The sequence below is a fragment of the Staurois parvus genome, unplaced genomic scaffold (assembly GCF_062004578.1).
Source record: "Staurois parvus isolate SC_StPar_1 unplaced genomic scaffold, SC_StPar_1.0 ptg000307l, whole genome shotgun sequence".
NCBI lineage: Eukaryota > Metazoa > Chordata > Amphibia > Anura > Ranidae > Staurois > Staurois parvus.
The window spans coordinates 876-139,393 of NW_028318103.1; the positions used below are offsets into that span (position 1 = coordinate 876).

At 43.9% G+C, this 138,518-nt stretch overlaps 3 protein-coding genes and 1 long non-coding RNA gene across 4 annotated transcripts; 1 reads left to right on the top strand and 3 right to left on the bottom strand.

The window, feature by feature from the left end:
* Window positions 1-444: 444 nt before the first annotated feature.
* On the bottom strand, window positions 445-9,321 carry LOC149457675 (thioredoxin-dependent peroxide reductase, mitochondrial-like). Its single transcript, XM_089683355.1, has 3 exons — window positions 9,170-9,321; window positions 4,038-4,140; window positions 445-609 (listed from the first exon to the last, which is right to left on the bottom strand). Exons 1-3 carry the CDS (start codon window positions 9,203-9,205, stop codon window positions 464-466), a joined length of 285 nt encoding a protein of 94 aa, XP_089539481.1. The 5' UTR covers window positions 9,206-9,321; the 3' UTR covers window positions 445-463.
* Window positions 9,322-11,972: 2,651 nt separating this feature from the next.
* Window positions 11,973-41,252, bottom strand: LOC149457676 (uncharacterized). The gene is made up of 2 exons (XR_016313592.1): window positions 40,962-41,252; window positions 11,973-12,242 (listed from the first exon to the last, which is right to left on the bottom strand). It is a non-coding gene; the product is annotated as an uncharacterized LOC149457676 (long non-coding RNA).
* GRK5 (G protein-coupled receptor kinase 5) lies at window positions 31,201-77,391 on the top strand. Its single transcript, XM_089683356.1, has 16 exons — window positions 31,201-31,358; window positions 60,676-60,771; window positions 63,902-64,014; window positions 65,129-65,206; window positions 65,989-66,089; window positions 67,472-67,564; window positions 67,643-67,706; window positions 69,250-69,390; window positions 70,106-70,296; window positions 70,385-70,422; window positions 70,744-70,833; window positions 71,773-71,981; window positions 72,501-72,638; window positions 73,756-73,893; window positions 74,302-74,433; window positions 76,831-77,391. The coding sequence occupies exons 1-16, from the start codon at window positions 31,307-31,309 to the stop codon at window positions 76,927-76,929; spliced, it is 1,773 nt and encodes a 590-aa protein (XP_089539482.1). The 5' UTR covers window positions 31,201-31,306; the 3' UTR covers window positions 76,930-77,391.
* A 7,044-nt stretch (window positions 77,392-84,435) lies between these two features.
* Window positions 84,436-117,683, bottom strand: RGS10 (regulator of G protein signaling 10). The gene is made up of 5 exons (XM_089683357.1): window positions 117,563-117,683; window positions 106,502-106,617; window positions 99,517-99,603; window positions 99,100-99,243; window positions 84,436-85,970 (listed from the first exon to the last, which is right to left on the bottom strand). The coding sequence occupies exons 1-5, from the start codon at window positions 117,609-117,611 to the stop codon at window positions 85,821-85,823; spliced, it is 546 nt and encodes a 181-aa protein (XP_089539483.1). The 5' UTR covers window positions 117,612-117,683; the 3' UTR covers window positions 84,436-85,820.
* Window positions 117,684-138,518: the final 20,835 nt, after the last annotated feature.

Here is a 138,518-nt window from a genome sequence, read left to right on the forward strand (position 1 = left end):
ATCTACAACCTCAACAACCAGAGCCATTTGCAATATCTACCATTCCATCACCAACCGAGATATGTGATATCTACCCCCTACCACCAGAGCCATATGTGATATCTACTAAACCCGCTCCAACTGTGCATATGTGATATTCACTACCCCGTCCAACTGTTTAGTATGTGATATCTACCATTCCCCCTTACAGTTGTGCCATATGTAACATCTACATCCTCCTAACCTTCAACTGTGTGGTTATGAGATATTTACCATTCCCCCCCACCACCACCAACAGAGCTCTATGTGATATCTACCACCACCATCACAGGACCCGTATGTGGTAACTTCCACCATTCCTGGAGCTGAATGTGATATCTACTACCCTACCTCCCCAGCTGTGCCGTATATGATATCTACCATCCCCACAACAAGGTTGCTTGTGATATTTATCCCCCCACCTAAGCCCCTCCCCAGGAAATACTCACAAGTCCAATGGGTAAAAGAACAGCACCAGATACTTCCCCTTGAAGTCATCCAGACCTAAATCCTTGAACTCTCCATTGACAACAGCTGTCCCTTTGAACTGTGGAGCAAGCTGTGTTACGGAGGGGAAGAGCCGTGAGGAACCTGTAGAACAGAATATACAGTCACCATATACTGAAGGGGGAGAAGCTGCATTCTGCATATCATTTATATGAAATGAAAAGTTTAGCTGCTTAAAAGAATAATTAAACCAAAAGCCAAAAATATAGAATATTGCAGCTTACCAGTTCTTAGATGCACTGGCTGCATTAGTTTTCTTTTTTTCATTGTTTTTTTCCCACTTAATTTTCACCTGGTGATCCTGCCACACTTTATCTAGGCCCCTGGTGCCCAACCTGCAGCCCAGGGGCTGCATGATGTCGTTTGGCGCCTTTTGTGGGGCCCTCAGGCCCCACAAGACAATAATAAAAATTTCCCTATTGCCCTGTAATAGCAGTGATCTCTAGCAGTCTCGTGTAAAGTGTCTGCAGTCTGTGATTCTCTTGCAGCATGTTCCCAGTTTGCAACAGCTTCTTCATCACGTTCACAGTCACTCAACAGTATCCCACAGCATACCCACAGTCTCTGGCCATCTCTTGTACGACGCCCGCAGTCTCTGGCCATCTCCTGTATGACGCCCGCAGTCTCTGGCCATCTCCTGTATGACGCCCGCAGTCTCTGGCCATCTCCTGTATGACGCCCGCAGTCTCTGGCCATCTCCTGTATGACGCCCGCAGTCTCTGGCCATCTCTTGTACGACGCCCGCAGTCTCTGGCCATCTCCTGTATGACGCCCGCAGTCTCTGGCCATCTCTTGTACGACGCCCGCAGTCTCTGGCCATCTCCTGTAAGACGCCCGCAGTCTCTGGCCATCTCTTGTACAATGCCCGCAGTCTCAGGCCATCTCCTGTATGACGCCCGCAGTCTCAGGCCATCTCCTGTATGACGCATGCAGTCTCAGGCCATCTCCTGTACGACGCCCGCAGTCTCTGGCTATCTCCTGTACGACGCCCGCAGTCTCTGGCCATCTCCTGTACGACGCCCGCAGTCTCTGGCCATCTCCTGTACGACGCCCGCAGTCTCTGGCCATCTCCTGTACGACGCCCGCAGTCTCTGGCCATCTCCTGTACGACGCCCGCATTCTCTGGACATCTCTTGTGCGACGCCCGCAGTCTCTGGACATCTCTTGTACGACGCCCGCAGTCTCTGGACATCTCTTGTATCATGTCAGAAATCTCTGGACATCTCTTGTATCATGTCTGCAATCTCTGGCCATCTCTTGTATCATGTTTGCAGTATCTGATGATCGCCTGTATTAGGCACGTAGTTTTTTACTATATCCTGTTGCATGTCTGCTGCCTCTAGAACTGAATATTCATTGGATTTTATGTGCAACCTTTAGGTAATGTTGGATCCCTACAGTAGACCCCACACATCAAGAACATTGACCACCATTGGTCTGGGGGTATACTCTAGGGATCCACTTTATCTGAGAATAAGCTCAGTGAACTTTTTACTGTTGACCACTTTTCACACTACACAGAGTACGTATTACGGGAAAGGATAAGAAGATGAAAATAAATGAAAAAAGAAAACTAATGTGACCACAACATGAAGCATAGGATACACATCTGATACAAAAAAGGGGATACACATCTGTCAGTGACTGGACCACTTCTCTGTTGGTTTTGCTGGATTGAATAGTGTACTAATGATCACTTTGAGATTTCCTCATTCCTGTATTGACTTCAGGCATTTGAGTCTGTGCTTTAGGATTGGATGTGCTGCCATCTAAAGGACTGCCAAAGTATTACATTTTTAATATGGGATACCCCCTCCTTAGGCCCTCAGAGGGTGCAGGTACATCAGATGTACCTATATGGCAAATAACAGCCAAAGGAGCCGTTCAGAAAATATATTGAAGGTCAGACACTCCAATGAATAAAACAAGGTCTGGCCATTTGAAGTCTCCAACCGTTTCATCAGCAGCCATCATGGTTGGTGCAACAAGGTGTTCTACCCCTCACAACTGCCTGTAATAATTCTTATACACTTACAATATCTCCTGAAGACGCGAACATCATACTCTCTGAAATATGTTGAAAGAGTAAAGTTCCACCTTCCTTTCACTTGGCCAGTTATTAGCTTTAGATTTAAAGTAATTGTAAAACTTTATTTTTTTTCTTAAAAAAGAGGATTATACTTACTGCTCTGTGCACTGGTATTGCACACAGCGGCTCCTTATCACCTCTTCTGGGGTCCCCCACCAGCGCTGTCTGCTCCTCTTTTTCTGTGTGTGCCCCTATAGCAAGCCGCTTGCTATAGGGGCACACATGGGCACGCTCCTGAGCTGAGCTGTGTGCATCCATAGACATAGCATGGCTTGGCCCTGCCTTCCGCTCCCTCCAGGCAGGATTTGACTGAAAGCAGCAGGAGCCAATGGCTCCTGCTGCTCTCAGAAAAAGAGGGGAGAGAAGAACTGAAGCCAGGCACAGTGCTGGATCAATACAGGACTCTGTTTAATGATAGGGGAGGGAAGAAACTGGTATGGGAAGGTTTTTCACCTTATTGCAGAGAATGCATTAGAGTAAAAACCTTTATAGTTTAGAACCACTTTAGGTAGAAGTGGCTGAGAAAATATTTGGTGGTCTGGGGAGGGAGGGAGGGAGGGTGGGTGATTGTGTGCCTGGGAGCGAGGGAGGGTGGGTGGGTTTGTGTCTGGGAGCTCTCAGATGTGAGCAAAGTGTTAAATATGAAGAAACGTCTGAAAACTAGACATTTTTTATATGATCTTGGTGTATATTATATATGGTAATTATTGGCAACAATGTTTTAAAGGATGTTGTATAAATAAAATTACTGCTTTTATAAATCTATGTAGTCATCATGGTAGCCCCCCATATATTCTTCATGTGTAATGGTCATCTTATGACACTTCACACATCTGTATGTTGTGGGGGGGGGGGGGTCTCTGTAATGTGGACTTTGTGACTACACAATCTGATACATAGCCTCCCCCAACACATCTCCATCATCTGTATTTCTAGTCGTCATAAACTGTATCTAAGCCAATCAACCAAGGTGAAAACTCCAAGGGGGCAGGGCACATGAGGGTCTCCTCCCAGCAGTTACAACCAAGCCAAACAACCCAGCTAATAATTCCTTGGGAGAGGGCACAGGAAGGTCTCCCCCCCTCCCCCCAGCAGCTACAACTGAGCCAATCAACCTAGCTAATAATCCCTTAGAACCAGGACTCAGGAAGGTCTCCTCCCAGCAGCTACAACTGAGCCAATTAGCCCAGGTATTCATCCCTTTGGGGCAGGACTCAGGAAGGTCTCTTCCCAGCAGCTAAAATGAGCCAATCAACCCAGGTAATAACTCCTTGGGGGTGGGATTAGAGGGTAGAGCACAGGGAGGTCTCCTCTTAGCGGCTACAACTGAGGCCCCAGCCCTCCATACAGAAGTGTAAAGGGGTAGCAGACATCAGAATACTCCGTGTATAGAGGTACACAGACCAATAAGAACAGGACTCACTGGTGCTGAAATGAAACTTTGGATTAGCACAGAGGACAGCGCGGCCTGTACTTGCTCCAGGGATGACAGAACGTGAAATGGAGGCGGCTGCAGCGCCGATTACCTGCAAACAGAGAAACAGAGGTGATCTTCTTTCAGATCTCTATATCCCCTCCCCCAAACCAAACTCCAGCAAATCTATGTGTTTCCCTGCCAGCCCAACAGATCTCTAAATTCCCCCTCCCCCAATACTCCAGCACATTTCTATGTCTTTCCTGATACCATAACAGATCTCTATGTCTTCCCGACACTCCAGCAAATCTCTGTATGCCCTCTGACAGCCAATCATAGTGCAGGGATTATATGGCAGAGATCTGTTATAGGATGACTGGACCACCACAGATATCCCAAAAGTTACACAGCGGGAGACTTGTGCAACAGGTGGGTGCAGTGGTATATTCCCAGGCAATTCCCCCCTGTATAGTGCGTGTAATGGTATATTCCCAGGCAATTCCCCTCTGTATAGTGCGTGTAATGGTATATTCCCAGGTAACTTGTCCCCTGTAGAGTATGTGCAGTGGTAGATTCCAAAGTAATTACCCCCTGTAGTGTACATTGGTATATTCCCAGGCAATTCCCCACTGTATAGTGCGTGTAATGGTATATTCCCAGGTAATCCACCCTCCCCCATATACTAAGCGTAATGGTATATTCCCAGGCAATTTCCCCCCGTATAGTGTGTGTGATTGTATATTCCCAGGTAATCCCCCCTTCCCCTATATAATAAGTGTAATGGTATATTCCAAGGCAATTCCCCTTCCCCCGTATAGTGTGTGCAGTGGTATATTCCCAGACAATCCCCCCCCCTCGTATAATTATATATTAAGACAATTCCCCACTGTATAGTGCGTGTAATGGTATATTCCCAGGTAACTCGTCCCCTGTAGTGTATGTGCAGTGGTAGATTCCAAAGTAATTACCCCCTGTAGTGTACATTGGTATATTCCCAGGCAATTTCCCCCCTCCCCATATAGTGTGTGTAATTATTATTATTATTATTATTATACAGGATTTATATAGCGCCAACAGTTTGCTCAGCGCTTTACAATATAACGGGAGACAATACAGCAACAATACAGTTCAATACAAGAGGGATTTGAGGGCCCTGCTCCTTGGAGCTTACAATCTAGGAGGGAGGGGCTAGTGGTACAAAAGGTAGTAATTGTGGGGGATTGACTGGTTGGAAGAGTAGAAGATTCCAGTATTAGGTATTAGCTGAGGGCAGGATAGGCTTTCCTGAAGAGATTTTCAGAGATCGCCTACAAGTGAGCAGAGAAGCCGATAGTCTGATAAATTGGGGTAGAGAGTTCCATAGGATGGGGGAAGCTCTGGAGAAGTCCTGGAGACGAGCATGGGAGGAGGAGACAAGGGAGCTAGAGAGCAGGAGGTCTTGCGAAGAGCACGGTTTGGGTGATATTTGGAGACAAGATCGGTGATGTAATTTGGGGCAGAGTTATAAATGGCTTTATACGTTATTGTTAATGTTTTGAATTTTATCCGTTGGGCAATGGGAAGCCAGTGGAGGGATTGGCAGAGAGGGGTGACTGATACAGAACAGTTAGTAAGGTGGATGAGTCTGGCAGCAGCATTCATGATAGACTGAAGAGGGGATAGCCTGCGATGAGGTCGGCCAATGAGGAGGGAGTTACAATAGTCAAGGCGAGAGATAACAAGGGAGTGAATACGTTGCTTAGTGGTTTCCGAGGTTAGGAACGGACGTATCTTGGAGATGTTGTGGAGGTGAAGTCTACATGATTTGGACAGCGATTGGATTTGGGACTGAAAGGACAGATGGGAGTCTAGGGTTACACCTAGTACCCTGGCATGAGGGGAGGGACTGATGATTGTGTTATTGATCTTGATGGAGAAGTCAGGGGAGGGGGCACGGGCTGGGGGGAATACTAAGAACTCAGTTTTGGAAAGATTGAGTTTGAGGAAGTGGAGTGACATCCATGCCAATATGTCACTTAGTAGGTTAGTCATGCGAGAGGAGACTGAAGGGGTGAGGTGAGGGGTAGAAAGATAGATTTGTGTTTCATCAGCTTAGAGATAATACTTAAAGCCATGGGAGTTTATCAAGTGACCAAGGGAGGAGGTGTAGATGGAGAAGAGAAGAGGTCCAAGGACAGAACCTTGAGGGACCCCTACAGAAAGAGGGAGTGAAGTGAATAGGTAACGCTGAAGGAGCGCTGCGATAGGTAGGAGGAGAACCAGGAGAGAGCAGAGTCACTGAGGCCAAGAGAGTGGAGTTTTTTGAGGAGGAGGGGATGGTCAACCGTATCAAAAGCCGCAGAGAGGTCAAGTAGTAAGAGTACGGAGTAGTGCCCATTGGTTTTAGCTGTTAGTAGATCATTAGTGAGTTTTAGTAGGGCAGCTTCAGTGGAGTGTAGTGAGCGAAAGCCAGACTGTAAAGGGTCAAGAAGGTTGTTGTCGGTGAGGTGGGAGCTCAAGCGATTGTAGACTAAGCGTTCTAGGAGTTTAGAGGTGAACAGGAGTAGGGAGATGGGTCTTATGTTGTTCAGGTTGGTGGGGTCCAGGGAGGGTTTTTTAAGTATGGGAGTGATGTGTGCATGCTTTAGAGGGGAGGGGAAGGCACCGTTAGAGAGGGAGAGATTGAAGATGTGCGTGAGGGAGCATAGGATGGAAGAAGAGAGTGACCATAGTAGTTGTGAGGGGACAGGATCCAGGGGGCAGGTAGTGAGATGGGCTTCTGAGAAAACCTTAGTGACCTCTTCGGTAGTAGCAAGGTCAAAAGAGGAAAGTGTTGAGGGAGGTTTAGTATAAGGTATGCTAAGAGGGATGGATGTCTGTGCAGTGGCGATGCCCCTACGAACTGCGTCAGTCTTGTTTTTTAAATGATTTGCAATCTCGTGAGCATTGAGTGAGGTACTGGGTGGAGGTGGAGAAAGTAGAGAGTTAAAAGTAGAGAAGAGACGATGAGGACTGGATGACAAGGTATTATTATACAGTATTTATACAGTGCTAAAAGGTTTGCTCAGCGCTTTACATTATAGTGGGGGACAGAACATGAGACAATACAGTAACAAAACACGAGGGGGTCAAGGGCCCTGCTCTTTCGAGCTTACAATCTAGGAGGGAGGGGATAATGGTACAGGAGGAAGTGGCTGTGGGGGATGGAGTGGTAGGAGGAGTGGAGGAGATCGGCTGTTAGGTGAGGGCGGGGTAGGCTTCCCTGAAGAGATGGGCTTTCAGGGTGTGCCTAAAGGTGAGGAGGGTAGGTGGATGGATCTTATGGATTGGGGTAGTAAGTTCCAGAGGGTGGGGGAAGTCATGGAGAAGTCCTGCAATCGGGCGTGGGAGGTGGAGACCAGGGAGCTAGAAAGTAGGAGGTCTTGGGAGGAGCGAAGATTACGGGTTGGGTGATATTTGGGTATCAGGTCGGTGAGGTAGTTTGGGGCAGCGTTATGAATGGCTTTGTATGTCTGTGTTAGTAGTTTGAATTTTATGCGTTGGGCAATCGGGAGCCAGAGGAGGGAATGACAGAGGGGGGTGGCAGAAGCAGAGCGGTTGGTAAGGTGGATGAGTCTGGCCGCTGAGTTCAGGATAGACTGAAGCGGGGATGTGATGAGGCAGGCTGGTGAGAAGGGAGATGCAGTAGTCCAGACCTGAGATAATAATGGAGTGAACGAGTTGTTTAGTAGTGTCAGGGGTTAGGAACGGTTGTATTTTGGAGATATTGCGGAGGTGGAGCCTGCATGAGTTTGCCAACGATTGGACATGGGGTTGGAAGGACAGGTTTAAGTCTAGAGTGACACCTAGGACTTTGGCTTGCGGGGTGGGACTGATGGTGGCATTGTTGGTCGTGATATAGAGGGGGGGCGCGGGCTGGGGGGAAAATCAGGAGCTCGGTTTTGGAAAGGTTCAATTTGAGGAAATGGAGAGACATCCAGTCCGATATGTCATTTAGGAGGTGGGCGATGCGGGCGAAGACTGAAGGGGTGAGGCAAGGGGTGGAGAGGTAAATTTGCATGTCATCGGCGTAGAGGTGATAGTTGAAGCCGTGGGAATGTGTCACTTTGCCGAGGGAGGAGGTGGAGATGGAGAAGAGAAGGGGCCCAAGGACAGAGCCTTGGGGGACCCCAACAGAGAGGGGGAGTGAGGGGGGAGGTGGTAGCGTTATAGGTAACGCTGAAGGAGCGTTGGGATTGATAGGAGGAGAGCCAGGAGAGAGCAGAGTCTCTGAGGTCAAGGGAGTGCAGTTTATTAAGGAGGAGGGGGTGGTCAACTGTGTCGAAGGCCGCGGAGAGGTCGAGGAGTAGGAGCACTGAGTAGTGGCCATTAGCTTTGGCGGTTAGCAGGTCATTAGTGATTTTGAGTAAGGCGGTTTCGGTGGAGTGTAGGGGACGGAAGCCAGACTGTAGTGGATCATGGAGGTTGTTATCAGTGAGGTGGGCGCTTAGGCGATTTTAGACTAAGCGCTCAAGGAGCTTGGAAGTAAATGGCAGCAGGGAGATGGGTCTAAGGTTGTTCAGGTCAGTGGGGTCCAGGGGGGGTTTTTTGAGTATGGGGGTGATGTGCGCGTGCTTTAGGGGGGAGGGGAATGTGCCAGTAGAGAGGTAGAGATTGAAGATGTGGGTGAAGGAGTGTAGGATGGAGGAGTAGGGAAACTGGAGGAGTTGTGTGGGGACACCCCCCCATAGTGAGTGTAATGGTATATTCCCAAGTAATCCCCTCTTCCTCATATAGTAAGTGTAATAGTACATTCCCATGTAATTACCCCTGTATAGTGTCTGCAGTGGTATAGTCCCAAGTAACCCCCCCCCCCCCATAAAGTGTGTGTAGTGGTATATTCTCAGGTAATCCCCCCTCCATACAGTATGTGTGTAATGGTACATTCTCAGGTAATCCCCCTGTATAGCATGTGTAATAGTACAATCTTAGGTCATTAAACCCCCCCCTCCCCCCCTTTATAGTGTAGAGGCAGCCTTCTCAGGTAATCCCCCATAGTGTGTGTAGTGGTATATCCCCGTAGTATACAGTGGTACGTTTCTGGTATCCTCCCTGTGCTGTACAGTGGTAGCTTCCTGCCCATACCATGATGCACATGCTGCTCGGACACTCCCCGCACTCACCCTTCTAGTCAGTAACCTTCCCCACGAGGCCGCCATGTTTCCTGGTCAGAATATGAATGCTACCTACTGAGAGCCAGAGGGGGCGGAGCCAAGGAAACCGGTATATCCTATTGGCTGCGCATTCCTCATCATTGGGTTACCAGTTTTGTGGGCGGGATAAGAGGGATATTACTGGATGGTTGGAAGTAGTGGGCGGGGACTGGGAGTAAGACAATTTTCCGAGTGCCCCGTGAGTGAGACAAACGGAGGGGCGGACTGTGATGTGGGGGGATGGACAGCGATGTCCGAGGGAGGGGCGGACTGTGATGTGGGGGGAGGGATGGGCCGCGATGTTCGAGGAAGGGGCGGACTGTGATGTAGGGGGGAGGGACGGACCGCGATGTAGGGGGGAGGGACGGACCGCGATGGCGGGGGGAGGGGCGGACTGTGATGTAGGGGGGAGGGACGGACCGCGATGGCGGGGGGAGGGGCGGACCGCGATGGCGGGGGGACTGTGATATCGGGGGGAGGGGCGGACTGTGACGTCCAGCTGTCAGTCTCCGTACATCCAGTGGAGGTGTTTGCTCCATGTCACTTGGCTTCCCAGGCATTGTTTTTGCACACATTAGGCTCCCACCTATGCGGTTTGCGTTTGATCCGTTTCTGCGTTGCATTTTTTATGCGTTTTGAGGGGTTTTGTGTTTTACAACTTGTTGCTGGGCAGAATAAATAGCAAAATGCATCAACACCGTGTCCAAGACGCACTACATGCTTCTCTGCAGCGTCTCCATTGAAGTCAGTTTTGTGTTAAAAAAAGTCCCTGACCCTTCCCAAAAAAACGCACCAGGTGAAAACGCGGAGATGTGAATGTGTCCCACAGGAGATCATGTTAAATGGACTGCTGTGCGTTTCTGCAAAATGCTTAGGTGTGAACCTAGACTTACAGAAACGCAGTCCAGATGCGTTCCGGATGTGTTTTTGCATGTGCATTTTTTTATACATACTTTTTTAGCATGTTGTGCATTTTTTATGCGTTTTTTATGCATTCCAGCTAGTTTTTCCCCTTTTTCTTCAGTTTAAATAGGGACATGTGCATTCCAGCGCGTTTCAATGCATTTTATATGTATTTTCCAGTACAGTTCAGTGCAGAATGCTTGTTCTACTTTTGTTTTTGCAACCAGAACACACTGGAACTACAAGCACTGATGTGAACTATGACATTGACAACCATATCACCTACTTTCTGTGCATTTTGGATGCAGAAAAAAAGCAACTGAAACGCATGTAATGTGAACTGGCCCTAAGGCTAGGTTCACACCTATGCAGTTTGCGTTTGATGCATTTTTTATGTCTTTGTTTTTTTTTCAACTTGTTGCTAGGCAGAATAAAAGGCAAAACGCATAAAAAACGCACTACATGCTTTTCTGCAGCGTCTCCAAGTCTATAGAACCAAAAATGCAACGTTTTTAATTTTAAAAAGCCCCTGACCCTTTCCAAAAAATGCACCGGGTGAAAATGCAGAGATGTGAACCTGTCCCATAGGAAATCGTGTTAAATGGACTGCTGTGCGTTTCTGCAAAACGCATAAGTTTGAACCTAGACTTTTTTCTGCATCCAAAATGCACAGAAAGTAGGTTATATGGTTGTTAATGTCATAGTTCACATCAATGCTTGCAGTTCCAGTTGCAGAAAAAGAAAGTAGAACAGGCTGCATTTTTCCTGCACAGAACTGCATTGGAACACAGTAAAATGCATCAAAAACGCACCGGAACGCACACGTCCCTATTTAAACTGAAGAAAAAGAGGGAAAAATGAATCAAAAGCATCAAAAATGCACCAGAACATGTCAAAATGAACACATCTGGATTGCATTTCTATAGTGTGAACCGGCCCTAAAAATATGAAATCTTTGCTAGAAAATGCTGCAAACCCCCCAAACTGTATATTTTCTGAAAGCAGAGCCCCCAGAGAATACAATGGCAGTATTTGCAATTTTTATGTCACCTCTGCTTCTCCCCTCCCATCTGCAGCTCACCTCTGCTCCTCCCCTCCGCAGCTCAGCTCTGCTTCTCCCCTCCCATCCGCAGCTCATCTCTGCTGCTCCCCTCCCATCCGCAGCTCACCTCTGCTCCTCCCCTCCCATCCGCAGCTCACCTCTGCTCCTCCCCTCCCATCGACAGCTCACCTCTGCTCCTCCCCTCCCATCCGCAGCTCACCTCTGCTCCTCCCCTCCCATCCGCAGCTCACCTCTGCTTCTCCCCTCCCATCCACAGCTCACCTCTGCTCCTCCCCTCCCATCCGCAGCTCACCTCTGCTCCTCCTCTCCCATCCGCAGCTCACCTCTGCTCCTCCCCTCCCATCCGCAACTCACCTCTGCTTCTCCCATCCACAGCTCACCTCTGCTTCTCCCATCCACAGCTCACCTCTGCTCCTCCCCTCCCATCCACAGCTCACCTCTACTTCTCCCATCCACAGCTCACCTCTGCTCCTCCCCTCCCATCCGCAGCTCACCTCTGCTCCTCCACTCCCATCAACAGCTCACCTCTGCTTCTCCCCTCCCATCCACAGCTCACCTCTGCTCCTCCCCTCCCATCCGCAGCTCACCTCTGCTCCTCCCCTCCCATCCACAGCTCACCTCTGCTTCTCCCATCCGCAGCTCACCTCTGCTCCTTCCCTCCCATCCACAGCTCACCTCTGCTTCTCCCATCTGCAGCTCACCTCTGCTTCTCCCATCCACACTCAAAAAAATGGCAGTTGACTAGTGCAAAACCGCCTGGGAAGTGGTTAATCAAATCCTATGCGGAATAATATATTACTACAAATGTAAATGCGATATTGTATTTATTCGATCACTTAGATCATGGAAAAGGTTGACGTTGACAGAGTGAACATGTTGCAATCACATTAAAATCAAAGAATTAAAATAAAGAACTGTTCGACGTCTTCAAAAACGGCTGTATAGGCAAAAATGACCAATATGAGGCAATGGAGTTTCCTTTCTGTATTCATCTGCAGTGAAGTTCCATATATAGTAGGAATCGTTTCCTTCTTTAAATTTTCCTTCATGAACACCACAGTAAAAATGAATGAACTCCTAGGAATTGAATAATGGATAATGATGAATACAAAGGAGATAGGATAATAATCTTGACATCAGCCTAATAGGATTCACATATTCAGATTAATTGAGTATACAGTATATCTCTCTTTACCTTCTCAATGACTGTTCCATGCTGTGTGCATAGTGGGTATAAACCTTCATGGATAGTCAACATCGGTGGAGATGAATCCACAATAAGGAGTGACACCACCCCCCATTGACTTCTCTATCACATCCAACAACACCACCATCAAACCCGCCCTGCAGGCCAGAGTACTTGGTGTCATTCTGGACTCCAACCTATCCTTCCAGCCCCAAGTCCAATCTTTAACAAACTCATGCAGACTCCACCTCCGCAACATCGCCAAAATCCGCACGTTCCTAACCCCAGAAACCACTAAACAGCTCATCCACTCCCTCATCATATCACAACTCGACTACTGCAACTCCCTCCTCACTGGCCTGCCTTGCCGCTGGCTATCCCCGCTTCAGTCGATCCTGAATACGGCTGCCAGACTCATTCACCTTTCCAACCGCTCCGTTTCCACCACCCCCTCTGCCAATCCCTCCACTGGCTTCCGATTGCGCAACGGATCAAATTCAAAATCCTAACACTGACGTACAAAGCTGTCCACCATACTGCCCCGAACTACATCACCGACCTAATATCCAAGTACCACCCAACACGCACACTCCGCTCCTCACAAGACCTCCTTCTCTCTAGTTCCCTGGTCTCCTCCTCCCATGCCCGCCTCCAGGACTTCTCCAGGGTGTCACCCATCCTCTGGAACTCCCTGCCCCAACCCATCAGATTATCACCTACTCTCCTCTCCTTTAGGCGCACCCTGAAAACCCATCTCTTCAGGGAAGCCTACCCCACCCCCTGCTAACTTGCCGACCTCCTCCACTCTTCTTACCACTCCATCCCCCACAGCTATCTCCTCCTGTGCCACCATCCCCTCCCTCCTAGATTGTAAGCTCGAAAGAGCAGGGCCCTCAATCCCCTCATGTTTTGCATTGTATTGGTATTGTTCTGTCACATGTTCTGTCCCCCTTTATAATGTACAGCGCTGAGTGAACTATTGGCGCTTTATAAATACTGTATAATAATAATAATAGTAATAATAAAGTAAATACCAATGGTGCTATAGTGCCATGAGATGAGTCAATGTGAATTACCATGAGGAAGTTCAGAAAACATTCCCTTCACTGTAGGTGTGAAAAAACATTGATGTATTGGTAAAGGAGTGTCAGTCCAGAGTGGTTAGTATGGATATTTCAATAGAAGGCATTCAAACATTAATGGTTCCTTTAATAAATGCCCCTCTAGGGGTTCCAAAAATTACTCTTTTTTTGCAGAGTTGGTGCGATTCCTATAAGAATGTGTGAGACAGATGTCCCATATCGCGAGTTGTGTAACACACAGTATATAGTACATACCTAGTAAGTCCAAACATTCCCCTCAGTCTGGGGCTTCAAGCAAACATATAGATATATAGGGTATAACTCCCGTTTGTAAAAATTGTAGCTTAGCCTAACACACTATTACTTGCCACCGGTGGAAGTGAGTAAAGCCACTTGAATCGCAAAAAATCTCCTTTTTTGGTGATTCAAGTTGCCTTGTTAGTTTCTACATAGCCTCATGCTTATCCAAGATGGAGCTGCAACGCTTGCTTCTTTTCCCTCGTGGATACCGCAGCCTATGAAGACGCAGAGCGTGATGATGTCATTACGTTGACGCGTTTCATCCACCAATCATCGCAGACTTCAACAGAACTGGGAGGGGACAACTCATCCATTGCCTTAATAAATGTAAAACACTAATTTTCCCAACTATTTATAAGCACACTTCACCTCTACCCTTAAAGGTGTACAAATATAAATACAAATATGCTCAGTGATAATTAATAAATCACTAAATTAATAAATTAATAAATTAATTATCACTGAGCATATTTGTATTTATACATCCATTGCCTTATTTACTGCCTTAATGGCGCCTTTTTTAACCATATACGTCGCCCTCTTGTGTTGAAATGTCATCACTACATTAAAATCCCATAGAAAAGCATATGATTGTGAAAGAACATTAGGGTGTGTAGCTGAATCATAATCAGGGGCGGACTGACCATTTGGAAACTCGGGCACTGCCCGAGGGCCCGGGATCAGTAGGGGGCCCCATGAGATGCCCCTGGTACCTTTTTTCATAGGCTTTTTTGAGTTTGGGCAAGGACACAGGGGCCCCATGATCCCCTATTGCCCGGGGGGCCCCATGAGTTGTCAGTCCGCCCCTGATCATAACCATAGAAATATAATATTAACATACACTGTTGATAGCAAAGTGATCTAATTTCTTGATCTCTCGATATCGATTCATGAGAATAGACTGACTACTAAGACATTTAGAAAGGAGAGAGCAGCTAATACACTTTTACATGCTGCTAGCTATCACCCTGAGAGTCTTAAACAAGGTACACCAATTGGTCAATTTCAGAGAATTAAAAGAAACTGTTCAGATGAGGACCAATATAAAATTGAATCGATCCAACTCTATCAAAGGTTTATAATCCACACTTTTATATAAGTGAGTCGGAGATACTATTAAGATACGATTATCGTACCAGTTTGGATGGCACTTTTTCTTTTCTGACGTCCTCCCATCCACAGCTCACCTCTGCTTCTCCCCTCCCATCCACAACTCCCCTCTGCTTCTCACCTCCCATCCGCAGCTCACCTCTGCTTCTCCCCTCCCATCCGCAGCTCACCTCTGTTTTTCCCCTCCCATCCGCAGCTCACCTCTGCTTCTCCCCTCCCATCCACAGCTCACCTCTGTTTTTCCCCTCCCATCCGCAGCTCACCTCTGCTTCTCCCCTTCAATCCGCAGCTCACCTCTGCTTCTCCCCTCCCACCCGCAGCTCACCTCTGCTTCTCTTCTCCCATCCGCAGCTCACCTCTGCTTCTCCCCTCCCATCCGCAGCTCACCTCTGCTTCTCCCATCCACAGCTCACCTCTGCTTCTCCCCTCCCATCCGCAGCTTACCTCTGCTTCTCCCATCCGCAGCTCACCTCTGCTTCTCTCATCCACAGCTCACCTCTGCTTCTCCCCTCCCATCAGCAGCTGACCTCTGCCTCTCCCCTCCCATCGACAGCTCACCTCTGCTCCTCCCCTCCAATCCGCAGCTCACCTCTGCTCCTCCCCTCCAATCCGCAGCTCACCTCTGCTCCTCCCCTCCCATCCGCAGCTCACCTCTGCTTCTCCCCTCCCATCCACAGCTGACCTCTGCTTCTCCCTTCCCATCGACAGCTGACCTCTGCTTTTCCCCTCCCATCGATAGCTCACCTCTGCTCCTCCCCTCCAATCCGCAGCTCACCTCTGCTCTTCCCCTCCCATGCACAGCTCACCTCCACCCCGCCATTCATGATCTCCTATGTAGAATGCTAGTTTCCTTTAAAGCTACTTTCACACTGATCTGTAGCAAAAGCGCTGCCATATGCATTTTTACTGCGTTTGCTGGGCATTTTTTGCAGGACTCAAAAACCGCACCAAAAATGCACCGCAGATGCAGGAGATTTTTTATCCTGATTATTTCTGTCATACTTTGTCTTTTTAAAGATGTTATTTTAAATAGTTTTATTTATAAGATGTGAAAATATTCTTTTACTTTTTAGGTTTGGTTCACACTGCAGCGACTTGTGAGATCCCCAAGCCGCATGACATGTGGAATCCCATGTTAGTCAGAGCTGTCTTAATCAGCACTACAGAAATCAACTTTAGAAAAGGTTCCTGTGTACAACTTCAAGGCGACCTCTATCTGACTTGTGCCCATAGACTTTAATAGAAGTCGCCTCCAAGTTGGATCCTCATCTATACTGATGTGATTGGATCTGACAGGCTCCGTTCACATCAGTGCAGTGTGGGTTTTATCCATTTTTGTACCCCTCCATGTTGAGGACATGTGGCCTGGGTTGGTTCAGGAGGGGGCGCTCGCTCATCCCCCCCCTTTTCTGACCTGCTGGGCTGCATGTTTGGATAAGGGTCTGGTATGGATTTTGTGGGGGACCCCCATGCAATTTTTTTTTATATTTTGGCATATGTTTCTCCTTAAAATCCATACCAGGCCCTTAGGGTGGATTGGGGGGGACAATTTTTTCTGCAAATTTTTAATTGCCGGCATTCTTTTTTTTTTTTTTTTTTTTTTATTTCACATTCAGCTGTCAGTGAGAAACCCGCTGACAACTGATGAGTCGTAGGTTGTTAAAGACGTGGCAGTCGGATTGCTGGCCTGCTCCTTAGCAACCAGCAATTCTTTACAAAGAATTTGGATCGGCTGAGCAATTTTCGACCGGTTCGAATTCCAATCATGCCAAAAAGTTGGAATTTGTTAGAAAATTAGGAAGATTACCTGTAGCTGATGACCTCATTGGTCACAGGCAGCGTCATATGGGATAAAAATAGCTTCAAAGCCGCATCAAGTCACATCAAAGTAGTACTCAAATCTAATCAAGTTGGCAGCAAATCGCCAGGAAGTCGCATGGCAAAGTCACGTGACTTTCCGGTCACAGCAGCGTGAACCGACATTTAGGAGGTTTGTAGTTAAAGGAAAACTCCACTTTATTACAGTACATGAACCATCTTGTCTTTTTTTTAATCAAACTAGAAATAGTTTCCATTATCTGTTACTACAATTTTCTAAATCAGGCAAAACCTCAAAATATGTCTCCTAACTGGGACAACTCGGGGGTCCCGGGCACACATCTTGTGCAGGGGCGGACTGACAACTCATGGGGCCCCCGGGCAATAGGGGATCATGGGGCCCCTGTGTCCTTGCCCAAACTCAAAAAAGCCTATGAAAAAGGTACCAGGGGCATCTTATGGGGCCCCCTACTTACCCCGGGCCCTCGGGCAGTGCCCGAGTTTCCAAATGGTCAGTCCGCCCCTGATCTTGTGAAATGTTGTGTTCTGCTTATGTGATCGTCCGTCTGCTTTTTCTAGCAGCTGTTCTCTGATTGCAGTCCTAGTGCTGATTATGTGACCGTAGCAGGAGGACCCTTTTGCTCAGGAAGGAGGAAGTGATTGGAATGTAGTGTCTGTATCCTCAGAACGGGTAAGAGCCTGCGGTGAAGTTTGCCATCATTCTTGCAATTTATATAAGAGATCTGTTAAGTAATATTTTTCTTCTTAGCAAAAACAGAAAATAACTAATATAAAAATTGGTGTAACGCTACTTATATAATAAGTGAATAAACATAAATAAATACAATATATAAATAATAATAAATATGTATACAGGTGATAGATCCTCCAAGGGTCTACGTATAAGTGTCACGGATGGTGATAATAAGTGCATATACCCTACATATAGTGAATAATATCCAATCCCAATTAGGAGATATTGCCCCCAAAAACAAAGTGGCATATACAGTGAATCCCAAATGCGGGATATATGTATAACAAAGTGCTTCAATCTTCCAAACAAGTGCTGTAATGCATGTGCAAATGGTAAATCGATATCCTTAAATGGCAGGAATGCCCCCTCACCTCTTAAATGCGACCCAAAGGGTCAACACGCCTTATAGATCTCCCTGGATCTTGCACAGGAAATCTCTCCACACCATACAGGCTCCACTGGTTCCACAGACCCTCACTGGTAGCTCGCATATAGCATTGATTCCCCTTCCACAGGCAGGTAAACGTAGTACAGCCAACTTATAAGTACCATATTAAGGCCATGAAAGGACAAAGAACAAATCTTAAATAGTGCAACACTGTTTTATTGCAGCGTAAATATGTAAAAACGCCAAGTAAAACACTCACATTTGGTAAGACAAAGTCAGGCTGTCACACCACAAGATACAGTGGGGCAAAAAAGTATTTAGTCAGCCACCAATTGTGCAAGTTCTCCCACTTAAAAAGATGAGAGAGGCCTGTAATTGGCATCATAGGTAGACCTCAACTATGAGAGACAAAATGAGAAAAAAAATCCAGACAATCACATTGGCTGATTTGGAAAGAATTTATTTGCAAATTATGGTTGAAAATAAGTATTTGGTCACCTACAAACAAGCAAGATTTCTGGCTCTCACAGACCTGTACCTTCTTCTTTAAGAGGCTCCTCTGTCCTGCACTCATTACCTGTATCAATGGCACCTGTTTGAACTTGTTATCAGTATAAAAGACACCTGTCCACAACCTCAAACAGTCACACTCCAAACTCCACTATGGTGAAGACCAAAGAGCTGTCAAAGGACACCAGAAACAAAACTGTAGACCTGCACCAGGCTGGGAAGACTGAATCTGCAATAGGCAAGCAGCTTGGTGTGAACAAATCAACTGTGGGAGCAATAATTAGAAAATGGAAGACATACAAGACCACTGATAATCTCCCTCGATCTAGGGCTCCACGCAAGATCTCACCCCGTGGGGTCAAAATGATCACAAGAACGGTGAGCAAAAATCCCAGGACCACACAGGGGGACCTAGTGAATGACCTGCAGAGAGCTGGGACCAACGTAACAAAGGCTACCATCAGTAACACACTACGCCGCCAGGGACTCAGATCCTGCAGTGCCAGACGTGTCCCCCTGTTTAAGCCAGTACATGTCCGGGCCTGTCTGAAGTTTGCTAGAGAGCATTTGGATGATCCAGAAGAGGATTGGGAGAATGTCATATGGTCAGATGAAACCAAAATAGAACTGTTTGGTAGAAACACAACTCATCGTGTTTGGAGGAGAGAGAATGCTGAGTTACATCCATAGAACACCATACCTACTGTGAAGCATAGGGGTGGCAACATCATGCTTTGGGGCTGTTTCTCCACAAAGGGAACAGGATGACTGATCCATGTACAGGACAGAATGAATGGGGCCATGTATTGTGAGATTTTGAGTGCAAACCTCCTTCCATCAGCAAGGGCATTGAAGATGAAACGTGGCTGGGTCTTGCAACATGACAATGATCCCAAACATACCACCCGGGCAACAAAGGAGTGGCTTCGTAAGAAGCATTTCAAGGTCCTGGAGTGGCCTAGCCAGTCTCCAGATCTCAACCCCATAGAAAACCTTTGGAGGGAGTTGAAAGTCCGTGTTGCCCAGCGACAGCCCCAAAACATCACTGCTCTAGAGGAAATCTGCATGGAGAAATGGGCAAAAATACTGTATGGGTGTACTATGTAAAAAACCTGGTGTACCAAGATGGTGTTCCACCAGAACCACGTCGCTTCTACGCGTTGCGTCACGCACACGTTCCTGCGTTACAAATGGCTATGTGTATAAGTGGGTGATGCAGTGACCGTCGGCTGGAACCGAACAGAATCAGCAAGGGAGAATGTCACCAGCACACTGAGGATCACCAATACAGGTCCAAACGTTTTAATGAACGATCACATAGTTACAGCAAGGCAATTAGATTAGCACATACAACACACACAAGGTCTAGACCTGAACAGCAAGACACAAACTCAACAAGTACCATCTAGCTAATGGGGGGTGAAAGTCATAAATATGTACACGTGAAAACAGACAATACAGGAAAAAGACAATTGTTGGAATGACATGATCACCTTCTGTTCGGAAAGCCCTGTCAATGACAAAACCTGTGAGGTAAAATACCAATAAAATTTAATAATAAAACATTCAAGCTTTCACCTAAAAAATAAACAAATGGTTAGGGACTTTTTAACACCAACACAACATACATTGACTATTTTATGTTTTAAGAGTGCACTTTTCTGAATACAAAAATTGTTGACTTCAACTAATTATTACCACGTGGATTTTGTTTATAGTATACCATTAATATCCAAAAAAATAGTTTTCCATGGTTAAAATAAAAATGAGCAGCTTAAAACAAACATTTTAGCATTACTATTAATTTACAAAATGTTGCACTTCACCAAAGAAATTCTTCAAAACTTGTCTTTCTAGAAAAACAAACACATTATAGTGAATACAGCTCAGGACATTTGCATATGAATAGAGTCATTTCCACTTACAGACCTGGCTATACAGGAGGGGGTTCAGTTGTTAGTGGGCTGTCAGCAGCTTAGAAGACAGATTTTTGAAGCCTAAACAACCATTACAGTTACCATCAGACAAGACAACATAAATTCCATAAACACACTCTTACAATTTATTATCTTAAACAAGTAGTACTGCCTGGACCTTGAAGAAGGGGACATACCCCAAAAGCTTGTCCTTAAAATTGTATGTTAGTGCAAATAAAATAAGTATCACGTCAGTAATCAATTGTTTTTATCTTAAACACAAACTTTGGACACCACAGATATCAGCAGGTCTTCTCCAATAACCTGGACTTTTTCTTGTTACTTCCATAAAATCTATTTTGGAAGTTTGAGATTCCTTTAATGATTCATCCCGTTTCAGTTGCTTATTGTCAGCCTGTATAGATGCATTTTCTACCTTAATATGCTGGAATGGGACCCATGATCTCGGCTGCTCATACTTTGTAGACCTCGGCCATGTTCCAAAGCGTGCTGAATACACTTCAACATCACGTCTCATTGTCCTATATGGATTTTGTTTCACTACCTTTCCAACAGAAGAGGATAGACAAAATCGAGCAATGTGGCCAAATAATCCACATGAATAACATTTGATCTTTTCTAAGGTTGTCCGGCATCTATTAACCTCCCTGGCGGTATTCCCGAGTGTAGCTTGGGGTAGAGTTTCAGTACCAAAAGCGGTAACCCCGAGCTACACTCAGGCTTACCATGCGGCATTGCACAGGGATTCCCTGCAGCGCTTACCTTGTCCTTCGCTCCCGCGATGCGTCCCCTGCAGCGTCCTCGGCCATCTCCTCCGGCCGATGCCGGCATCCGGGACGTACGGGCGCCGGAAACCGGCGACAAATTTGAAAATTTAAAAAAATATAATTTTTTTAAAAATTATTATTTCATAGCAAAACATTGCTGTTTCAAAGCATTTCACATACATTTTGTCCCTACTGCTTTGTCCTGTGCCCTGCCTGCATTTTTACTGTTCTTTCTGCCTGGAAACTTAGAAAAGTCCATGGCGTCCAAAAAGCATCCCTTTATGTCAAAATCAGTTTTAGACCGGCTAGAGAACAGCGATAGTAAATTAGAACCACTTGCAGAATTGAGTGATAATGATTCGTGGGGAAATTTGTCATCAGACACTGAAAACGGTTCTGCAACTTTGCTCAGTGATGTGCGAACTTGGCTCTATATTTCACATTTCAGTGATTTTGGTTTGATTATATTATTGAATTAAATTTATTATATTATACTATTATTTTTTATGAGTATTTATTAAATTATAATTTATGATTTCGTGTTTCAAGTTTTATCCTACCCGGGATGTTTACTAGACACTTGTTCGGACAGATTTCAGGGAGTTATTCCTAAATTACAGGCCTACAATAAAAAAAACGACATATTTCCATGCCAAAAAATGGTACCGCTTTCAGCACCAAAAATCTGAAATAATCATACCGCCGAGGAGGTTAACTAAAGGCTTTGTTTTAGACTGAGAATATTCAGTGACTGACACCTGAATAGCAACTTTTTCTGGCTGCGTAGAAGATGAAGGGGCAGCTATACAATCGCTCTTACCATCCAGAGATTTGCAGATATTGTCACATACACGAGGGGCGGATGATTTCCCACTGAATTCACAAATACTTAAATCAGTCTTTTTATCATCTACTCTAACAGGAAAATGAGCGAGCTGCTTCTGGCAGTTGACAGAGAATTGATTCAATTCACTTTCTGCACTCTTCAACCTCTGTACTAACTGATCCATTTCCTCCTGTAATCTTTTGTTATCTCTTGTTAGCTATTGGTGGCTAGCATCAGAATTAGTTACAGAAATTTTTAAACTACTCAGGTCACTTTTGGATATTTCAAGAGCTTCCTTTAGTGATTTGTTTTGCAACTTCAGATGTTCATATTGCTTAGCCATCCAACAGGCAGCAAAGATCAGTGGAGTCTTCCCCGCATGCCTACAACTTTTCCCGCTAGGTTTTGATTTCGTATCTTCTTCTAACTCTAGTCTGGCCTTTGCCTGCCTAACTTCTCTGCTTTCCTTGATCTGTTCCTGTTCCTCACAGTCTTTTGGCCACCAATTGTGCAAGTTCTCCCACTTAAAAAGATGAGAGAGGCCTGTAATTGGCATCATAGGTAGACCTCAACTATGAAAGACAAAATGAGAAAAAAAAATCCAGACAATCACATTGGCTGATTTGGAAAGAATTTATTTGCAAATTATGGTGGAAAATAAGTATTTGGTCAATATCAAAAGTTCATCTCAATACTTTGTTATATATCCTTTGTTGGCAATGACAGAGGTCAAACGTTTCCTGTAAGTCTTCACAAGGTTGGCACACACTGTTGCTGGTATGTTGGCCCATTCCTCCATGCAAATCTCCTCTAGAGCAGTGATGTTTTGGGGCTGTCGCTGGGCAACACGGACTTTCAACTCCCTCCAAAGGTTTTCTATGGGGTTGAGATGTGGAGACTGGCTAGGCCACTCCAGGACCTTGAAATGCTTCTTACAAAGCCACTCCTTCGTTGCCCGGGTAGTATGTTTGGGATCATTGTCATGTAGCAAGACCCAGCCATGTTTCTTCTTCAATGCCTTTGCTGTCCAAATGTCCAAATACACGTTTACAATCCACAGTTAGTAAATTACAAAGAGGTCAGATTCATACACAACAAGATCATTCCGTGTGATTTAGGCCCACAGATGCGTTTTATTCGCAAAGATTGGGAAGCATCTTGACCAAATCTCATTTGAGGGTCAACGGAAAACCTTCAGGCAGAATGGCACAGATCCTACATTTTATCTCACTGCCTCCAAGATTCCAATCAGAGCCCTTTCATTCACACTCACACCCTGCTGCAATAGGCACACCGAGCAGTTAGGATATTTTCTCATACACTCTCAGTACAATTTTATTTCAATTATACTGTTCATAATCAGTCTCATCAAGATATTAGTAAAGACAAAAAGTAAAAATGGCGTTTGACAAAGCTTACTAGTCTAGGTATTTCAGACAGACTTGGAAGATAGACATGAAAACGAAGAAAGATGTAAATAATGCTCTGTATTCCACACAAGAAGTAACATTTACCTAAACATTCAGGCTTCCTCACCAAGGGGCACCATTTGTTTTGGCTGTTTTCCTACCGCACTTATTTACTTGGTTCTAAGATTATAAATGTAACTAGAAAAGCTACAATTTCTGGGGAAATTGTGTGAAGTGTTCTTGCCTCCACCAGTAGTCTACAACTCACACTCTAGCTTTTGTCACTCTGCTGCCTGCTCACACACCTGGGTTCCTATGGCAACTCACTCTACAGCAAGGACAGAAAAGAGCGGTTAAAAACAAACTGCTCCAACTTGCTCACTTCACTGGCGGTTGCCATCTTCAAACGGTTGTAGTTTAAAAATTGTAAATCCTACACCAAAGAGCTTTATATTGTGAGAATCACAAGACCCAGACCTACATTTTGATGCATAGTATGTCTCTGAAATATTAAAAATAAAGACACAGTCGCAGTTTAGAAATTCCCCTTTCAAATTTGAGGTGGCTAGCGTGGAGTTTCAATGAATGTCAATGGGCGGCGTGAGTTGCAAACAAATGGTCATATTTTGAAAACTATTAGGACTATGGCTTAGCCGTGGATATTTTTAGTGGCAGCAGGGATAGCTGAACGTTTTGATAAGATTTGTGTAGGTGGGCTTGAAAATGAGGGAGTGATGGCAGTTTAGAAATCATGTCCTGATTTTTCAGCTCACACTCTAGCTTTTGTCAGCTCACACTCTAGTTTTGAAAATTCCGTCATTCATTCCTATGGGACCAATTTCACCACAAAAACGCCGATATTTCATGAACCATTCGGCAAAACGTTCCACAAAGTAATAGCACACCAATCGGGAACAATCCGCATGCTTCGGTATATTACTGTCTATGTAGTGTAAAAACTGTGGGCGGAGTTAGGGTGGTAAATTTGGCTATAATAATAAGAATATATTTGTGAGATAACAGTAAGTGGTCTTGCCATGCAAGAACACTTAATAAGTGATTATAACTTTTTGTCTATACATGAATTTTAGCCAATCCTCATGTGGCTATTACCAGCTGAGGGTGTTCTTTGCCTGCAACTGCATCTGCAGGACTTTACCGAAACGGACTATGGACTCTGGCGGAAACGCAATGTCACGCTTCTTCCTTTTGCCTCTCTGGCGGTCCCTCGGATGCTACAATTGGGACAGTTCCATCCCCTACAACTGGGACACTCCTTGGTATTACCTGGATACCTTTAAGTTTATCAAGTAGCTGGGGCTACAGGGAGTCAAGCCTGACTTGTGGAAACCAAAGACCATCTACAAGCTCATCAGAGCAAGTGACATTTTGTAGTCGGTTCCAGGCCTGCCTTCAGATACCTGCAAGGTGGTCTGGAGGAATGTTTCTTCAAAGATCCTCACCAACAGGCACAAGGACCTGGCATGGATGGCAATCCAAGGGGGGTTGCCTCTCAGGACATTTATGCATGCCAGGAACCTGAGCAGATACAGGCACTGCCCCTTCTGCATCATCCACGAGGAAACGGCTTAGCACGTTTTCTGGGAGTGCTCTTTTGCTCAGGACCCGTTGAGGGCCCTGGAACCCGAACTCCAGGACTTTGTGCCACAGACAGCCATCACACACTTTGGGGTGTTGAACAGACTTTTCTGTGGAACTTTTACCCTGGAAGACATTGACAGTGCCTGGCGGGTGCTATGTTGTTTTAAGGACGCTTTATGGTGCGCCAGGAAGCGCCTCATCCACCAGCGGGAGAGGATATCCATTGAGGACTGCCGCAGACTGATCCTTAGTCTGCTCAGAGACTATAACTTGATGGACTTTAAGGAGGAAGAGGATGTCTGAAGATCTCCCCTTCCCCCTACTCCCCCCTTGCGTGTCTTTGCCCCTTCAATAAAGCTTCGGGCCTGTGACCCCTTTTTTCCCTCTTCCCCCCCCCCCACACACCCGATGCTTATTGGAATTTGTACGTGTTTGGAAATTGCATGGTTTTGTATATTCTGGAAATGTTTTTATGCATACTATATTATTATGCGGTGGCACCCCTGGGGGTAACCTAGGGGGCCACAAACAGTCTCGGGGTAAGCGGCATTATGCATGACGTGATGGTCTGGGGATTCGTCCGCAACGCACATCACGTCAGGCATCATACCGCTGAGTGAATGTATTTATTGTTTGCCTGGAATTATATTGTAATGTGGTGTATTATGTGCTGCGTCGCAGTATAGGGTGAGATGTACCCCGATCACGAGTATCGTGTTTTTTTATATTTCTGTAAATAAAGTATATTTTTCAACAAAAAAAAACATGGTAAATAAGTTACAGGAATTTAGACCCCTATCAGAAGTTTACAATATTAAAAATTATTGTAGGCCCAAGAAGGTGAAACTTATTATAGGCCCAAAATAGCCATCACACATCTCACCCTCATCTCACCTCATCTCAACCTGATCTCATCTCACCCTGATCTGATCTCATCTCATTCTCACCCTCATCTCATTCTCACTCTCATCTCATCTCATGCTCACCCTCATCTCATTCTCACCCTCATCTCAATCTCATCTCATCTCACCCTCATCTCATTCTCACCCTCATCTCATTCTCACCCTCATCTCAATCTCATCTCATCTTACCCTGATCTCATCTCACCCTCATCTCATCTCACCCTCATCTCATCTCACCCTGATGTCATCTCATCTCATTATTACCCTCATCTCATCTCATTCTCACCCTCATCTCATTTTCATCCTGATCTCATCTCACCCTGATGGCATCTCATCTCATCTCACCCTGATGTCATCTCATCTCATCCCACCCTCTTCTCATCTCACCCTCATCTTACCTCATCTCATCCCACCCTCTTCTCATCTCATCTCACCCTCATCTCATCTCACCCTCATCTCACTCTGATGTCATCTCATCTCACCCTGATGTCATCTCATCTCATTCTTACCCTCATCTTATTCTCACCCTCATCTCATCTCATTCTCACCCTCATCTCATTCTCACCCTCATCTCATTCTCACCCTCATCTCATCTCATTCTCACCCTCATCTCATCTTATTCTCACCCTCATCTCATTCTCACCCTGATCTCATGTCACCCTGATGTCATCTCATCTCACCCTGATGTCATCTCATCTCACCCTCATCTCATCTCACCCTCATCTCACCCTCATCTCATCTTACCCTGATCTCATCTAATCTCACCCTGATGTCATCTCATCTCATTCTCACCCTCATCTCATTCTCACCCTCATCTCATCTCATTCTCACCCTCATCTCCTTCTCACCCTCATCTCATCTCATTCTCACCCTCATCTCATTCTCATCCTCACCCCATCTCATTCTCACCCTCATCTCATCTCACCCTCACCCTCATCTCATTCTCACCCTCATCTCATCTCATTCTCACCCTCATCTAATTCTCACCGTCATCTCATTCTCACCCTCATCTCATCTCATCTCACCCTCATCTCATCTCATCTCACCCTGATGTCATCTCATCTCACCCTGATGTCATCTCATCTCATCCTGAATTCACCTCACCCCATCTCATCTCATCTCACCCTCATCTCATCTAATCTCATCTCCTTTGGGCCCCACATCCACTCACTGGCTAAATCCTGCCGCCTCAGCCTTCGGAACATTTCCAAAATCCGCCCCTTCCTGACCAATGACACCACAAAACAACTTATCCATGCCTTGGTTATATCCCCCCTTGATTACTGTAACTCCCTCCTCACTGGCCTACCGTTACACAGGCTATCCCCCCTTCAGTCTATTATGAATGCTGCAGTCTCAACACCTTACCAATCGATCAGCGACTGCTGCCCCTCTCTGCCAATCCCTCCACTGGCTTCCACTAACCCAACATATAAAATTAAAAATACTAACCACAACATACAAAGCCATCCACAACACAACCCCTAGCTACATCACCCACCTCATCCACAGATACCGCCCAAATCGCCCACTCCGCTCCTCCCATGATATCGTCCTCTCTAGCTCCCTCATCACGTCCTCCCACGCTCGCCTCCAGGACTTCTCCAGAGCCTCTCCCATCCTCTGGAACTCCCTACCACAGCATGTCCGATCAGCCCCCACCTTGTCTGCCTTTAAGCAATCTTTGAAAACTCATTTCTCCAGGGAAGCCTACCCCACCTCCACCTAAGAACTATACTTGAATCACCTCCACCAGATCATCCACCACAGCTATCACCTTTTGTATCACCTCCCCCTTCCTTTAGATTGTAAGCTCCACGAGAAGGACCCTCCTATTCCTTCTGTACTGAAATGTATTGTAATTGTACTGTCTCCCGTTATATTGTAAAGCGCTGCGCAAACTGTTGGCGTTATATAAATCCTGTATAATAATAATAATCTCACCTTCATCTCATCTCACCTCATCTCATCTCATCTCATCTCATTCTCACCCTCATCTCATTCTCACCCTCATCTCATCTCATTCTCACCCTCACCCAAATCTCATTCTCACCCTCATCTCATTCTCACCCTCATCTCATTCTCACCCTCATTTTATCTCATCTAATCTCACCCTGATCTCTTCTACTCCCCATCAATTTCTGCCTATTCCTGTGTATAGTATATGGGGTGAAGGGGGTTCCCTGATCTCTCCTTCTCCCCGTATATCTCTATCTGCGACATGGTATATGGGATGTAGTGTGTACCCTGATCTCTTCTGCTCCCCATCAATTTCTGCTTATTCCTTTGCATAATATAAGAGGTGTATGGTGTATCCTGGTCTCTTCTGCTCCCCATCTCTCTCTATTTCTCTCCCTCTCTCTGCCCATCCATTGTGCATACTGTATAGAATGTAGGGTGTACCCTGGTCTGTTCTGCTCTCCATATCTCTCTTCATATCCCTGTGTATAGTATATGAGTTGTAGGGTGTATCCTGGTCTCTTCTGCTCCCCATATCTCTCTTCCTATGCCTGTGTATAGTATATGAAGTGTAGGGTGTATCCTGGTCTCTTCTACTCCCCATATCTCTCTGCCCATCCCTGTGTATAGTATATGAGGTGTGGGGTATATCCTGGTCTCTTCTGTTCCCTATCTCTCTCGCTCTCTGTCCACCCCTGTGCATGGTATATGGGATATAGGGTGTACCTTGGTCTCTTCTGCTCCCCATATCTCTATCTGCCCATCCCTGTGTATAGTATATGAGGTGTAGGGTGTACCCTGGTCTCTTCTGCTCCCCATATCTCTCTGCCCATCCCTGTGTATAGTATATGAGGTGTGGGGTATATCCTGGTCTCTTCTGTTCCCTATCTCTCTCGCTCTCTGCCCACCCCTGTGCATGGTATATGGGATATAGGGTGTACCCTAGTCTCTTCTGCTTCCCATATCTCTATCTGCCCATCCCTGTGTATAGTATATGAGGTGTAGTGTGTACCCTGGTCTCTTATGCTCCCCATATGTCTCTTCCTATCCCTGTGTATAGAATATGGAATGTAGTGTGTACCCTGGTCTCTTCTGCTCCCCATATCTCTCTTCCTATCCCTGTGTATAGTATATGAGGTGTAGGGTGTACCATGGTCTCTTCTGCTCCCCATATCTCTCTTCCTATCCCTGTGTATAGTATATGAGGTGTAGTGTGTACCCTGGTCTCTTCTGCTCCCCATATCTCTCTTCCTATCCCTGTGTATAGAATATGAGGTGCAGGGTGTACCTTGGTCTCTTCTGCTCCCCATATGTCTCTTCCTATCCCTGTGTATAGAATATGAGGTGAAAGGTGTACCCTGGTCTCTTCTGCTCCCCATATCTCTTCCTATCCCTGTGTATAGTATATGAGGTGTAGTGTGTACCCTGGTCTCTTCTGCTCCCCATATCTCTCTTCCTATCCCTGTGTATAGAATATGAGGTGTAGGGTGTACCTTGGTCTCTTCTGCTCCCCATATGTCTCTTCCTATCCCTGTGTATAGAATATGAGGTGAAAGGTGTACCCTGGTCTCTTCTGCTCCCCATATCTCTTCCTATCCCTGTGTATAGTATATGGGATGTAGGGTGTACCCTGGTCTCTTCTGCTCCCCATATCTCTCTTCCTATCCCTGTGTATAGTATATGAGGTGTAGTGTGTACCCTGGTCTCTTCTGCCCCCCATATCTCTCTTCCTATCCCTGTGTATAGAATATGAGGTGTATTGTGTACCCTGATCTCTTCGGCTCCCCATATATCTCTTCCTATCCCTATGTATAGTATAAGAGGTGTAGGGTGTATCCTGGTCTCTTCTACTCCCTTTCTCTCTCTCTCTGCTTACCCCTGTACATGGTATATAGGATATAGGGTGTACCCTGGTCTCTTCTGCTCCCCATATCTCTCTTCCTATCCCTGTGTATAGTATATGAGGTGTAGGGTGTACCCTGGTCTCTTCTGCTCCCCATATCTCTCTTCCTATCCGTATGTATAGTATAGGAGGTGTAGGGTGTACCCTGGTCTCTTTTGCTCCCCATATCTCTCTTCCTATTCCTGTGTATAGTATATGAGGTGTAGGGTGTACCATGGTCTCTTCTGCTCCCCATATCTCTCATCCTATCCCTGTGTATAGTACATGAGGTGTAGGGTGTATCCTGGTCTCTTCTGCTCCCCATATCTCTATCTGCCCATCCCTGTGTATAGTATATGGGATATAGTGTGTACCCTGATCTCTTCAGCTCCCCATATCTCTCTTCCTATCCCTGTGTATAGTATATGAGGTGTAGGGTGTATCCTGGTCTCTTCTGCTCCCCATATCTCTCTTCCTATCCCTTTGTGTAGTATATGAGGTGTAGAGTGTATCCTGGTCTCTTATGCTCCCTTTCTCGCTCTCGCTGCCCACCCCTGTGCATGGTATTTGGGATGTAGGGTGTACCCTGGTCTCTTCGGCTCCCCATATCTCTCTTCCTATCCCTGTGCATAGTATATGAGGTGTAGGGTGTATCCTGGTCTCTTATGCTCCCCATATCTCTCTTCCTATCCCTTTGTATAGTATATGAGGTGTAGGGTGTATCCTGGTCTCTTCTACTCCCTTTCTCTCTCTCTTTCTCTCTCTGCCTACCCCTGTGCATGGTATATAGGATATAGGGTGTATCCTGGTCTCTTCTGCTCCCTTTCTCTCTCTCTCCCTCTGCCCATCCCTGTGCATGGTATATGGGATATAGGGTGTACCCTAGTCTCTTATGCTCCCCATATCTCTCTTCCTATCCCTTTGTATAGTATATGAGGTGTAGGGTGTATCCTGGTCTCTTCTGCTCCCTTTCTCTCTCTCTCTGCCCACCCCTGTGCATGGTACATGGGATGTAGGGTGTACCCTGGATTCTTCTGCTCCCATCTCTATCTGCCCATCCCTGTGCATAGTATATGAGGTGTAGTGTGTACCTTGGTCTCTTCTGCTCCCCATCTCTCTCTTCCTATCCCTTTGTGTAGTATATGAGGTGTAGGGTGTATCCTGGTCTCTTCTGCTCCCTTTCTCTTTCTCTCTGCCCACCCCTGTGCATGGTACATGGGATGTAGGGTGTACCCTGGATTCTTCTGCTCCCATCTCTATCTGCCCATCCCTGTGCATAGTATATGAGGTGTAGTGTGTACCTTGGTCTCTTCTGCTCCCCATATCTCTCTTCCTATCCCTGTGTATAGTATATGAGGTGTAGGGTGTATCCTGGTCTATTCTGCTCCCCATATCTCTCTTCCTATCCCTTTGTGTAGTATATGAGGTGTAGGGTGTATCCTGGTCTCTTCGGCTCCCTTTCTCGCTCTCTCTGCCCACCCCTGTGCATGGTATATGGGATGTAGGGTGTACCCTGGATTCTTCTGCTCCCATCTCTATCTGCCCATCCCTGTGCATAGTATATGAGGTGTAGTGTGTACCCTGGTCTCCTGTCTACCCTTTTTCTCACTCCCCCTCCCACCTCCAGCTCTCCCTCCTTTCCTTCCCTCCCTCCCTCTCCTGCTGCCTCCGGAGCTGCTGCATTGCTACCTTGCAGACAGAGACTGTCAATGGAGCTGGAAAACATTGTGGCCAACACGGTTTTGCTGAAAGCCAGAGAAGGTAAGCGAGCCATCTGGAAGAGGATGGAGAAAGGAGGCGGCTGCTTGCTCCATCCTCCTTCATCCTACAGCATCATACATAAGCCCCCTTGGTCCTTTCTATGTATGTTCATAGCAGAGCCATGGCATGTTGTATGCGGGCTGTGTGTATGCACCTGTGACATGATGCTGTATTCCCAGACTGGAAGGACCATCCACACGTCCTGCATCCCTGAGTTCTGCTGCTGGCCTGATATTATGGGATCCATGGAGGGGATGTCCGCAGCCCCCTCTATACACAAGTGTGTGATGCTCGCTTTAACCCTTGCAGGGCTACATTTTGCTGTGATGATTCCAGGCCTGGTGGAATGTACACATTGAGCCTTGTGTGGGCATTGGTGGATGCTCAGCACCGGCACTACCCTGAGAACATGAGATTGACTCTCTCTGCTTCTCGCTTGCAATACAGGTCCGAATGTTGTCTTAGAGCCTGGGATTAGAATTTTAGGCCTGGAGGTCATTGACTATCTCATAGGTGTTTTGTGATTGCAGACGCTGTCACACACCCCCTTTTTTGAGATGCTGGGTGATGGTGGGGGGTCATTAGTGTTGGGATGACCATTTGACTGTCTTGACATTGTGTTCCAGCCTTACTAGAATAGTTTATTTGCATATTTTCATATTACATCATTCATATTGTGCATTCACGCCAGTCCCTGCCCTCAAGGAGCTTACAATCTAAGGCCCTTATCTAACATGCGTACATACTAGGGCCATCTTACACAGGCACTAATATACTTACCATCATGTCTCTGGAATGTGGGAGGAAACCAGAGTAGATGGGTAGGCAGGGGGAGGTAGGTAGAGGCCCCCTTAAGGCTGCATTCACACCTGAGTGACGTGATGTGCAACAGCCCATTGACTGCAATAGGTTGCCTGTCGTGCGACAAATGTGCCAAAGAAGCTCAAGTACCATGTTTTTAGCACTGAGCCAAGCATGCTTGGTGGATCACCTTTTTGCAGGTTTTGTTGAGCAGAAAACACAGGACAAATCACACAACTGTTACCCGCGTTTTAGGTTCCAAGAAGTAATGACACTGCAAGCGCAATGTGCCTTTTTGCGTGTTTTTTTCAAACATTTCCGAAAAAAGCAGGCAGAAACATGCGTTTATGGCCAAGTTTCCATGTCGCTCATGTGTAGATGGAGCCTGCGTGTTGCTTTTCCTATCTGATTGGGCATTCTGGGGATCCCTATATATGGTGGGTGGAGTTTAGATTTAAGGCTTCTGGCCAGAAGATAGAGAGAGAAGGGATCCTTTTTCAGGGTTCGTGCTTTCCCCTTTGAGGGAGGGGCTGAGGTTGGTTTCCATTTGGAGCTCACTAGAAGGAGAAGGGACACATGGATTTAAAGTGATTTTAAAGGATCATGTTTTATTTTTTTAAATAACAAACATGTCATACTTACCGGCTCTGTGCTCTAGTTTTGCACAGAACAACACCAAGCCTCCTCTTCTGGTTCCCCTGCCGGCGCTCCTGGCTTCCTCCTTCCTCCTGTTGTGTGCCCCCATAGCCAGCCACTTGCTATGGTGGCACTCGTGCATGCTTGCTCCTTTTCTGCCTCTGTGTGTCCATTGACACACAGAGCTCAGCTCAGCCCCCCCCCATTCCTCCTCATGGGCTGTGATTGACAGCAACGGGAGCCAATGGCTGCTGTCTCTGAGCCAGTGTGGAGGGGGAGAGTGGAAAGAGCCTCTGCTCTCATGCACAGCGCTTGATTGAGATAGGGCCCAGGTAGGTATTGGGGTAAGCTGGTGGGAGCTGCACGCAGAAGGTTTTTAAACTTGATGCAGAGAATTATTTAGGGTAAAAAAACCTTCAGACTTTATAACCACTTTAACAACAACAAAAAACTGGACTGGAGCACATTAGAAGAAGAGAGAAATTGGAGTATCCCCTTGTTCTCCCCTCCAAAAGATCTGCATGGCCTATGGGAGAGAGAGCATCCGGGAACAGAGAGGATAGGCATGCCCTCTGAACCGAAAGCTACAAGCTACCTCATGTTGTTCATTCATTTCAAGCCAATATTTGGACTGCTTAATTCATTCAGGAATTTTGTTTCCACAAGACGCTTCTGTTTGATAATCTAATGGGAAAAGCAGGGGCGGACTGACAACTCATGGGGCCCCCGGGCAATAGGGGATCATGGGGCCCCTGTGTCCTTGCCCAAACTCAAAAAAGCCTATAAAAAAGGTACCAGGGGCATCTCATGGGGCCCCCTACTGACCCCGGGCCCTCGGGCAGTGCCCGAGTCTCCAAATGGTCAGTCCACCCCTGGGGAGAAGTGTTCAGCATAGCCAATACCTAAGGTGTAGAGTGAGGGATGAGTTTACTGGTACAAACCTGGCCGTCCAGGTTCTGTAAACTTATATATATGAGTACTCCAGGAGAAGTAGGTGTAAGGACCAGGAGGATGAAAGTTCTTGGATGGTGGCCTCAGGCCACCATCCATACATGGACTGCATTGGTTTGGGCTGATCAGCCTGTGACACTCTGCCACGTGGCCACGGGTATGTAGAGGCTGGCATCTGGCTGCATGTGAAGGCCTTTTGGAATTGGGCCAGGCGCCACCCCTTATACCTGGAGAAAACCCCATGCAAATGAAGGGAGAACATGTAAACTCCATGCAGGTAGTATCCTGGTTGGGATTCAAACCATGAACCCCAGTTCTGCAAAGCATAAGTGCTAACCAATAAGCCACCAGGCTGCTCAGAGTAACTGATATGTATGTCTACTTTGGGATTTGTAAAGATTGCAGGTAGTGATTGGCAGATCTCCAAGTGTTTCTGAACTCCCATTATCTGTATCCAGAAACTATTATTTTTTGGCTACATAGTAGGATACAGTAATAACATGCTAACACGTTTCAGCCAAAGCCTTATTCATAACATGTTTGTACAGACACAACACAATCTATGTGTGAATGATTAAAACCAATTAAACCGCTCAATCTATTATGTAAATGACAGAGCAGTGGCTACAGTAACCAGACTCAATCATCATACAAATTTATCAGTAAAAATGATGTAATTATTAGTTTGTGACTTTACATAATCTAATAAACATCTTTAACCAAAATGGAGATATTTCAACACAAAATTGCTGCACTATCTTAGTAATGGTGTCACCCTCAATGTGATACATCACAGGAACTGGACAGACTGGAATTTCTAACCTATATGGAAACATTTATATAAGAAATGGCTGCACTTGCTTAATAATGATGTCCCTCTGTGTGATATATCACAAAACTAGACCGATCAGCATCCCTAATTAAAATGAAAAAATTTAAACAGAAAATTGCTGCGCTATCTCAATGATGGTGTCACATTCTACGTGACATATCACAATCATTGGACAACCAGCATTTCTGACCACAAGAGAGACCTCTAAATGAAAAATTGTGGCACTATTACAATAATGGTGTCACCCTCTGCATTGTTTATCACAAAAGCTGGTTACAGTGTTAAAATTCTTGGGATATGTCACAAAAACGGTTATATTTTATTGTAACAAAAAAATTGCTGCGCTATCTCAATGGTAGTGTCACCCTGTATGTGGCATATTACAAAAAACATTGTATTATGTTTGAAAAGTTACTGCGCTATCTCAATGATGGTGTTATCCTCTGCGTGATATATCACAAAATCTGGACAAACCAGCATTTCTGACCCGAATGGAAACATATAAATAAAAAAATTGCTGTGCTATCCCAATGATGTTGGCACACTGTGTTGTATATCACAAAAACTAGCCACGGTGTTAAAATTCCTTCAACAATTTTAAACAGAACGGAAACATATTTATTAGATTTTATTTAAACAAAAAAAAGTTGCTGCACTGTGTTCCCTATGGCTGGTACATGATCACATTTATTAGCTTGTTGTCTGACAGATCTATCACAAATGGTTCCTGATTCTGGTGGTATCCGAGTGTTTTTTTGTCTGGCATTAAAGATGTTAAAGCAGCCATTCATCCAGAGTTCTATGGAACCCTTGGGTTCCTTCAGGATTAGCTAGGGGTTCCTTGAGCTTTTGCTAACTGACCTCCCATATGATGGTGCCTTCAAAACTCCAGCTCCAACACCATGAAATGGCTGCAAGGGTGTCATTCTGGCCACCCCTTTAAAGGAGGGGTATGTAACACTCACCACCACCAATGTAAAGTGGTTTTTATAGAAAACATAGCAAACATGTCTATACTTACCTGCTCTGTGTAGTGGTTTTGTACAGAGTAGCCAGGATCTTCTTCTTCTCGGGTCCCCTGCAGGCTCTCCTGGCCCCTCCCTCCTGTTGGGTGCCCCCACAGCAAGCAGCTTGCTACGGGGGCACCTGCTTCTCCATGTGTCCATTCCCCTCTCTCTTCTCATTGGCTGTAATTGACGGCAGTGGGAGCCAATGGCTCCTGCTTCTGTCTCAGTCAATGAGAAAAGGGAGTCCCAGGATAGCCGAGACTCCAGTGCACATCGCTGAATCATGAGGGGGCTTAGGTGAGTATTAGGGGGGGCTGCTGCACAGAGAAGGTTTTTTTACCTTTATGCATAGAATGCATGAAAGGAAAAATACCTTGAACCTTTAGAACCACTTTAACACTGGCAATCCTACAATGGTCAGCTTTTAGTCTTTTTTGTAAAACCTTTATCTTAAAAGGAAAAAGAAACTGTTGATGTAACGGCTTAAAAAGTGCTAGCTGGAGTTTGGCTTTAATTTGTTAGTCACTTTTATAATGTTCATCTAAATCTACTAGTCCATGCAACACTAATATCTTCACAGGTTGACAATGCTGTCAAAACAAGATCAGTGTCTTTGAAGATCAACTAACCAAGGGTGGATTTGTTGCTCTTCCATAGATACAGTGGAGGACCATGTGTAGCCACCCTAACACAGAAAGTATGCTATTGGATGGATAGCTAGGTAAAATAAAGGGGAAAAAAATAAATAAAAGAAAACTGATACAGCCACCACATCTAAGGATTGGTAAGCTATGATATATACATTGTTTTGTTTTTGGGTTTACATACACTTTTAACATAGAGAACCGATCACAAACATCTAATTTTCTAACCTGTCTCCCAGCACCCTATTTCACAATTCATTTTCCATCAACTATCCCAGGGCAGGTGGTTGCACATTGTCATCTCAACGTCACTCAATCTCAACTTGTCCCCTATTCACCTGTAGGCTCTTTCTGCCCTACAAAACCAGCCAACTCCTGGGTGCTGAGGGCAAGGAGGGCCCTGACTACAAGCTAGGATTCCTTCTGGCATGTTAGGAACTGTTAACAGATTTTTCTCCAACATTAGAAATCTTCTTGTTCAACCCCTTTGCCATCATCTAACTGGCTAGAAGAAGACTCCTTCCTTACAGTATTTCAACCCAGAAATTCTAAAGAATTATCAAAATTCAATAACTATTTTTTCCTGGTAACACTCAGCTACACTACAGCAATCAAGACACCGTCTGTCTGAAGGCAGCTGGTCAACATGTTCATCAGACAGCATGCTGTAAGGTACAAAAAGCTGCCCCAACATTATCCTCAGGCTCTCTCTGGATCCATTGACCAGTATAAGACAGCATTATAATATATATATATATAATACATATATAACAATATATATGTGAAAATGTTTTTTTAAGGTTGTTGCAGCTGTCCTGATGTTCCTGTGCCCTCATTATTTCAGGATCAGCAGTAGATTCAGCACTACCAAGAGCTATAAAAGAGAGCAGGTTCTTCCACTGATAATCATTTTTGTGTTATCATAAAATCAGTCAGAGAACAGCTATGCCAAACCAGTAGACATTACAACTGAGCTGAAAGTAAGCCTGTCCAAATGGAAACAACAGCAAAAGGAGCACCAGATGGTTGCCTTAAGAAGCTGTAATCATTATTTGCAGATAATGTAACAATAGGATCATAAAAGGTATTAGTGCATTTCGAGGTCCAACAATCTCCCTTCACCAGGGCTTCAATAAAAATGACAATGCTTCTTTTAGAACTCTATTTGAAGACTCCTGGGAAATTCCAGATAGAAATAAAGCTCTGCCATTTCTGACTTAAATCTGAAATTGCAAAATCCAGAGTTGTCATCCTTAACCTGGCTTCAGTCACTTGTTTGAAATAAGCCTGCAGCCAGTGAAGAGTTTGTAGGCAGGTGCAGTATGCTTTCTCCATTGTAGGTGGCACTTGACCTGCTCGGTGCCACGGCCTGGAGAGGAAGCCAGGAGAAACCTTGTTTTCCTGGTCTCTGAAGGCAGTGTTCCATTTGGCTACGCTGCATTCAGGTGGCCCCTGGTAGCCATCATGGGTCAGAAGAGCCTTTATAAGACACTGCCCCCAGGTTTTGTAGTAGAGAAAGATCATACGCGTGTCAGGGAAAGTAATTAGCGGCAGGGAAAGGTTCCCGATGAATAGGGACATGCCATCCTGCATGGAAGTCTCTCCATTGGGACCAGACTGGCCTCTGAAGACAGATCTTACCTTCAGCATCTCTGCATTGTTTTACCTGATGAGTGCTGTCCCACTCAGGTTGTTTGTAGTTGAGCATACTCTTTTAATACATGTTATGAGTTATCTGCAACTGGGCTCTGTGTTACCACTGCCACCGCACCACGCTGCACCTACCCACACTTCCACAGTCGGCAGGATAAATCCCTTGCTATGGATGCAGGAGGATTGCGCTTCATCATGGCTCTGCTAGGATTGGCCTTAGCCCTGATACTGAAGTTTAACAGCTCAAATATCCCCTTGGCTGAATGGCAGGAGAGACTGGACAGTGCCATACTCTTTTTTCTCAAAGCGTCAATTGAACTTTAAAGCAAACCTATTTTTACTCTACGTCATGGAGTCTCCCTGATTGACAAGTTTGATTTAAGATATTGACTGGTAGTGCTGCTACCAATGTGGCTGGTAGCAGCACTGGCTATTAACTCCCTAGTGGATGACGCTGGGCAACAGGGATAACGCTGCCGGAGGAACAGTGGGCCACCGTAGAAAGATTGTGCCACACCTAGATGGATTGTTTGGGAAGATGTACGGTTTTGGAGCAAGGGGAAGATTCTTTGTCAGAAAACAACAGGACGATGAGAATCTCATTCACTATGTGGTAACCATACAGATCTTCTGGAGGCACCTGTAAAAGAGGGATGTGCGCAGCTGTGCCGACATCACTGATTTAGACCACATGCTGAAGGACCAGTTTAAAGCTGGCATAAGAGCTGATCCAGTCCCGAGAGCCGTGCAGGTGACAGTTATTGCAACCCATCATTTCCTTCCATGCTGCAGTGGTGGATGCAGTTGCAAGGGAGTAAGAATAGGCAGAAGCAACAATGACAGTGACTAAAAGGTATGAACCTGTGTACCTGAAGGAGTCTTGGCTCCTTCACTCCTGTCAGTCTTACAAACACACTGAGAGAGCAGGATGTGGCCTCCTTGACACAAGAGATGTCCTCCTTTAAATGGGACTCTCCCCAACCCCATAGAGGTGAGAATCCATTAAGCAGGGACCCCGTGGCATACTGGAAGTGCAGGCAATGTGGCTGCTATGGTCATATATCAAAGAACTGCGGTCTGAATTTAAAAAACAGAACAATTAGACCCCTATTGGCTGTCCCTCAGAGCGGCCAACAATTTACCCATCCTGGTTGAAGGCATCACCTGGGTGAGGATCCAAATTGAGGACCAGGTTGTGGGGTGGGTAGGAGTAGTGGTGGTCTACAGTCCAGTTACCCGGCAGTGCCTGTTTTGTTGGGTATGTATGTTCTGAAGTATTTGGACTTACCTCTTCAAATACGAACATTCTGGTTGGTGTGCCCGGGGTTGTAACGGTATAGCTTAGGATGCTCCAGGCCTATGAGGCTCAGCGGAGGGCAACCAAGAAGGAACCAGAACACGTAGGGGGGGTTCGTACACCCCCAAGCAAAAATGACTCTTGGTCCCACTACAAGAGGCGGTCTAGTCTCTCCCCGTCAGGGCCCACAAGAAGCTACAGGGGGCCACTGTTATGGTCGAACCCTGCAAGGACCCAGTGGCAACACGGAAGTGGCTGGTGGGCCAAACATTGTCCAAAGTCTACCGTGGAAAAGTCTTGGTGCAGTTTATCAATCTGGGAACCACACTGATTTCACTCCCCAGGCATGCCACCCAGGCTAACCTCATCCATGCATCTCCGAGGCTCAGCTAGGGGTAGAAACCATATGTGCCCCTCTACAAGCAGCCATGGTATCCTAGGATGAAGCTCAATACAAGCTACTACTGGAAAAGCTGGATAATACCTTTCAAGACTTTCCCCCGCCAGAACAGAGACTGCTCCACCAGCTACTGGAGAAGCTCTTGCTAGTAGTGTTTGCCACCAGTCCAGAGGATTACGGGTTCACTGAAGCCATTGACCACCGAATCCACACAGGGGATACACCACCCATCAGGGAGAGGCACCATCACATTCCCCCAGAACTGTGCCAGGAGGTCAAGGATTTGTCTGCAATATGCTACAGAGTGAGATGATCCAAGAAAGTCGCAGTCCTTGGGCTGCCTCTGTCATCCTAATACGAAAGAAGAAAGAAGGACGGCAGTCTGTGGTTTTGTGTGGACTGTTGCAAATTCAATGCTTGCACCCACAGGGATACCTACCTGCTGCTTTGGGTGGAGGAATCATTGATGGCCCTTGGAAAAGCAAAGTTCTTCTCCACTCTGGATCTAGCTAGCAGCTACTAGCTGTTCCCAGTTCGGGACCAAGGCCAAGAAAAGACCACCTTTATCACCACCTTAGGGCTGTTCGAGTTTAACCATTTGCCCTTCGGCCTCAGCAACTCCCCCAGCTCTTTCCAGTGCTTAATGGAAAGATGTCTCCGAGACTTTAACTTTGAGACTGTGCTAATCTAATTAGATGACATTATCATCTTCAAGATTTTTGAAGACCACAATAAACATCTGAACCAGGTGTTGGTGAAAAACACCAAAAGCACTAGGGGACATAAGTTGGAGCCCAAGTGGGTACGTACCCTGTACTGGGTGGTGGGGCAGATTTTCCCACCTACCCCTATCTATGACTTGGTCTCTGAGGGGTCCAATCCCAGGAAAAGGCAACTCCAGCAAAATATTCTGGGACCCTGTGTGCTAAGCGGTGACTGCTTCAGAAAGCCTGTTGATGGTCGGGAGGCATTCGACTCCAGAAATCTCTCACAAATGCAGGAGGCCCCTGCTGAATGGTTCCTGCCTCCCTTTGTGCTTGAGCCTCTGGCCTCCCATGACACAGAGACTGACGGCTCTGGTCCTGGGAGTCCATGAGACCCGGCAACCCCATTCAGTACAACAGACTGTACTAATACATCTGAGAACGCAACCTTGGACCTGGGTGAAGAGAAGACAGTAGACATCTGTGACCCCTTGCCACCTGCAGCTCCCAAGTCACTACCTGAAGATGAACCTTTGCCAAGTGACTCTGCTGAAAGCCAAGAGAATTGCCGACCTTTGCTGTCCAACCTGCAAGATATTCTGACTATTTTGTTTGAACTTGTTTTAATTGTTCTGCCTTAACCTTGCTATAATTTGCACTTGCTGTTGTTGTTCTTACCATATTGCGTTGCCGAGGACAGCATCTGTAAAAGAGGGAGGGAGTGTAGAGAGGTGCAGTCCGCTTTCTCCATTGTAGAGCTCGACTGGAGCAGTGTCACAGTCTGGAGAGGAAGTCAAGAGAAACCTGGTTTCAGTATGGTATTCTGGTCCCTGAAGGCAACGTTTTGGTTGGCTAGGTTGCATTCAGGCGACCCCTTGTGGGTCAGCAGAGCATTTATAAGTCCCTGCCCCCAAGTTTTGGCTCTCTTTTGTGAAGTGGTCAAAATAGGTAATGATAATCCCTCTGTCGTTGAAAGTGATTAGCGGCAGGGAAAGGTTCCCAACGAGTAGGGACATGCAATGCTGCACAGAAGCCCCCCCCCCGAATGGGACTGAACCAGCCAGGCCACATTCCACCATCTAAAGACAGACAGAGTGCCTCTTACCTGCTGCATCTCTACATTGAACTATGAGTTTTTCCTAATATGGCACGCTCTTACTTGGGTTGTTTGTAGCTGAGTACACTCTTCAATACAAGTTTTGAGTTATCTGCAACCGGACTCTGTGTCCTTACTGCCGCCACCTCACCACACTGATCCTAACCACAAGTTAGCACTCTTGATGTGCACATACTTGTTCTTTGTCAGCAGTGACCCAACAGTAAAAAGTAGAATAAGAGGAGCTTAAAGCATCTCCAAAACAAGTCAGAAATGGCAGCTCCCATATTTCCTATCCTGATTACTTCCTTTACAGATAAACTAAGGGGCCCATTTTTTATTGGACAGAAGTTTATCCCTTCTTTGCTCTAATCTGGACGGTTACTCCTTCACTTTGGGCCCCATTCATGAACTGTGGGCTGCAGTATGCTGCCTGCAGTGCCCAACTGAGTTTTCTTTGTGTAGCACTACCCCCCTAGGGATTGCTGATGAATTGGGTCCCCCTATAGTTTTTCACAGCCAGGCATTCAGCATTCTCCACACAAGCCTGCATTTGTAGTCAGAAACCAGTCCTTGAGCTTTTGTTTTGTATTTTATTGAGGGGATTAGATCTTGAATAGGGTAAGGAGGGGTATAGGATGCCCAAGGGAACCAATAACTGAGGAAAACTTCCTGAATTATTCACAAGCTTCTCCTTCTTCTGCAACACTGTTGGAATGCTAGCCAACATCTCCTAGTGGTACCACCCCAAACCCTAGATGAACTCCTCTTCACCCAGCAATCTTGAGATTGGGGGTGAGGAGATCTGGCTCCTATTCCTTTAAATGAAGTTAACAGTCACTAGTAGGGGGCTAATCTGGTTTCCCACCAGAGTGCTGCTTCCCTTATCCACGCAGGGGGTGCAGATGTACTCACTCAGATCCTGTCCTGTATCACTTGCGGGTTGGCTGCTGCTACCAGGCCTATCAGCTGGGCTGCTCCTTCCCTGCCATACAGGTGGTCCTTGCTCAGGGGGCCAGTGAACTCTAAGTTTTCCGCCTCTCCCACTCCAGGCTTGCAGGCTGGCCCCATCCCACTAGGCCTCCTGGCAGCCTTCCTCCTCCAGCCTCCCATCTTCCTACTTCTTCTTCCACCCAACTCTTCACACTCCTCTTCCTGAGCAGGCTCTAACACTTTTAAAAGACTCCAGCCCCTTGCCAACCTCTTGTTGGAGATTGGCTAGGATCCCTCAAAAGTGCAACCGACCACTCCTCAGATCCACCTACTGCTTCCAAGGCCCTCCTCCGAAAGTCTCAGAGCAGGGGGAAATTCCAGAGGCTGGCCTGCAGAGCCTCTCAGCCCTGACCATAATTTGACCCCATTGGGTATTACACCTGAGCTGCTAACCAGCTCCTGTCTAACCATTAGGATTCAGATCCCTCAAGCTAAACTAGGAGGGTGCTACATTTGCTTAATGCAGTAGAGAGAACTCCACCATTAAAGGAAAGTTGAACAAATTACTTTGATTTTTTTTTGTCCCTCTTCATTTGTTTTGCAAAATTTTAATTGATTTTTAATAAAAAAAAAATTTTTTTTAGCACAATTTATTAATTTGTTAAAGGTTTTTCTTTTTAATAACAATCATAATGTGGCATGTAGTTGCTGTATATTGCATAATACATGAAATGTTAGATAGCAGCACAGGATTTGAGCAATACTGAGACATATTTACTGTATATTCAAAATAACACAATACAGACCAAAGCCGGCTAAAGAAAATGGACATATAGTTGTGCATGGAATGGGTGGGGCAAAGCAAAACAAAAAGGGGAGGAGGGAAATGTGTAGGCCATATTCTCCTAATGCAGATTGATGAGATTTGGAGATATGAGGTATTGTGGTAAATGTCACGATTTAGAGATTTTTGGATAGGACAGAAGGGAAAGATGGAGGTACAGGGGTCAGAGGGGAATAATGCTGGCCAAAGCACAAAAAGCAACATAAAATAGAGGATCGTAAGAAAAAGGGGAGTTGGGTTGTTGGGGACTTGGTCTAGTTGCTTATCACAGTGAGAGTAATGAGTGGTCAAGGTTCAAATTATGATTGTACTCTAGCCATGTGGACCAAATTTTCTAGAATTTGGGATAAATGTTGGTTAGTATAGGAGTAAGTTTTTTGTGACTTGCCCCTCTTCATTTGATTTGGTGCTTCACTGGTTTCAAAACTACACTAAGCTCATTGTAAATACATGGCTGTGTCTTATACATGTGCTGCTTTTTTTTTGCCCGTGGGCCCATGGTAAAGCCCGACCTCATTTTTAAATGGACCCCTAAGTAAACATTCTTCATTTTGTACAGTTGCAATACATCCTGGATAGCATTGCTTTCTGTGTTCCCACAGGTGAACTTTCCCTTTTTTTCCAGTTTTGGTAACAGAGAGTCAAAGGCATGGGCGTTATTATTATTATTATTACTATTCAGGATTTATATAGCGCCACAGTTTGCTCAGCACTTTACAATATAAAGGGAGACAATACAGCAACAATACAGTTCAATACAAGAGGGTTAGGAGGGCCCTGCTCCTTGGAGCTTACAATCTAAGAGGGAGGGGCTGGTGGTACAAAAGGTAATAACTGTGGAGGATGAACTGGTAGAAGGTATAGAAGATTCCATTATTAGCTGAAGGCAGGATAGGTTTCCTAGAAGAGATAGGTTTTCAGAGATCACCTACAAGTGGGCAGAGTAGGCGATAGTCTGATAGATTGGGGTAGAGAGTTCCAGAGGATGGGAAGGCTCTGGAGAAGTCCTAGAGACGAGCATGGGAGGAGGAGAAAAGAGAGCTAGAGAGTAGGAGATCGTGGGAGGAGTGGAGAGGACAGTTTGGGTGATATTTGGAGACAAGATTGGTGATGTAATTTGGGGCAGAGTTATAAATGGCTTTATGTGTTATTGTTAATATTTAGAATTTTATTCATTGGGCAACGGGAAGCCAGTGGAGGGATTGGCAGAGAGGGATGGCAGATACAGAATGGTTATTAAGGTGAATGAGTCTGGCAGCAGCATTCATGATCGACTGAAGAGGGGATAACCTGCAATGAGGTAGGCCAATGAGGAGGGAGTTACAATAGTCAAGGCGAGAGATAACAAAAGAGTGAAAAAGTTGCTTAGTGAGTTTAGAGATTAAGAACGGGCGTATCTTGGAGATGTTGCGGAGGTGAAGTCTACAAGATTTGGACCGTGATTGGATTTGGGGCTGAAAGGACAGATGGGAGTCCAGGATTACACCTAGTACCCTGGCATGAGGGGAGGGAATGATGATTGTGTTATTGATCTTGATGGAGAAGTCAGGGGAGGGGGCACAGGCTGGAGGGAAGAGTATGAGCTCCATTTTGGAAACATTTAGTTTGAGAAAGTGAAGTGACATCCATGCCAATATGTCACTTAGTAGGTTAGTAATGTGAGAGGAGACTGAAGGGGTGAGGTGAGGGGTAGAAAGATAGATTTGTGTGTCATCAGCATAGAGATGGTACTGAAAGCCATGGGAGTTTATCAAGGGACCAAGGGAGGAGGTGTAGATGGAGAAGAGAAGGGGTCCAAGGACAGAACCTTGAGGGACCCCTACAGAAAGAGGCAGTGAAGAGGAGACAGAGTTATAGGTAATGCTGAAGGACCGTTGTGATAGGTAGGAGGAGAACCAGGAGAGAGCAGAGTCTCAGAGGCCAAGAGAGTGGAGTTTATTGAGGAGGAGGGCGTTGATGGGTAATTCCTTCCTTGGGTACACAGATAGCAACATTAACTTTTTTTCAGCAAAGTGGGAAAGTTAGAAGCACTGCCAGGTTTTTAGTTCTGTGTCCTACTTGGGTGGATTTAAGGGAAGAAATTAAAGTACATACTGTATATAATGATCGCCAGCAGATATTATTGTATCCTGATAAAAAAAAATAAAGTTTAAATTCTATCTCCTGTGCAGGACCAGAAAGCTCAGTAGTCCCTCCTACCTGTCACAGTTAGAGTTGATGGTTGATGTACGACCCTTTCACAGGCAGATAAGGAATGTCCTGACCTAAATGAATAAAGGGGCACTCTAAATATGAACTCCAGCAGATTTGAAAAAAAAAACACAAACAAATTTTAATGCAGTTCTGTATTCTTCCAAGTAATATTGAATATCTTTTTAAATGCACCCACTGCAAGTACCTGAATTTGTCTTTATAGTATTCTGAACCAAATGGACATGTAGAGTTGTTTTTGTGTATTACTTGCTAAGCCATTTTGTGGGTGGGGCCATGCACTAGGGGTACCTCTGGCTGAGTGTGCGTTCATCAATGCCTGGGACTAGGCGGGAACTGCGGTCATGTGCATAGTCTACCATTAAGAAAGTCTTCCGACTTAGAGATGAACTGACTCTGCAAGTAGTATAAAGCCATATCTCTCTCTACCATTGATCTACTCCCAGTGTGTTTCTCCACCAGCCAGCGTACCTCCGCTACCTCAGTCCCAGTAATGGAATGAAAAGCCGCTGGACACAAAGCATGGGTCTCATGCATGCCCTGTGTTAACTCCTTCCATTCCATACCTATTAGTCAGAGTAGGGATCTCCATAAAGCTGGTCTACTCCCAGTTGCTATGGGAGATGGACCACTAGGGAGAGAGCCCATCTGGCACCCCCTCACTACCAGATGATATCCCACCTTCCCCTGGTGCCACACCTCAACTGGTTGCCTGTGACTTGACTTGGTTGTCATTAGCAACAACCTTGTTCTTCATCAAAGTGCAGCTTACTTGTACTGTAGTACCGTATACTTCATAGCCCTTAGTGCTGTTACAGACCCGGGTTCTTTGTATACTCCGTCCCCTTTATGCACCCCTTTTTGAATAACTTCAGAACAGACTCAGGAGAAAGTTGGCAGTCTTTACTCCTCTTCTTTAGTGCAAACATGATACAGGATGAATGACGAACAGTTCCTTTCATCCCTGTCTAACTACAAAATCAAAAACGAATTCTCCTGCGCTGTAGGACCCAGACAGGTGGCGAATGGATGGAACCAGACCTGGAAAAATCGACCACCAATGCATGTAGGGTTGTGTGGCTCCAAACAAGGCTGGAGAAGCACGACCAATACTGCAGAACAAAATGAAAACGAGACGCGCACCAAACTTGCGCATTACCTCAATAACCAAAATTTATTAATTATAAAAATAGACTCACAAACAGCTCAGACCTAGCTCTGATGAAGAAGGGACACCCTTCGAAACGCGTCAGCTGTACTGAATATCCATCCCCTTGATGGGATTCGCGCTGTCTTCAAATCCCTTTGAGGACTTACATGCCTGATTTTATTCGCTGTTTGTGAGTATATTTTTATAATTAATAAATTTTGGTTATTGAGGTAATGCGCAAGGTTGGTGCGCTTCTCGTTTTCATTTTGTTCTAACTACAAAATCAGCCCACGCATATGTTACAATTGGGTTACAGTCCATGTATGGTTGGCGAGTCGTTTATTGGAGGCATGGTCCATGGCTGTTGGCATCCTGGGAGTCTACATATAGGTGATACTCTCTGATCAGCAGAAGCACAGATCTTAGTCTCCAACCGACTTGTTCACAGCGGCTTCTTCAGCGACTCTCGGGCCTCAGCCTTCCCCCCATTTATAGTACAGGTGGGCCAGCTGAAACCCAAAAAGCCCACAAACCGGTTACCAAGAGTTAACCATTATCCAACCCAGCTCGGGACGGTATCTAACTCACTTAAGCAGGGTTCAAGCTGCTTACAGACATAAAAAATGTGCTGACAAGGAGCATAAATGGTGAAGAATAGAATGAAAACCTTGCCAATCTCTTGCTGTTCCTTCATTGTCCAGTCACAGGCTAGGGGAAGGAGGTGACCAAGCTGTATTGCATAATTACAGTAAAGAAAATGAAGGTCACCAGCATGACTGTGTGTTTAACATGGCTGTGAAAATCTTAGGACTGGCTGAGCAATACGAATCTTTTATCAGCTCCAATACATTTTTCTTCTGTGTTTCTAGCTGTTTTTCATCAAGTTCAACTTTAAGGGAAGGTCTAGCTACAACAAGATGTATTAAAGCAGACGTATGGGCTTTTTTTCCCTGTTATACTTACCTAGGTGGATGCAGCATCGGTCCGATGCTGCATCTATTCCCCACCGGCTTTAAGTGTGAGAACTCATCGATAACATGACCACGGATCGCCGAGTTCTTACAGCTGCTCTGAGCAGAGAATGGTGGCTGTCAGTCCCCCTCCCCCCACACAGACACACTCACTGGATCGCTGGGCTGTAAAGGAGGGAGTGGCTGGCTCAGGCTCTGAGCGGATCACTGAAAGGCAGAACCAGGTGCTGCTGCAGACTCTGGGGTGGATCTAAAGTCGGGATCTTTCCCCCAGCCTGGACCGGCTGAGTGATATCAGCTGACAGGGGGCTTCAGTCTGTTGTTAGCTGAAAAACGGGTCACAAGAGTGCAGAATGAACTGCTTTCCTGTGATCCACAGGAGAAGTACAGCTAATAGAGCTTTGGCTGGACTTCTCCTTTAAAGATGAGTGGATGTTAGACCGTCAGAAGTACTATTCGTTGCTCATCTTAAATGGGCAGGTCATTGGATAGATAGCTGAAGATTGTATGCCATAGAGCGGGGGTCTCCAAACTTTCTAGACAAAGGGCCAGTTTACTTTCCTTCAGACTTCTGAGGGGCCGGACTGTAGCCTTTGGGAGTAGAATGGGTCCCAATGTCAGTGAGGAAAAACAATGCCCCATTGTTAAGGGTTAGTGAGAGGAATTGTGCCTCATCGTTGGTGTCACTGAGAGCAATTGTACCCCATCAGTGGGGTCATTGGGCCCTATTGTTGGTGTCATAGGATGAAATTGTGCCCCATCGTTGGTGTCCTTGGGAGGAATTGTGCCCCATCATTGGTCTCAGTGGGAGAAATTTTGCCCCATTGTTGGTATCAGTGGATGAAATTGTGCTCCAAGGGCTGGATAAAAGCAAGCAAAGGGCCACATCTGGCCCTCGGGCTGCAGTTTGGAGACCACTGCCATAGAGAGTCTAGAAAGCAAAAACAGATATACTGGCTGGCTAGAACACAATATCCGTGTGATATCCATGAAGATGTGAAAGGAGAGAAATCAGGAGAGAGTGGGCTGTAGCCAATAATAGAGGTGAATGATAGAAACTCCTGTAGCTTTTCAACCACATGTGTTGCAATGATGATGGTGAGTCCTCTGGATAATCTTATCAGTTCACTGGAGCATTTGAATTTTTTCCTGATACATTTTCCATAGAAACGTGCCAAAATGAGTGTCAACACGCTTTGTAACACATGTTAAAGCACATCATCACAGGTTGAATGCATGGGAGCACTCATTATAACAAGCATGTTGACATGCCATGTAAAGTAACAAATAACAATGAAAACTCTGACCAAAAGAAACCAAAAATAAGGAAACACGGATGAATGGGATTATGGCTGCTGCAGTCTTCAAAATGTGTCTAACTTCCACATTAGTGAGTCCTATAAAAGTGTATATAGACCGCACTGCCATAAAATGTAAATTAAAATTACTAAACAATTTGCCATGTGAAAATGCAAAAAATTAATAAAATAAATGAACACCGGAAAATACAAATAATGTCCAATGTATCAGTAAGTCCCATTCAAATGATAATTGTTGGAAAACCAAAAAATAGGTGCTGGTGCCATTAGTAACAGAAAAAAACAGGTGACCACTTCCAGGTGACCACTTCCAGGTGAAAACTTCCAGGTGACCCCACATGGATTTGCACTCACCACAATGGATGGACCTTCTATTACTAGATAGGTCTTACCGTGCTTTTGTTTTGGTTGGACTCACTGTGTGTCTTGTCACCAACTTGACCATTCATATGTACCAAGTATGTGATGCTTTACCATGCAATACACCACCATTCAAAAAACAGTATCGGACAAAAGGTTAATTGCGCAAAGCAGCCGACTTTATTAAATGATATAAAACCTAATAATAACACCACACTCACATGTGCCTATGGACCGGCACCAGGTACATACAACGCTTGTGGTTAAGAAGGCTGTCACCGCCCCGAGACCAGACGCTGGCTTGTGCAATGTAGGATGCAATGAAAAGTGCATTGTTTCATTGATACAAAAGCGCACTGAAATAGTGACTGGGGCATTATCACTGATTTTAATAGAAAACACATGAGGCAAAAATATATAGGTGTGAATAGGCCCTTAGTTTAAAGTAGAACTAAACTAAACTTCTGTCACTTATTTTTGCCATCTGTGTCCCATTACAGGAAATTCCTTGTCCTATACACAAAAATAAAGAGAGAGAGATTCCTGGTTGTCACCAGGGTCAGCAGACATATTGTCCTAATTGGAAAAATTCCCCTTTTATGTCCTGGTGACAACTCAAAATTTGGGATTTTCTTTCACTTTCACTCTCGTCATAGTGGTTACCAGAACAAATAGAGGTTTAATATCCCTAATGGGGATACAGACTGTTGAATATCCCTAATGGGGATACAGATTGTTGAATATCCCTAATGGGGATACAGATTGATGTCTTAGACAGCAGTAAAAACCTGACAGGTGTTCTAATTCCTCTCAAATCTATCCAAAAAGGTTTGTGTTTTAATTACACTTTAGGATGGAGTAGATGAAGGTTAGAATCTTTTTTTCCTTGATGGAGATATTTCCCTCCAACTTACTCCTCTTTCCCTCCTACTCCTCTGTTACTAGCATGCTATATGATAAGGTGTCACTGGAAGAAACCGTGAGGGGAGATTTCCCCATGGAGTATACAGACAGCATTAAAAACCTGAAATTACAATCCTTCTCCTCTATCCAAAACTAAAAACAAAAACATTTTGGCTGGGACTTCTTTTGTGTCTGAGCGTAAGAATCCAACAATGGGGGAGTCGAGAATGCCCAACCTCCATGTAACATCCTCCTAGTTAAGGTTTAGGATGTTAGGTAAACTTAGTTTGGCTCCTCTGTAGCCAGTGGAGCAGTTCTTCATTGCTCTAGCCTGCTCATGGTTTCACAAGCTGCTGATCTAAATATTTCCCCCATGCATTCAAGAAAGTTCTGGAATCACAGTGGGAGGAAAGGCAGGACAGTCTGAATATTTATGTGTGCCTAGCCAATCCCTGGGGTGGTGTGCCCTAGGGGGTTGGGAAGCCCAAAAATAGTCTAATAGTCTGAGGCCTGGAGCAGGGGTTGAGATGGTCCTGGGTCCTGTCCTGCAGGAAGAGTACCCTGCCTTGCTGGAATGCTGTTTGAGGATCATCGAGGTCTCTATTATGGCATAGCTGGTGGGCCTATTTCAAGCCTGGTCTGGGATTTTGGTCTGGATAGATCGCTGAAGAGTACTCGTTGGAATTTGGAGGGGAGTGCCCAGCTTTCCTGTGGTATTGTGAGCTTTGTTTCTCACTGAAGAGTGTCTAGTGGTTATCGTAGGGAGGCATCCGATGATCCTGTGGCTTTGCTAGTGCTTACCTGAATCCACAGCCCTAGTCACTCTGTGCAAATCTCTGTTCTCTAAAAAAAAAGGAACCAGTCACTACTCAGCTAGTGATGACACTCTTGGGAGCGCCGTCTCATCCTGCTTTGTTTCATAGTATTAGGACTGTGGGAAGAAAAGTGTCCTCTGTTAGTTCAGAATTTCTTCTTTTTTGGGGGGTTATCCCATGTTCCCCCTCACCCCATCCAATTTAATGTGCAATAAAAGCATAAAAGACATTCCCTAGACTGGTACTGCGTGAAAGAGAGAGAGAAGAAATGCTGGCCTGGTTAATCATATCCAAAGGGTAGATGAAAAATAGAAGGCCAGGACAGGAAAGTTTTGATCTGTATATATCTCCAGAATTCATTATTCTTATTATTCTTATATCTTAGTCTACCTGCTCTAGTCCTGTGTGCCTCAATGCTGTTTCTATAGGATTGGTAGAACTGTTCATGTTAAGACATTGGACCACAGCCAAGTTACAGATCAAGACTGAGTGGCTTATTTACTACCTGAAGGGAAAGTGGCTGAAGGTTTTTTTTATCTTCATGCATTCTTTTAAAGAAATCTCATGATGAAAGCAGCTTTCTCTGGGGGCAGCCAGCAGGGGGGAGGAGCCAGGAGTGCCGGCCAGGGACCCGAGAAGAGGAGGATCAGGGCTGCTTTGTGCAAAACCATTGTACAGAGCAGGTAAGTAAAACATGTTTGTTATTTAAAAAAAAAATGGAATGCTGAACCTCTACAATGACTTTAAGAAAGTATAGGAAAATCTTCACAAAATTATCATTTTATAACATCATCAGGTTAAGTGTAAGTAGGCTCTTCCACCTTCTGTACCCTCCCATATACAGTACCCCAACAAACTGTCAGCTCTTTTACCATTATACCATAATAGATTGTGCTCTATGTTGTCCATTGCATCTTCACATATGCCCTAATAGATTGTACACTTTTCCACCTTCATGTTTCCTCCCTTATTCCGCAATTGATTGTAAGACCTTCCACTTTCCAAATCTTTCCCTTATACCCTAATACACTGAAAGCTCCTTCACCCTCTACATCTCTCACTTATACCTTTAATAGATGGTAAGTTCTTCCACCTTCTTTATCCTCCCTTGATGAAAGAGACCACAAGGAGGCTCCTCAGATCATGATCCACAGAATAGATAGGTGTCGTCCTCTGTGATATTCCTTTTGTGTGGAGCATTATATATGTGATAGAAGTTCTAACCCTTCCCCGCTCTATCCAAGGCTGGATGGAGTTATACTGACGGCCTCTGATGAATGGTGTAACCCCATAAGGCTTCTTGGTTGTTGTTCCAATGTGGATTCCCTCTCTTCTGTATGTATGGGTGAGATATGTTTACTAAAATATTCTTTGTGTATAGTAGCACCATCATTCTTATTATTATTATTACGTGCCCTCGAGATGATGTCAACTTTGGGTGACCATATAGATAGTGTTTCTCCAGTATGATCTATTTCTGTTTCAGTCTTAAATCAGAACGAGAGGCAAAACTTATTTTTACATTTATTTTGGATTGCGTAAAAGGGGGTTATAACCCCTGTTGGTTTTTATTTTGTCATCTGTGTCCCTTTGGGGAGATTTATCTTCATTCCTGTCCCATAGCCAAAACAAAAAGTGAGAGGAAATTCCTGCAATTAAAGGAATCTCTTCGCCTTCACCCCAAATCATCAGAACTAGTGTCCCCATTGGAAGATTTCCTCTCCACTACTGCTCTGGTTATTTTACTTTCACTTTTAATGATTATGGTAAACAGGAATATAGGGTGGACAGGGGAAGAGGTAGCAATAAAAAGCCGGACAGGTGTTCTAATCCATCTCTACTCTGTCCAAAACAAAAAAAAAAATGTTTTGCTCTTAGTTACACTTTAAAGAAGAACTCTGGAATAGGCATAAAATCACCCATTAGTACACCCCTTACATAAAACACAAAACAGTTAATACAATTTTGACAATTCTTATAATTTAGGAGAAAAGTCTAATTGACATTTTATGGCCTCATCTCTGTAATTCAAAAGATAACAGCATCTGCTTTGCCAAGGAGGAGGAGTAACAGCCGGGATTGCATCATATCCTCTTCTCTCTTTATGTAGTAAAAGGAAACTAGCTCCCATCAACCACACAGAATTATAGTGAATGTAGGCAGGCACACTAGGCCTGTACATGTTGAATGTGTCTGAGAGTCTTAGTCTGCCCACCACTACAAGTGAGGCTGAGTTATATCACTGCTTCCTGGAGAAAGAACTACAGAAGGGATGTGCCAAGACCAGTGGCTAGGGGAATAGGAGGCATAGCAGCCACTGGTCTTACAAACAGGAAACCAAAGAGGACAGTGAACAGTGAAAAGTGAATAGTTTGATTTGAAAATTAATAGGCTATTTTAGAGCAACTAATGAGTAAACCAGAAGATGGATGACATATTCAGTGAAGGTAGGAAATCAGCAACAAAGACATGTAAAGAAGTATTTGGCCAGAGTTCTGCTTTACGTCTTGGCAATGGCACGTTCTTAATTTCTGTGACGGTATCCATCCACTTATTGCTGGTTGTCCTCTTCCTTTTTTCACTTCAACTTTTCCATACCACTCAAGCACAACAATCTTGGAGTGAGTTGGCTCCTCTCAGCCTAGTCATCTGGGCTTCTAGTGAAAGGTTGGGCTTGATTTATTGAATAATCCATTTTTTTATTGTCCTTGCTGTCAATGATATTCATAGAATTCTTCACCTACTCAAAGTTCAAAGGCATTAATACTTTTCCTGTCTAGCGTCTGCATTGTCCAGCTTTGACATTCACAGAGTATGGCAGAAAATACGATAGTCTGGACACTTCTGATGTTTGCACTTATGGACACATCATTACTTTAAAAATATTTGTTCTGTCTTTCATCCTTGCTCTTTTAAGGCCCAATCTCTGTTGTATTTCTTGACCGCTGAATCCTTTGTTGTTAATAATTGATCCAAGGAGCAATAGCTGTATACTTGTGGGTGGATGCAACATAGTGCAGTGACAGTAAACATACTGAGTCCAATTGCAATTAACAAATCTGGTATTGAGCGAACAGCCGAAAGATACAAACAGCCCAGTGGTGGGGGCACCCAGCTGGGAACACTCAGTTCTGTGCAAACTTGTAGATTGAAACAGGTTCTAGTGCACCGACAATGTCTGTCTCCAAGGGTGGAATGTGGCATGGCCAGTCTAAGCCCATTGGGAAGGATTCCAAAGAAGGATGGTATGTCCTTAGCCTGTCCCTACTCATCCAGAACCTTCCCTACCGCTGTTCCCTATCCCTGTCAGACAGTTGCACTGTCCCTGTCCTACCCACTCACAAGAATGCATGCCAAATTCTGAGAGCCAGCACTTAAAAGTACTCTGCTGACCCAAGATGGCTGCCAGGGTCACCTGTATGCAGTGTAGCCAACTGGAACGCTGCCTCAGGGGACCAAGGAAGCCATAGAGAAACCAAGTTTCTCTTGACTTCCTCCCCAGCTGCAGTATTGCTCCAGCTGAATGCCACCTACAGTGGAGAACTGGGACTGCACCTACCTAAATACCATTTTGATGTTTTTACCATTGACTTTGAAGTTAGCTGTCTTTCCATGTAATTAGTGATGAGCTAAGGTTCAGGCCAAATCCTGCTCAGTCCAAACCTGTGGGAGGCTGTCCGTGATAGCAGACTGCCAACCCAGTCAGCTGCAGCCAGGGTATTCTCCGCCTCGCAACCACACCTAACAAAGAGGCAGGGATGCTGGCTGATGTCATTATCCAAATATGGCCACATGGCCAAATTTGAACAATGACTTCAACTAAATATGACCAAGTGACCATATTAGGTCAGTGATGTCACCAGCATCCCTGCCCCTTTGTTACATGTGACTGTAGGATGGGGAATTTCCTAGGCACAGCTGATTGGGCCAGGAGCCTGCTATCATATCAAGATTGCTGATGTTTTTCCATCAATTTTGAAATCCCCATCTTCTTCCTCCATCCCTGTTTTTTTCATTCTTTGTTCATGGCTGTGGCTTTTTTCTGATCTTGAACCAGTCTGGTTTTCCATTTTCTGTCATGGCTGTGGCTTTTGATCCGTGTGGAGGTTCCTCATAAGAACAATGAGATGTTCAGATACATCCATTTTCTTGTGGACAGTCCTAAATTTCACACACTCAAAACAGTTGAAGGCTTTGCTGTAATCAGTGAAGCACATGTTGACTTCCTCCTTGTGCTCCATAGCTTTCTAGTTATCCAGCATGCATCTGTGATGCTATCTGTTTCCTCTGACTTGTTCAAAATCCGGCTAGTACATCTGATCATTCTTTTTCAATATAAGGTTCTAATCTACATTGAATAATTAACACAGTCATGCTAGCATGTGATAGCAGTTTGAAATCAACTTGCACAGTCTTTTAGTTCTCCTTTCTTTTATTATTGGAAAATAAACTGGCCTCCTCCAATATGTGGGCCACCGAGTGGTTTCCAGACCTGTTGGCATAAGTTCATGACCATTTTTTCAGTGGCTTGTAGTAATTGTAATGCAATACTATCAATTCCTGTGGCCTTCCTTTTTTATCAGTGATCTCAATGTCTTCCATCACTGAAGGCTCTTCTGTGTAGCCTGTGTTGGGAAAAGTTTCTTGATTATTGATGTCTTTGCTATAAAGGTCCTCTGTGTAATCCTTCCATTTTTGCTTGATCTCAGTTCCATCAGTGGTGATTTCTCCATGGACATCTTGGAGTATACGTAGGCTGGAATTTACTTTTGATTTCATGGATCTTCTGGAAAGGGATCTTTGTTTCTTCAGATTTATTTCCATCTTCAATCCCCACAAATGTTGACGTAATATTGATCTTTATCCTTCCTGGCAGCTCTTTGGAATGTACATTTCATTTCTTCTGTTATACAAGATTTTCATCTTTTTCGTCTTTTGGCTTCTCTTAACTTCTGAGCAAATTTCACTGTATCCCCTGTCATCCGCTTCAATTTATTGGTCTTTTTTACTTTGTCCAAGTTTTTCTCTCATTAATTTTTGGTAATTTCTTGAAACGTGATCTATAATTCAGTTATGTGCAAATATGAACAAAATATGTAGTCATGGACTTTGTATGTACCATAAAAACAACTCTTTTTTTTATTATGTACCATTAAAAATCTATTACAAAACATTAAAAATTACTCTCAACATAGGGGTTCACAACATGCAAAGATTCCGATTACAATCCACATGTGGACTCGACGAGTTTCAAGAATCCTTGTTCAACAGCGCATGTGACAGAATCAGTACACTGGAACCCACTCTTAATCTTTAATATAGTAATATCAATCAGTAGGGTAGAGAGGAATTCAAAGCATGCGCATGTTGCCCATGGAGGTGCAAATGAGTAGACCAAGGTGAAGCCACTGCCTCTCGGGTGGGAAATTCAGGTACATTCAGTAAACAGCCAATGGTCTTGTATACATCATCTTAAAATAGAAGGACCAACTTCCCAATGGGGAACCATCCAGACTCAATGTAAGTAAATCACTAAAAAGAAAGCATGGTAGTTAAGGTAGTCAAGGCACATATATTCCAAAGAGGGGGCTCTTGATAGAAACAAATTCAATTCACATCAGTCTGGCTGGACTGATGTGAACATAAGAATCTGGTGCAGCTCTGTATAGTAAACCAATCGGCTTCTAGGTTTTATTGTCAAAGCTTAATTGAACAAGCCGAAGTTAGAAGCTGGTTACTATGCACAGCTTCCCAGATTCTGTGTGCACCAATTTTAGTAAATCACCTTCACAGTTTTGCTTTTCTCCAAGTTGGTGTGAAGGTTGCCCCTTTAACAGTTCATGATCTCCTCCACAATCCAAACCACGTGTTTATTTTTAAAATTGAGCTCTTTCATCATTGGCACAGAGAATATAGTCTGTTTGATTTGACCAAGGCTTTTTTTTCAGGGAACGCAGTTCCGGCACCTCCAGCACTGAATGTATGTAATGGTAAGGGATGGTGGGGTGTGTTACAGGGTCCATTAATGCTGGCTGCTGGGGATATGCTGTTGTGGAGGGGGGTCTATGGTGCTAAGGAGGTCTACTGATGCTGGCGGGGGATCTATTGTTGCTGGGGTGTTAGCTGTTGATGAGATGGATCTACTGTTGAGAGAGGGGTCTATTATTGCTGATTGCTGGAGGGTAGATCCATTCTTGCTGGGGGGGGTTCTATTGTTGCTGGATGAGGTCTATTGTTGCTGGCTACAGGGGATCTATTTTTTCCATTAAATTACTTAGCGCCACAAAATAATACTTGGTTCTGTATTCTCTAAAAGGGCTGTGCAGGGAGGGGGTGGAACCAGAAACAGTGGTCAGAGGTGGGTAGGGGGCAGAAACAAGGGCTAACTTGGACAGGGAGAGTTCCTGCACCTGTTGTCTGAAAAAAAAAGCCCTGGATTTGAACAAGTCCATCTGGTGATGTCCTGGTATATAGATATTGCTTTGTTAAAGAATGTAATAGTAATGACTGGGTCATTGTAGTCACAGAAACTCATCTTTCTCCTGCTTCCTTTCTGTTTCCAAGGCCATGTTGTCCAACAGTATTTCATTCCTTCTCATTTCCTACCTTGACATTCCAGTCACCAGCCACTAGCAGTATATCCAGCTTGCAGATCTTGTCAATCTCAGCCGGGGTTTGATGATAAACACGTTTGACTTTTCCTTCATCTTTGTAAACGGTCCAGTTATATCTTCACTACGTCTAATTTACCTTGATTCATACTCTGTATGTTCCACGTTCTCATAATAAGTCTTTTACAGTCTTGGATTTTTTTTTTCTGACATGGCAACATTAGTGGTTAGATGACTGTTGAAGATTACATTCATTCTATTGGTTGTATCCACATGATTTTCTTGGTACTGAAGGGGTTTATCTTTGCCTTCTGTGCACTTTGAGTTGATGTGTTTGCTGTTGTCACTTCTGTGATCATCCACTATTGACATTTCCTATGTTTCTGCTGCCCGATATAGGTGGTAGGTTATAAACTATATGTAGGATTCAAAACTAGGACAGACCTCAATCACTAATCTCAAAATATCCACAAATACAAATAAAATTAATAAAACAAATAAAATTCACAGTCGCAGGATATTACTTCCCCCTTAGGAAGCTATAATATAAAGAAGAACCCAGCGTTCATATTGGTATTGAATCAAAAAGTTCTTAATCACAGTATGTAGAAAGTCCTTCCATTCTTCCAAAGTTCTCACCGTAAATATTTTAAATGTCCTATTCATGTGTGACAAAAACAGTGTGCTCCTCTTCCTGCTTTCATAGAGTATTAACTCCTCATGCAAAAAAATATAAATCGCATATAGTGCATTATCTTTTAAATGCAATGAATCAAATATATATTACACTCTTCTAAAAGCGCTATAATAGTGCCAAAACCATGTGCCATCACTCTCAATCCATCACTCCTACTCTTACCCTCCAATCAAAAATGCTCGCTTTATTAAAGGGGGGATGAATCTTGTAAATGACTCCTTTTTCACTCTTCTTCTTTCATGATAAATTGCTCTCCAAAAAATATTAAGTCTCATATAGTGTAGTATTTTCAATACAGTGAACAATGATAGTGCCAATGTGTGCACACTTTATCAAACTTTGTGACCACCAATCAGTGCACAATTCTCCTTAGGTGACCCACTATAGTTTGTATCTCCAGGTTGCATAGCTTTTGACTTCCCTGATTCATGCAATCATACTTGCGTCGACAAGGCACCTTACCGTAAGTAGGCCATCATTCTTACCTGTGCTCTACTGTGATAGCGGACACATGGAGAGATCAATCACATGGTGCTGGTTGGAGATACTCATAAGTGGGGCCTGACCAGTGTACCTGAGAATTGACTAAACATGCATGGACACTTAAAGCACCACAAACCAAAACCACTATTTCATTCATTTTTAATAATCAAAGCAAACTCCCCCGTCCATCCATGTGTCCATGCTTTATTTTGATGAGAAATCACTTTGAAAAACACCTCCCAAGAATTTCTGGCCGTGGCTATCTAAAGTAAGGGCAGATGATTCATGTAGCATTTAGTTCCAGGAATCCATCTGCCCTTAGCTCAGGCATACAGGCAGAAGGCTGTGCTTAGCTGAGAAAGACGCTCCTGAAGACTCCTGGGATGTATGAAATTCATTTGCCTAGGCATGGAAACCAGAAAGTAACTGAAGAAATGTAAAAAGAAAAAAAGTTTAAAACAAGTTAATATGATATACTTTCCTATTGATTTACTAATGCTGGCAGCATAAGGATTATAACTAGTTAATGTTGACTGAGAGAGTGAAGTTATGCTTTAAACTTTGTCTATATTGTAGAAATTGACTGCAATGGCACCACATATGTCAAAAGTTACACACTTGTTCAGGCAGAAGGGGGCACCGTTTGTCCGCAAGGCATTTTCCAGTAGTAATATTAGGCTACATTCACATTGGCAGTTTACCTGTGTAGCCAGCCATTGCCTACAGTGATTAGTGCTGCACACATTTTGTGTGTGCGTCCAGCGGCGATCACTGCAGGTAATCACTGGCTGTCTGTACAGCCGCGAATGGCTGTAGCCGCTGGCAACCTGTCATTATCATGAATGGGCCTGGCAGGCACACCAACCCGCTGAGAGCCGCAGCAGGAATCAGAAGTTTCCTGCCGCTACAATTCACACCGGCCTAAAACGCCAATGTGAATGCAGCCTTACAGCAATAGAAATTCATACTGTAGGTTGCAGGTCATCCTAGGAGAAGGTTATAGCTCGTTCACACTGCAACCTCCAAATGTCTGTAGAGATTTCTGGGTGTCAGTGGGAGACTCTTCCAGGATGCTGACAGAGGAGACACCCTGTAAGGGGTAACCTACTGTTTCCCTCCTTAATAGATACCTCTTCCTAATGCTGATCTTATTTTCTCCCTACCCAGTGGGGGCTCATTCATCTTCTCCCAGTATTCCTTCTGGGTTTGCTCTCTCCCACCATTTCAATGGCCAGGCCACTATGACGTCACTCCCGCATACACACGGAAGTCACTCCATAAAAGCACAGAGATGGTGTTGTACATGTAGTCCGAGCTGCGCATGCACTGCTCAGATTGCATTACCACTGACAGGCCGGGAGAGGCATTTATGACAGAAGAGACCACTGGGGTAAAAAAGCTGCCTGTCAATTTTATTTTTTAATTTTTGACCTCAATGCCACTTTAATAACCTCATTATCTGACTGGAAATGTAACATTAAATATCACTTTTGAGCCTTCACATCTTTTGGCCCAGCCATCTCTTCTTCACAGCCTACCCAAATATTTTGAGTTTTCACACCTGAATAAAACATAATAGCTGAATGTACATAGAGAATATATGAAGAATCACACCCGTGGTGTTAATTTTTTGATAATTTGGTATAAGAACTGTTGGAATACAATGTTCATGTATTTTGTGCAACAGCTACATCAGTATTCAGTAGAGATATATTCTTCAACCAGCAGATGGCAGTGTTTATAAGTTGGTAGCTGCATCTATGGTATACTCTATGTCTTTCTCTGAATACAGTTTCCTGTTTCCTTGTTGCAGTGAAGCAGCAGAAAAGTACATGTGGCCTGTGCACTGTCTGTTCTGTAGGACCATACTGTATACAGAATTCTAACAAGACCAATAATCCACCAATCATTTTCCATTGTTACTAGACTTTGCTTTTTGCAACTCCTCATGAAATGTATGCAATGGTTTGACTTTATTTGAACTCTTATTTCTTCCCAGGGGGCGGTGGAAAACGGAAGGGGAAGAGTAAGAAGTGGAAGGAAATTCTGAGGTTTCCACACATCAGCCAGTGTGAGGAACTCCGGAGAAGTATAGGTGAGTGCCCACTGTGGGGTCTCCAGTGAATGTTGGTAACTTATGTTCACATTAGCCTACACCAGGGTTGTCAAACTGGTGGCCCTCCAGCTGTTGCCAAACTACAAGTCCCATCATACCTCTACCTTTGGAAGTCATGCTTGTAACTGTCAATCTTGCAATGCCTCATGGGACTTGTAGTTTGGCAACAGCTGGAGGGCCGCCAGTTTGACACCCGTGACCTACACTGTAAAATGCTTTGTTTTATTCTTTCAACTTTATGTGAAGTGTCACATTGGTAGTGGTGTGTTGCACTGCTGTGTGGTTACTTGCGATGCCATCTAAGGCGACATGCTGCATTTTTCCACACTGCAATGCATTGCACATCACACCAGTGTTGTGTGCATGGGGCACATAGAAAACAATTGTTGGTGACCTGCGTTTATCCAGTGCAGAAAAATGCAGGTCACCAAACAGTGTGAACAATCCTCAAAACATCAGAAAAGCCCTGAGGCCCCCCGGGTGCAAAAAATAATAGCCTTCTCCCTGTTCAATGTAATTTTCTGTTGGTGAAATTTGTGTAGTTGCATTAATTTGCAGTGGTGCCGCTGTAAACGGACATTCTCTCACTGCATATGAAAACTGTAAACAGACAATACGGAATCTGCTGACCCCCATTTGAAAATGCTGCTTGCCTGGCTTGTGATGTTCAGTCAGTGGTATCAATGCTTCACTGAACTGGAATCCGTATGCAGGCCAGCACTTTGCTCTGATTTTGTTAAGCAGCATGCTTGTTCCAGTAATTAGTAATGAGGGTCTGTGCACCATTATTATATACACCATTCAGCAACCAACAATAGATTCTTTTTTAGGGTGATGAAACCTCTCCACTGTGTATAAATCTGTATAATCATTTTAAATATATAGAGTAAGCACAGCACATGAGAAAAATGCTTTACATTAGAGTTGTATTAGGTGTATATATACAATTATTCAATAGGTACCTATATACTGTATATGCATGGATTTTTGTTGGCGTGATTCAGCAGTGGAGTGTATACCTACAGTATTATTATTATTATTATTATTATACAGGGTTTATATAGCTCCAAAAAGTTTGCTCAGCGCTGTACATTATAGTGGGGGACAGTACACGAGACAATACAGTAACAAAACAATACACAAGGGGTTCGAGGGCCCTGCTCTTTCGAGCTTACAATCTAGGAGGGAGGGGATAGTGGTACAGGAGGAAGTGGCTGTGAGGGTTGGAGTGGTAGGAGGAGTAGAGGAGATTGGCTGTTAGGTGAGGGTGGGGTAGGCTTCCCTGAAGAGATGGGTTTTCAGGGTGCGCCTAAAGGTGAGGAGGGTAGGTGACAGTCTGATGGATTGGGGGTAGTGAGATCCAGAGGATGGGGGAAGTCCTGGAGAAGTCCTGCAGTCGGGCGTGGGAGGAGGAGACCAGGGAGCTAGAAAGTAGGAGGTTTTGTGAGGAGCGAAGAGTACGGGTTGGGTGGTATTTGGGTATCAGGTCAGTAAGGTAGTTTGGGGCAATGTTATGAATGGCTTTGTACATCAATGTTAGTAGTTTGAATTTAATGCGTTGGGCAATCGGAAGCCAATGGAGGGAATGACAGAGGGGGGTGGCAGAAGCGGAGCGGTTGGTAAGGTGGATGAGTCTGGCCGCTGAGTTCAGGATAGACTGAAGCGGGGATAGTCTGTGATGAGGTAGGCCGGTGAGAAGGGAGTTGCAGTAGTCCAGACGTGAGATGATAAGGGAGTGAATGAGTTGGTTAGTAGTGTCTGAGGTTAGGAACGGACGTATTTTGGAGATGTTGCGGAGGTGGAGTCTGCATGAGTTTGCCAATGATTGGACATGGGGCTGGAAGGACAGATTTGAATTCTAGAGTGACACCTAGGACTTTGGCTTGCGGGGTGGGACTGATGGTGGCGTTGTTGGTCGTGATGGAGAGGGTGGGTAAGCTGTATTATGCTTGGTGTGATGTAAAATACTTGGATCTTTGTCCCTAATATATGCACTTGGAGACCCGCAAATGTACATATATATTATGGGTTTCAAGTGGTATACCAGGATGATGCCTACAACTGCAGGCATCATCCCAGAATTGTTTTTTTTTTCGGCTCCCGCCTGTGCCTCTCTGTGATCTCCGTCCCACTAGAGATCCAGGAACTTAAGCTGGCGGTTACGCCGGCTTACCATAGAGCCCATGAGGGACCGAGAGGTCTCCGATAAGCTCTGTGGTATAGGAAACTGGAAGCTTTGAGTATTGTCGTCACTCCCAGTTTCCCCGGAAGTGAATAGCACCATTTTTAAACCTTGAAAGCATTTTATCACACTGATCACAGAGTTATCAGATGCTTTTAGGACAGAGGAGACATCTGGGGTCTAATAGACCCCAGAACTCTCCATAAAGAGTACCTGCCACCAGGGGTGGATGAACAACTCATGATGACCCCGGGCAATAGGAAATCATGGGGCCCGTGTCCTTGCCCACAATCAAACCACACCCAAAAAAGCTTATGAAAGGTACCAGGAGCATCTCATGTCACTGTATATTGCTGGCACAAGTGATGTTTACATTACTTGTGAGAGCAATAAAAGAGATACAAATTTTTTTAAAGAAACAATGTAAAGAAAAAAGGATAAAATGAAAAAAATATTTTTAAGTGCCCCCACCCCTCGTGCTCACGTGCAAAGGGGAACACACGTATTTGTCCCGCACCCTTACATAAACAGCAGTTGCACCACACATGTGAGGTATTGGGCAGCACAGTGGCTAAATGGTTAGCACTTCCGCCAGGCAGTACTAGGATTGTCAGTTCGAATCCCAACTATGGCACCATCTGCCTGGAGTTTGCATGTTCCTTCTGTGCCTACATGGTTTTCCTCCAGGTACTCCGGTTTCCTCCCACACTCCAAACATATATTTAAAAGCATGCTTGTTCCATGTCAGTGACTGTAAAACAAGAGACTGCCAGGCAGCTTAGCATACTTAGAAGGAGGTCAAAAATGGAAGTCCCCATGTTCCTTTCAGTGCAGGTTCGGCTAATGTGATCACATTGTTGTGTAATATTGTTTGTACAGCCAATGTTCATTTATAAGAAAATCGTAATGATGGTAACTGTCTTGTAGAAAAAGATTATTATAACCTGTGTGAGAAGCAGCCAATTGGGAGGTTCCTCTTCCGCCAGTTCTGTCAGACGCAGCTAGAGCTCCAGTGTCTCATTGACTTCCTAGATACTGTGGTAAGACAAATGGAATGCAGCTCAGAAGGTTCCTGGGAGCAAACCTTTGCATTCACCCTCAATAGTCACTTCTTTTCCACCATCCCTCTGTCATTTGCCTCTCCATTCATCTTTCCATTGTGCTCCTCCTACCTTCCCATCACACTCCTCTTACCATTCACCATCCCACCATTACACTCCTCTTATGCTCCACCCCGTCCCTTCATCACACTCCTTCTACCCTCCATCAGTGTCCTTTTACCTTCCATCCACCATCCCTCCATCACACTCCTTTTACCTTCCATCCACCTTCCCTCCATCACACTCCTTTTACCTTCCATCCACCATCCCTCCATCACACTCCTTTTAACTTCCATCCACCTTCCCTCCATCACACTCCTTTTACCTTCCATCCACCATCCCTCCATCACACTGCTCTTACCCTTCATATACCATCCCACCATTACACTCCTCTTACTCTCCACCCCCTGCCCCTTCTTCACACTCCTTCTGCCCTCCATCCCCCATCCCTCCATCACATTCCTTCTACCTTCCCTCCATCACATTCCTTCAACCCTCCATTCCCCATCCCTCCAGCACACTCCTTCTACCTTCCATCCACCTTCCCTCCTTCACACTCCTCTTACCTTCCACCCACCATCTCTCCATCACACTGCTCTTACCCTTCATCCACCATCCCACCATTACACTCCTCTTACGCTCCACCCCCTGTCCCTCCATCACACTCCTTCTACCATCCATCCCCCATCCCTCCATCACATTCCTTCTACCCTCCTTTTACCTTCCCTCCATCACATTCCTTCTATCCTCCATCACCCATCTCTCCGTCACACTCCTTCTACCCTCCATCCACCTTCCCTCTATCACACTGCTTTTACCCTCCTTGCCCCACCCCACCATCATCCTCTTACCCTTTATCCAACATCCCTCCATTCTTTCACTACATGCTTCTAACGCAGCATTCTATTGTATTCCCTTGTATCTCTTATCCATTCTCATACTATTTCATACCTTTATATCCCCATTTTGTTTCCTCTTTTACTTGATTTCTATGACCACATGTGGAATTGGTCTGTATAGCTCATATTTATCATCTGTTTGGTTTCCTCTCCAGGCAGAGTATGAAGTTACACCGGATGAAAAACTAGGAGAAAAGGGAAGGGAGATTATTCTGAAGTTCCTCACCCCGGAGGTAAATTGGCAGATTAACTGACATACTTGCTGCAGACAAGTCTTGTTCTGTCCATGGCTGACTGTAGGAAGATGCCTATAATAGGACAGGATAACCAGATTGTGTAGTTTCTTCTAAAAGAAGTTTCTGATCTGGTGGCTGTGATGCCCACAGTTCTTTTCACAAATACCTTCATATAGAAGGTCCAGAGAGTTATTTCCCTGTAATATGCTATGTATTAACCATAACTATAGTGCTATGATGGAACACGTTTAGAACAATGGATGTGAAATCACTATGGTCCAGTTTGTGTTCCTTGCTGCAGAACATCATCAACATTAACCCAAAGCCTGGCTTGACGATCCTTAGTCACTGGAAATTAATTATGTGTCCTGCAGTCACACAGTTTAGGATGTTTTCATGTAAATATTTACCTGTGTGCTCCAGACACAGAAGATTTTGGTACAGATATTTGAACTATTCCTTGCTTTGTCTGTACCTTTCAGGCAAATGACGAAAAGGAGTGCTGGCATCATTGGCTAGCATACGTTTGGTATGAAATGAATATCCTGAAGATGCAGATTACATGAAAAGGGCTTTAACAATGTAGAAAAATGGACCAGATAACACTGGTACAAGGATGGCGGGGACAGCAGTGCAGGCACAATGTAGCAGGAAGATGTGTATATATGCCTGTGAACAACTGGCTGGAGATGAAAGTGTAGGGTCACAATATGCTATAAAAGATGCGTATGCTTTGAAATTCTGTCAGTAATTCTGCAGCTTGATTTGCTTTTCTGCAGTCTCCAGTTTATGTATCTGAAGTTGGACAAGATATTGTACATCAGATGGAAGAGAAACTGGAAATCAGCCCATACAAAGAGCTTTTCTCTAACTGTGCCAAGTAAGTGACATTATATCAGCAGTTGGGGAGTAATTGGTAGGCTTGGATGTACAGCAAGGGGGAGGGATTGGTGGGGTTGGATTTACAGCAATAGGGAAGGATTGGTGGGACTGACTGTACAGCAGTGAGGGATAGATTGGTGGGGCTAATTGTATGACAGTAGGGGAGGGATTGTTGGGGTTGGATGTACAGTAGTAGGGAAAGGATTGGCGAGGCTGGGTTTACAGGAGCGGGAAAATGGTTTGGTGGGGTTGGATGTATGGCACTGGGGAAGGGATTGTTAGGGCTGGATGTCTGCCATTGGGTGAGTGATTGGTGGGGCTGGATGTACAACAATGATGGAGAGATTGATGGGGTTGGCTGTACAGCATTGAGGGACAGAGTGATGGGACTAGATTTAGAACAGTGGGTGAGGAATTGGTGGGGTTGGATGTGCAGTAGTGGGGAAAGGATTGGTGAGATTGGATGTACAGTGTTGGAAGAAGGATTAGTGGCACTTGGTATACGGCAGTTGGGAATGGATAAGTAGGGCTGGATGTATGGCAGTGGGGAAGGGATTGTCAGAGCTCAATGTATAGCAGCAGGTGAGTGATTGCTGTAGCTGGAGGTACGGTAGTGTTGGGTAGAAACGGTGGGACTGGATGTTTGGTAGTAGGGGAAGGATTGGTGAGGCAGGCTGTGTGGCAGCGGGGAAATGGATTGGTTAGGCTGAATGTATAGCAGTGGGGGGGGGGGGGGGGGGCTGGTGAGGTTGGATCTATGTCAGTGGGGAAAGGAATAGTGGGGCATAATGTATTGCAGTGGAGGACAGATTTGGGGTCTTGTGCTTGGCAGTGCGGTTAAGATTAGTGGGGCTGGATGTACAGCAGTGGGGGGAGGTTTTTGGCCGATGCATGGACAGCCTCAGGTCTTCGGTCTCTTGACCTACCCTGTCACTACAGACAGCTCCATTCACACTGAAATATATGAAATGTCACATGTATCACATAGTCACTACAGATGACCCCTCCCGCACACTGACCACCACTATAGATGCCTCCTCCATACACTGTTCTATTTGAAGTGTCACATGACCTGCAGTGACACTTCAAATGGCTCCCTCGTACACACTGTATATGAAGTTTCACATGACCCACCCTGACATTGGAAATGGTTCCTTCCACACACTATGTTGAGTATATAGGGCAGTGCAGCAGTGCACACATGTCAGCCCCCATCCTGTACTGTAGAGTACACAGATAACATTTAGGGTTTTATCCCTGCAAATCAGCACTTAGGTCACTAATCACAGTGATAATATGAAGTACTAACAATGGTGATAATCGAATGTACTAATAATTGTAGTTGTAGTTCTGCTCTGTAAAGTGACAACGGTTTTCCAGGTCTGTCTACGATTTTCTAAGTGGAGAGCCCTTCCAGTGTTATCTGTCCAGCATGTACTTTGACCGATTCCTGCAGTGGAAATGGCTGGAGAGGTAGGTGTCCTGAGTACTGTCTTCTGTGATTACCAAATCAATGTCATGATCAGTACTGAGGATCCTCTTATCTTTTAGGCAGCCAGTGACAAAGAATACATTTCGTCAGTACCGAGTTCTTGGAAAAGGTGGTTTTGGAGAGGTGAGTTCCAGTAATCTTCGTATTGCAGGGGACATATCCATTGGTATTCATGGTTAGGGGAAGGGGAGGAGTATGCATGGGCCATTGTTTGTTGTTGTATCTCACAGTAATGAGTTCATCAGAACATCACTTAATATAAATAATTCTTACAAAAAAAAAACATGCAGGAACTTTTACTGTTGAAATCCTTTATTTGTCATGTGTCCTTATTTCATATCATAGAGATGTTTTATATCCACATTTCCAAAATAGATGTCTTATAGAACCTCACAAATTTTACAAGACAAAAGCAAATTTAGGCAATTGTTTTTGTGAATTGGATCTTACATACAAAACACTGCCAAAATCAATTGTTATTTGCATGTAGTAAATTATGTGTGATAGGATGTTATAAAAATTAACCTCTCGTGTGCCCTCACCTTCCAAAGGAACTGATCCTCTAGTGTCCCAGTTTTCCCATGGAACTGACCCTCTAGTTTCCCAACCTTCTAGTGTCCCCACTTTCCCATGGAACTGACCCTTCAGTGTCCCCACCTTCACATTTAACTTACCCTCTAGTGTCCCCACCTTCCCATAAAACTGATCCTCTAGTGTCCCCACCTTCACATGGAACTGACCCTTTAGGTTTCACACCTCCCATGGAACTGACCCTCCAGTGTCCCCAGCTTCTCTTAGAACTGAGCCTCTAGTGTCCCCACCTTCCTATGGAACTGAACCTCCAGTGTCTTCACCTTCCCATGGACCTGACCCTCAATTGTCTTCACCTTCCCATGGAACTGACCCTCAATTGTCTTCACCTTCCCATGGAACTGACCCTCCAGTGTCCCCACCTTCCCATGGAACTGACCCTCAATTATCTTCACCTTCCCATGGAACTGACCCTCCAGTGTCCCCACCTTCCCTTGGAACTGACCCTCCAGTGTCCTCACCTTTCCATGGAACTGACCCTGCAGTGTCCCCACCTTCACATGGAACTGAGCCTTTAGTGTCCCCACTTTCCATTGAACTGACCATCTAGTGTCCCCACCTTCCTCAGACTCCACAATGAACCCCAGATATCATCAGGTACATGTGATACAAGGGAAGTCTTTGCACAGTACATCGGCAGCATTTATCATAAAATATCTTCTAGTTTGATGAGAATTTCCTGTTTTACAATACTTCACACAAATATATGAGCAGTCCTACCTGGGAAAGGGGGTTTGGGAGTCAGATAACAAAGTCGGAGACATTTGGGAGTCCACGTCGCTGGTGGGTGATCGGAGGGCAATAGGTGATGGAACTTTCCTTGGATTTTCTTGTGGATAGATGAGGCGTTGGTGATGAAGCAAGTGGAATAATCCATGTACACTGTACAGGCTTCTGGCTGTAACCTTTAAATTGCAGCTAAGTGCGGAACAACAAGTTTATAGTGTTATAAAAGCCCCCACACTGCTTATTCAGACATCCTCATAAATGACTCTGTGATACATCCCATGAAGGTGAAAGTTTGCTGACAGGCATGCAGGACAGACATACACTAAATGGACATTGTAATTGGCAGGTGTGTGCGTGTCAAGTACGTGCCACAGGGAAAATGTATGCCTGTAAGCGCTTAGAGAAGAAGAGAATTAAGAAGAGGAAGGGCGAGTCAATGGCACTGAATGAGAAGCAGATCCTGGAAAAAGTGACCAGCAGATTTGTGGTAAGGATCTGGCACAGTTCTCTAGATTGTGAACGGTCGTACATGGTGGACATAGAGAGCAGCCGAGGAGGACAGATTGAGTAAGAACCCTTTACTATGCCTCATTTATCACACTCATTGCATAAGCTATGAAACGCCCTCAACATTATAAAACAAGTTTACTACTAGCTATACTGTGACCTGGATACATGAGAACTTTCCAAAATTCATTTATCACAATTACCTGAAATAAGAATGGTCTGTGCAACCACATTTTGACCCGATCAAGGACAGCTGGAGAATTAGATATTTTGTTTAATTTATATCATGAAAATATAAATTCAGTAATGCTTTGAATTAAGGCTGTATCAAATATTCAGTAACTAGGTCAATGGACATGCCTTAACTATGTGTTTGGAATACACAGAGTGCAATGCAAAGTGAAAATCTGATTTTCATGCTTTAGAGCCTCACAGGCAATTCATATTTCACACATACCTGTTGCAATGTTGGATGTAAAGAAGGAAATGAAGGGACAATTGCTAGCATGTGTGTAGATTTGGTGCGCCTGAACCTCCTCAAGAGGTGGCCACATGTTTATGGTGTGATCAGCACAAGGTTGCTGCCCTTCAGGTTTGTATCACCAACAAGCAGTTGGTGGATGCAGCAAGAATATATTCATCTATATGGTATGATAATATCGCTCAGACATAAAAGATGTTTATTTTTACATTAGGTGAACCTGGCATATGCATATGAGACGAAGGATGCCCTTTGTCTTGTGCTGACGTTGATGAATGGAGGAGACCTGAAATTCCACATCTATAACATGGGAAACCCAGGTTTCCAGGAACAGAGAGCCTCTTTCTACGCAGCTGAGATATTGTGTGGTCTTGGCGATCTCCATCAAGAAAGTATTGTGTACCGGTGAGAGTACCATGCTGCCTATATTATTATTTATTGTAATATTTTATGAAGTTTGATGAATATGACCCTTCTGTTTTGTCCCATTCAGAGACCTAAAGCCGGAAAACATCTTGTTAGATGATCATGGTGAGTAGACCACAGCCTCCTGGGAGAAGGGTCGGCATGTCATGCAGTCTCCTATGAGAAGGGGCAGCATGTGGCTCAGCCTCCTGGGTTAACGGTAGGCATGTGACATGACCTCCTGGGAGAAGGATCGGAAAATTACATGGTTTCCTGGGGAAAGGGTCAGCATGTGACATGACTTCCTGAGAGAAGGGTCGGCTTCTGATGTTGCCTCCTGGCAGAAGGATAGGCATGTGACATAGCCACCTAGACTTATCAAGAACATGATGGGGATCTTCTGCAGCAGGAAAGTGTTTCCTATGTCTGTGTTCTACATCATTACAGGTCACATCCGGATATCAGATTTGGGTCTAGCTGTGAAAATTCCAGAGGGAGACACAATCCGTGGCCGTGTGGGGACAGTCGGTTACATGGGTGAGTAGAATCCCCTATCAATACGACTCTGCTATGTAATGTGGCTTGGCCTCTTTTGCAATCCAATTAGTCCAACATGCAGAAAAACTATAATTCTGCCACGTTCAGCCATAACTTGAGTATGCCGTTTAGTTCTGCTCAGCAATCCTCAGGAAGGATGTCCTTTAACTAGAGAGAGTCCAAAGGAGGGTAACAAAGCTAAAAAGGGGACTGGAGGACCTCAGTTATGAGGAACAACTACAAACATTATACTCATTTTCCCTGGAGGGGATATGATAGTAATATATAAATCTTTAAATGGTGACTCTAGATTTAAACTATTTAACCTAAGGTCTCTAAAGAAGACACACAGCCACACATTGAAGTTGGACGAGAAACAGTTCAATCCTAAACTGTGTAAGAGGTTCTTTACTGGTAGAGCAGTAAGGATGTGGAACTCCCTTCCACAGTTGGTGGTGTCGACGGGGAGTGTAGATAAATTCAAAAACTTTTTAGATGTGTTTTTTAGGGAGCACAATGTACAGCACTATAGAAAATGGTAGTAACATGAATGCACACACATACCCCATTTGAAAGGGATGGACTGGTGTCTTTATTCAACTTTACCAACTACATAACTATATAATTATGCAGTCATCTGAATAAACTGTGATATAATCTGCCTGTGTATGGGCTTGAATTGACTACAACAGTTGAGTGACAACTGTTGAAAACTTTGATAGCGGTTAGTTTTCTCTGCCTCGCATCCCTGTCTTAGGGAAGATGACCCAACATGTCAGTTCAGAGTGAAAACAGGATCCTTCAAGGGCTTTCTCATTAGTAAGATAGAAGCTGTGTGAGTATAGCCCTGACCCCAAAGGAGTAGTTTTCTGTCAGGAAACTCAGGATTGGCAGCCTGACTCCATTTCTATGTGTTGAGCCTGTGAATTGTCCTTACAGCCCCGGAGGTGCTCAATAACCAACGATATTCCTTCAGTCCTGATTTCTGGGGCCTGGGCTGCTTGATCTATGAGATGATAGCTGGACAAAGTCCGTTCAGGGGCAGGAAGGAGAAGGTGAAGCGGGAAGAGGTGGACAGGAGGGTCCTGGAGACAGAGGAGGTTTATAGCCAGAAGTTCTCTGAGGAAGCAATGTCACTGTGTAAAATGGTGAGTCCACTTAGTGCTCTGCTCCTCCACATGTACTCATTTCAGGCTGTGCCCGAAGGGTCACTCGATTCCACACCATGGACATCTGTATTGATCTTACATGTCTCCCCCTATCAGCACTCATATCACCTCCCTATGTGACCATTCAGATTATGGCACCCACCACAGACTCAGGTGTATCTGCTGCCCAGGTAGCCTATGTGGCTACCTTCAGCAGGGCTAGTCAGCACTATCAGCCCACCTATGCTTCAGTGTTAATCAGTATGCAATGACTATATATTTTAAGGCAGATAATTGTCCAGCATGTTGGTAAATGTCTAGAACCTCACATCCATGTTAGCTCACATCCATGTTATGTGTAATGGACCTTCGGTTAGTTCCTGGTATCAACCAATCCCAGGAGAGTGTGGTGGTGTCAAGTGGTAGACCCCAATGTCATGTATCCTCATTACCTATATCATACATGTTACAGAGCTTCCTGTGTTTTATTTAATTCTAATTCTATGAAATAATTTTCAGCTTCTAACCAAAGATGTGAGGCATCGGCTTGGGTGTCACAATGAGAGGGTAACAGAGGTCAAGAGACATCCTTTCTTCAAAGTCATAAATTTTAAGAGGTTAGAAGCAGGAATGATGGATCCTCCATTTGTCCCAGATGTGAGTATTCCTCAGAGAGCTGATATTAGTAGCTGGACATTATGAAGCTAAATTTGATGAAATAATCAGCCTCACCGGGCACTATGTATACTTTATGTGCTCCTTCTGATCCTGTATGCTAAGTGATTGCATGCATGAAGGAATTGTCTTGTTTGTAACTCCTCCTACCCTGTATATTTTTTTTTTATGTCACCCAATGCAGCTCCCATATGTCACCATTATTGACCATGTCTACTCCACTCATAGTATAGCTTCCATAAGCTCCCAGCATTGATATAGTCTATGGCTGTACAACTGGAGGTCCATGGGACCTTCTTTTGTGGCCCCATAGTCCCAGCTAGATAGTGGTTAATGTAGGATGGCAAATGCTCTTTTTGCTTGCCATTACTCTGAGCTGAACATACAGACCCACTTGCATGACAATGTTTGTGGCATTGCTTCCATACAAGCTGGTCTTAGTAAGGAATACAGCAGCAGTACACAGATGAGTGGAGGGGCCCCTGAGGATGGAGCTTTCAAGACAAGGGTTATCACTGTTATATGTACGTCTTTTTCTGGTTATATTATAGAAGATTTGTAAAAAAAAAAATGATTACGTTAGATGCTGCCCTCCAATTGAGAAAATGGATCTTTCTTCTTCTCCTCCAGTGTTGGTGGTGGCCACCACCCCCACCACCACTTAGGGAGAAGAAGAAAGACTCATGACATGTGTTCAGTGCAGCAGTAAGGACTGGGGCGATCCTTACTGCTGCACTAAACACCTCTTGTGTAATGAGATGTGACACCATCCAGTGCAGTATTACTCTGAGCTCAGACTGTGTATGAACGCCTGCCCAGGGGACAGGTCAATGACAGCATGGGCTTAGATGAAGTAGATTGAATGACACTGGCTGTTATTTAGGCCAGAAGACCAAGGGCATCTATTGGCTAAAAGAAATTACTGTTGGTGGAGGAGCTCTGGATTGAAGCTGAGTATTGTAGGAAGTCTAAAGTATTTTTTTAAACTGGAATTCAGCATAAAGAAACAACTTGCAGTCGCATAAAGAAACAAATAGAAGTGATGCAAACCCGTTACAGTTTCCCTGTAAACTTACATGTGACTGATACTCTGCTCCAGCCTCGAGCTGTCTACTGCAAAGATGTCCTGGACATAGAACAGTTTTCCACTGTGAAGGGAGTGAACTTAGACCAAACAGACGACGACTTCTACAGCAAGTTCTCTACAGGTTCAGTGTCCATCCCCTGGCAAAACGAGGTAAGAAGATGAACCAAGAAGGGACCTCAATAAACAAAGCAGGGTGGCAGAATTCCAGGTTGAGTCCTAACAGCCAATAAGATATTTTATTTCATGGTATGAGCTGCACTAGAAAAGTAGCGGCTGAAATTTGATTGGATGTTACACATACACAGCTCCACCATCCTGCGCTATCAGTGGCCTGTTGGTAGTGGTAGATCAATTTTGCTAAACACCTTTATGTGCCATTACGATCATAAGGAGACAACAGTTTGAAAAGAAAGTCTCACACATTTTCCTGAACAGATTATCTATTGCCCCTTAGGACATGCAGTATATTATTATATATTAAGATAATACTGGCTGCATTCACGCAAGGCTTTGTACACAGTGTAGAGTCATGTAACAACACTTGCTCTCCACCCTTAGATGATAGAGACTGAATGCTTCAAAGAACTGAATGTTTTCGGGCCTAACGGTACCCTGTCCCCTGATCTCAATCGGAGTCACCCACCAGAGCCACCTAAGAAGAGTCTGCTGCATCGCATCTTTAAACGTCAGGTGAGAAGAACAGAGGGTCATACTTGCCCATGTCCTGTCCAGGGAAGGGGTCTCCAGAAAGATCTAGGGAACTGTACGCACTTGCTGAGAAAGTTATTTTCTAATGCAGACAGTAGTTAATATAATGCATTTTGTCAGCTTTGTCTTTCTGGTGCCAACTTCTTTCCAGGAACTGTGTACCGCTGGGGCTCTATTAGGAGGAATTCTTCTTTATTATAGAATGTGGAAAACACAAAGATTCCTAATGCTGGGTGAACTCTTCACATGTATCCATTGCACTAATGTTTAGGACTACCGGCAAGATTGTTGTGTATTTTTATTTATTTCAGGTACTTATATAGCACTGTCAATTTTACACAGCACTTTACACATATATATTGAACATTCACATTAGTCCCTAACCCTCAAGGGGTGTACAATCTAAGGTCCCTAATTAACATTCATACATACACATATTAGGGCCAATTTGGACAGGATCCAATGAACCTACCAGCATGTCTTTGGGGTGTGGGAGGAAACCAGAGCACCCAGAGGAAACCCACACAGGAAAGCACAGGGAGAACATGCACACTCCATGCAGGAGGCACCATGGTCAGGAATCGAACCCATGACCCATTTACTGCAAGGCAGACATGCTAACCACTAAGCCACTGTGCCGTATTAAAAAAAATGACACTAAGGCAGGCCATACATTAAGCAATTTTGTTTCCTGTAACCACGGGTTGAGGGAAAGAAAATTACTTAAGTTCCCCATCAACACAGCCATTGTTGATGGGGAATCCCTCCTGCAGTGCTATTGTGTTATGCTGGCAGGGAGCCTTTCCTGTCCCAGAACACAATGATCACTGCTGGTTTACTATAGCTGCCAGCTGTAATTGCATGAAAAAATCAGACAGGCTGGTTGTATTCAATTGATGGATTGACTTCAGTACAAGCAGCCTGCCCATAGATGGATCAAATCTCAGCCAGTTCCTGCTAAACTGACCAAAATTCAATCCATCTATGGCTAGCTTTAGAGGTTTCATTTTACCTTTTTAAACCTTTCCATGATAGGACTTTCTAGAATTTCATTGAAAAAGGAAAGTTTGTTATTGTTTATTTAAGGCTTAACAGATCTTCAAGAGACAGAAAATGTATTTCAGCATTTTGCCAACTAGCACCATTCCTACAAAAACAGGTTCAGCTTCAACTTCTGATTCTTCAGATGAAGGATCAACATAGTCATACATGTTCCTCAGATCATCAGACCTGACTCGATGGATAATCAAAGAATCCTCTGCGCTCAAGACTGGTGTACTGGTGATGGATAAATGTTAGATATTTGGCACTTCTGATGCTGACACAGGCTTTGCTGCCCCCTAAGGGTCGGGGGAACCCAGAATAGTCACTGTAAAATAATTAAAGAAAGAAGGGAGCACCAGTCTAGTGCATTACCTGAGACAAAAACATTAATGGTACAAGGATAAGTATATACTCACAAACAACTGTGATAATAATAGCTTGTCAAAGTCCAAAGCGACCTGGTCAACAAGTCAACTCCCAAACCGTGAGAGGACCCACCAGATTGCTAATGTGTTTTGAGGGGTGACCTCAGACCTGACTGCAAGGGTTCAGACCCCTTTACATATTATAGTGGGTTTTGGGTCCGAAGAACCCGCAGTATAAATCTCAAAAAAGGGGGAGACGTGTACTGCTCAAATGGAGCCATTACAGTCTGTGCTACAGAGTTGCATAAGGACAGGTATCCTTGAGTTTCAGCCTGATAAAAAATTAAGTGAGTGTTAATTATGGCCTTTCAAGGGGGATGTAAAGCATAAGTGTTAGACGTTTCTTTGGCTTCCCAAGCTGACTTGCTGTAAGTATGCATGGACCTTCTTTAGGTTGGGTTATACCAGTGTTTCTCAACTCCAGTCCTCATGGACCCCCAACAGGTCATGTTTTCAGGATTTCCCTCAGATGAAACAGCTGTGGTAATTACTAAGGCAGTGAAACTGATCAAATCACCTGTGCAAAATAATGGAAATCCTGAAAACATGACCTGTTGGGGGTCCATGAGGACTGGAGTTGAGAAACACTGCGTTATACTAACATGCAGTCTTCTACATGGGCCAGTTATACAATGCTGACCCATGCCAGGTGATTGATACAGACCACTGAACAACCAGGGTGACACATACAAAGCTGAACAACATATCTGTAGTCTGACACATGCTTTCATACGTTCTCTTGAGGCACTTCTGCCACAGTTATTTTTTGGACCCCGCATAGTTTTTGTGAGAAAACAAAGGTTTGTCAGGTGCAAAGTCATTTTACTAAACCACTTCTACTTCCAAAAAGGATATGTACATCTGTCTTTGAAATCTGAAAAAATGTCTAATTCTTTTTTTTCTTCTCCAGCACCAAAACAACTCCAACAGTTTGCCTGGCCCCAAGTCCTCCATAAACCATCACGTGAACACCAACCATATCAGTTCCAACTCAACGGGAAGCAGTTAGTGAGGAAGTGAACTCGCCAACAGGGAAATACAGTCAGGAGTGGTGACCTTCTTCTGCTGCTGACGTCAAAGAGAGAGGAGAGTCAGAGGCCTGACAGCCTTCCGCCAAGGAAGTCTGTATATGTATGTCGGCGGTATTGACAGACGGGAGTTTCTTTCCTCTTCTCGCAGTGAAGCCTCACATGGAAGATTCGCTCAGGTGAGGGGGTACAAGCCCCTCCTTTTATGACAGGGGTGAAACAAGAAAAATTATACCTCCCACAGTCACATGACTCTGCAATAGGACATTGCCAATTGCATGTAACAGGTAAAAAAAATCACAAAATACACACACACAAAAAAAAGGACTAAATCCACATAACAAATGACAAGACCAATGGGCCTCTTGGCCTCTATGTCCGCAGTTGTACTCTATATCTTTATTTTCAACAAAAGAAATAAAAAAATGTTTTATTTTTCAGGATTTTTTAGCATGTCTAACTTTTGTTACGACATTTTGTGGAAAAACAAAGGACTTAAAATTTAATTTCGTGTGTTAGTATTCCATGTGAAGTAAGTGGCACATGTCTGTCTCTGAGAGTATGGATAGATGCATGGAACATCTTGCTGCAGAATGTATATTATTAGTTGGCTGCATCATGAAGGGCCCTACTGCAATATTTGCAGTAGGGACAGCAGAACAAAAAAAAAATCCAGTATAAGGAATATACCATCTGATCAGGTTAGTCAAGAACAATTGTAATTGTGCTTTATTATTATCTAGCCACCTCCACCTGACAATGGTCTGAGGCTCCTCTTCTTTGGCATTGTTAATGGGACATCAGTTGCACCTTCACAGTACCTGTATAATACATATTCCACGGTCTCAAGGAAAATTTTGGATGGTGTTAAGAAGTACATATTTGCAGAAATTTTAGAAAACCATCAAACCTAACTTTGGGAGGCCAACTGTGGAGGTTGGTTCATTTCTTTGTCCAAAGCTCCAGTCTGTGTTAGCCCCTGTGCTCCTGCATTTTTAATCCTCTGGTTGCTGACTTTGGGTTGTACTTGACTGTGCTTGTTCCCTGCCTGCCCTGACCTTTAGACTGTCCCTTTTTCTAAATTTGTCGACTTTTTGATCCCTTTTCAGCTGCCATATACACAGTTGTGCCTAAGGACCGCAACCTGGTCCACTTTCCAGTGAAGTCAATCACCCAATTGCAGGCTGCACTGGTGAAGATCTGATGGCAATAACTGACACTCCTTGTCCTTTTTAGGGCTTACAGTCTCTCCAACATTCAGTGTATAGCACAGAGGGACCATTACCCTTTATTGTCTGTGACATCTGGTAAACATGCCTGAACGTGTTATTTTTGGCCTTTGGCTCTGATTCATAACTGATTGGTGTTCATTACTGCAAAGTCAGACATTATTTTAGCTGCATACTATTTGCTCAAGGGAGGCTTCTTATTCGATATAATCATAAGGAAGACAGAGTGTGATTGTAGTCGGGGTATAAGAGGTAGAGTGGCCACTGATCTCAGCAAAGTATGGAGGTGAGAGAGGTCAGATAGCTGAACATAAAACATCTGGAGAGAGCAGGAGCTGACCACAGACCAGGCAAGAAAGAGACATTAGGCAGAAGGTGAGTCAACCAAGGACTAGTGCGAAGGGAACTGTTACTACAAAATGCAGAGAGTTTGTAGTAATGTGCAGAATGCTGAGGGAACAATTTGTTGGGGCCTTGTCATTATTGCAAGAAGGGTTTGGATCCATCATGTGCTCCATACACTTCCCTGTTGAATTCAGTCCTGGTAACAGAATCCTCCAGGTTTGAAAATTGAATATTCAGCCCAATTTGTACCACAGAGGAGAAGGATTGATAGTCATATGGATTGTATAAGCAAGACTGATCACTCAGATCTGGGCTCTTCTCTATACATTTACAGAAAATAGGCTGTAGCTTTACCAGAGTTCAGCTGGAAAAACCTCCAGTGAAAACAGAAAGTTGCAATGCCTTTTAATAATATAAAGGGTATAGGAAGGATAAGGTACATGAAGCCTGCAAAGACAGCTCTCATACTGTAATCTTGATAGGTTCACTTTGACTGGAGGACGTTGTACCCAATGAAACATAGATGCTGACAGAGGTGCCAAAAAAAGGGTCACCTGCAACATCTGATCACCAATTACATATTTATACATACTGTATCAAACATGACACTTGTCTTCTGGAAAAGCAGATTGAGCGTAATGTAAGACTCAAAATGTTCTTTGCAAAACTCAAACCATTATGTAGAAAGGGGTGACAGCTTGTTCTACCTTCACATGAGACTTCTCTGCTCTTCCTGTCCTCTACCACACTGTCACAGCCACATAGACTGTGAAATTTCCCAGCCGTCTGACTTCCTGTGACAAACCCACAGCACTCGGTGTCTATGTGCGTCTTGAAGAGCTCTTGTTGCATGCAAAGTTTCTGTATATATTCTCCATAGCTTCAGCTGAGCACTGCATCAAATTGGCTGCCAAAAAAACAGAAAGTGGCCTTGAGAACTGGCTAAACCATTAGACTGAAAATCCAACCATTCCCAAAGTGATTATTTCTTTGTGGACATCATGGAACATCATGGAGCAAATATGTTCAATAGTTGTTTTCCTGAGACATATGTGTTAATCTTTGTAACAGAAAGAGATTAGGAGTGTCATTAAGGATCTTGTAAGCAGTGGAGTCTTCGCTTACTCTTTAGGTCACAGAGCAATCCAGGGCACAGTGCTTCAACTTCAAAGCCAAGACACTTACCATCAGTATGAACCTCCAGGGCTGCATGATTTTGTGTGCCCAAGTTTACATGCACTCAGGGGCTCTCTTAGTGGGGCTGCTGAAGCTTCAACCCCACTGGAAAACGCATTCCATCTGAATGATACCAGGTATATAATTCACACCCCCTCAAAGTCCAGTCCCTCAAGACACATTATGGTAACAAGGTCCTAAGGGAAAGCTGTTAGCTTTTATCCAAAACTTAGCCACTGCCGAGGGTTCTTCCAACTCCTGTTGTCAAGACACAAATATGCATGCTTGGGCCATCTGAATGTGCAATTGTATGAGAATAAATTTTGATCAATTGGCAGTTGGATTGCACCAACATGTACCAGTCTCTGACATCCCTGGCAAAAGTAAATTTAAGGTGGTGATGGATAAAGCTTCTGGAACTACTATATAGAATACAGAATACTATAAAAGTCATACTGCTCACCCACATCCACCAGTAAAAAGATGGTCAGTGCCTTGATGCTGAGTTAGGCCACCTTTTCATCTGTATAAATTGGTAATATTTTAACTGGTTTCCTTATAAATTTACAACTGATGACTAAACAACTTACATTGTTTATTTTCTGATCTCATTTGACTTTTTCTTATGCATAAATTATATAATTTGATTTTGTAATGTGTTTCATGCTGCTGTTAGACCTGCAGAGAGTTTTTGCTTGTGTATATGGACTATGGGGCCCATAGAGGCCCAGTAATAACCAGCAAAACACACAATTTTATTTACAACAGCTGATACTTTCAGTGGCTCTCAACACACTAATAACTTATTTATGGATTGTTCTTATTCAAGGATAGTTAGATATCCATCCACAGACAGCCATAGTTTAAATCTGGCAGATTTTGTTATTCATTGTGGTGAGTACAGCACTACCAGCACAAAATACGGTGAACAGTGTTATGACAGTAATTTCAACAATGACAAGCTCATTATGACAAGATGTGAAGTAGTTTCTGGAGAAGAAAAAGGACAAAGAAGCAGCATAAGACTTTGTGTACTTGGCTGTCTCTAACATCATGGGTTCAAGATATGAAGATAGGTGCACTGAATCAAACGTTTTAGGCACATTTACAAAGAATAAATAGACCCAACCTGTGAAATCCCAAATGGCACAACACCCATCTAGATGTCTGGATGATGTGTAGATGTGTGCAAAATGGTGGTAGGTGACCTTGCTTTTTAAAGGTTTAATGCCAATTGTTTTTCTGCGGTGTAGAGGCTTAGCTTGCTGTCAATGTTCCATCCAGCATTTGTTGTCAAAATGTTCACAACACCCATCTAATTATGATTTACAGAAGAAGTTTCTAGCGCAAAACTCACCGCCCAAAGATGTGTGAGCTTCTATGACAAGTAGTGAGTTTCATGAGAGGCCTAAAGGAAACATAGCATAAATACCTGTGCATCTGTATCCATTCTCTCTGTGTTTTTGGCTTCTTTGTAGATCAGGCTCAGTGGCCTCCTCCATAATTGTCTCCTCTGCATCCCATTGATGGCGTTGAAAAATATACCTGAAAATAAGTCAAATATACAAAGCTCTAATATACAGCAGGTAAAATAAGTATTGATCATGTCACCATTTTTCTAGGCATATTTCTAAACGTGCTATTGACATGAAACTTTCACCACACGTTGGTAACAACCAGGGGCGGACTGACAACTCATGGGGCCCCTGGGCAATAGGGGATCATGGGGCCCCTGTGTCCTCACCCACACTCAAACCACACCCAAAAAAGCCTATGAAAGGTACTAGGAACATCTCATGGGGGCCCCCTACTGACCCAGTGCCCGAGTGCATGAATGGTCAGTCCGCCCCTGGTAACAGCCCATGCTATCCATACATACAAAGAAACCAAAACAAATAGGTTCAGAAATTAGGTTATGTGTAATAAAATGGAGTGACACAGGGAAAAAGTATTGAGCACACGAAGAAGGGGAGGCGCAAACAGGCATGGAAAGATAAGACATCAGCTGAAATCTATCAGTAATTAGTAATTCTGCCCCTTGTCAGTGCAAATTAATATCAGCTGGTTCAGTCTCAACTGATGGCCTATAAAAATGTGTCTCATTACCAAGGTGAGACACAAGAAACATCTCATGATGGGTAAAAGCAAAGAGCTCTCTCAAGACTTTCACAACCTTCTTATTGCAAAACATACTGATTGCATTGGTTACAGAAGGATTTTTAAACTTTTGAATGTTCCAGTGAGCACTGTTGGGGCCATAAACCAGAAGTGGAAAGAACATCATTTCACCATAAACTGGCCACAACCAAGTGCTCCTCGCACGATTTCTGACAGAGGAGTGAAAAGAATTATCAGAAGAGTTGTCCAAGAGCCAAGGAACACTTGTGGAGAGGTTCAGAATAAACTGGAATCAGGAGGTACAATTGTTTCAAAGAAAACAATAACTAATGCGCTCAACCGCCATGGCCTATATGCAGTGGCCTATATGCATACTCACCACGCAGGACGCCATTGCTGAAGAAAAAGCATGCTGAAGTTCGTTTAACGTTTGCTGCACAACATTTAGAAAAGCCTGTGAAATACTGGGGGAATATAGTCTGGTCAGATGAGACCAGAATTTAACTCTTTGGATGACATAATACACACCATGTTTGGAGATCAAATGGCACTGCACATCACCCCAAAAATACCATACCAACAGTGAAGCATGGAGGTGGGAACATCATGGTATGGGGCTGTTTTTCGGCATATGGTACTGGCAAACCATGTCATTGAAGGCTGAATGGAAAAATTTATTCTTCATGAAAATCTGCTGCCATCTACCAGGATGATGAAGATGAAACGAGGGCGGACATTTCAGCAAGACAATGATACCAAACACAAAGCCAAGGAAACTCTCAATTGGTTTCAGAAAAAGAAAATAAAGCTGCTATAATGGCCTAGCCAATCACCTGTCTTGAATCCAATAGAAAATCTATGGAAAGAACTAAAGATCAGAGTTCATAGAAGAAGCCCACGAAACCTTCAAAATTTGAAGACTGTGGGAGAATGGGCCAAAATCACACCTGAGCAACACATGCGACTAGTTTCTCCATACAGGAGGCATCTTGAAGCTATTATTATCAACAAAGGATTTTGTACGAAGTATTAAATAAATTTCAGTTAGCGTGTTCAATACTTTTTCCCTGTGTCATTCCATTTTATTACACATAAACTAATTTTTGAACTTTTGTTTTGGTTTCTTTGTATGTATGGAATGCATGGGTTGTTACTGACATGCGGGGAAAATATGTCAATAGCACCTTTAGAAATATATTTACCAAGAAAAATGGTGAAGTGTTCAATACTTATTTTACCCACTGTCTCAGAGTAGCTAAAACTCAAGAAGCTGCTGCTATTCTATGTCCAAGTTGAAGATTTTCCTCCAAGACGTTCTTCAAGGAGTTAACTTGGCCCCAGGAGTTGTAGGGGCAGCGCTCAATGATGCTTGTCCCCAATGGTTGTCTTGACCTTGCAAGCCTCCTGACATCTCTGACACTCTGGGTTCAGACATAGTTCAATAGTAGAGAATAATAATGCAAGAGACACAATTCTTTAGTAAAACCTCTATATTAGACTTGCTCAAAAGAGTAGGCCAAAGAAATAATGGGTTTAGGGTGCACAACCCCAATTAACACATGAAAGCAGAAACACTGGTACAATAGAAACAGTCAATTAGCAACGTTTAACAGATGATACAGTTATGCAAATTAAGTTTCAACCATTTAAATGCAACACTGGCAGCAAGAAGGGGAAGAGAAGACTTGTTGACTTATCAGCTCCCTCTGCGCCAGAGGCATTACAAGGGTTAGGCAGAGAATTATGTAAATATATACCCCTGCATAAACATGTGTAAGTACCCTGGCTTGAGTAACACTGACCTTAGAAACTTAGAACTATAAATTGTAGCATGAGTCCGGTGATGTTAAAAGTTCCTAATATGGTGGTAGCCACGGTCTTCTGATAGCAATGGTAGGGCCCATAAACATTATTGAGTATTGGTAATTCAATTAAATTAAACAATTAGGCTGTGGTACATCTCAAAGAAAAGGTTTCCTGGTGGCTAAGGTGTAAAGATGTCTGCATGCAGTGTCTCAAGAGTGATGACAGAAAGAGGTTGGGCATCTACCCCCTCACAAATCCTGTAGATAGCGCTGCCTCCTAGGAACAGAATTCTTGAACAGGCTCTTGACTGTCTGCAGAGATGTGTAGAGTTCCCGCCTAACAGCCTGTCAGTGGAGCGAGCTGCATTGACTGAGTGGGGGCCAAACAGTAACAGTCTCGCTGCAGAGAAAGACTGATGCAATCCTGGTGTGGCGATCAGCATTACAGCTATACTGAACTGCTGTCCAGAGTCCCTCAATCTGTCTCTGGAGGAGAGCAGCAGTCTCCCTTGTCCAGCTCTGAATCCCATGCCAAGAGAGTCAGCCTGTCCCATGCAGAATATATCTGCTCTCCCAGCATCCGCGTTTGCCAGCTCTCTGATATGTGTAGTTCAATCAGCACTCAGTAATACAGTATGCATTGGTTATAGGACTACAGGTCCCAAGTTCCTCTGATGTCAGAATGGATCCATGCTGCTAACAGGAAGTGATGTAGCTGTCCCATTACTGGGCACTAGGAGGAAAATAGGTTAATCATAATCTCATCTGTAAATGTCTTTAAACTGCAAAATGACATAGCCTTCACCCGCCTACATTTATTATGAAAACATTTTATTTTCTTTAGTTTAGACATATACACCATTTCAACAAGAATCTCACATAAAGCCAGCAGAATAATTTACAGCCTTTCCTAGAGAGGAAATTTGTGAGTGAAGCAATCCTTACAGATCCATACTTGACCCAGATTGGGCTGATTCCCAGATATCTGAGAATATCTGGAAATCCACTGCACACAGTCCACTATCACTTGGGTTTGCGATTCAGCCTAGCACACCAGGGGCTTCTATTGCTATACAATATTTCCTATGAATTTCCCAGAATGCCACCCTCCACAGTGAATCTCCATTAGATTCATTATTTTTTCAGCAGGAAGAGGGTAAGACGTTTTGTTGAGAACATTGGGACTGAAGTGTGGGAATTTCCCAGAAACCCACCTTCTGGTTCTTTTCTCTGCAGACTACAGGTCTCTGATTAAGTGAATATGTAGGTGGGGTCAGGTGCATCCTTTAAGGGAAAGCGCACCAACCTTGCACATTACCTCAGTAAACTGATTTTATTAAATTGAGATATATACTCACAAACAAAGAAGTAAAACAAGCGTATAGAATCCTCAAAAGAACATTTGAAGTGTAAAACCAGTGCGAGTCACATCACGAGAGTAGACTCTCAAAGTTCGGCTGACGCATTTTGAAGGGGGTCCCTTCTTCATCAGGGCTCTTTAAATGTTCCTTTGAGGATCCTATACGCTTGTTTTACTTCATTGTTTGTGAGTATATATCTCAATTTACTGAGGTAATGCGCAAGGTTGGTGCGCTTTCTTTTTGTTTCACTTTGCAGTACTGTTTGGGCTTCCCCAGCCTTATTTAGAGCCGCACAACCTTTATGCTTTGGTGGACGAATTTCCACAAGTTCCTTTTCCATCTATCCACCCTTGCTCTGGGTCCTAGAGCACAGGAGGTGTTGTTTCTGTTTCTATTGGCATCCTTTAAAGGGAATTGGGCTGGATTTTTTTTTTTAATGATAAAGAAAAGAATTGGGCAATGTGGATTGCAAGAGAAGATATGTAGGATTTTAAGGATTCACTCAGTTCTAGCAAAATCATGAACACAATATAACACCGCCATCCAAAGGTGTTTGGAAAACAAAGACATTTCAGACGCGGTTGTGACTGTTCAGGTACTGGGTGGGAATTTATCACAAACAGAGGCATGGCAGGGGACACATGGGTTTGCGTCTTTGTGTACAGGACAATATCTTCTGGTAATATAAAACCTGGCAGAGATGTTGTTACTTGAATATAGAAAAACACTAACAATCGACAGGCTCCGGCCCTTCAGACTGTGCAGAGCATGTGTTCCTCCTGCTGTTCTACTTGTGGCTAGTCCTCTGCGAATCCATCTTATCTGTCAGTTCAGAAAGTCATGTGTTGTAGATTCTTGATGCTCGTTTCGGTGCTGACTCTCCTGGTCTGGAGCTGGAAATTTCACTCTCCTCCGAAGATTGCAACTTCTGAAATTTCTCCGATTTCAGGAAACGACTGTAGCTGTCATATTTCATGAGGTTGAATATCTGCGAATATATAAAAAGAGATGATGAGTAGAGAATATGACTGGGTTTGATTCGCCGAGAGCACACCGTATGCCAAGTCTATTAGGGGGTGAATCCTGTTAGTAAATTCAGGATGGTTTTTGGGGCTCATAGGCAAACTATTATTAAAAAGAGGCACGGGGAGTTTAGCACTGCAATGGGGGCATGTACTGATGCAAAAAAAGGAAATAAGAAAAAAAATAGCGTACAGCGAGGAGAGAGTCTGCACAGTTCATGGAGTGTGTTCTGAGATATCATCGATATGTTTGTGACATTTATCTGGCGTGCTCATCCTGTCTGTGTCATGTAGAAAATATAATGTGTGGACGTTTATATTTCTACACAGCAACAAATCACCCTATAGTATCCCAGAAAAGTTATCCACCTCCACCCTTGAAGGCTGATTAAACAAAAAATATCACTGCAAGTGTGTATCACCACACCCTGTATACATCAGTGATCACCTAAACCCAAATCAACACTCTCCAACTCATATGCCGATGGGTAATTACCCTATAAAAGAAACAGCAGGGCAAAAACACCACTCTGGGTTAATTTCTCCTCATAACGATTTTCTCCAATGTTAGGGTTATTTCTTCCATTATCCTCAAGAAAATCCACAGTCACAGTATATAAAAGATATCCTTCTTTATTGGTAACTCACATAACATTTGGGTGGCAACAGCTCCTCCTCACAAGGATACAAGCATAGACTGGTTCAGGGAAACATTGGCCACATGTTCCCACTTCCAAGATGGCCACGATCGCACTTCCGGTCAACGTCGATACGTCTGACGTCACGTGTCCCTGACGCAGTGATATTTTGGAGTGTTTTACACATTGTGCTTTTATATTATTTTATGTGAGTGTGCTTCACTTATATTGATATTCACTATAGAATATTTGCATGTGTATAGATACTCGTTTAGAGTATACACATCTATAAAGATTTCTGCATGCTGCACAGTGAGTGGCACGTGTGTTGTAATATTATTTTAAGGTATGACACTATGTCAAGTTTTTTCTTTTTGAGGTGTACGGTCATCAGGATTTGCGGGTATTGAGAAGGATTTTTTTGGTGATGAAAGAAGAAGGAAAATTATCATTTACACCTGTGGGGATTATTTTTGTATTTTTATATTTTTTTGAATTTTGAACATTTTGATATTTTGGACAATTCTTATGGTTTTTATGTTTTATGTTGGCTTTATTTTATTTTATTTCTGTTATTTATTTGCTTAAAAGGAAAGTCATATATTTTGTTTAATGTGTGGACGTTATTAATTCATTAAATGTGAGGTTCAGAGTTGCTGCTACCATTTCTTTGTAAGGAATCTGCCCAAGCATTGGATCATGGCTAACATATAAAGGCCCATAATGGGGATTTGGTATAAGCAGCCATAGAAGTAGATCTACTAAAACTGGAGAGTGAAAAATCTGGTGCAGCTGTACATGGTAGCCAATCAGCTTCCAACTTCAGCTTGTTCAATTAAGCTTTGACAATAAAACCTGGAAGCTCTACTTAATCGACCGACACAAAATATATGTTTATTTCTACCCCTTGAATGTTATCTATTCTAGTTATACTCCATTTGTATAAGCAGGGGTGTATCTACAGTGAGGCAAACAAGGCATTTGCCTAGGGCAGCAATTTTTAGGGGGGCGGCACCCCTTCAGAAGAAGGTACCTGGTGAGCAGTGGTGGACAGAGCCATGCAGAGCCACCATCTGAGAAGTACAACTGGTACTCCTGTAGGTGGCCTGGACAGCAGGAGGATCGGTGTGGTGGGGGTGGGTAGTTGCAGAAGGATACACTGTGTATCCCTCCTTCCAGCAGCTGAAAGCCAGTTTGAGGTTTCTCCTCCTCTCCCTCTCGTCAGCTTTCTGCTGCTGGAGGGAGAGACAGACCTGGCCGGATGGAGGGGGTGCCCTGGTGTTCCTGAGTGGCTGCTCTCCACTGAGCTCCTTCCCCTGACCGCACTCAGAGCCAGGACCAGGGGAAAGCCTGGAGCAGAGAGAGGGGAAGTGGTAGAGAGGAAAGAGCCAGGAGGAGGTGAGCTGTGTTGTGTTCTCTGGGCTCACACGCCTGTCGACCATCCAGCACATGATACGTGATCACTGATAGATTGTATATGACTGCACACACACATTATGATTACCACCCCCTGCTCACATTTCCTGCTACCCAGAGATCAGCAGCCCTTGGAAGGGGGGTAATCATACTGTGTGTATACAGTCCCATACGATCTGAGAGAAGGAAGAGAGAGAGGGAAGGGAGAGAGAGAGGGAAGAGAGAGAGCGAGGGAAGAGAAAGAGGGAGGAGAGAAAGAGAGGGAAGAGATAGAGAGGGAAGAGAGAAAGAGGGAAGAGAGAAAGAGGGAAGAGAGAGAAAGGGGGGGAGAGAGAGGGGGGGAGAGGGGGAAGAGAGAGAGGGGGGGAGAGGGGGAAAAGAAAGAGAGGGAAGAGAGAAAGAGAGGAAAGAGAGGGGGAAGAGAGAGAGGGGGGGAGAGGGAAGAGAGAGAGAAGGAAGAGAAAGAAAGAGAGGGAAGAGAGAGGGAAGAGAAAGAGGGAGAGAGGGAAGAGCGTGAAAGAGAAAAAAAAACAACAACAACAAAAAAAAAAAACCTGGAAACTGATTGGTTTCTATGCAGAGCTACACCAGATTTGCACTCTCCAGTTTTAGTAAATCAACCCCATGGTGTCAGTTTATTGGAATCTGCTGTAGGGGAAAGATAGAGAGTCAAGCAGGGGCAGACTGACCATTTGGAAACTCGGGCACTGCCCGAGGGCCCGGGGTCAGTAGGGGGCCACATGAGATGCCCCTGGTACCTTTTTCATAGTTTTTTTGAGTTTGGGCAAGGACACAGGGGCCCCATGATCCCCTATTGCCCGGGGGCCCCATGAGTTGTCAGTCCGCCCCTGGAGTCAAGTCAACCCTTTGATAAAGTCAGGTGACGAAACGCATCAGGGTCGGGCCACACAACGTATGTTGTAACAGGCATCCACCTCACATCACCCACCAGAAGTGACGTACCACTCGAGAGCAGCGAGGAGGATCGGGTGAGACGCTGTCTGTATGATACACTGCCACCTTCCGTGGATATTGTGGATGTTGGGCATTCTTGTATTTTTCCTATGTGAGTTCATTACTTTCTATGTAATAAATGTTTTTTAGCGGAATTACGCTATGAGCTCTCTTTTATCTCTTTCCCTTGTGATGGAGTAAATATTTTGGAGGATGTCCCGCCATCTACTCAGCCTCTAATTGCCGAGGGGCTAAGTGATTGAGGATCCTTATTACGTCTGACACTCGCCATAAGCGCGATTGCCTATCAAGTTTACATGGGCCACGATATCTGGTGAGTGCCACTGAATTGAGGTTGGCTTTCCTCTGGAGCACGTGGTAACACTTGAGTGAAGTTTCGTGCACTTACTCAATTAATTTCATATGTTCACGTAGTTACTTTTAGTGGATCAGAAGGACTTCTTACTCAATCACATTTTGGTGGACTTATTTCAATTACAGTATTTATGCGTTTGAAGAACTGGACTTTTTTCATTTAATTGATTTTTATACATTTACATTTATTATTTTTAGCACAATTTTTAATTGTATATTTATTTGAGTCACTGTGTTATACTTGATTTTTTGCTCTGCTTTCCCTTGTCATTGTAAAGATTTATGGGGTGATTATTGATTTTTTTCACTATTTTAAGGCAGCAGCACTATACATGTTCCATTTATGTATTCATTTATGTGAGTCATTTGCTATTCACTCATTACGTTGTTAGGCAATTTAATTAATTTTTTTTTGGTGTGTGGTTTTGCACGGTGAATATACACTTTTGATATATTTATTTTTTCAGGATTTATATAGCACCAACAGTTTGCTCAGTGCTTTGCAATATAAAGGGAGAGAATACAGCAATGATACAGGAGGGTAAGGAAGGCCCTGCTCCTGGGAGCTTACAATCTAATATATCTGTACAGTCCAGTACCATGAATGATATCCCACCAGGACATGCACCAAATGTATACAGTATTTGTATTCACCATGGAATACTTGTATTCATATCACTGGAATTTCTAGAGAATAATTTCCCACAGAAGGAGGAACTGGACTTCAATTTGTTATGACACAGAAGTCACAAAGGCTTCTCTGAAAGGTGACACATGTCACACATATGTGATAAACGTTTCACATACATGTGGAAAAGATGAAGTTTTTTGCAATACACGGGGACTAATAATGCAGCAAAGCAAGCAACATGGGAAGAAATTTAACTGTTTTATGACTGGAAATGAATCTGCCATGTGATCAGACAAAGCTCATCTTTTCTTTCACTTTGCAGCTTGTACGTCCTATGATGTTGGCGGATAAAGAAAGGCTCCACATTGACATTACAATCACCTTTGTAGTTTAAAGAAGCAACTACATTTTTACATATTTCATTATCTTCTATTCTGCTGTAATGAAAGGAACATGTTCAGATCAGGGGCGGAGCGACCATTTGGAAAACTCGGGCACTGCCCGAGGGCCCGGGGTCAGTAGGGGGCCCCATGAGATGCCTCTGGTACCTTTTTCATAGGCTTTTTTGAGTTTGGGCAAGGACACAGGGGCCCCATGATCCCCTATTGCCCGGGGGCCCCATGAGTTGTCAGTCCGCCCCCGGTTCAGATTATGCTCATATACTGGCAGAGCTGATAAAAAAAGATATGATGCGATTTATTATTAAAACCTACAAAGAGAATAGTATAAAGGGGGCTAACAGCATATTTGCTCCCCCTCCCAACAGTGACCAAGCAACCTGGGAGGAAGGGGAGCTGAGCTGTTGAGTTACTGCTGAGAGGGAGGGGGAACTGGGTTGTTACATCACTGCTGGAAGGGGAAAGTGGAAGGGGTTGAACTGCTGAGTCAGTGCTGGGAGGGGGAGGGTAACAGGAGCTGAGCTGCTGAGAAAACAACTTCTGCTGTCAAATTTGAGGATGAATTACTCCACATTGTTTCCAGCACCAGGGGTGAGTGAAAGCTTGTTTTAAATCTTATTTACTGCTTGTTAAGAATATGGAATTATTTGAATATCCATATCCTGGACAGATATTCATTTTTTAAAGTTTGGCAATAAATCAATATTTTATTTAATAAAGAAATGACACATCAACCCTTTGGAGATACGATGTCTATAAAATTATTCACCCCCTTGGAAGTTTTTTTGGAGATACGATGCCTATAGAATGATTCACCCCCTTGGAAGTTTTTTTTAATGTCATAGAGAATTGAATCATGATGTCATTTTTTGACAGAGAGTAACAGAAATATTCTCTTTAATACCAAAGTGAAAACAGGTCTTTACAAAGTGATTTAGAAGAATTATAAATAAAAATATCAAATAAATGCCTAGTAGATTCATCTTTGGCAGCAGTTCTCAGCTTTGTACATCTGGACATTGCAATTTTTTCCTATTCCTCTTTAATAACTGTACCAGCTTTGTCAGCTTGGCATGGTGAATAAACAATCTTTTTTTAAGTCTGGCCACAAATTTCCTTTTGGATTGAGATGTGGACTCTGACTCAGCTATTCCAGGGCATTAACATGTTTGCCATTCTTGTGTAGTTTTAGGCTGGGCTTGGGGTAATTGATTTATTGGAATAAAAAAATGTTCTCTCTCTACGTTCAGATTCCTTGCAGGCTGCATCGTGTATTCTTCCAGGACCCCATGGTATTTTGATGTACTTATTTTTTGCTAGTCTACCAGGGCCTGCTGCAGTGAAATATCTCCACATGTCCCCTTGACAGGGATGGTATATTTATAATGATGTCCTTGTAGCACACCCTTGTAAGAGCTGTTGGCGATCTTAGTCTTAATTTCTCACAGCCAGGTACACAGCATTTTCTGCACTCTTCTACTGGCTCTAAATGACATTCTAAATTTTTTTGTTTTGAAAGGGGGGGGGGGGTTTAGTGGAAACAATGAACTTGGATAGGGATAGGGAGCATGGGATACCCCAACAAATGTAGAACTTTACAACATAAGGGCTCCTTAACTTCTGGTTGCGCTGAACAAAAAGGAATATTCCACAGGATCTGATGGTGACCTGTACTCCTTCCAGAATTAAAAACTACACACAGTCACTACTCTTCAGCACTGGGGTCCTATTCACATTTCCACAGGATCAGTGGTTGCCTCCTGCTAATATCAACCAGGCTCTTCTTAGTGAGGGAGATGTAGACTCACATCACCATCGGACAGCTGGACTCATTTCCATCAACTTCCTCCTGGCTCTCTCCAGTGAGCTTCTCCAAACCCAACTTGATCTCTGGACTCAAGCGTGCGAAAAGGCCCCCCAGCTATACCTAGCTTGGACCTTGGTGTCTTCCTGATGGCTTCTTCACAGACTTCTGCCCTAGGGGCAGAGCTTCTGCACAGGGGTCTCCTCCTGCAGGACTGGACCCAGGAACACTGCACCTGCTGCTCAGGCCAGACTATTTATGGGTTCTCGCATCACCTACTGGACACACTTCTCCAGGGAATGGTTAGAGTCCCAAAAATATTCAGGTTGTATACCTTGTACTTCCTTCCTTTATGATTCTAGAATCCTCTAGAAGACAGGAGGAAGTAACAGAGCAGCAGCCTGTGAAACCCTGAGCTGCCCTAAATAATCAACCTCTACTCCTCTGATTTCAGGGGAGGCAATCTAAATTTACCTAACAGCCTGCTCTACATTAGGAGGGTGCTACAATTTGCAAGATATAAGAGTCTAGTCTAAATTTTGGTCTCCTCAAACCATAGCTTCGGGTGAACTGTAGGTGTTCCATAAAGCTGCAACTAACAAAGCACTCAGGCAACAGCTGCTGGGTTGGGTTGACACAGCCAGAAACATGTTTGTAGAAACAGAATCAGTACCATACTGACAATCCAGAAACATGTCTGTAGAGACACAATTAGTGCCATACACACAGACAGACACAGTGCCATATTAGCATTGTCATAATCACAAGCAGTACTGTGCTAACACAGCCAGAAACACATCCGCAGAGACGCAATCAGTACTGTACTGACACTGACAGAAAGATGCCTACGGAGGTTGAATTAATACCATACTGACACCTCCAGAAACATGTCTGCAGAGACACAATTTGTGCTTTAATGACACAGCCAGAGATACTGTATACCCACAGAGACACAATTAGTACCATACTGACACCGCCAGAAACATGCCTGCATCAGTACTGTACTGTTGCAGCCAGAAACATGCCCACAGAGACACAATCATTACTTAACCGATGATCAAAAGACACAATAGAACCATACTGAAACAGCAAAAAACATGGTTGCAAACAGAAGATCCTATAGATACAGCGAGAAACTTGAATATATATCTGGCGTTGCGCTAAAATCCATTCAAAATAATATAAATCATATATACAATAAATAATGCATAGATATACAAATGTAAACAGTGAGTAAAGTGCTCATAGATAAATTAATACCAAAAAATAACGTGCAGAATAATTATATATATGACAGTCTCTATGGGGGTATATATAACAATCCCCTTTTATGGTGAATGATCCCAAATCTTTGTTCCAACTTATATAACCACCAACATTAACACTGCATCACTGTGACAACATGTTGGAGGCTTACCAGATCCTTTGACCCCTTAACTATAGGGGGTCAACATGCGTTTTGTTAAAAAACATCCAATCCACACTCCTGTATCTCAAGCCAGACCACGTGTATCCTCAAAGGCTGTTCAGACCATCCCGATCTCACGAGGTTAGCATATATTCATATCAAAAAATAAAAAAACTGCCTCTCATAGTGCAGATAGTTTGTATATCATTTATTAAAAAAATAGAAACACACTTACAAAAATCATAAACTTTCCAGCATTCATTAAAACCATCAAACAGCAAGGAACAGCATAAACAGCAAATCTTACGTGATGACGTCACAAGGGAGGCTCCACCCACTGAGTTTCGGCATACCAGATGTCTTTCGGGGCTACATCTGGTATGACGAAAAGCGTCTGGTGAAGCCTCCCTTGTGATGTCATCAAGTAAGATTTGCTGTTTATGCTGTTCCTTGTTGTTTGATGGTGTAATGACTAAGCACGTGTTTGTGTGAAACTCGTTTATTGTTTCTCTGTCCAGTCTTGGAGCTGTCATGTTCATATTATACTGTTTGTGAAGATTCCAATAAAGGATTTTAATTCTGCTACACCGTTGCCAGTGCGGCGAACCTTTGTTTTTCGGCACTGTTCCTACGATCACGAATTGGGCCAGCACTGACGTGTGTGGAGGGGCTATGTGATCGAGCCTCACTTGAAGCGGTCAGCTTACTTTCCGACGTCACCATGCCTCATGGCAGAGCTGGGTATGTGAGATCCCATCCCGTAACAATAAACTCCTGCAATGGGCTACACTCTGCTTAGCTATTCTAGCAGTTGTTTAATAATAAATGAATTGGCTGCATACAGTGATGTCTCCAACCCAAAACCAGCCTTCCTTGATGCATTTCACTCCTCCTGGCTTGCTCACAAGGATAACGGAAGGAGCAAGCCAGGAATGGTTGAAAAGGTGGATTTTGGGTTGGAGACATCACTGTATGCAGCCAATTCATTCATTATTAAAAATACTACAAGAAGAGTTAAGTGGAGTGCAGCTGATATTCTGTCCTGTTTTCGATGGAGAGTGAAGACAGACTGTGATGGCCAGCACCCAGGTTGTCCATATGCAGGAGAGGCCAGTCTTGAGCAAAGCTATGGCTGTGTGTGTGCTTCTGTCCTGCAATGGGCTGGAATACATTCTCAGAACTTCCAGCTCTGCCAAGGAGGCATGATGATGTAATTTGCAACTCCCAGAAGCTTTGGAAACCAAGATTAAGAATTTTGTCTTTTGTGCTGAAATAGTTTCTTGATCAATGGCTTTTTGAAGCCATTTTTGTTGGGCTGGCAAAAAAACACACATTTTGTTTTTTTTCAACATTTTTTATTAAATGCAATACCATTGTTTACATATCTGTGTTTGTGGGTCATTCACTGAAGGTGTAGCAATGAAAAGATACAACAGCAGCACTACCCCCTTAGGAGTCGCTAAGTTTTAGGATCCCCTTACAGTTCTGCACAGCCAGGCAACATGCATTTTCTTCCTCCACGCTTGCACACTGAGACAGTAACCAGTCCTTAGGCTTGTTTTTGTGATTTTATTTAGGGGTATTAAACTTGGATTGGGTTGAGGGATACATGGGATGCCCAAGGAACTGTGAACTGCGAGGACAAACTATGTACAAGTCTATGGACAGGAAGCAAAAATCTGTCTCTTCTTTGAAAGTACTCCTGCTCTCTAGTGTACCTCCTCAGACCCCAGATGAATCCCCCTCTTCACCCAGCAGTACTACGGGTATTTCCTGGGCAAGGGGATCCAGAAGCTGCCCAAAATCAAACAGTCCCAGTTGAGGAGTTAGTTGATTTTTTCACCTGATTGTCCTCTCCCCTTATCTGGTCCAGGGGGTGTAAGGTCACTCGCACTGTCCTGATAGCTTTATGGGTTGGTGGCTGCCTTCAGACCTTCTGCTGGGCTGGCTCCTTCCCTGCTGCTCAGGCTCCTAGTTGATGGAGGCACTGTGGAGGCCCCCTCTTCCAGCACCTGCCTGTAGGTAGACCCCTTCCCTGTGCCCCCTCCCAGGCTCTGCACTCCTCCTGTTCATCTTCCACCTGACACACACTCCCCCGACTTCCTGTTGATCAGGCCCAATTATACCTAACATTGGTCCTGACCCCAGGTGACCAGGATGACTCAGCCTCTGCCTAAAAACCTAGTCTAGCTCCCCCTAGAGGGGCGCTACACAACAAATACTTTAATAGACCACATAAAAGTCATACAAGAAAACATTAAATCAGTACTGGTGTCATGGTCAAGATTCAAGGCCTGGAAAGGCAATCAGAAGTTTACAGAATAGGGAACAGCCAAGGCCTTATGTTTTTGCATGGAAAATCCTCTTTTATTACAGAATAGGGGAAATTTGTTTATAAGTTCCCTTGCCCCCTCTACTGAGCTTATCCAGCCCACCCTCCCTCTTCTTAGTCCCATACTTATATAGCTCTTGCACTTAGACCAGCTGCGTTTTGCAAACAATGTTTACCTGTGATAGGCTGGGCCATTCTTCCCAATCCTTGCTTGCCTCCCAATCTAGGAGAAATCCCCACAGAAGTCTATGACGGTACGTGTCTGGTATCTGTACCACAAATGCAGTATGTAATTTACCTTAGTCAGACCTTCGCAAACCAGATGGCTCAGTGTGTGGGCTGGTGGCTCATTCTAGTATTTACATATTATATCTTGGAGGCCACTGCCCATCTCGTCATCCTAGTTGCCTCCCTCACAAGTTTGTCCCTTGCTGATCTCACTCACTAGTTTCTATCTTGCTGGTCAAGCTCATTATTCTCCCCCATGATTGAATCTCTTACCAGTCTCCCTATGGTTGCCTCCCACACTATTCTCCCATTTCGCAGCTGCCCTCAGCACTCTCCTTCTTTGTAGCCTCCCTCACTAATCACATTTATGGTGGCTTCCTTCACTAGTCCCCTTCTTGCATGATCTCTGTAATGTTCCAGTCAAGTGCATCACATGTGTGTTTATTTTTATGAATATTTTATTGATCCCGCCAGGGAAAAGTTAATTCAAATATACAGGAACAGTGTCCGGAGATGATTTAGGATATGTATAAATGTTTTAACAGAGGCCAAATGTTTAATCTGTATGTCCTCATAGTGAGGGGTCATTTAGACAGTTTATGTTGCTGGTTCCAATTAATCCAATTTCACACTGGAAACTGAAGACTCTCTGTCTGCATCTCAATTAGTTGTAGATATGCCAAGTGTATTTCAATCTTCAAAAACATTTAAAAAAAGGTAATAACTAATAATCATACAACAATCATGTTTTATGATAAAATATGGGGGAGATCAATTTAATACTTGGACCTTTTTATGGTTCTACTGGTTCTGGTAGGCATACGGAATCAGCGTTTGGACCCAACTCATTGGGGTTGCTCCGATACCGAGTACTTGCCGAGTACTCACACTTATGCAAATGCTCCCGCTACCCGAACTGATACATTTGCAGTGTGATTTGAGCTCATACAAAATGAATGGGCCCAAATCACACTGCAAAGAATTGCATGCAATTGGAACGGGAATGCGGTGCGATTCCTGTCTGAATCACATGCGGTTTCCCGTACAGCTCCTGAGTGAACCAGGCTTGTCATAGTGACTCTGAGCCTCAGTTCACACAGAAGCAGTGTGGGAAACCTCATGCGAGGTTCAACCAGCAGCTCCGGCTCCCATCAGCGGCTGCGGCTTGGGCTCCTCCTGTCTCTCCCACTGCTTTGTTCCCCATATCTCCAGCAGCTCTCTCCCCCAAATTCCAAAAATGTCGACAACAGGTGAATGCAAAAATCTTCTTTATTTCATGAAGGGGTAAAAATATTCCATGGTAAACCTACGCTTTTGGAATTGGACTTGTACTTATAAGCAGATGGAGACTGCTAGTCGGGCACGGTGAGCTTATATGCTTTAAGCCTAATGAATGTGATAGGTAGTAGCAACCCACTTCTGTTTGGATTTGCAAGTGGCTCTCTCCCCCCAGCCTCCAGCCTCCACTGGATCCCTCCCCATCCCCCTGGTCTAATCGCCCCCATGTGACAGTGTTGACCAATCAGAAGCCGTCTAGCCCATACTGTCCGCACTGCTAGGAGAGGGGAGAGAGCCACAGGGATTTCAAATCCCTGCAGCGGTGAAGCGGCTTTTCGGTGTCTGACAGTGGGGGATTGGCAATCTGGTACAGTGGGTCTGGGGGGATGGGGAGAGAACCGCTGGAGGCTGGGGGAAGAGAGCCACTGGAGATGCAGGGAACAATGCTGTGGGAGAGGCAGGAGGAGCCCCAGCTGCAGCCACTAATGGGACCTGGAGCTGCTGGTGGAACCCATCGTGCAGGGAGATTTCCCGCACCGCTCCTGTGTGAACACAAAGTCACTATGACAAGTCTGGGTTCACAGGAGCTGTGCGGGAAAATGCATGCTATCTGGGCAGGAATCGCACAGTATTCTTCTAGGTACTCGTACTCGCCAGTAAAAAACTGTTGGTGCAACTCTACTACGCATAGCAGAAAAACAGCTGCGACTATTGCTCTTACTTCATATCTTATAACTGGACACAGTTATAAAGTTTTGAAGATTGTTATTAACAATATCCAACCTGTGCTAATTAGATAATGGGCAGCACCCATCCCCTTCCATCCAACCTCATCAGTATCATCAGTGCCTGTATGCTAGGCTGTAAATTGGGTTCCATTTACATTAGTGCAATTTCAGATGCAACTTGAGCCACACAGAATCACATGACAATGGAAATCACATTGTTTCCAATGGTGCCCATTCACATCAGTGCAACTTAGAATGGTGCAATTTTGGAAAAGGTTCTTGTACTACTTTGGTGCAATCCCAGCACAATCTTGGCCCCACAGAATATGCAAAAAACACTAAACATTAAATCACTTTACAGATATGTTTTCACTTTGACATTTGTCTATTTCTGTTGATTGGTGTAAAAAAATAAATTACATTACTTTTCTGTGGCAATAACACAAGGCACTATAATTTTATATATAGTGAAAATCATCTGAATCCCATAGTTCTACATGAAAGTTTGCAAAAAGCTCCACATACACTGAGGTTTAATAAGAGGGAGGGTCCCAGTATAATTGATATTAATTAGTATGAGGACCCTGGTATTATAGGGTGTCATTGTAATAAATGGAGGGGTCTCAGCCTAATTAGTATGAGTGGGTACTGGAACTGTGAGGTGTCAGAATGAAAAGGTGGAGCGTTCTTGATGTCATCGGTAGTCAGGTTCTGGTATTGTGAAGTATCAGTGAAAGGGGTATGGGTCTTAGTGTAATAAGGGGATTCTGGTACTGTGGGGTATCAGTATAGAAAGGGGAAAGGGTCTATGTGTACCTAGTGGAAGGAAGGGGGTGTAATACTAGAGGTGCCAGTGTAACAAAAGTGCAGGGCTTTACACTGTGCCAGTATATGGAGAGGTTTACCTGTTCCTGCAGTCTCTCGAACATCAAAGGGTGAGGCTGTCTCAGGATCTGCTCCCCGATACGGGACTGACCCTCCACATTGACCTGTGAGGAGGCTTTACTCGACAGGAAGGTGTTGTAGATGTGTTGGGCCTTTTTCTGCAGCTGGAGACAGAACAAGGGAAGGGAAGTGGAGATCATTTTGTGTACAAGATTAATGAGGTAAGTCAAGACAGATGAGTGCTGGTCAATACAAGCAGGACATCACATAAAACTAAGGGATAATCTGGAGCAGGATAAAAGTACCGTAGTTGTGGAGTAATAGTCAGTTGGAACTGCCTTCGTGCCTACTGTTGACTGGCTGTCTAGGAAAGCTTATTAATACCACCTCAGTGGACACCATCACCAGGGTGGAGGGCTAATTTTTGTAGACCATACCTGATCCTGTTCTTCCGTTCTCTTGAAATCTTCACATGCCAACCAGAAGAGTAGGTTCTCCTCACTGTACTCCTTCTTCAGGAAATCCTAAACCAAACCAGAAAGATACTTGGATCAACATCTTGTAAGAGGTGCCACTCTGAGCCTCAACTATGGAAGACTGATGGCCAGGAAGAACAATGCAACCAGCCAGCCCAAAACTGGAGAAAGCAGCTCCAGTTCTGTTTATCTGGCACATTAGTTCCTTGGACTAGAATAACATTTATGCAAGAAACTGCAGAATACACAGTATGCATTGGTCTCCCCAATATGATGTCTCAAAAGTTTGGAGGAAAGTGTTTGTTTCTCATAGATTTCAACCACTATGTCCACCCAGCTTACTGAGCATCTGTCATTTTCCTCCAGTCCATATGTATGGATCATTGTATAGAAGTGTCATTACATGCAGATAACACAGAAAGAGAAGGTCTGCATTTCTACTCTAAGGGGCGTTGCTAAATGCAGCGTAACGGAGCACCAATGCAATGGAACATGCTTCCTCCAACTGATCACTGATGCAAGGGAACCTTTTTTCTCCAACTGAGCACCAATTCACGTGGACATTTTTCCTTCCACTGACTGTCAAAAATCAGGGCGCACCTCCCAAGGGGTATGGGGGTGAGGGAAGCCAGACAATGTGCCGAGTATATCATCCCTTGTACATCCTCTGAAATCGATCAGCACGCTGACCTGTTACAACAAGAATGCCAAGGTTCTCCCAATCTAGACACTAGTAGTGTTTGAAAGACAACACAGTACGCACACACTGAGATTTAAGCTTTTACCATCCACAAATTACATACCTGTGGGGAACAATCTCCTGATACCTTTGGTCAGTACGCTCAGCATTCAAGTAGACTTGCACACAGGCTTTAACAGACCACACATACTACTCTTCCTAGAGTTACAGGTTAGCTGAACCAGCCAGTTAGTACAAAAACCCTCTTGCTTTGACCACCAGTTTAAGGGACATATTTCCTCCCACTGGCCATCAGTTTAATGGGGTATTCTCCCTCCAGCTGATTGCCACGTTAAGAGGACAGTCTTCCGCCCAGTGACGAACAATGTAAGAGACATGCTTTCTCCTACTTACACCAATGTACGGGGGCATTTTCCTTTCTCTGATACCAATGTAAGGCAGCATTTTCCCACCAATGACCAATGGTCACCATTATGAGGAGGTTTTCTTTTTCTCACTGACCATCAATGTAAGGGAACATTTCTAACCACCAATGTAATGGGGCATTCTTCCTCCATTTGAATGTCAATGTAAAGGGGACATTTTTCCTCTCAGTGACCACCAATGTAAGACACATTCTATCTCCATTTACATCAAAGAATGGTGTCATTTTGCTGCCACCAATGTAAGACAGCATGTTCTCCCCAATGACTACCAATATGTGGGGCTTTCTTTTTCCGGCTAAGACCAATATAAGGGGACATTCTTCTTCTTGCTGACCACTATCGTAAGGGAACAATGCAAAGGCCTGCACATTACATACTCCTGTGCACTGCGCTCCTTACATAGCACTGCCCAGTTCACTCTAAAGATATACGTTAAATCATAGGCTTAAACCTTAGTGGGATTGGGGGGGGGGGGCAAAATGCATCTTTGCTGGAGTGGAGTGCCTTTGGAAACTGCTTTTGCAAAAAAATGTATGGAATTCTATGGGAAGAGATGTGTGGTGTGACCTCAATTAAACCTTTTTTTAAAGTGTATTTCCACCTTTGCAGTCAAATTTACTAAACCCCCACTATATGTTTATGTGTTCCCATTCACATAGCATACAGTGGCAAAAAATATTTCTTAAAAAATGTATATTTCTTACCTTTTGAGTTGTTGCTTTGGAGCAGGTTTATATATAGCTTGGTTATGTGCAATTAGAGAACAGACTTTTGGATTGTCTTTTTTTAGTGCCTTAACATACAATGTACTATCCAAGCCTTGAGATTTTTATCCTTTTGTTAGGACAGGCAGTGTACATATATAGTTTAAATTGATAATGAGATTTGCCAGCACAGTACAGGCAAGATTAATTATGGTAAACACAACTCCCTAGCACCTCTCCATAATGTTACATAGGAGTGAAAGCTAAGCGAAGTACGATTTTTCAGCAAGTAAAAAAACTAAGCTGCAAATTTTAAATGTTTTTTAAGTTATGCTACATGAATAGGAACAGGTATCAAATATATAAAGAAGGTGTTACACCAATCTGGCGGCAAAAGTGGAAATGCACTTTAAGGTAGGCTCAGACAAAGGGGTTGATTTACTAAAGGCAAATAAACTGTGCACTTTACAAAGTGCAGTTGCTCCAGAGCTTAGTAAATGAGTAGAAGCTCTGTTGACTTCCATTATCTAATCATGTGCAAGCAAAAATGCTGTTTTTATTTTCCTTGCATGTGATTGGGTATTCTTTGCAAAGTAAATCTTTACCTCATTTCCTAGGCTCTGGAGCAACTACTCTTGGAAGAGTGCAACTGCATTTTGCAAAGTGCACAGTCTATTTGCCTTTAGTAAATCAACCCCAAAGTGTTATCTCTCTGTCTATCCTCTTTGGGCAGAACAACACATGTAATGGAATAGGTATTTTTTAATTATCCTTTGTGCTGGAGTGTATGTGTGTCTGTGACACTCTGGCTTATGGCACAGTAATTAAGAAGTGTTTTATGGGTACAAAAACTGTAGCAGTGTGCTGCTGAACAAGCTGGCTCAGGACTCTACAAGATTGTTAAAATGGACTGTAATTATGCCAGGAAGAAACATTTACACTGACTGACTCTTTATCGAAATCTTCCACAAGAGAGACAGACTATAGGAGATTTACTAAAACTGGTTGACTCAGAATCTTGGGCACCTGTGCATGGTAGCCAATCAGCTTCTAACCTCAGCATGTTCAGTTAAGCTTCAGCAATAACACCTGGAAGCTGATTGGTTTTTATGCAGAAGTGGACAAGATTCTGAGTCAACCAGGTTTAGTAAATAAACCCCACTCTCTGACATTGGTCCTCAACCATGGAAAATGACCGCACAGTGGTGGGAGCTTACAGGTGATACTTTACTGGTTTTTACGATACCATCATGAACGTCACACCGGAGTGCTCAGAGAACTCAATCCACTATGAGATTTACCCAAGTCCAGCACTACAGAAATCCTAAGCAATGACAGTCTCGCCGTTAGACATGATCTTGCACAACATTAACCCTTTCTATAATCCAATTAATATTTTTAGCAGTACAAAAATAGATGAAAGGCAGAGAAGCTAAGTGGAGATGAAACATTGTGCTACACGCCATCAGGGCAGGCCAGACGTTTCCTCAAAGAGGAGCACAGTCTTGGATCTGCAGTTAACTAGTCATCGTCATCTGTTTTTGGAGCACTGCCAGTGCTTATTGCATCTGCATTCGGTTGAGCATAATGGGCTTTTCTGTTTCTCTATGCCAACCCCAATTCTAAATGAAAATAAATACATATGGTGGCTGACATTATTGCCTTCTTCTTCTGAAAATGCCAGTTAGCTGGCTGTTATGTTGATGCTTTGACTTCAGTACTTTCACCGTCTTTGACCTGGAAAAAGCATAGAGATGACAAACTTCTCTGCAATTTTCTGCATGCTTGGTCTACACCTGAGTCACAGCCAGGCAAATAGCATTTTTGGGAGGAAGGCAGCAAATGAAGCGCACATATTTCTTTCAAGTACTCTATATGTGGCAGCTTCCCCATGGGCACAAGGTGGCTCTAGGGACAGTTTTAGAGATAATATGGCTACTCCCAACCAGTACTCTCAGGTATCTCTGGCTAGTTAGTGGATCATTTGCTCTGTTCTATACACATCTTTATCAGAATCAGCATCGTATCACTGTTATTATTCACCATTCATAACTATAATTTGAAAGACACCATCTCATATATAGGGTCATATGACAGAAATTGATTCAGTAATGGATGATTGGAAACCCTTGGTCTCTACCCAGAATTGTTCTGCTCTGGAACAGTTAAACACTCAAATCCAAATATTTTTACATTCTGCTCTTTGGCAATGCAGCGGCCTCATCCAACACGTCTGAACGTCATAATATTTACAAAAGGACCGAAGTGACGGATTTTCTACTGGGCGGGTCAGTGAAATGGGTTGGGGGTGCACTGTTCTCAGACTTTGAGACTTGGATGGATTTCTTTAGAACTCCACACTTACAGCCCCCAGGACAGATGGCTGCTTCTATGCTCCACCTCAGGCTGAGTTAATCATTAGGCACACTAGGATTGTTCCTACAAGGGTAGAGTGGTGGCTTTTCCCAGTACAAGTACCAGCTACATGTTTTCCCCATTATTAGTCATCCCATATAAATTTATTTACACATTATCACAATATTATAAAACAGGTTGGGGCCAGCAAAAAAAGAAATGATGTGCATCACAGACATGATCACGTCAGGTTGGTGTTGCTTTGGGCATCTACAAGCCCCAGGGATGGAAATGTAGCTGTGCTCCCACCAGTGTCTGCCATTACACACAATTCTACTGGATGGAAGAACTGAATCCAACAAATTGGAACAGCCAATATCCAGTTTTTATTTGATCTGTGCTCATGGTTGGTTTGACACAGTTTTTCCCTTCTTTACATTTCCTATGACTATGTTCTGTGATGATGAAGACAGCTATTTTCCCCAAGAGCAACCCTTGAAATAAATTTTAGGTCGCGGGAAACCCCTGCAATTCATCAGGGGTCAGAATTACACATTTACATATAGAAAAAAAACATAATCAATGTCATGCCGCTGGCTTTGCCAAGTGGCATTGGCTCTGAAACTATGTAGGCACCAAGTTAGGTCAATCAGTCACACTCCTACCAACCTCTGGAAGAACCCTGGTTGAGAATGGCTGATATAGACATTGCAAGCCACAAAGTGGAAATAGCTAATATAATTCCTTTAACCACCTTTCCCTTGTTCTGGGAGGGTCCTCCCAGAATGTGCCTCCTGCGCACCCCCTGGAGCGTGCATCGGGTGCACTCTGTGACCCCTGTGTCCTTTGGACACAGCTGATCACAGATCAAGGTAAAAGGGCCAATCACAGCATCCCTTTACCATGTAATTAGCTGTGTCCAATCACAGCTGATCACATGTAAACAGGCTTGCTGGTAATCAGCTGTCTTTTCCTCACACACTGTCTATGTGAGGAAGAAACAACCGATACCCGGCAAGGCTGTCAGAACTTTGTTTACACTGATAATCAGGGCCCTGATCATCAGTGCCCTGATTATCAGTGCAGCTCCATCAGTGCAGCTTATCAGTGCCCATCAGTGCAGCTTATCGGTGCCAATCAGTGCCGCCTATCAGTGCCACCTCATCAGTGCAGCCTCATCAGTGCCCATCAGTTCCGCATCATTAATGCCCATCAGTGCAGCCTCATCAGCGCACATCAGTGAAGAAAAAAAATTACTTATTTGCAAAATACTATCACAGAAACAAAGAAAAGTTTTTTTCTAAAAAAATTTCTGGATTTTTCCGTTTGTTTAGCAAAAAATTGAAAATCCAGTAGTGATTAAATACCACCAAAAGAAGGCTCTATCTTTCTCAAAAAAATCATAAAATGTGACAGCTCTGAAAGCTGAAAACTGGCTTGGGCAGCGAATGCCCAGTATTGAAGTGGTTAAAACTTTTTAAAATGTAATGTTGGCAATAGACATTGGAAATGGCCAGTCTCATCATTCATCCTATGATTTGGCTAATTTAGGGGCTTTTGCATGCTGGAGGGTGACAAATTGAAATAAACCCCCTCCAGAGCCCCATCAGCTTTTAATCTGGGAGTCAATGTTTCTCCTATCCATCCAGAAATTAATTTTGTTAAAAGAGACTCAATTTTAAAAGTTAGGGAGCTTTGCTGTCCTGAAGGAAACATTTGAAAATGGTATGGCCTTAGTGGTACCTTGGAGAATCTACCTTTTGTTTGGAATATCTCCTGAAAGTTAGCAGTGCACTTTGTGTGCCTAGGTACTCTTGTTCTGTAGCCTCAGAGCTGTGTACACTATCTGCAGTGTGAGATCATCAAAGGCACTGCTAATTCTGACTGCGAGCCTCACCACATTTCAAGTGTGATAATGTCGGTATTGTGCTGCTCACAGCTCTCCTTGCTGGAGAGGAAGCTGTACCTGAGGACCCACAGTGCAAGAATCTTCCTGCTTCATCCATTCTGTGGAATTGTGTTTCCTCCACCTCTATCATTAACCCACCAGTCATCAGATCATCAAAAGGGCAGCTCTGACATAAGGATGCAAAGCCCTGACTTTAACATAATAGCTTACTCTTTACAGAGAAATAGTGCAGAACAAGGCATGTTAGGTCCATAATAAGGAAAAGATCAGCTACAGGGAGACCACTGGCAATAATAATGACTAGGCCTTTGCCCTCTGCCTGCCTTTTGTCCACACAGCTTTCACAAATGAATGGGCTCCTGTGCCTGAGCAAGCATGGGCCGCACAGCCCGCACTAGTGTGAACCAGGAGTTAAAGCGGAGTTCCACTCAAAAGTTGAAGCTCCGCTTGTTTGCCCCCCCCATCCACTGCCATATTTTGCACCTTTTGGATGGAAGGGGGGAGCGGATACCTGTTTTGCACAGAGCAGCCTTGATCCTCCTCTTCTTGGGTCCTCCACCGGCGCTCCTGGCTCCTCTTCTCAGCTGAGTGCCTCCAGAGGAAGTTTCTTCACCCCCTGATCTTTCCTCACTGACTGTGATTGACAGCAGTTGGAGCCTATGGCTCCCGCTGCTGTGTCTCAGCCAATGAGGAGGGAGAGACTTGGGAGTGCTTCTGCTCTCGAGCGCATCGTTGGATCGGGATTCGACTCAGATGAGGGGGGAGTTGCACACTAACGGTTTTACACCCTCATGAATAGAATACATGAAGGTCAAAAACCTTCAGCCTTCAGAACCAATTTAACATCACATACCTTAAATGCTTCAACACCTTCTGGATCTTCCAGCAGGCTGTCCAGAGACGAGGACCACTTCTGAGTCCCTTTCAGGTTTTGATCTTGGACATTCAACCCATCATTGGTGTGAATTTCTAAAACAGAATCAAATATGGGACCATGAAGAGAGCAATACAATGTAACACAATGTTCATCTCCTTGTCATCTCGGGAATGACCCTCACAGTGTATGTCCTATGGGTTCAGCCTTCTCTTTACAGACATCAATGGGATCCTGGCAATAATGGACATATATGTAGCTTAGTCCCCCCCATTTTGGGTCTGTGTCAGTATTTAGGAGAGTGCGAGGAGCAATGTGTTTATAGCTCAGGACCATGATTCATATACAATGGCATGGCTGGTGTGATGTGTTTACAGCCTCCCACACAGCCCAGGTTGCAGCAGAAGGCAGTAAATGTGGTCAGAGCAGCGTCGGTTATGTGACAAGGTCTTGTGTCTTATTATCTTAGAATGATGAGTGATGTGATCACAAGACAGGAGGGCATCGGAGTGCCAACATGTCACTATGTCTTCCCACAGCCATTTCCTGGAGCAGACAATGGAGAATTTCTCAATGTTTCCAGGCTGGTGATAAGGGCAACAAGACATCCAGCAAAAGAGCTGATACCCAAATATTAACTATATATTTTAATGTTATTAGATCTTCTCTTCCTTTCCTCTGACTTCACTAGCTGCATGCTTGTTACAGGTCAGTGACAAAAATGATTGAAGCAGGAACCACCAGGCAGCAAGAATTTTCAGAAGGAGATTGCTAGTAGCAGCCTTCTTCACCCTGTCACTTGCTGAACAATTTGGAGATAAAAGCACAAAAATAGTACATTTTCTTTCAAATGCATACTTTCAGCATTTTCCTTTTCTATTTTCCTTTTTTTTAAATTCACTTTCAAGGTGACTCTGAACTCGCTAAAAAAAGTAACTACTCAATTCCCAAGCATATAAACCAAAGCAGAACTGTGCCTCAGAACTAGTACAAAAATTTCACCTTTAAAGGATATGTTCACCTTTTGACCAAAAATATTAAAACCACATTTTTTGCAAGTTAAAAAAATGTACATTTATTATTTTTGTCTGCAGGAGCCTGTAAAGCATTGAACCAGCGATCAGCAGAACGCTGGTGCCATGCAGGTCTCCTGCAGACCAGTCAGTATATTTGTTTGCCGGAGGGGATGTACAAGCTAGCAGATATGCTGACAGGAAGATTCAATAAACTACCACAGTTCTCCAAAGCGCCATGGTAGTTCATTGAGAGCTACAAGCCAACAGCCGCTAAGGATGTCCGGACTTGTAGTTCATTCATTCACAGAACACTGTGTGGGCAGAGCTGTATGGGCGGAGCTGTTTTTAAAAAGTGACAGCTAGTACAGAGAATTTCTCCCCATACTTCCGTCATAGGGAGGGGGGGCAGCGGCTGCAGCATTGGGTACATATTACATCGTCCACCCTAAAAACGGGTGGAACCTGTTCCCAAAGGTGAACTTATCCTTTAACTAAACCATGCAGCTGCTAATTCATCCAATTCCCAAGCATAGCTCACCACTCCTAGCACTCTCCTGTTCTAGGAGTGTCTAATTACTGTCTTTGCTGGCCCAGCTCCTCCACCCCTCCCTACATAAATGTTTAAGCGGCTTAGGAGCAAAGGGAAATACTATAGATTGACCCAAAGGAGTAGATTTACTAAAACTGGAGAGTGCAAAATCTGGTGCAGTTCTGCATAGAAACCAATCAGCTTCCAGGTTTTATTGCTAAAGCTTAATTGAACAAGCTGAAGTTACAAGCTGATAGGTTATTATGCACAGCTGCACCAGATTTTGAGTGCTCCAGTTTTAGTAAATCTCCCCTCAAAGTGTAACTTAAAGCAGAATTTTTTTTTCCATATTGCGCAGGGGAGGATTAGAACCCCTTTCAGTTTTTTTTTTACATCGGTGTCCCATATAGGAGATTTACCTTTACTTCCTATCACATAGCCAAAACAGGAAGTGAAAGGAAATCCCTCCAAAGTGAGGGAATCCCAGTGTGGGTTACCAGAACTAGTATTCCTGTTGGAAGATTTCCCCTCTATTAGTGTTTTGAAGTGAACCCAACATTTGGAATTTTCTTTCACTTTTCCTTTCAGTGACAAATAGGGTGACTCTCCCTAATGTTGACGCAGACTGAATTAAACACCTGACAGGTATTCTAATCCCTCTATCCTACAAAAAAAGAAAAAGGTTTTTACATTAGTTATACTTCAAAGCAGAGGTCTCCAAACTTCCTAACGGAAGAGTCACTTTACTGCCCTTCAGTCTTTAGGGGGGCTGGACTGTGCCCAGTGGGAGTAAACAATGCCCCATCTTTGGTATTGGGAGAAATAGTTGGTGTTAGTTGGAGGAATTATGTCCCATTGTTGGTGTCAGTGGCAGAAATACACTCACTGGCCACTTCATTAGGTACACCTTGCTAGTACCGGGTTGGACCCCCTTTTGCCTTCAGAACTGCCTTAATTCTTCGTGACATTCAACAAGGTGTTGGAAACATTCCTCAAAGATTTTGGTCCAAATTGACATGATAGCATCACACAGTTGCTGTAGAGTTGTCTGCTGCACATCTATAATGCGAATCTCCCGTTCCTCAACATCCCAAAGGTGCTCTATTGGATTGAGATCTGGTGACTGTGGAGGCCATTGGAGTACATAGAACTCATTGTCATGTTCAATAAACCAGTCTGAGATGATTTGAGCTTTGTGACATGGTGCATTGTCCTGCTGGAAGGAGCCATCAGAAGATGGGTACATTGTAGTCATAAAGGGATGGACATGGTCAGCAACAATACTCAGGTAGGCCGAGGCATTTGCTCAGTTGGTACCAAGGGGCCACAACTTCAGCTCACTGGATAGTTTCTCTTTTTCGGACCATTTTCTGTAAGCCCTAGAGATGGTTGTATGTGAGAATCCCAGTAGATCAGTAGTTTTTGAAATACACAGACCAGCCTGTCTGGCACCAACAAGCATGCCACGTTCAAAGTTACTTAAATCCTCTTTCTTCCCCATTCTGATGCTCAGTTTGCACTTCAGAAAGTTGTCTTCACCAAGTCTAGATGCCTAAATGCATTGAGTTGCTGCCATGTGAATGGCTGATTGGCAATTTGTGTTACAAAGCAATTGAACAGGTGTACCTAATAAAGGCTGGTGAGTGTAATTCAAGGCAGGATCAAGGCAAGCAAAGGCTCACATCGGACGCCAGGTTAAAGTTAAGTTATAGTTAAAGGCAAAGGTTAGTTTTGGATAGAGTGGAGAGGGATCAGAACCCCTGTCAGGTTTGTACTGCAGTCTGCATCCCCATTAGGGAGATTCACCCTCTCTGTCCTGTTTACCTTTATCACCGACAGTGAAAGAAAATCCAACATTTTGGGTTGTCACCAGAACATGACATGGGGGCTCTAGTTCCAGTCACCTTGGGGATAATCAGGGATTTACTGACTTTGGAGGGATTTCCTCTTACTTCCTGTTGTGGCTATAGGACAGGAAGTGAAAAAAAAATCTCTTCAATAAGACACAGATGACAAAAACAAAAAAAAAAGGACAAGGATTGTAACTTTCTTTTACTCTATCCAGGTTTTGCATTTAGTTCTACTTTTGACAGCTCTGAGTCTGCTGTCACCTAAAGTAGAACACAATTAAGATGATGACACCCAACAGTCTCAGGGTTTTAGAAGTCTGCACAAGGGGGCTTTTACAGGTAAATAACATTCATAAAACTTTAAATGCACACAGAATTTTAGGCTTCGTTCACACATATTGTGATTGGGCCCATTTTGCAGTGTGTTGCATGCAGGCAGCTCATTGAGAACTATCAGGACACATCGACTGCATGGACACAACCACCAGTTCTAATGTGACAGGTGTGCAGGTAGAAGTGACTGGTCCCGAATGTAGGTAGTGCACATTTGGTCCCGCTTACCTGAACCCGCACATCTGTCACATTAGTATCAGCGGCTATGTCTATGCAGCTGCTGCATTCTAATAGACTTCAATGGTCTATCTGCATGCAACATCTGGGCCCTAGACACACTGAAAAACTTGGGCTGTTCAAGTTATACAGATCTCAACGCCCATGTGAATGAGGGTCTATGGGAAGATCGTTTGTGAAATTAATGGTCTGGTGACAAGGTTTCTTGAAAGCTGATTGAAGGTAAAACCAGCTCAATCTCTTTTTTTGCCATCTGGGATTGCTGTGGCTTGAAGTAGGAATAAACAGTTGTACTACATCCATGGGTGTATTTACCACAAGGCAAACAAGGCATTTACCTAGGGTGGCATTTTTCAGGGGGGCAGCACTGCCTCCTGGAAGATGAGACAGAAGAAGGGACACACGTGGCATGGGAATCGGGTGGGATCCAAGAGAGGCTGCAAGCTTCTTGATGGCATATGCAGAGCCTGACTCTCATTTCAGGGGATGTCTGGAGCTGTGAAGGTGAGTGTCTTTCACTCTCTCGCTGGGAGGTGGGTGGGACTGGTGTATGGAGGGCGGTGGTAGTTGAAGGCTCTCTTGGGTGTCTGGGGGGGGGGGTGTTGGTTATTGTCAGGCTCTCTCTGTGGGGGGTCCGATTTTTGTGTTGCCCAGGGCAGCACAAAACCTAAATACACCACTGACTACATCGTATACCCATGCTAGGACTGTGTTTGCCCGCATGAGGATGCACAGGTGTTCCGTACAGCTGTCCCATTCTTGTTAATTGGGATGCAGCAGCTGCCAGACACAGATGTTGCTCCCAGTTTGACAGCTGTGAGGATGCATGCCCCCACACAGCTGTGAAATTGGGAACAGCAGGTGTGTATGCGCAACTGCTGCATCCCAACTGACATTTATTTATTACAGGTACTGATATAGTGCCATCAGTTTACACAGTGCTCTACATATATTGTACAATTACATCAGTCCCTAACCCTCAAGGAGTGTACAATCCAAGGTCCCTATCTTACATTCATACAAATACTAGGATCAATTTAGATGGGAGCCAATAAACCTACAATGTCTTTGGAGTATGGGAGGAAACCCACACGGGCACAGGGAGAACATGCAAACTCTGCAGGTAGTGCCATCGTTGGGATTCGAACCAACAACTCTGGTGCTACCAGGCAGAAGTGCTAATTACTTAGCTGACATAGTTACATAGTTAGTCTGGCTGAAAAAAGACAAAAGTCCACCCAGTTCAACCATTAAAAAAAAAAAAAAAAGTTATAATCCTACACCCACAGTTGATCCAGAGGAAGGCAAAAAAAACCCAGCAAAGCATGATCCAATTTGCTCCTGCAGGGGAAAAAATTCCTTCCTGACAGGGGCGGACTGACCATTCGAGCACTCGGGCACTGCCCAAGGGCCCGGTGTCAGTAGGGGGCCCCATGAAATGCCCCTGGTACCTTTTTTATAGGCTTTTTTGAGTTTGGGCAAGGACACAGGGGCCCCATGATCCTCTATTGCCTGGGGGCCCCATGAGTTGTCAGTCCGCCCCTGCTTCCTGATCCCCCGAGAGGCAATCTGATATTCCCTGGATCAACTTTACCTATAAATGTTATATCCAGTTATATTCTGTGTATCTAAGAAAGAATCCAGGACTTTTTTAAAGCAATCCACTGAGCTGGACAGAACCAACTCTTGAGGGAATCTATTCCACATTTTCACAGCTCTCACTATGAAGACATGAATGTGCTGACAAGAATGGGACTGTCTGTACACGGATGCATGGAACACCTGTGCATCCCCGTTTGGGCAAACACGCAGGGATGAACAGGGCCACTGTTATTATTTTTTGCATGCTAAACCATTGTGTATCACTGGAGTAGACATCCCTGAAAGCTCATCCTGAAAATGTAACTGTTATTGCAAATGATAAAAGTATCACGAACAGAACTCAACTGTGTCAGTGCAAGAGCACCAATACGGCTACAATTACCCTATATAGGTAAATAGTGCAGACGTAAGCTCCCTACGTTACAGCTACATCATGTTACTATTGACCTTCATGGACATCCCCATACAGTAATATGCTAAGAATAGGAGATAGACAAATTGTTTTATATCTTTTCACATGTGCTATATAAAAGAAACTAAGGTAATTAATATTTAAGAGAGGTAAAGGATAGAACTGTGACCATAGAGGAGTAGAGTGAATTATAAACACAATCTTGGGATGTATTAATAGGGAGGAAAATACACATGATGCTAACATAGAATCTTCTTTGTATAAATTATGTTAGCCTATATCCACTGTATGGGGTACATACTGTAAAAAGGCCATTGGAGTCTTGGAGAGGGTTAAAAAGAGGGCAACTAAATGAAGACAAGACATGGAAACTCTTACTTATAAGAAAAGGTTAGAAAACCTGGGTGTGTTCAGTTTGGAAAAAAGACAACTTAGACGTAACCCAACATGTTCAAATGTAACCAAGGCAAGTACATAGATATGGTAAATTAATTTTTCCTGTCAAAAACTGTGCAGAAGACATAATTTGAGCACGAAAGAAAGATTTTACCATCCTATCGTATATATTATGAAAAGAATTCTCCAACACATGCAGATTACACCATCAAGGTAGGGCTGGGCCAAGGGGCAGGCAGAAGACTTGGCAGCCTTGGGTATTTGAGCAGGAGGTGGGCATAAAAAGGGCAAGACCTGCAACCTATATGTCTAAAGTGCTTTACAGCTCATGTAGGGGTGGTTACAGTTTGAATTTTCAATCTAGGTGCTAAAGGACCTTGTCCCACCACTGCATCAAGGAACGTGTCACCCGTCCTTTCCTCTGTTTGCTGCTCATACAACTGCCCATCACTGTCTTCTGTATACTGTTCCCTGAACCTTCCTGCCATACTTTTCATCACTCTCCATGTGCCACCAGAGGGACCTCAAACCCCTCTCCTCTGTGTGCAGCTCCCAGAAACTTTCACCAATTACCTCTCTGCACCACCTTTGGAACCTCCTGCCCCTCTCCTCCGTGTGCCACTCTCATAACCTCCTGATACTATCCTCTTTATGCAGGTCCAGGAGCCTCCTTCTTCTCTGTGTGCCACTCTTGGAACTCTTCTGTTGTTCTTTGTCATTCTTGGAACCTCCTGTCCCTCTCCTCTGTGTGCCACTCTCATAACCTCCTGATACTATCCTCTTTATGCAGGTCCAGGAGCCTCCTTCTTCTTTGTGTGCCACTCTTGGAACTCTTCTGTTGTTCTTTGTCATTCTTGGAACCTCCTGTCCCTCTTCTCTGTGTGTTGCTCTACAAACCTCCTGCTCCTCTCCTCTGTGTGCCACTCTTGAAACCTCCTGACCTTCATTTCTGTGTGCTACTGTACAAACCTACTGCTCCTCTCCTCTGTGTGTCACTCTTGGAACTTGCTGACCCTCTCTTTTGTGTGCAGCTCTGTAAACCAGCTCCCTCTGACTCTCTCCTCTGTATGCTGCATCTAAGACATCCTGCCATTTTCCTCCACTCACTGCTCTTTAGACTTTCCACCAATATTCTCACAGTACTGCTCCTAGGACTTTCCACCCCTCCTCTCCATTCACTGCTCCGAGCAACTACCACCACTGTCTTCAACTCTCTATTCCCAGGACCTCCCATCACTGTCCTCCACTCACTAGTTCCAGGACCTCCCAACACTCTCCTCCACTCACTATTCTCAGGACCTCCCACCACTATCTTCCACTCATTCTCAGGACCTTCCTCAACTCACTATTCCCAGGACCTCCCACCACTATCCTCCTCTCACTGTTCCCAGGACTTCCAAACACTGTCCTCCATTCACTATTTCCAGAACCACCTAACACTCTCCTGCACTCATTATTCCCTGGAACTCCCAATACTGTCCTCCATTCACTCTTTCCAGGACCTCCTAACACTCTTCTCCACTCACTGTTTCCAGGACCTATGAACACTGTCCTCCGCTCACTATTCTCAGGACCTCCCAACACTCTTCTCCACTCGCTGCTCCCAGCACCTACCACCAATCTCCTCCATTTACTGCTCTCAGGACCTTCCACTATTCCCCTCCACTCACTGCTCCCAGGACCTCCCACCACTTTCCTCAACTTACTATTGCAAGGACAACCACACCACTCTCCTCCACTCACTATTCCCAGGACCTCCCAACACTCTCCTCCACTCACTAATCCCAGGAACTCCCAACACTTCTCCACTCACTATTCACAGGACCTCCCAACACTCTCATCCACTCACTAATCACAGGAACTCGCAACACTCTCCAACACTCACTATTTCCAAGACCTCCCACCACTCTCCTCCATTCACTGCTCCTAAGACCTCGCACTACACACCTCCACTCACTACTCCTACAGCTTTCTACCAATCTCCTGTCTATGCTGCTCTCAGAACATCTAATCTTCCCCTCTCCTCTGTCAAATATATATGCAACAGATCACATCATTCGCCACACATTGGCCTGCTGAGTTTGCTGTTCAGCCCCAAAGGAAATGACTGTACAATCACATGACTTCAGATCAGGATTCTGACATCTGTTCTATACAGATCTTATATTACATACAACCACATGGACTATATCCTATATAATCAGATACACAGAAATCCTTTATCCCAAGAGGAACGAATTCCCCTCCTCAAATGCCTCTACACCCTTAGCAGATTAACAAGTAGACATTGGAGGCTTTGCCCTTCTCTAGTACTATGCACAGGACAGGCCCGGTCCTGTCTTCCCAATACGTCCTCTGCAAGTCACAGCTGGAAACAGAAGAATGAAGAGGATGTATCGCAATCTCCTCTAGACTGACAATGCCTAAACTTCCCTTTTCAAAACTCACATTTCCTCTTATGTGACCGCTAATGTCCCTCTGAACCCCCATAGTAACACGCTGTTTACCAACAACTGCCCCAATAATACCCTGCTGTATACTGTTATGTACTTGGATATTATTCCGCTGTATACAGACATGCACTCCTTTAATGACTCACTGTGTAGCAGCGTGTACCCAAATAACACCCTTAAGCTTGTTGGTATTTCCTCTATACAAACCCCCATTATACTGACATGTACCCCTGTACTATACCACTACCTACTGACACATACCCCATACTACGTTACTGTGTATTTCAACACATTTATTAATAATACTCTCCTGTATATTGTCAGGTACCCCTATACTACTGCATTCTTGAGAAGTACGTCTGTACAGGCCCACTGTATTTCGATATGAACCCCTATAATATCTCTCTGCATACCAACATGTACCGCTAAACTATCATGCTGTATACCACTGTGTACCCATATACTATCATCATGAATACTGACAAGTTCCCCTATACTGCTTTGCTGTATACTGACATATACCCCTAAAATACCCCTCTGTATGCCAACAAGTCGCCCTATACTAACCTTCTGTATACGGACATTTACCTCTATAATACCCCTCTGTATACTGACAAGTACCCCATACAACTCTATTGTATGCCAACAGGGACCCCTAAATTATCATGCTGTATATCACCATGTACCCATATACTATCATGATGAATACTGACAAGTTCCCCAATACTACTTTACTGTATACTGACATATACCCCTAAAATACCCCTCTGTATGCCAACAGATCGCCCTATACTAACCTTCTGTATACGGACATTTACCTCTATAATACCCCTCTGTATATTGACAAGTACCGTCATACAACCCTATTGTATGCCAACAGGTACCCCTATGCTACCCTGCTGTAAACGGAAAAGTACCCCTATGATACTCCTCTGTGGTTTGACATTAAGCCCTTTAATAGTTTTTTGTATACTGACATGCACCCCTATACTACCACACTGTATGCCGACAAGTACCTCTATACTACGCCACTGTATACAGAAAGGTTTCCCTACAGTATGCTTATATGAACCCATATAATATCTCTCTGTATACTGACATGCACCCCCCATACTACCCCGCTGTATGCTGACAAATACCCCTATACTACCCTGCTGTATATGAACAAGTTTCCCTATAATACATCCCTGTATACCGTTATGTACCCCTATACTACCCCACCATATGCCAACAAGTAGTCCTATACTACCCTGCTGTGTATGGACAAATACCCCTATAATACCCCTCTGTATACTGAAATATTCCCTATAATACCTCCCTGTATACTGATATGCACCCCTATACTACCCCTCTGTATGCTGACAAGTACCCCCATAACTTTCCTCTGTATACTGACAGTTACCGCCTTTACCAACTCACTGTATGCATCAAGCACCCCAATAATACCTCCCTGTATACTGATATGCACCCCTATACTACCCCACTGTATGCTGACAAGTGCCCCTATAACTTTCCTCTGTATACTGACATTTACCGCCTTTACCAACTCACTGTATGCATTAAGTACCCCAATAATGCCTATCTGTATACGGACCTGTACCACTGTACTACCCCTATAATATCCCTCTGTATACTGACATGTACTGACATATACCAACTCAGTGTATACCAACAAGTACCCCATTCATGTCCCTCTGTATATGGACACGTACCTCTACATTACACCACCAAATATTGACATTTCTACACAAGCCCTATTGTCTTTTACAATGTGTTGGCAGCATAGCGCCATGCGGCCAGCCTGGGTGTGGTGCACTATGATCCCCATCATGCACCTGATACAGAGAGCTGGATGGACCATATTGCCAGTCTCTCTCCATTGGCTGTGTCTCACAAGTCGCCATACCTTAGGCAACCTCCAGCTAAGTTTTGCCTGATGTGTGGTCAGTTGTATGTCATTCCCAATGTCGGCACTCCCAGGGATCAGAGTAGGGAGCTCAGAAGCACTTTCTCTGTTGTCACTCCCTTATACATACAGAGGCGGACAGCAGAGAAATGTCTGGATGTGTCAGGAGTGAGGTCCCCCCTCAGGATGGCACTGCACACCAGGGCTTGGTCCTGGAGGAAGGTAGACAGCACACAGAGCTGAAAGCAGAAAGTATTGTGACAGTTGTGACCCAGCACTGAGATAGGACAAGGTGGGATCTCCTACCTGACGGTGGTCTCTTTCTGCTCAGCCGGCTGACTGCCCGCGTGAACATCTTCTGCACCTCTGGATTTGTCTCTTCTTAGCTCTGCAGCTGTGCAGCCTGATGGGCCCCCCTCCCTCTAAAACCACAGATCCCTCCCTTCCCCAAGATGTCTCACAGCACTCTGTGTGCACAGCACTCTCAATACATATCCAATAGTCCCGCTGTGCTCTGCCTCTATATAAAAGTTTCACAGCACTCTGTGTGTCTAGAAGTCTCATCGCACTAAGGGGTGGGTTTACTAAAGGCAAATAGACTGTGCACTTTGCAAATGCAGTTACACTCATTAACCCCAGAACTAAATGTGGTAAAGCTTTGCTGATTTCCATCATCTCATCACGTGAAAGCAAAAATGTTCTTTTTTATTTTCATTGCACCTGATGTTATCTACAAAATGAAGCTTTACCACTTTACATTTACCAAGGAAAACGAGTGCAACTGCACATGCAAAGTGCACAGTGTATTGCCTTTAGTAAGTCCATTCCAATGTGTGTCTCTCTAAGGCTAGGTTTACAGGTGTGCCAAAAACAGGCATTTCATCTGTGTATTTAACCATTTCAATACCGGGCAATTTTACACCTTCCTGCCCAGGCCATTTTTCAGGTTTCAGCGCTCTCACACTTTGAATGACAATTGCGCGGTCATACAACATTGTACCCAAACTAAAATTTTATCATTTTCTTCACACAAGTAGAGCTTTCTTTTGGTGGTATTTAATCATCGCTGGGGTTTTTATTTTTTGCTAAATCAACAAAAAAATACCAAAAATTTTGAAAAAAAAACACGTTTTTCTTTGTTTCTGTTATAAAAGTTTACAAATAAATAATTGTTCTTCATAAATTTAGGCCGAGATGTATTCTGCTACATGTCTTTGGTGAAAATAACCCAAATTAGGATGTATTATTTAGTTTGTAGGAAAGTTATAGAGTTCACAAACTATGGTATAGATCTGAATATTGATCAATCCTGAAGTACTGACGGCCAATCTAATTTCTTGAGGTCCAAGAATGTCAGAACAGTACAGATATCCCCCAAATGACCCCTTTTTGCAGAGTAGACAATCCGACGTACTTCATAAGAGGCATGGCGAGTTTTTTGAAGTTGTATTTTTTTTGTCATACTTTTTCGGAAAATGAAAACATTAAAAAAATTATTTTCACTATTTTTTTTTTTTACATACTGTCACCAGTGCAGTACAGCATCATCATATAACTGGCATGGCGGTGAACAGGGACACTGACTGGTGACAGTATGAAAAAAAAATATATATATATATTTTTTTTATTATTTTTAATTTTTTGTTACTTTTTTTTATTTTTTTTAAGATTTTTTGTTCATATTTTACTATGACCAAAGTAGTACAATGTTACCACAGTAACATTGTACTACTTTGAGGAAGTGATCAGTATTTTTTTTTACACAATTTGCTTATAGCAAAGTATTACTTTGCTATAAGCAAGCATTTAGCTGAATGACATCGATTCATTTAGGTTTTTTTTTTTTTGTGCTTAGCTGTAATTTGGCCACAGCTAATCACATGACATGTGCATGTGACCTGCTGTGATCATTCACAGCTAGGCACTAGTATACAATGGATGGCATGAATGAAGCCATCCATTGTATACAACTTTCATGTGACCTGCTGTGATTGGTCACAGCAGGTCACATGGTACCGGCAAAGGGGGCCGGTACTCAGATCTGTCATCGGCCGTGTCCGAGGTACACGGCCGGTGACAGATCGCGCCGCTGCGCTGCTCTGCAACCACGTGAACTGCGCATGTGCAGGAGGACGCCAAATGGCGTACACCTCGGAAAGCTACAGCATTTTTGCGGCCGGGCGGCTAATGGTTAAAGCCTCATAAATGCCTATCAATGCTCTGTACCATTTATGTTGGTGCTGAAGACTGCGCTGGACTGACTGGATCGGTCACTGGTCCTAGGTGGGTGGTTGTGTGGGCGGGTGGGTAGATAGTCCTCCAGTCAGCTGTGCCCAATGGTGGATACTGGCGGTAAACCCTTTTAGGGTTTGGGCTGCCTTTCTGGTACGGCCTTGAAGTGGTTTCCATGCGTATACTTGGAATAAAAGAAAAGAAGGAACGTCCAATGTCCAAAAGAATGCACTTTTGATGGTAGATTAAGAGGTATTTATGGAGAGTAATGACAAGTACATCAAGCCAACGCTTTTCAGGAGAAAATACTCCCCCTTCTTCAGGACTGTTGCTGCAAGCTATTAAATGGGAAAAATTCCCACGCAGGTTATATATTCTCCAGGTTTCGGAGGAAAATCTAACAAAGTGACCACTGTCATTCCAGGTGTTGCAGGGGCAGGGGCAGATTGCTGCCCCTGGAATGACAGCAGTCACTCTATCAGTTTTTCCTCCGAAACCTGGAATCTTTTCTCCCGAAATACGTTGGCTTGATGTACTTGTCATTACTCTCAATAAATGCCTCTTAATCTACCATCAAAAGTGCATTCTTTTGGACATCAGGCGCTCCTTCTTTTCTATTATTCCAGCTGTATCATTTATGTCCATTACAGCTGACAGTGTAGTGCACATGGTCATGCTTGCGGTGCTTTGTGTTGCTTTGAATGTATTGCAATGCAAACGCATAAAAGATGTGCCAATAATGCATCTTAACGGGACAGGTGCGTTAATAGATGTTTATGGAATCTACAATATCAAAACACATCTGATCAAGTCCTTACAGTGTCACAACACTCTGCATGTCTCACTGACAGTCTCAGGGCACTTTGTGTGTCTGTATGAGAGTCTCAGAGCACTATTTGTGTCTCTCTTACAGTGTCCCAGCATGCTGTGTGTCTCTGTGGCAGTCTCATGTCACAAATCTGGTGCAGGTCTGCATAGAAACCAATCCGCTTCCAGGTGTTATTGTCGTAGCTTAACCCCTTGGCGCCAACGTCACACAAATATGCGGCCTCACAGAACTGGGCTTTTTTCCGTGGGGCCACATATTTGCGTATCTGTCTTTGTGCTGGGAGCGAGCCGCACATTGCGCTCCCAGCACAAAGACCAGGGTGTCACCGAGAGTCCCGATTCCCATACTAACGATCAGGACCTGGAACTCCTGATTCTGGGTGACCTCATTGCTGTGATAGCCTCTGATCGGCTATCACAGTGTTCAGTCACTGTGAAGCCCGCCCCTGTATTTTCTCTCTCTCTGAATGGAGGAGAGAGATACATTGTATCTCTTTGCAGAGAGAAAAAGACAACAGTGTGTCAAAAAAAAGAGAAAAATAAATAAATATTAACCACTTGCCCAGCGGGCACTTTTACCCCCTTCGTGCCCAGGCCAATTTTCAGCTTTCAGCGCTGTGCATTTTGAATGACAATTGCGCGGTCATGAAACACTGTACCCACATGAAATTTTTATAATTTTTTCACACAAATAGAGCTTTCTTTTGGTGGTATTTAATCATCACTGGGTGTTTTATTTTTTGCACTATAAACAAAAAAGAGCAAAATATTTGGAAAAAAAAAAGTTTTCTTTGTTTTCATTATAAAATTTTGCAAACAAACACATTTTTCTCCTTCACTGATGTGCATTGATGAGGCTGCACTGATAGGCAGCACTGATGGGCACTGATGAGGTGGCACGGATAGGCAGCACTGATAGGCTGCACTGATCAGGTGGCACTTATGAGGTGGCACTGGTGGGCATTGATGAGAAGGCACTGATGATGCTGCAATGATGGGCGGCATTGCCTGACAGCACCAACTGGCAGCACTGCGGAGCACTGATTATCAGTGCCCTGATGATCAATGCAGATGTCTTCTGTGTTATTTGCCAGTTATCGGCAGTACATTCCTCATGCTGTGACAGCGTCAGGAAAGTGCAGCCGCTAACTGACAACTGTATTTACATTGTGATCTGCTGTGTCATTGGACACAGCTGATCACGTGGTAAAAGGCCGCTGTGATTGGCCTTTTACCTCATCAGCTCATCCACTCCCTCATCATATCACGACTCGACTACTGCAACTCCCTCCTCACTGGCCTGCCTTGCCGCTGGCTATCCCCGCTTCAGTCGATCCTGAATACGGCTGCCAGACTCGTTCACCTTTCCAACCGCTCCATTTCCGCCACCCCCCTCTGCCAATCCCTCCACTGGCTTCCGATTGCGCAACGGATCAAATTCAAAATCCTAACGCTGACGTACAAAGCTGTCCACCATACTGCCCCGAACTACATCACTGACCTAATATCCAAGTACCGCCCAGCACGCACACTCCGCTCCTCACAAGACCTCCTTCTCTCTAGTTCCCTGGTCTCCTCCTCCCATGCCCGCCTCCAGGACTTCTCCAGGGTGTCACCCATCCTCTGGAACTCCCTGCCCCAACCCATCAGATTATCCCCTACTATTTCCTCCTTCAGGCGCACCCTAAAAACCCATCTCTTCAGGGAAGCCTACCCCCCCCTGCTAACTTGCCGACCTCCTCCACTCTTCCTACCACTCCATCCCCTACAGCTATCTCTTTCTGTGCCACCATCCCCTCCCTCCTAGATTGTAAGCTCGAAAGAGCAGGGCCCTCAATCCCCTCATGTTTTGCATTGTATTGGCATTGTTCTGTCACATGTTCTGTCCCCCTTTGTAATGTACAGCGCTGAGCGAACTATTGGCGCTTTATAAATACTGTATAATAATAATAATCATATAATCATGTGATCAGCTGTGTCCGTAGGACACAGCTGACCACAGGGAGTGCCGGGTGTGCGCAGCTGGGGGCACACAAGAGGGCACGTTCTTGGAGGACGTCATATGATGCTCTCCCAGAACTGGACAACCGCGCTGTAGCCGTCATTTGGCTATAGAGCAGTCGGCAAGAGGCTAACAAATAAAATAAGCTATAAAGTAAAAATACCTAGATCAAGGTTTGATCTAGGTCAGTGCCAGGGTTAGTGTTTGGGTCAAGGTCAGGATTTTTATTTTTCGTAAACTAGCATCAGTGTTTTACGTAGGACAAAACCCCCCAAAATGCACACTATTGTTCCTGGGCTGTGCTATGGGTACAAACAACAAATAACATACACATGGTATCTCTGTGATCGTCAGGAGATGGAGAATTTATTTTGGGCTGTTGGTGGCAGATTATGGTAGTAACAAGAAACACACAGCTAAATAACAAAAAAAACATTTTTCACTATTTTGGGCCTGTTTTTCTTAGATAATTAAAAAACCAAAGTCAGGAGATATCCATTATCATTTACCACGAAATGAAAGCCCCATTTGTCCTGAAAAAAACCCGGTATAATTCACCTGGATGTACAAAGTATTGGTGATATGTGCGGTTTTACTAACAAGTCAAAGTGGCAAAATTTTACTTAGGCATTAAGATTTGTTTTACCATTAGACATGAAGGGGTTAATTGAACAAGCTGAAGCTAGAATCTGATTGGCAACCATGCACAGCTGCACCAGATTGTAGGTGCTCCAGTTGTAGTAAATCGCCCCATATGTGTCTCTGACAGTCTCACAGCACTCTATGCGTGTCTGACAATCTCAGAGCACTATGCATGTCTCCACAACAGTCTCATAGCATCTATTAGTGAATGGGTTCCTTTCTCATCTAAGGGAGTGCTCCTGACTGTAAGAGGGGGACATCATTTTCACCAAAGCAGGAATCTGCAATGTGTATTGAAAGGATCGATTTTCTTTATCCCCTCAGAGACCCCTGATCTGTGGAGAGATTCCTGGTTATCAGCAGAATTCTGGGAACACCCTATGAACACGGAATAACAGCAGACAGCTTATGTTCAAAGTGCCTGGTTGGACCAAGGAGAACTCTGACGCCCATACTGTTTGATGAACCCTGGTAACTGTTGATTACGGTGAGACAGAGGATGATGTAGAGTGCGACCTGACCAGAACCTTGATGACCGAGATGTTTTGAAGATTATATATCTCTCTACATGCGTATTTTATACGCACTTCTGGTGAGTGCGCAATCTATTTGTTTCAAGGATCTTTACCTCCGAATTGCACAACACTTTATTTATCCCTCACAGCAATTGACATGGGATCTTGGACTATTGTGTGCTTTATCATTATTAACTGAATAGCGCACTGCGTACTATTGTATTTCATTCTTTTTTTCTGCCTTTGCATATACGCTTAGGACATTTCTATTGAGTACTTATTTTATGTTTTCTGATTCAAGCGCTGCACCTATCCCTCTCTTTTTTTCTATTGTTTATTGAAAGGTTGGTTGGTTACCTTTTTTTGGTGTTCTAGCGGCTTATAAAGACATTTTTGTAGCACTCGCTATACCTTTTATACCTTAGTCTCATAGCATTGTTTGTGTCTCTCACAGCATTCTGTGGGTCTCTATTACAGTCTCAGGGCACTCTGTATGTCTCTTGACAGCTTCATAATGTTCTTTATGTGTCTCTGACAGCCTCCCATTGCTGTGTGCCTCTCTGACAGTCTCAGAGCACGGTATGGGTCTCTCAGAGATTCTCAGAGCACTCTGTGTTTCTCTCTAAGCACATCCTGGCACTCTCTATGTATCCATTTGACAGTCTCCAGAGCACTCTGTGTGTCTCTATGACAGTCTCCTGGCACTCCTTTGCCTCTATCTGACCTGTGTGTCTGACAGTCCTAGTGTATGTCTCATGTGACATTAAAATATAAAAGTGAGATTAGAAATGCTATTTTCTTAACTCATCTCTTATTTTTTATTGCAGTGGTCAATACTTTGGACACATTTTCACAACTTAAAATTGAAAAATACAGCTAAGGCTTGCATGTAAGCAGATGTTAGTATGTCTTTCAGACAGACCACCCTAAGCCCCCACTGGTTGTTATGTAGTGGTGGTGTCTGCATTTTTATAATCCTGTGTGGGTGGAGAAGGAGCATGAAAACTAGTTACCCCTGACACACATCATAGGTTTGCAGCCTGAAGAGGAGTATGCCTTTTGGGCCTAGGCCTGGAGAGAAACTCAAGTTGGGGAGAAGAAATACATGGCTGGACACTTATATAGGCAATCCGATCAGGTCCGCCTGTCAGCTTTTTAGGTGGACCTGATCAGATGGTCGAGTTACCCCTATGGACAGACTGGTGTAGACACCCGCCTACCTTCGGATCTGGATCCAGTCCGCTTAGAAAAAAAACAAAAACGGAAGGGGATCTATTCTCTTCCATTTAGGTGGATCAGAGGGTAGTCAGCTGTAAATGGACAACATAGTCTATTTACTCCCAGTCGCTCATAGAGCAGAGCGGGCTATTGTCTTGAGAGTGACCCCATGGAAAGGCTTTGCCATTTGCCACAGGGGGTAGTGGAGACCCTCATTCCTGCATGCCCTGATTGTGGACAACTAACAGAAACGGTGGCACCCTGGGCTCGGTGTGGGGACTGCTGATCATATTTACTTGAGGTTTTTCTGGAGTTATATGGTGTGTGGGAAAAGATGACTTTTCCTGCTGATCCATTGGTACAAATGAGGGAGGAGCATCCTGGCTCTCCAAGTTCTGCAAGCCCTACTCCTTCTACTATCGGTGAGTGGCAGCCTGGTTCCTTAAGGTGTCACAGGGGTTGAGCCTGATAATGAGTCTGCATATGTGCATGTAGAAGAGGTGTTACCTTGTGCAGAGAATCTCCAGCTGAGTGTCACTCTGGTGGACAGTGCATAGTCTAGTGCCATACCTAATAATGGTATTGAGAAACCGGATGAGTGAAAGACCATATGGGTTTGGAAGTTGATGAAGAGAGAGTTTGTAGAGGCCACTATCATAGAGGTCAATGAGGCTACAGGAGGTTTTATTGCCTCCTGGGGGCTTTGTTGCCTCGTGGGAATGGGGTAGCTGAAGAAAAATCACACCAACGGAAAGTCTCTAACCCATATGCAGGTGTATGTGCTGTTACAACCATGGAAGATGAGCCTGATAGCAAAGAAGAGCAAGAGTGGACTCGATTTAGGTGCCTAATTGAGCAGTTTGACCTGGTTGTCTGGACTGTACCACTATCTGGTACACCACCTGTATAACCTTTATGGTTTGCACTTTCTCTAAGTGCCAGAGGCTGTTTATATTTATTGAACTGAAGATTCGCTGAAGATCTATGAGATGGCAATGCAGGAGCATCTGCAGGTGGCAAAGCATTATCAGTCTTTGGCTAGGGACACTGTCCTTTCTCACGAATTTAGACACAGTTTCATTGAGTAGAATTATGTGCATCATGTTTATGTGAGTAAGATGGTGCTGTCCCATCCAGGAGGGGAAAAAAGTGCACTATTATGTGCACAGGCAACACTCAGGGACTGAGAAGTAGTGTGACTACCCTGGCCCCACCTACTATATGTAGACATGTTTATGCTGAGTTGCTAGTTATGGTTTATTTTTCTTTGTTGATTTATACATAAGGGGGTTTATTTAGTAAAGCTGGAGAGGACAAAATCAGGCTCACTTCCGCACTGAAACCAATCAACTTCTTCAATTAAGCTTTGGCAATAAAACCTGGAAGCCAATTGGTTTCTATGCAGAAGGGAATCTGATTTTGCACGCTCAAGCTTTAGTAAATAAAACCCATGGTGGTGCTGTTTGTAACATGTACTAAGTCTACTCCCAGGAAGAACGTTTCTTATGCCTTGATTTCTCTTGTTATTTTCATGTTTGTATGCTACAGTCCCTTGAAAAAGTATTCATACCCCTTGAAATTTTCCACATTTTGTCATGTTACAACCAAAAATGTAAATTTGTTTTATTAGGATTTTATGTGATAGACCAACACAAATTGGCACATAACTATGAAGGGAAAGGAAAATGATAAAGGGTTTTCAAAATTTTTCACAAATAAATATCTGAAAAGTGTAGCGTGAATTTGTATTCAGCCCCCTTTACTCTGATACCCCTAACTAAAATCTAGTAGAACCAATTGCCTTCAGAAGTCACCTAATAAGTAGAGTCCAACAGTGTGTAATTTAATCTCAGTATAAATATAGCTGTTCTGTGAAGCCTTCAGAGGTTTGTTAGAGAACATTAGTGAACAAACAGCATCATGAAGGCCAAGGAACACACCAGACAGGTCACGGATAACATTGTGGAGAAATTTAAAGCAGGGTTAGGTTAATAAAAAAAAATAAAAATACCCCAAGCAACTCATGGAGCACTGTTTAATCCACCATCGGAAAATGGAAAGAGTATGGCACAACTGCAAACCTACAAGACATGGCAATCCACCTAAACTGACAGACTGGGTAAGGAGATCATTAATCAGAGAAACAGCCAAGAGGCCCATGGGAACTCTGGAGGAGCTGAAGAGATCCACAGCTGAGGTGGGAGAATCTGTCCACAGGACAACTATTAGTCATGCACTCCACAAATTTAGCCTTTATGGAAGAATGGCAAGAAGAAAGCCATTATTGGAGAAAGTCATAAGAAGTCCCATTTGTAGTTTGCCAGAAGCCATGTGGGGGACACAGAAAACATGTGGAAGAAGGTGCTCTGGTCAGACCAGAGCAAAATTAAACTTTTTGGCCTAAAAGCAAAGCACTATGTGTGGCTGAAAACCAACACTGCGCATCACCCTGAACACACCATCCCCACTGTGAAACATGGTGGTGGCAGCATCACATTGTGGAGATGCCTTTCTTCAGCAGGGACAGGGAAGCTGGTTAGAGTTGATGGAAAGATAGATAGAGCCAAATACAGGGCAATCTTAGAAGAAAACCTGTTGGAGTCTGCAAAAGACTTGAGACTGGGGCAGAAATTCACCTTCCAACAGGACAATGATCTGAAACATCCAGCCAGAGATACAATGGAATGGTTTAGATCAAAGCATATCCATGGCCCAGACAAAGTCCAGACCTAAATCCAATTGAGAATCTGGGGCAAGACTTGAAAATTGCTGTCACAGATGCTCACATCCAATCTGACAGAGCTTGAGCCATTTTGCAAGGAATAGGCAACAATTTTACTCTCTAGCAGTCTCTGTGCACAGCTGGAAGAGACATACCCAAAAAAGACTTGCAGCTGTAATTGCAGCAAAAGGTGGTTCAACAAAGTATTGACTCCGGGGGGGCTGAATACAAATGCACGCCACACTTTGCACATATTTAATTGTAAAAGATTTTGAAAATCATTTATCATTTTCCTTCCACTTCAGAATTATGTGCCATTTTGTGTTGGTCTATCACATAAAATCCCAATAAAATACATTAACATTTTGTTGGTTGTAGTATGACAAAATGTGGAACATTTCAAGGGATATGAATACCTTTTCAGTGCACTCTAAGTATGGTTCGGTCTGATATATAGTCCAATCCAATCTTCCCACTCATGTGGTACCCACAGGTACAGGGATGTGCCAATATTAACAGGGAGGAAGTGTAAGCTGGTGTTTGTATCCCTTTTAGTGATCCCTCCCCTTCGGGTAGTCTGCACCCCTTTATAATCCTGTGTGGGTGTAGTCCCAGGCCGAATAAATCACAGGAACAGGTTACCTCTGACATACACCAAGTAGGTTTGTAGACTGACAAGGAATAAGCCTTCTTGGCCAAGGCTTGGAGAAAGACTCAAGTAATCCATAATAAGGGGACTCACAGTGGAGAAAGGGAAACTGGTTGAACCTTAAAGTAGTATCAAACCCAAACATTTATTGTATTGTGGCTTACCAAGTCTTAGATTTGATGGCTACATAATTATCTTTTTTAGGCTCTCTTTTCTTTATTTTCATTTGGTGAGCCAGCCAGTAAGTATGTAGTTTTTCAAAAGAACAAGCTGTCCTGCAAATGTATCAGTTAAGAAAGTTGAGAATCAACTCACAACAATCAGCTTTTATTTATTCATGTAAAATCTTTATCCCAAACAAAAAATAGGTGCTTGTGTAACTGCAGTATGAGCAAGAGTTTGGCTTCAATTTGCTAGTGTATCTAAATCTGTTAGTGCATCTAACACTCATCCCCCTCTTTATCCAGAGTGGGGGTACGTTAATACAAGAGGTGTGCTACTGCCCAGATCACCAGATGAAAACAGAGGGGGAAAAAAAAAAAACTAATACAGCCACCACATTTAAGGGTTGGTAAGCTACAATATATTACCATTTTTGGTTTTGCTTTTAGTACCGCTTTAAGAGTCAGGCTGTGTTCTATCATGCCTTGTTCTGGAAATGTGGACATGCTGAATATGAAAACACAAAGTTTCTCCATTTACAGGTGTGTATACACCCTATCTGAATAAAAGGCCAGTGCCATTGACCCACAAAGGTGGGTGCTGGCAGAAAATCACATCTTACACCATAGAAACAGGTTGGATTTTGGATGATTCCAAATTTTAGAAACTCAGAACCATGCTTAGTTATAAATTATGAATCTGTGACTTTGTGGAACAATCGCGACTGCTGGTCTGCTATTTTTAGAGACCAAAATCAGATGCTTTACACCTACCAGAACCAGTACTGACAAACACCCCAAATTATTAGTACTGCTCTATATACAATAAAGCTGTTATCTTTGGAATCGAACATATCTTCTCTGTGCACCAAGGCTCTTGCAGAAAGTTTTATAGGTGTGCACTGTGCAGGCAGGGAGCTTTCAGTTATCAAACTCTTCCAGAATCAAACTTCAAGAACTGAAATACACACATTTGACTGTGCAATTTTCATGCATATTGTATGTATTGACTGGCTTCCAAAGTGAAAACACATTCAGCCTAAAGACTCCCACTGTGAAGGCATACAATGGAAACATTTGGTCTTCCTTGGACACTGAATTATTAAAGTGGAACTTCACTCTCTCAATCAACAGACTATTTTGAATCCTTATGCTGTGAGCATTAGTAAATAGATAGGAAAATATACTATGTTTACTTGTTTAAACGTTTTTTGTTTTTTTTTTATACTTCTTTAGTTACTTCGTAGTCACCATGCCTAGGCAAATGGTGTTATACATCCCAGGAGGCTTCAGGAGGGGTTTGCTCAGCTAAGCACACCCTCCTGGTTACATGCCTGAACTAAGGGCAGATGGATTCCAGGAAGTAATTGATACATAAATCATCTGCTCTTTACTCAAGATGGCCACAGCCAGAAATTCTGGGGGGAGTTTTTCCAAGTAATTTCTAAGCAAAACAAAGCATGGAGACATGGATGGATGAATTTGCTTTGACTATTAAAAATACATTAAATGGCACTTTTGATTTGTGGTGCTCAGATACAGTGTAGTTCTGCTTTAAACTGGGTGAGAGGGTAGCACAGGAGGTAGTGGAGAACAAAATCAGAAACACAACCACACTGTACATGTGCCCCATGTTCCAATCTCATCAAAAGCAAACAAAATGACCACTCGAAAGTTGCAACATCCCAAGACTTCTCTATTTTCAACATACAGTATAAACAATGTCTATAAGTGTAGCCGAGATTTTAGGAATAAAAACTATGTAGCATTTCTATTTTCATATATTAAAACCCCTTGTATGTTTTTTTTATGGGGTTTCAATATGTTGTCACCCTAGTGTATCTATCACTCACTTGGACTTTCAATGGAGAGACTACAAGCAGTCTTTTTAAACCACAGAGTCTACTGTTGTCACCATCAGGAAAACCACCCTGAGAAATGTCATGCAGCCATTGCTAGGGTATACAGTGAAGGAAATAAGTATATGATCCCCTGCTGATTTTGAATGTTTGCCCACTCACAAGGAAATGATCAGTCTAAAAATCGAATGGTAGTTGTATTGTAACACTGAGAGACAGAATAACTACAAAGAATTTAAAAGAAATGCATGTTTAACAAATTATGCACTGATTTGCATGTTCATGAGGGAAATAAGTATTTGATCCCCTTCAAAAAACACGACTTAGTACTTGGTGGCAAATCCCTTGTTGGCAATCACAGAGGTCAGGCATTTCCTGTAGTCGGCCACCAGGTTTGCACAAACCTCAGGAGGGATTTTGGCCCACTCCTCTTGGCAGACCCTCTCCAAGTCATTAAGGTTTGGTGGCTGATGTATGGCAACGCAAACTTTCAGCTCCCTCCACAGATTTTCAATCGGATTAAGGTCTGGAGACTGGCTAGGCCACTCCAGGACCTTAATGTGCTTCTTCTTGAGCCACTCCTTTGTTGCCTTGGCCGTGTGTTTTGGGTCATTGTCATGCTGGAACACCCATTCACAACCCATTTTCAATGCCATGGCTGAGGGAAGAAGGTTCTCACCCAAGATTTGACGGTACATTTCCCCGTCCATCCTTTCCTTTGATGTAGTGCAGTTGTCCTGTCCCCTTAGCAGAAAAATACCCCCAAAGCAGAATGTTTCCACCACGTTTGACAGTTAGGATGGTGTTCTTGGGGTCATAGGCAGCATTCCTCCTCCAAACACGGCGAGTTGAGTTGATGCCAAAGAGCTCGATTTTGGTCTTATCTGACCACAACACTTTCAACCAATCCTCCTCTGCATCATTCAGATGTTCAGTGGCAAACTTCAGACGGTCCTGGACATGTGCTTTCTTGAGCAGAGGGACCTTGTGGGCACTGCAGGATTTCAATCCTTGTCGGCGTAGTGTGTTATCAATTGTTTTCTTTATGACTGTGGTCCCAGCTGCCTGGAGATCATTAACAAGATCCTCACGTGTAGTTCTGGGATGATTCCTCACTGTTCTCATGATCATTGACGCTCCACGAGGTGAGATCTTGCATGGTGCACCAGACCTAGGGAGACTGACAGTTATTTTGTGTTTCTTCCATTTGCGAATGATTGCACCAACTGTTGCCACCTTCTCACCAAGCTGCTTGGCGATAGTTTGGTAGCCCAATCCAGCCTTGTGTAGGTCTACAATCTTGTCCCTGACATCCTTGGACAGCTCTTTGGTCTTTGCTGTGGTGGAGAGTTTGGAACCTGATGGATTGCTCCTGTGCACAGGTGTCTATTATACAGGTAACAAATGAAATTAGGAGCACTCCCTTTAAGAGACTGCTTCTAATCTCAGCTTGTTACCTGTATGAAAGACACCTGGTAGGCAGAAATCCTGCTCCATGATAGGGGATCAAATACTTATTTCCCTCATGAACATGCAAATCAGTGTATAATTTGTTAGACATGCATTTCTTTTGAATTTTTTGTTGCTATTCTGTCTCTCAGTGTTACAATACATCTACCATTCAATTTTTAGACTGATCATTTCTTTGTGAGTGGGCAAACATGCAAAAGCAGCAGGGGATCAAATACTTATTTCCTTCACTGTATGTAGACAGAAAGTAGATGCAAAAAGGCAGCAAGAGAACAATGAGACATAACGAGGGATGAAAAGTACTTGAAAAAAAATTCAGTTATTCATAATTCTTAATGTAGAGAACAAACTAAAATGTCATCCAGTTAAAATTTACATCTGCTATAGAAGCTTATGGTACCACGAATAACTGAGAACTGGCAAAATCATTGGATCCTGGCAAACCTAAGTGCAGTCCCTAGAAATCCTATCAGAAGCGGTCCTGATGCAGATGTTACAACCAAAATGTTCTTCCTCCAAGGATGACATATTGCCACACGACTTCTGCACAAGATCGCAAGTGCAGAAGAATGGTAGCAGGTACTTTGGACTTAGCAGTCACAATATAAAATGTTTGGTTTTAACAGAAGACACTTTCTCCACTTAAAGACTAAAGAACAGTACGTGGAAGAATGGCTGTAGACAACCGTGAAGCACAGTGGAGGTTCCATGCAAGTTTAATCAAAATGATTGGAACCTGCTTTGCAGACAGAGACCACCATCTATCACACAGGAAGGTGTATGATCAATTCCAACTTCATTCTGCACTATTACATTGACCCTGACATATGGCAACCAAATTATATATTTGCAGTAAAAAGAGGAATCAAGAATCCTGCAACAGATCATTAAGACAGTCTAAACTTTATTTACATAGATAAAAGGAAGTAATGAAACTGTGACAACCAAGTTCTCCAGGATGAGGGAACAACCCACCCCACCACCACTTCCCTGAGTATTTTCAGAAACTGCCTGCAAGTACACCTAAAATAATTGCTAATGTGGTAACCCCTTCCCACCAATAAGATTTCTGTTACCGTTCCATAGCATCCTGTTGGGCATACATTAATGAACATGTTCCTCTTGAAAGCCACCATCCAATATTTGGCATAGTTGCCGGCTCTCCATCCCGGCTGTCAAGACAGTTCCAGTTGCTGATGATGATAGGAAACCAATTGGAGTTGTGTCTGATAACGTCATCACTATGTCTGCTTTTTTTATGTCAATAACAGACACATGGTGACACTGTTAAATGTGGCCTGGTCAGTTAGGCACCAATGACTTCTGTCCATGAAAAAGGTTAAAGTATGTATTAAACACAATGCCCATGGACCAAATCCATTTCAGGTGGCCCTCACACCTCTATTGCAGCTGTGGCACCCCCCTTTGTCTCTGTCCCCACCTTGTCTCAGCAGTCAGCAACATAGCAGAGGACAGAACTCCTTCAACAGATCTTGCGCTTCTCCAGGCAAACACAGAGAGGCTTGCCTGCCCCGACGTCCCAGCAGTTGTCAGCAGCGAGGACAAAAAAAACTCCTATAGATCCTGCACCTCTACTGCAGCTGCAGTCCCCACCTTGTCTCAGCAGTTGGCAACAGAGAAGAGGACAGCACTTGCACAGATCTTGCACTTCTCCAGCCAAACATGGAGAGGCTTTTCTCTGCACCAAAATTGAACTTGAGGTAATACCCAGCTGAAAGCCTCTCAGAAGAAAGCCAAGAATAAAAGAAAGCCTTTCTATCCTTGGTAAAGAGCGTCTGATCTGATACACCCCTGGCTTTTAAGACTTGACAATTAAAATGCCTGTTAGAAAATCCCAAGTTGATATCAGAAGGTACACTGGGTATGTGATAATGGAGATCAGGTCAGGATAGAAACTCAAAGGTCAGAAATGTAAAGCATCTGCTGAACTGGGAACTCTGGATTTGACTACCAGAGAACCACTATCCCTAATGGTTTGGTCAAAGACAAGGGGGAGGAGGAATGCCTTAGGCCAGTGGAAAGTCCAAGATGCATTTGGATTGGTTTCAGCAAGTGTGTCCAGTGAAAAAACTTTTTTTTTTCCACCTTGCAATTGGCTGCAGAAGCAAAACAGATCTTTTGAATATCTGCTCTGTCTACATGGAAACTGAGCAAATACCTGTCAAACGAACATGCTTTCTGCAAATCAAACCTCAATACCATCTTTCATAGTTTTCTCTTAAAAGCTTGGATGAAGAGAAAATGATTTCTAAAGACATGGCCAGGAAGATTTTCCAGAAGAGCTACCTGACCTAGAAGCTGGCATCTGAAGATCTGAACGGAGTAGAAAAATGTCTAAATTTTTCCTTCAGTCAAGCTCTTTTTTCCAAGCCACCACACTTTAAAAAGTCAAGTTCAATATTATGTGGCAAGAAGATACAAAGTAGCCAAATAAGATATGAATCCAATGGGTGACTCAGAATCTTTTTGAATAGGCACACAGGTTCAAAACCTCTTTGACGCAACATAGATGGCATTAAAGTATAACTATAGGAAAACATTTTTATTTCATTGTCGATACAGTAAGGGAAGGTTAAAACCCGTCAGGTTTTTTTCTTTCGTCATCTGTGTCCCATTGCGGAGATTTCTCTTCACTTCCTGTCCCATGGCCAAACAGGAAGAGAGAGGAAATCCCTGCAAATTAAGGGAATTCCTTGGGGACCCCAGAACTAGTGTCCCATTAAAAGATTTACCCTCTATTACTTTTCTGGGGACAGCCCAAAATTTGGTGTTTTCGCGTTCACTTTCAATGATAATGGTAAGCAGGACAAATGGAGGGGATTAATCTCATTAACTGGGGGGCCCAAACAACAATAGAAATCTGACAAGTGTTCTAATCCCTCTCCACTGTAACCAAAACAAAAAAAAAAAAAAAAAAAAGTTTTGCGTTTTGTTCTACTTTAACAAAACCCCTTTGAAATCACCATAAATGAGATCAGCTTTGTACATTATGAAACACTTTGAAATACTCTGAAATAAATAAAAAAAGGTCAAAGGGTAAAGTTAACAAAATGAAGATGGAAGTTTCCTTCCTAAATCCTTGATAGCAAAATGAAGCAAAATTTTTAGAAAACTGAGCAAAACAGGAATGTGTCATTACTCTGGTCAGTTTCCTTGTCAGTGTCTTACCTACCCTAAATTTAGTTATGTAGGGTCTACACTCACACGTCAGTCTCCATCTGTGCATTTCGGTTAGGCCCTTTGCTTTGTACATCCTGATCTGACCCTTATTGGCTTTGGCTTCTGATCGATTGTTTGTATTGGCATTTACTTCTGTTCCTGTTTATACAAGGGTCATCTGGCTCCCAGTTCTTATCATTCTGCTGTGCTGGCACTCTGCATGTTAATGTCTGTCTATTTCTCTAAGCAACATGGAGGGTTGCATACTAGGAATGACTCTGCTGCCCCTATATATATCTTTAAGAGCCTTTAAGTGGTAGATCCCAGGGCCCCCAGGTCCAGACTCCCATGGGAGTGTGTTATTTACACCAGCCAACACTATGGTGTTCTCCATTTTCTCTAAACTGCTCCCATGCCTGCTCTTTTGTGTTTGCCCTGTGCCCAGATTCCGGTCTCTGCTCTGCCTTGAATTCACAAGATGCTCTTATGCAATAGTCTAGTTCCCTGTTCCTATAGTTCCTCAAACCCCTAGGTAAGTGCTATCCTGATGAACTAGAAAAAAAACACCAAACTGAAAAGGCAATCTTAAGCTGGCCATACACCAATTGTTTTTGGTCAGCCAGTGACCTGGAAAAAAAAAAAATTGATTTTTTTCCATCCACAAAAGTTATTTGAATAGTGGAATCCCCGTGTCGGGATATTATTACAGGTACTTGTAGAACGTCATCAATTTACACAGCGCTTTACATATATTGTACATTCATATCATTCCCTGCCCTCAAGGAGCTTACAATCTAAGGTATTGTATTCTAATAAACTGATCAGTGGCTGCAGCTGTTGCTCGAGAAAAATATTCCAGAATTTCCCTTCAACAGAAATCAAACAAATACCATCTGTAGAGCAAGGATGGCACATACTGACAGACATTCTGCTGGACCCCCGCTAAACCGGCTAGATTTCAATCAGTGTATGGCCAGTTTTAGGAGCTTTTAAGCAGGCCATACATGGATAGAAATTTGGCAGGTTCAGCAGGGACTGGCTGTGATTCGATCTATGTATGGGCAGGCTGATTGTACCTAAGTCAATTCACTAATCGACTTGGGTACAACCAGCCTGTCAGATTTTTTTACATGCGATTACTGCCAGCGGCTATAGCCAACTAGCCGTAATCGGTGTGTTCTGCCAGCCCGGAAGGCCCCCCATCAGTGTCCCACAGTCAGTATTGATGTGGGAAATCAAGAAATTTTCTTTCCTTCCACCTGACCTTGGCTACCAAGCCAAGGTCAGGTAAAACAAGAAAGATTGCAGCCGCAACATTTGTTCTAGATACAAAGAAAAACCCACAGGTAACCTCAGGAAAGATACAGGCTGCTCTGGAAAAATATGGTGTGGTATTTGAACAAAAATAAGCTCCATGGTCGAATTTCCAGAAAGAAGCCTTTACTGCGCCAATGCCTCAAAAAAGCCCAATTACAATATGTCAGACAACACACGCTTCACAAATTCTGGTACACTGTAGTCTGGAGTGGCGAGACCAAAATAGAGCTTTATGGTCACAACCATAAGCGCTAGGTTTGGAGAGGGGTCAACAAGGTCTACAGTGACAAGAATATCATCTGCTCTGAAGCATGGTGGTGGGCTCACTGATGTTTTGGGGATGCGTGAGCTCTAAAGACATGAGGAATCTTGTGAAAATTGAGGCCAAGATGAATGCAGCAAGTTATCAGAAAATACTGGCAGACAAATTTCAGATCTCTAACGTGCAGTTCACACAAGAAATCAAAAGACTTTTCATGACCTGGGAGGCATTTTGCCAAGACGACCGGGCAGCTATACCACCTGCAAGAATTCAGGGCCTCATAGACAACTATTACAAAAGACTGCACGCTGTCATTGATGCTAAAGGGGACATTACACAGGAATAAGAATGAAGGGTATGCAGACTTTTGCACAGGGGTAATTTAATTTGTTTACTTGTTGCAGGTTTTGTTTTCTTTCAAAATGGTACAAACATTACCAATTCTGCAAGGGTATGCAAACTTTTGAGAACTGTAGACATCATTTGCATGAGACAAGCACTCCCAAGCAATCTTTGCATGGGGATAGCAATACTGGACAAACATTCACAGGCATCCACTGAGGGAAAAAAAATAAAAATAAAAATCACCCCTGCACATCATCTGCATGGGACAACCATTCCTGGGCATTCATTCCCAAGCATTCCCCCCCCCCCCCCCAGTAGGGCAACCAGCCGTGGACAGCATCTGCATGGAACAACTGCCCTTGGACATTCAATATTCTCTCTCTCCCTACCTTCAGGTGATTGGACACTGACAAAAGGCTTGCTTGGAGTGCCCCCAGTGCACCCCAAAATAATCCCACTTACGATGTGGGATGCAAGTTTTGTAGTGGACAATAAAGAGAGCCCAAGGGGAGGGATCTGTGTCCTGTATTACAAGATATCCAACTTAAAAGGTATTTCAAAATTTCCATCAACTTAATTTTACACTACTTGACTTGCAATCATAGACCATAGGACAACTGTCAATACTCCCATTGCAAACATTCCTGGAATAGGCTCAAAAAGTAAAGGGTGATGCAGCAACAGCCAGCGGGAAACCAGAGCCATGCACTAAACAGTGTGAATGTTTGCCAGCAAGCCACAGATCTTTAACAACCAAACTTTTTTTTTTTTTTTTTTTTTTTTTTTAACTGGAGAAGTCACATCACAGCAATGAAATGCAACATTTTGAAGACTCGCAGGACCCTTTTGTCAGGCATGTGATGACGTGTGTGACATTCCTGACAAAGAGGTCCTGCATGGCTCTGAATCATTGCACTTCCTTGTTGTGATGTGACCTCTTTTAAATAAAAATAAACCAAAAAAAACAAAACCTTTGAACTTTATTTGAAGTGTTGTGGTGTGCTGGCAAATATTCATACTGTTCTGTGCATAGAAAATGGGATGTTCCAAAGCAATAAACCGAGGGGGAAGCAAAACAAGGCAATCGGGCCCATGGAAAACAAGGGTCCACTGATCTGAAATGATCAGATAACAGCTTGAAGCACCTTGCAGTCCAAACTCACATCAGGCAGGAAAAGGTACCTGGTAAACCTGGGAAGGTATGAAACAGGTGGTGGACTTGCAAACCTCAAACAAATGCTCGATTCTGAAAAGCTCATGAAAAGCCGACAGATCTGGTGAAATGGGCCGACAAAGGGAGGGAGAAAGCCTTTCCTTGAGGGCATAAGCCTTGATAATGAGCGAACTAGCAATGATGAAGAGAAAGCAAGATGCCCTTCAGAGAGGACAAAGACTAAGTTGTGATGAAAAGATGAGACCCATCCTGGGGAGGAAGGAGGGTCTGGGTCTCAGGACCATCCTGTGTCTATGTACAAGAAAAACTTTGACAAGAAAAAGCCAGCTCAGAGATTCTGATGGAAGATCAAAAAGGCCACCTTACTGGTGAAATTCAATCCTGTATGTGTTCAACGGGAGGCCTTTGAAGAACTGAAAGTACCAGATCCCAGGAAGTGAAAGTGGGGGGCTGATACAACCCTCGTACAAAGGTCTTGACAAAGACAGTTTGAAGCCAAAGCTTTCTGGAAAACACTGGATACCTTTAGAGTGCAAAACAGCCAGATGCTGATCCATGCCAATCTGGAGTAAAGCTAGGATGAGGGATAGAATATTCTCTGCAAATGTCTCTAGTGGAACTGAGGAAAGGGGGCCACTTCAAAAGGAGGTTATCATGAGGCCTAAAACACTAATGCAGAAGAAAGT

Bases quoted from the DNA above. Each gene is read 5' to 3' on its own strand.
- LOC149457675 (XM_089683355.1), bottom strand. From the start codon at position 9,205: ATGGCGGCCTCGTGGGGAAGGTTACTGACTAGAAGG. The intron at 4,141-9,169 runs GTGAGTGCGGGG...CTCTGTTTGCAG, and splicing joins GAAGGTTACTGACTAGAAGG to GTAATCGGCGCTGCAGCCGC. The intron at 610-4,037 runs GTGAGTCCTGTT...TCTGTTCTACAG, and splicing joins AAAGTTTCATTTCAGCACCA to GTTCCTCACGGCTCTTCCCC.
- RGS10 (XM_089683357.1), bottom strand. From the start codon at position 117,611: ATGTTCACGCGGGCAGTCAGCCGGCTGAGCAGAAAGAGACCACCGTCA. The intron at 106,618-117,562 runs GTAGGAGATCCC...ATTCTGTTTTAG, and splicing joins CAGAAAGAGACCACCGTCAG to AAATTCACACCAATGATGGG. The intron at 99,244-99,516 runs GTATGGTCTACA...TTCTGTCTCCAG, and splicing joins GAACGGAAGAACAGGATCAG to CTGCAGAAAAAGGCCCAACA.
- GRK5 (XM_089683356.1), top strand. From the start codon at position 31,307: ATGGAGCTGGAAAACATTGTGGCCAACACGGTTTTGCTGAAAGCCAGA. The intron at 60,772-63,901 runs GTGAGTGCCCAC...ACTGTCTTGTAG, and splicing joins GGAACTCCGGAGAAGTATAG to AAAAAGATTATTATAACCTG. The intron at 73,894-74,301 runs GTAAGAAGATGA...CTCCACCCTTAG, and splicing joins CCATCCCCTGGCAAAACGAG to ATGATAGAGACTGAATGCTT.